Below are 144179 nucleotides of genomic sequence, written 5' to 3'. Positions count from 1 at the left end.
TCATTTCTTTTCTTTTATATACTCCATAGGACCTTTATGTGAAGTGTTACTTTATGTGGAGTAGATGTTCAATAAATAGTCTTTATTAAAACAGGAAAGTGCTAATAAAAATATATATTATTGAAATATTTTATGTAGAAAATTCACGTATCCTTCTCTGTGAGCCTTTGTACAACCACCACAAGCCACAATGATGTCTTCCTCCACTGAACATCCACATACATTTATATTCTCAAACACAAACTTTGATGCTTCAGATATTGCTTCTGTAACTGGTGCATGAAGTAGCCACAACCATTTTATTGCCTTAGACTTTTCACATGGACATCTGGACACCTACTCACACTCTAAGCTAGCTCTCTCATTCCAATTTGCTCTCACGTGTCCAGTTCTGTGTTCCCAGAGAAGGACTACTACCAAAGGTTTACTCTTAAATTCTTTGAGTGTTCTAGGAGTAACCCTGTTCTGGGGGGATTTACTCCTCCTCCTCCTAATCTCTCTCTCTCTCTCTCTCTCTCTCTCTCTCTCTCTCTCTCTCTCTCTCTCTCTCTCTCTCTCTCTCTCTCTCTCTCTCTCTTTCCCTTCCTCCCTGCCACAAATGAATTTCCAAATACAGAAATCCAGCCACTCACAATAATATTTTTAGATCTGAAGCAGAACCATTTTATTAATAAGGCAAAGAAATATTATAGACATTCATATTTTAAAGCAAATACAAGAATAATTGATATATCACAACCTCAATCACATTCTTCCAATAATTCAGTCAATATCTGGAGGGGAGAGTAGTCATAAACTTACAAAAACATGGCAATGAGGCACATGGATAAAGAAAACATTTACTTGGGTCAGCTCACACCTCTGAAATTGTAAACTCCAGTGTCCTTTTTCTCTCAGGAACTGTACACAAAAATTCCTTGATAAAAGTTACTTCTCTATTGAACATATGTCTCCACTGCAAAACTGAGGTGATCCACATTATGTTTGACTACTACCTCACAGGGCATGACACCTCAGCTAAACTACTTCATTCTCTGGGTGACATGCTGTTCTTTGCTTCCAAGTTGTTGCTCTGCTCAGAAGAGCTTATTCCTCAACAGCAACTGTAGAAGCCAAAACTTTGAATTTCCTTCCAGCTTCGCCTGTGAGGTCTTGAAATCTGTTCTTTCATTTCTCTGTAGCAGAAGAGTGGGGGCCTCATGTGTAGTGAGTAGGCAAGGGCTGTCATTGTATGTGGCAAAAGGGGAGGCAGAATAGAAATCTCTAGTCTATTCTATTCCCAATCTTCTCCAAAGAGCTTTCATTCCTGCCAGAAGAAGAAGCATGAAGTTGGAGTCAGAAGCCATTCCTCTCCTCAGAGAAAGGGAGGGTACTAGGCTAGAAGTATATCTATCTGCTTTCTTAAATATTATCCATCTATGGGATATGATTCAGTTTGAGCTAACTTTTGGTCACTTTGTCATTATAGACTCCAAGCTCTATATCCAAGGTGTGACTGCTTTTCCACCTAAAATTAGTTCATTAATACTAGCAAATAGCAAAGAAGCCCAGTTATCAAAATCAAAGCAAAACAGAAATCAGAGATGGTATACATAGGAGAAAATATACCAGATGATAGAGACTGAAGGAACTCCCCCATCAGCTCAACCGAGAGATAGGGTCCTGGATCTCACCCAGTGGGAAGCTCCCTGAAGTCTCTAGAGTAGCAAGCTGGGAATAGGAACATGATGGGCACTTCATGCTCTTCTCATGTCTTTCCAGAATCTTTTCTCTGCAGTCCCATGCAAAGATCAGCTGGGACAGATCCAAAACCTGTAAAACAAATATCAGCACTTTTAAATAGGAATAATTTTCCTGGTGTCATAGGCAACCAACCTTCAGCCTTCAGTACTATTGAAATGAAAAAACAAATGCACATCACAGGACATAGACATCCGCCACACAGAGCATCACCTGTGAGGATACTACAGTGACAATATGCTTGCCTACACACAAGCTATGACACATGCACATTTTGGAAGTATAGGCATATTCATAGTACACAACAATCGATCAAAAACAGTAAGCATGGTTCATTAACAAAGCAAACCTAGCTAGCTGCAGCAGTATCACTATCAATAGGCCTATACATAAAATACAACTTAACCATAAGCAGTGATGCATACTCAAAACAATCAACAAACATTGCTACAACATAAAAATAACACAAAAAGGTCAAATGAACACAACAGTATAAGAACAACAAGCATTCTCAAGTAGGCAGTAATTCATATGTACCACGGTAATCATATGCAATCATATACAAGGCGCTTTTCAAATAAGCAATCTCTAGCATTTTTACCTAGAGACATGTAACTATGTCTTCAGGTTTACCTACATTATAACTTAGTCTAGTGGAGGGGTGGGAAACCTGTGGCCTCAAGGCTACATTGCTCTGTGAAGGTTGGATTTAGTCAAAGGGCTGCTCTTGAGGACCTAGAGGGCCACATGTGGCCTCAAGGCCATAGGTTCCCCACCCCTGGTAGTGAGTGGTATAACAGGCCTTGTTCTCCTGTCACTTATCTCTCTGCTCCATAGCAGAGTCAGTACTTGGTAGTGAGTGAACATTTTACCAGGCATGCATAAGCATGCCCATGGACCTTGGGATAGGGGTTACATTTTTTATCTCTCTGGTTTCAGACCCTGAGTCCTCCCTCAAATGATCCTTCCTTAGCTTATGGTTAATTATGGTTAACCAAATTTTCATCTTCTGTATATAATAAGACAAAATACATTTGTCTCATAATCATAAAACAATTGTGCTGTCCACATGACTCCAACATACTATAGCTTGTCACACTTAAAAAAAAAACTGTCTCAGAACCCTAAGTCAGAGAAACAGTTTCTCTTAGAATGTAGAACTAAGCCCCAGATAAGTGAACGGTCAAGACAGATAAGTCAGCAACAAGCTTCTCTTTACCATAGTGAAATGCCTTTAAAAGGATGGGACCTTACACTCATATTATAATTCATAATTTTCATGTATGTTCCATATAGCTCCAAATAACAAGTTTCTTGAAGTCACATAGTTTTCTTACAATTTAATTTAATCCAATCAGCATTTATTACTTGCCTAAAGTATACAGAACATCTTCTAGGTGCTAGGGAAGATGCAAAGTTTATATGACACAGGTCTTACTCTCATTTAATACGAGGTCCAGTAGGAGAGAGAACACATACAAGGAAGAATTTGTGGAGAACATGATATTTGAGTTGGAATTTAAATGATGGAAGGGAATTCAAAGAGAAAAGAAGAGTAGGATTTAGGAGATGACATTCCTAGTGTAGGAAACAGAGCAAGGAAAGACACAGAGGTGCAAAAAGTATGGAGTATATACAGAAGACAATAAATATCATAGTTTATTAGAATCAGCATAAATGAAGGAGAGAAATATTGGAGAAGTATGAGAAAATAGGGTGGCATGAGATTTTGGAGAGCTTTGTATTTTGTATCAATTATTCTAGTGTAATGTTGGGGTTATAGTGCTTAATCATTCAATACCTGTTAAATTGAATTGAAGACTGAAGCTCTAATGTTTTACTCAAACAATTCATTCCTAACAGTAGTCTTTCAGTTACTATTATGGCCAGGTGAGAAACAGGGACTTCCAGACAATAGAGAGTTCTTAATACTCTAAAACCTTCCCATGAAGAAGACCTCTTCTCCACCTATGTGTAAAACTGCTCCTATCCCTAAACATCACCCATTCTCTCACAATCTAACCTTTTCACTATGCTATTTTGGGTTAATGGCAACGTAGTCTCTGAGTTTCCTTCCAGTGCCATTCCTATAAGTCTATAAACCAGGTCTCTATTACCACTCACTACAACAGATTAACATGGCCAAAAGAAAAAAAAAGGATATTTCCACTGAGCTCTTCCTAGACAAGGCATTTAACCCTGTTTGTTTCAGTTTTCTCATCAGTAATATGAGCTAGAGAAGGAAATGGCAAACTACTCCAGTATCTTTGTCACACACACACACACACACACACACACAACAACAACAACAACAACAACAACAACAACAACTACAAATGGGGTCATGACCAGTAGGATACAATTCAACAACAACAACAACTTGCCCAGAAATATGTATCTAGCTTCAGAGGCAGTACACAAACCCAGGTCTAAGAATATAACTCTTTCCAGTATACCACATTGCTTTTTTTTTTTTGGTCATTCCAGGTAAAACTACCCAGTTTCTCTCACTTATCATTCACTCGGGGCTATTTTTTCCTACCTGGTCCCCTTGCTCTGGACCTTCCATAATCCCTGATGCCAAATAAAAACTTGTACTTGTATCTCACCACTTTAGGGCCTTGCTCTATGTTGGGTGACATACTGATAATCTGATGAAATATTTAGATATTAATTGAATGGGAACCAAGTGATAGGAGCTCAAAGCTTCTCTTTGTTATTGCCTATCTGTATGGCCTTTGACAAGTCACTTCATCTTTCTGGTCTTCAGTTTCCTCAACTGTAAAATGAGGGCCTTGAACTAAAAGATTTCTAAGGGTCCTTCCTACTCTCATGTTCTTTCATTCTTGTACCATGATAATATATTTATGGGTGTTAATGGTTTAAAGCTGTATGTTTCCCGATGCCTGAGATCCAAGGTGAATTTTTAACTGCCCAGTCAGGGAAGTAGGAAAGACGTATTTAGACTGGGGTATTTTTTCCTTAATCACTTTGACAGTAGCTGATATGACTTCTTTTGAGTGTGACAAGAGGGCCTTGCATTTAAAAATTACTATTCTTTGCCTCATCTCTACCCCCTGCTTTTGCTCTCTAGTGACACCATGTAGGATGTCACCACCCTTTCCCATCCACTTCCCCAGAAATCCCTTTTTCGAGAAAGCCTAACCAGTGACCTGACATCCAGGTGATTTGTTCAGGTGAATACAGTTCTGCTATGGATTCTGAATTTCTTTTACCTGAGAGATTAAAAGCTTGTTTATCAGCCCTTTGAAAGGAGTAATGACAGATTTCTCTTCTTTTCATTGTTGTTGGTGTTTAATAACTGTTCTGTTTGTCTCTTTATAACCTCATAGATCAAAACACACTAATACTGTCCATGAGGTTTTCTTGGCAAAGATACTGGAGTGATCTATCATTACCTTCCCCAGTAGATTAAGACAAACACAGGTTCAGTGACCTGCCCAGAGTCACACAGCTAGTAAGTGTCTGAGGCCAAATTTGAACACAGGTCTTCCTAACTTCAGACCTGGAGCTCTATTCTCTAAGCCACATATCTGTCTCATGTCTTTGCATTGGCATAGTCCCAAATGAGTCATACTATTTATTGGAGACATACCAACAACACTAAGATTCTTTCTATTTGGTGAAAACACCTGGAGACAATATAGATAGTGCCTTTATATGTGTCCATCTACTGATCAATGTTCCTCAGTGATCAATAAATTAAAAGAATTTGCCTACATTACACATCTGTTCTCAATTAAATGATTTGTTTCTGTAAGTATCACCATCAAAGGCTATCAGAATTCAATTTAAATTGCCTGTTTTCTCTTCCTTTGTTAATCTTTGTTACAAGGAACAATTTGTTGAAAAGAATAAGGAATGTATTTAGAAGTGAAGTTAAAAAAACAGATATCATTAAAAAATAAGGTTAGAAAAGAATTCAATAAACATTTTGATTGGTTGTTATGTGAAAAGAGGTATCGAATGTTCCTTTACAGGTTGTACTCCTTACTCTCCACACTTTCTCTAACATGACAAAGACACCTCTTCTCCCTGGAAGTTTACTCTTCTCCAGTACTTCTCACATTAGAAATACTTTCTGCCCTGCTGCTTCTCCCTCTGATTGTTTGGCTCCTCTTATAGCCTCCTTTTTTAAGAGGATAGACAGGCCAATAATTCTTCTTCAGTCTGCATTCTTGAATCTCCAAACTTTCTCTCATTCCTTTGACCCCAGGTACCTTAATCTCACTTCCTCCCCCATTTTCAGTCTTCTTTTTTTAAATTTTTTTTTAAATTTTCATTTTCAGTTTTCTTTTCTTCCCCCTATCAGTCCCCATTCTTTTCAGCTTCCTCTTATGTATTAACTTCATCCCCATTAGAATGTAAACTCCTGCTTTTCTTGTATTTGAGTACCTAGTACTTAGCGCAATGCCTGGCACACAGTAAGCAATTAATAAATGATTATTAAATTGAATACAAATATGTAGTAACACTCAGAGACAGGAAATACACACAATTAAGTGTGGAAAAGGTAAATTCTAATGGCAAATTAGAGGTCCAGACAAAGTGCTCTAAGAAAATCTGAGGAAAATATCAATAGTTCTATTTATATATTTTAAAACCCTACCATTAATATTCAGAATAAAATAAATACTACCATAAAATTGTATTGCTAAACTCAGCTGACACCATATTGACATGGTAGCAATGATACCACTATTTTCCAGTTTAATACAAGCCAATAAATTGACAAAAAGAAATATCAGAATGAATGAAATAACAATTTGCAGGTTCTTGTGGAATATTAAACCTGATATTAGTCAAATTGTTTCAGTAATGGTGTTTAATTTGGAGATGGCAAGAGAAATTTAGTTAAGTGAGTCTCCTTCTACAGTCCTTGCTGCCAGAAATACTTTCCATATGATCTTCTTTTTTCTCCCTACATTGAATGGGTAATGACAGAATTATAGATTTTCTGTTTTGGGAGGGAGAATAGATGAGATCTTTGGAGTCAACTCCATCCTACTGAAAAGGACACTGAAGTCAAGAAGAGTGAAAGGACTTGGTCAATGAGGTGTTATAGAATAAAACCAACCATCTGGTTAGCAGGTCAGATGGTGTGTTGTTTTATTAAAACATCTGGCTAGTTGTGCAATGGTGTCTTAAGAAAATATCTCCAACAGTGTAAGAGCTCTAAGTATCTTTTTCACCTTAACCAAATAGAAAGGGAAGACATTTTATATGAGGGGACTGTATGTCTGTTAGGCCCAGACTTGTATGAATATCAAAATATCAAGGTAAATGAACAAGGTTAAGTGATGACCAGAACTTATGGGTCACTAACTTTAAGCTAGTTTCAATAACTGGGTAACAACTTGTGGTTATGTGTTCTTTTGCCCTAAGGATAATGGAGTACAGTTTTGAAGAGGATACTTGAACTAAGCTGTGTTCTATGGTGGAGATTAGTTAATAGCAGAGCTAGTACTTGAACCCATATCTCCTTACTGCCAGTTTAATGCTCCTTTTACTATAGTACAGTGCTCTCTAGGCAAAGAAGGGCATCAAATGTCTTTAAAATGTACTCAAATTATTGCCAAAGATGAAAACTTTATTGAGGTTTTAAATGACAGTAAAAGGCTCACAACTGAAAAGATATCCATTGATTATCTACAACATGTAATACATTGCATACAATGAACCACATGAAATTGATGTCCTACGATATGGGTAAAATGTAAAGCAATACACCTGATTTATATGAGCCAATTAGTGGGTGATGCAAATAACAAAGAATATTTAAGAGTAATATATAAGTATTATATATTTCTTATCACTATACTATGTATGTAATATATAAGTATATAAGTAGTGTATATAAGCTATAAGAGTACAAAAGAGGGAGAGATGTTATTTTGGACTGAGATGGGCTGGGAAAGTCCCAAAGAAAAGTTAATGCTTGAACTCATATAGAAGGATAGGCAGAGTTGCATAAATATAAAACTGTTTGAAAACACACCATTTTCACTCTGATAACTTAAGATTTTTTTAATCCAATCATACAAACAGAAATGGGTATGACCAGAGTCTATACACTTCTTGGAATTAATTAATGTGTGGGCAGTAAGATCGCTTCCTAAACAATTTGTAGAAAAGGAAGAAGCTCTCTCAGAAATGGAAGAAAAGAATCTGAGAACCTGAGCATTAAGATTTTGGTATAGGCATGACATTCCCAGCACATTTTTAAGGAGAAAATGGAGAACTGAGGTGTGAAAGAAAAGAAAGCTTCTGAAAGGCATAATCATTGGCTCTACAAGTAAAAGACTCAGGATGAGGAAGGTCATAAGAAAAGGCTAACTTTTCCTTCATCATCCCTTACTGGTGCCTTTTTATTATACATAGATGCTGTTTCATTACCCAAACAATTCCAAGAAACTGAATTTACACTCAAACAGAAAGAGATAAGTTTTGACATAGAACTTAGCCTCCACCCAGGTGTTAGGAAATTTCATAACTGAGGGATCATAAATATTGCACTTGGCCTCAGAACTTTTCACATGAAAGAATTTTCCTAAAGTTGAAGAAAAGAGAATCAAGCAGACGTTAGGGGCTGTTATTTTGTGTCAATGTTTAAAACAAGCTAATTATTGCAATGAGGTGTTACTTTGATTATAGAGGAGCAAGGAAGAAAATTCAAGTCTAATCTTCACTATGTAAAACTATCAGCAAGTCACTTAACCTCTTATTTTTATTTTTAATTTAATATATTTTTATTTATTTTGTTAAATATTTACCAAATGCATGTAAAATTTTTTAAGGTTTTTTTTTTAGAATTTTGAGTTCCAAAATCTTTTTCTCCCTACTACTCCAACCTTGCCTCTTGAGGAGGCAAGCAATTTGATATTAATTGTACATGTGGAATCATATAAGATAGATTTCCACATTAATCATGTTGCAAAAGGAATATAAATCTAAAGATCTTTTAAAAAGTATGCTTCAATCTGCATTCAGAGTTCATCAGTTTTGTTTCTGGAGATGGACATCATTTTTTTTTTATCATGGATCCTCTGGAATTTTCTTGAATCATTGTGTTCATCAGTTATTGGTTCTTTCACAAAATTGATCATAGTTAACAATATTGTTGTTACTATGTACAATTTCTCCTGGTTCTGCTCACTTCACTTTGCATCAGTTCATAAAAATCTTATCAGGTTTTTATAAAAACCATCATTTCTTATACCTCAATAGTAGGTTCATCAAAAGCCTATACTACAACTTTTTCAACCATTCCTCAACTGATGGGCATCCTCTCTATTTCCAATTCTTTGCCACCACAAAAAGAGCTGCTAAAAATATTTGTGTACAAATAGGTCCTTTTCACTTTCTTTGGATACAAATGGTGGTATTGCTGGGCCAAAGGGTGTACATAGCTTATAGCCCTTTAGGTGTAGTTCCAAACTATTTTCCAGAATAGTTGGACTAGTTCACAACTCCATCAACAATTCATCAGTGTCCTCATTTTTCCTTTTGTCATTTTCCTTTTCTATCATGTTACACAATGTGATAGGTATGAGATGGCATCTCAGGGTTCTTTTAATTTGCATTTCTCAAATCAATGGTGATTTAAAGCATTTTTTCATATAACTATTGGTAGCTGTGATTTATTCTTCTGAAAACTGAACACTCAAATACTTTGATCATTTATCAATTGTGAAATGGTTCATTTGTTTACATAAATTTGACCCAGTTCTATATATATTTGAGAAATAAAGTTTTTCTGAAAGAAAACTGCTACAAAATTGTTTCCCACTTTCCTATTTTCTTTCTAATTTTGGTTACCTTAGTTTTTGTGCTCAACCTTTTTAATTTCATGTAATCAAAATTATCTACTTTGCTTCTTGTGAAGTAAAATTTCTATTTCTTGTTCAGTCATAAACTCTTTACTTTTCTATGATCCTCTAATTTGGTTATGATATCACCCTTTATGTCTTTATCATTTATTCATTTTGACCTTATTTTGGTAGACATTGAGGGCCTGCAGGGTATAAGATGTTGATTTGTGCCATGTTTCTTCCAAATTTCTCTCCAGTTTTCCCAGTAATTTTTGTCAAATGATGAGTTCTTATCCCAAAAGCTTAAATCTCTTGGTTTATCAAACACTAAATTACTATGGTCATTTACTTCTGTGTAGTCTGTACCTAATCTATTCCACTGATCCACTAATCTATTTCTTAGCTAATACCAGATTATCTTAATAGCCACCACTTTGTGATATACTTTGAAATCTGCTACTAATCTGCTGCCTTCCTTCAATTTTTAAAAATTTATTCTCTTGATATTCTTGACTTTTTGTTCTTCCATATGAGTTTTAGTATTTATTCTAGCACTATAAAATAAATTAATTAACCTATGTAAAAATGCCATTCTTATTATATTGGTTTGGTCTACTCATGAGCAATTATTATTTATTTTTTAATGTAGGTGCTGTTAAATCTTGTGTGATCCTGACTGTGGCTCCACAATATTTGAATATTTTCTTGCTGGCATTTTGAAGCATTTTCTCTTTGACATGGGAGCTCTGGAATTTGGCTATAATATTTCTAGGAATTTTGATTTTTAGGATCTCTTTCAGGTGGTGATCAGAAGATTATTTCAATTTCTATTTCACTTGTTGGCTCTAGGATATTGAGGTAGTTTTCCTTGACAATTTCTTGAAATATGATGTCTAGGCTCTTTCTTTGATTATAGCTTTCAGATAGTCCAATAATTCTTAATTTATCTCTCCTTGATCTATTTCCTGTCTGTTGTTTTTCCAATGAGATATTTCATTTTCTTTGTTTTTTTCATTCTTTTTAGTTTGTTTTATTGTTTCTTGATGTTTCATAGAGTTATTACCCTCCACTTGACAAATTCTAATTTTTAAGGAATTATATTTTTCAATGATCTCTTTTTTCCATTTGGCTAACTCTGTTTTTAATGTATTATTTTCTTCAGTACGTTTGTCCCTCTTTTCCAAGCTCTTAATTGTCTTTTCATAATTTTCTTCTCTCACTCTCATTTCTTTATGTAATTTTTCCTCTACCACTGTTATGTGATTTTGAAAATCATTTTGTTACCTCTCTTAGCAATTCTTGTTAGGCTTCTATCCTATTCGTTTTTTTTTCCCTTCAAAGGTTTGCTTGTAGCTGTTTTGCCTTTTTCTAAGGTCGTGTCTTGATCTTCCCTGGGACCACAGTAGCTTTTTATGGTCAGGTTATTTTTTGTTGTTGTTTGCTCTTTTTTTTTTCAGCCTATTTCCTGACTTTGGATTTATGTTAAAAGTGGGCTCTATTCCAGGCATGGTAGGGGGAGCATTGTACTATGTTTCAGAATTTTTGCACTGCTGTTTTCAGAGCTAATTTTGAAGGTTTGGAAGTTTTTATTGTTTTCAAGGTGGTGTGATGTAGGGAGAGGTACAGGCACTGCTCTCCTGGTCTGTGCTCTAGTCTTTACCTAGGAAGGGCCCCTTATTTCTCAGGATCTTGAGCAATACTACTTCTCAGGGTTCCTGCTCCCTCTTCACTGGAAGTGCTTTTCTCTGCCCTTAAGCTGTGACCCAGAAGTTGCCAAACATCTTCCAGTCCTGAGTCTAGTGCTATCATAAGGATCTCCTGTAATTTTTTTCCCAGTTGCAGGTCCTCTTTCCATCTCTGGCTTAAGAGCTCCCAAGGTGCTGCCACTTCAGTCACCACCACTTGATCCCACCACTGATGTTGTGTCCATGTAGGCTCAGGGCCACCCTCCACTCCCGTGTTATAGATCTTTCCTTCCAACCTTATAAGTTGTTTTGAGCTTGAAGAATGTCTACCTCTGAACTTTTGTTGCCTCTGCCACTTCACATTTCAATTTAAGGCATTATTTTAAAGCAATTTATAAAATTTAAAGAACTATGAGCATGTAAATTATTATTTTTTATTCTAAAATATGGGAAAGATATGAGCAAAGGTACTGATATTGGAAAGGCTAAATTATGTTCCAGGGAAAGGAAGAAATAAGTCTAGCTGTGAAGGATAGCTGTTACAGGGCAATAGTGGGAAATAAAACTGGAAGGGTATGCTACTCAAAAATTTACAAAATGTATATTTTAAATGGTGAAAAGTTTAGAAAATAAAATAATCCAACAGAAAACCACACACACAGCACAGAGGGATGAGGAACAAAATCGTAGTCTCAGTATGCAAGTCACAGTTAGTTAGAATTCTTACCTATGTTCCTAATAGCCTAAACCAGAATCTTCACCCCAGGCCATTACACCTTGAAGAGAGAAATGTCGATTGGAGGGCAATTGTCTCTTATGAATTTTACCAATGTGTGGCAATTACCCAAACTCCAGGGCTAAGAAGCAGTCCTGCTGTGAAAATTTCCAGTGCTCAATAACCCTCAAAATTTCTCATTTGTTACCCAGGGTGTGATAGAGAGTTGACTTGGGAGGAGAGAAAGAAGGAAGAGGCTTGGCGGCCATTTGAAAGATACAGCTTATAGGGGTATTACTTTACATTCTCTCCAAGGATCCTGTGTAGTTTCCTTTACACAGCTGGCAGTTTTGCACTCTCATCAGAGTATCTGTAGTCAACGATGCCACTAGTGTGTCTGACTGTAATGTAAAGCACACTCAGGATGACCATAAAGTAATGACTTATTTTAAACTCTCTCCTCCCTTTTTGTTTCTCTGTTATCTATATCTGTGTGTGTGTGTGTGTGTCTCTCTCTCTCTCTTTCATACACACACACACACACACACACACACACACACACACAAGAAACGTCTATACTAATGAGTATTGTTATTCTTGAAACCACTCACTTTGTTACTTCATATTTAATCTAATGATGTTGTTGGAAAGCAAAATATTTCCGGGACTGCCTTTTGGTTTGGCTGTTGAAATCAATTTTAGGGTGTCCCAACAAAACCAATGTCCTTACATTGAGGTCATATATTGTTTTTGAACCAAAATAGCAGTCCCCATTATAATCATACATCTTATTCAACAGATTTGACAGTCATGATATTTAGCTGTTTTCACACATCGAACACTCTCAAAAAATACATTTTACACTATTGAGATTGTTTTAAAAAAACTGAATCTTGGCCACATATTGGTTGGCAATTCCAAAAGATGAGAGAGGGTCCAGAAAAGCTTTAAGCTATGGTAGCATCATTGATGTAGTTTCCTAAGCTAACCTCATTGAAGGGGAAAATATTTAGTCTTACAAATTCTGATGGGGGGGGTTGTTTTGTTTTTGTTTGTTTGTTGTATGTCACAGTGAGAAAGATACATGTTTTAGTGGATAAGTCACTAGACCTGAAGTCAAGAGAACTAACTTTCAAATCTTGCCTCAGGCAGTTACTAGTTGTGTGACCTTGGCCCAGTCATTGTGCTTCTCTTTGCCTTAGTTTCCTTTTCCACAAAAGACAGAAGGGATTGTTGGACACTATGACCTGGAAGGTCTCTTCTAGCTTCAAATGTACAATCTTATTTCATAGTCCTACCCCAAATAAATTCATTGCCTTGGAGATTACCAGTAGTTCTCTTCCATTCATGTGGATAATTGAAAGCTGCCTAAAGCCTTCTGATAGGGATTTGCAATCTTATTTGGAATATGCAAAGTGTACCCTGCCAACCATCATGGATTTAACTACTCATCTCCTTCTCCATGTTATTGCCAAAGCCATCACAGTATCTGGCCCCTTGATACTAAAAGAGGTCTTGTCTTCAAGGGCTATGAGTCCTGGTTCAGTCTGCCCATAAGCAATGTCATTATTAGCAACAACAAACAAGGGAAATAGGATTTTATTTGTTTTGGAGCTTTGGACATGAATAAAGGCAATTGTCCAAAGAGTTTCCATTAGAAATAAATCACCACACCCACACCCATGCTCACACACACAAATATTTAGGATTAGCATGTACAGGTTTTTCAATTTTCTCTAGTCATAGGCACCTCACTTCCCTAGGGTTTGGGAGAATTTCATCTTATAATAGCCTGAATTCCTGGAAGCTGGGAATATTTGAAGGCCACAAACTAAATGTATATAAATGGAGATGAACTCTAAGGAATGCAACTTATTTCAGAGTAAACAACCTAACTTAAGAATCAGGATATTTGGATTCCAATCTCAGCTCTGCCAACATTTGTGTGATCACATACATTCTCTGGGACTCAGTTTCCTCATCTGCCAAAGAGTATTTTGTGAATGTAATACATGCTCAGCTTTATTTTCCCAGGTGGTTGTGAGGGTTAAATGATGCAAGAATCTGAAAGCATTTGGAAATTCTGTGCAGTAGATAGAGACCTGGCCTTGGAGTCAAGAAGGCCTTGGCTCAATTTCTGTCGTTATGGAATAATGTCTATTATCCTGAGCTTATTATATACTATTTCACATGGGAATGATTTTTGTAATCTTAACTACCTAACTAGACTGTAAAGTTGCAGAAGGCAAGAACTAGAGAGAACCATAGAGTTCTGTGTAATCCTGTGGCATACTAGCATAATGATCGCACATAATAATTCTTCAATAAATCATTGCTTATTGATTACTTGAAATTTTAAACCCATAATGTCTTTGCTTTTGCTAAAGAAACATAAGAGTTAAAATGTAACCATCTGAAGTTCTGTTTCTGATTTAAAGAAAGGTGCCCACCCAGAGTTGTCCCTGAATTGAAAATGCAAACAAGCTGCCTCTGAATCACATTTCTCTAAAACAGTCTCCTCTTAAGCCCGCAGAGATAACCAATACACTTTGAGGAGCTACAGTGGCTAAAAGAAATGACTTGACTCCCCACTATCGCAATCTATCAATTTCAAAGAAAATGGTTTATTACAACATTGCCACCAAGGAATTTCAATTCCCCAAAGCTACCCAAGGCTGAGCATAGAGGCTTCCGAGGCCTGGGCAAGTTCGCAGCGGCCTGAACAATGAACCATTTCTTTGGATGAAAAGCAACAAGGTTCCACTGGGAAAAAGGCAGAAGAGAAAGCCTCTATTTACAGGTAACCTTAAAATAATCACTGTTTCTAAGTGCTTGGGGAAGACACAATAGGTGTTGACAACAACCATTCCACTCAGGTGGAAATATATAGGGGAGATGGATACAGAGAAGAAAACTAAAGTGTGTGAATATCTATCTTCATTTGCTGTTTGGCTTTTCCACTTTCAAAAGGATTAGCTGTCCTCCCATTTCACATGCATTTAAGGTTTATCCTCACAAGCTCTACTTTCCTTTCAACCTAGCAAAGACCTAGAAAGAGGAAGAGAATAATGGTCTTACTGAAATATCTGATGTCTCACTTCCTGGGTCTTTGACCTCGAAGTCAAGTCAAACTTACTCCGTGCCCAGCACTATGCTAAGTGCTGAGGATAAAATAATAATAATAATAATAATAATAATTGTAACAACAACAACAACAAAAAAAAAGTAAAAGCAATTTCTGCTCTCAAGGACCTCATGCAATCCTATATTTGGAGAATTTAGCATCCCAATGACCATTTCACCAATTAACAGTCAGACAGATTAGCTTCACAGAAGAATTTTTACATCAAAGGTATAGCAAGAACAAGTACACAAACATTTTACCCAGTACCTTGAGGCATAAATCCCCCATGCCACCCCCTTTGATGGTGTCTAGGGAGGGGAGAGGAATTAGGCTCACAATTTAATTTAATTCCTATGTAGGATAATTTGAGTCCAAAACTGCCCCTTCCCTCCCTCCTCACCCCGCTTCTGGCTTTTTGGGGCTTCCCTGATACAATAAGGATGGCTAAAACATTCAGCCTGAAATTTAGGCCCAGGGTCCCCATGGCTTGAGTCCCAGGCCTGGGACTTATTCCTGCATTTAGAACCAAAAGGATAAATTAAACAGACCAAAACCCAAAACCTATTTTTGAGGCCACATAGACTAAAAAAAAAAGTGGGAGACAGCCCTCAGGCCCTTACTTACTCACTACATGGTGTCACTTGCTATGAGTCAATGAGTTCTTCACCACTGGACACCACTCTGCCTCAGTTGGGTAAATTTAAAGACACAAACAAGTCTAACTATGCAGCCAATAGAAAAAGGCTACTCTCAATAACTTGGCAGGCTGATTCAGAAGATCTGCTCATGAGCCAGGTCCCCTGTCTCACAGAATCAGGTCCCTGGCATCTTTAACACAGAAGGTGTTCTGGGCATGTGCCAAAACCCATTGTAGCTGGTTGGGAGTCTCAATGGCAAAAGGTGTAATATTTAGCTAGCTATCTTTCCATTCTGCATGTATGGGAGAATTTTCCTTCCAAGCCTTATGACTTGGCAAAGATTGACAAAGACTATGTTTAGCAAGATAGTGAGAGTGATGGTTCTGCTAGAATAATTTCATGACTCATCACTTGAGCTTTCATCCCAAGTGAGGTCAACAAGCATTAATTATGCACATACTATGTGTCAGGCACTGTGCTAAGCACTGAGGAGACAAAGAAAGGACAAAGTAAGAAAAAAATCTTCTGCTCTCTAGAAGCTCACAGGATCTTAACTATGTGAGGGACTTTGGACTGCTCTAATCTGAGAAGTTTATTATAGAATCTTAGGAAATCCTTTGATTTAGTCCTCTTGAAATATTCTGTAGTACTCGTAATTAATAATAACTTTAAAAAAAGGCATTGGGTTTGGTACCCAAAAACCCCATCTCTGCCACTTAGGTAATTTTAAGGAAGTAGCAACTTGTTTTGGATTAGGTTTCGTAAACTATAAAATGAGGGAGTTGGACTAGTTTATCTATAAGGTCCCTTCCAGCTATCTATAAGTACCTAAAGTATCTAAAGCTTTAGGTACTCATATCCTAGGCAGGATGGTGTTGGGTAAAGAACATTGGAATTGGAAGAAAAGAATCTGAGTCCAAATCTTACCTCTTATTTAGTGGAAAAAGAACTGGCTTCAGAGTAAAGAAGATCTGGGTTCTAAATCTGCTTCTGATACATATTAGCTGAGTAACCATAGGAAACTCTCTTAACTTCACAGTACCTAAGGCAACTGTCTAAAACAATCCCTTGAACATAAGATGCTAAGCTGTATCATTTATTAGTGGTTAATTAATTTTAATTAATTAATTAATAATTAATTTCCTTCTCTGGAAATGTCTCATACATACCAAGGAGAAAGTTTCTCTTACCAAGGAAATCCCAAGTCCAGTCTGAGTCCCATGTCATCTTCGGCAACTTACTTCTTACTTCCTTCTGCCCCTCACTTTTCTCATTTGCAAAATGGGGACAATGATAGCTGTACTGCCTTCTTTAAAGAATTATTGTAAGGGTCAAATGAGAAAATATATGAAAAAGTGCTATAAAAATCATTATTATTGTAATATCTCTAGGCAGCCTTCCTACTTATGGAGAAATGGACCAGAAAAACAGAGCAAATTATACTAAAAGAGTGTAACTTTTTTTAAAAGGCTAATAAATAAATAATACTAAAAATGTAAATAGATAAACAAATAGATGAAACTAATAAATAAAAGGAACTGCAAAATGGCCTCCTAAAGTTGCCAGCTAAAGATTTAGACTTCTAATCTTCTTTTCCCATTCACAACTAAGGATTAATATTGAAGTTGTTAAAAATGGAACTATCACTGGGTAAAAAGAGCAGTTATGACCTATAATTCAATTCAGTCAGTCAACTAGCATTTGTCAAATGCCTATTATTTGCCAGTCACTGACAAGGAGCTGACAGTCTAATGCGGAGACAACATGCGAACAATTATGTATGAACAAGAGATACAGGATAAATTGGAGATAATTTGAGAGAAAACATTAAGGTTAAGGAAGACTGGGAAAGGCTTTTTACAGAAGATGGGACTTTAGCTGAGACTTGAAGGAAGCTACTGATAGTAAGAAGTAGAAATGAAGAGGGAGCCAGTTCTTGGTATGAAAGACTACTAGTGAAAAGGCTTGGTCAGTAGATGGAGTTTCCTTTGTGAAACAAAGAGGCCATTGTCACTAGACTGCAAAATTAGTACACTGAGGAAAGTAATGTGTAGGAAGACCAGAAAGGTAGGAAAAAGCCAGGTTATGGAGCATTTTATACACCAAACAAAGGATTTTATATTTTATTCTGAAGGCAATTGAGAATCACTAGAGCTGATTGAATAGGGAGGTGACATGATCAGACCTGTATTTAAGGATGAATTTGACAGCTGAATGGATGATGAATTGGAGTGGAGAGAGACTGAGGTCAAGGAGCTCAATAAGAAGACTATTGCAATAGTCCAAAGGTAAGATTGTGAAGGCCTGGAACAGCATGATTGCAGTGTCAGAGGAGAGAGGGGGATATTTTTTCTTTCTTTCTTTTTAATAACATTTTATTTCCCCCCAATTACATGTAAAAATAATTTTTGGCATTCTTTTTCTTCAAGTTTTGAGCTCCAAAATCTATCCTCCTCTTCCTTCTCTCCCCCCTCCTTGATCCAGTAAGCAATCTGATAAAGCTTATATGTATGCAATCATGTAAAACACATTTCCATGTTAGTCATTTTGTGGAAGAAAATTAAAAAAAAAAGGAAAGAAGGAAGCAAGGAAGGAAGGAGGGAAGGAAGGAAGGAAGGAAGGAAGAAAGGAAGGAAGGAAGGAAGGAAGGGAAATAATATTCTTCAGTCTGTATTCAAATGCCATCACTTCTTTCTGGTAGATAGTATTTTTCATCATGAGTCCTTTGGGATTGTCTTGGATCATTATGTTGCTGAAAACAAATCATTTACAGTTTTTCATCATACAATATTGCTGTTACTGAGTACAATGTTCTCATGGTTCTGCTCACTTCACTCTGTGTCAGTTCATATAAGTCTTTCCATGTTTTTCTGAAATCATTCTGCTCATCATTTCTTATAACATAATATTTCACTGCAATCATAGACCACAACTCATGCAGCCATTTCTCTCAATTTCTAATTCTTAGCCACCACAAAAAGAGATGCTATAAGTATTTTGTATAAATAGGTCCTTTTCAGAGGGGAGCATTTTCAAGTGATATCCCAAAGGTAGAAATAATAGGATTTGGCAGCAGATTAGGTATGAAAGAGTTGGGGTGTGACCTGGCAAAGAATCAAGGATGATACCTAATTGAGAGCCTAAGTGACCGGGAGGATGGTGGTATCCTCCACAGTAATATTAAATGCCCTCTACATGCCAGGAAATACAAAGACAAAGGAGCTTAATCTTATTAGAGGTAACAAAATATAAAATGTATACAAAGTAATTTCAAGGAAGAATGGGAAGAAATTTAACATCTATGAGAATTAGAAAGGGATTCCACTATTAGGTGACATCTGAACTGAGTCTTAAAGGAAGCAAGGGCTTCCAAAATGTGGTTGTGGAGGGTAAACATTTCAGATATGGGGACTCCCCTTGTGCAAAGGCATGAAAGCAAGGAATGGAATAGCTTGCATGGGTAATAACCGGTTATGGCTGTAATATGGGGTACTAATGGAGGGCAATGAGAAATCAATCTAATTAAGGGTAGGTTGTAAACATTGTGAATTTCAAAAAAAAAAGAGAGGTGAGCATTTTATCATAAAAGGAATAGAAAGATGCTGAAGACAGTTTCATTTCATGAAAGGATCAGAAGTCTGGCTGAAAGGGGTTGAGAAATAGTGGGTTGGGAGGAAGTGGAGGTGTCGAGTATAGACAACTGTTTTAAGTTTGGAAATAAAAGGGAGGGTAACTGGGATGATATCTGGATGGACCAAAAGGTTCAGGGTTGGAGAAACGAAGAAGTGATGGTGAGGCCCACAATCATCTTGCCAACAGCTCCGATGACTCTGTCAGTATCACATTAACGTATGGGTTTGAGTGGGTTTTTATCAACAGATAAAACAGTTTCATCACATTTCTACAATATGTCAACCTTTCTGAGGTAATTTATTTCTGGTTCTGATTACATAAAAAAGAGAAGTCCCTCCACAAACATAGGAGAACATCTCCAAATACACATGTGGGATTTGCATTGTATCATGAATTTTCTTTCTCTTTTTAAACTCATTCATTCATCGAGGATTCATGAAGACTTTTGCATAGAGTTCTGTGATAGCAACTACTGTCATTACATTTTTTTCTTCTCTTTTTTTTCTTTTCTTCTTTTTGGTATCCCTATTACTACCTACACATTCTTCCCTGCACTCCCAAGTCTCCCTGCCCTTCCAAAAATAAGTAAATAAAATCCCTCCATTGTAACAAATTAGCATAGTCAAAATATAATCAAACATTGGCCATGTTTGAAAAATGTCTGCTCTATTCTTTATCTCTAGTCCATCAATACTTAACCAAGAGGTAGAAAACATGCTTCATCATCCTCTTTCTGGAGTTGTGATTAGCCATTACATTTATCATACATCTTCTATGATGAATATGAACCTTATCATTGAAGGCAGAATCCACGCTTTACATATACTGTATACTTGCCTCAATGATGATTTCAGTGCTCTGGGAATAGTAAAAAATGTTTGATGAATAAATGAATGACTTTACTGATTATTGAGTTCCTGTTCTACAATAGTACTTGTATTAAACGGGGTACCAAGCATCAACTGGATAGAGTCATTTTGTAACATTATGAATCTTCCTCACTTCTTTCTATTTCATCTGAATCCATATCCTCCAAATATTAACTTCTAATTGAGTCACGAGACAACTTTTATGACATTATTTATTTCTCAATTCCTTTGAATTTTTTTTCTTTTGGACTGCTCAATTATTCATACTATGCATAAAGTGGAATAATCAAAAATATTAGACAATCTCCAAAGCATTTCTAATTTGTTTTGTAACTTATTCTTTGACTTTGAGACAATAAAAAAGGTCCTTTCCTGAAGTGTGTTTGGGTGCTCCAGCTGAGCAGTCCTTTTTGATAGCAGGGTTGTATTTTGTTTTTGTTTTGTTTTGTTTTGTTTTTTGAGGGGGGTAGCAATATGAGGAACATTCTTTCTGGAAAGAGCTTTTGTGTCCATTCCTACTCCCCATTCAATAATGACCTCCCCTTTGATTTGTAACATAACACTCTTACTTGCACCTCTCTAATGTACTTATGGTATAATATATATTTATCTGCATATGTGTCATCTCCTATGAGGGTTAGAGTCAAGTTTTGTATCACCTCTAGCATCTATTATGATATGGCCCACAAGCATTTAATAAATATTGCTGTTTGATGGACAAAACGAACAAAAATTCTGTAAAGTAGATCATATACAAGCAGGTTGTAGAGAACAGAGTTCATAAATATAGGTAGAATATTGGTTTCTAACATATCTTTCACTTTGTCAAAAAAAAAAACCAGAACCAATGTACAAAATTTGCAGGATTCGTTTCAGCTAAGTGGCTGCCTCTATGAGTACTGAGAGTCATTGAATGGAGGTTGGCCAGTCACTTGTCTGGGATGTCACAGCAGATTTTATGCTTTAGATAGCTATTGAACTATATCATTCATTTCTGAGGTCCCTCTCAATTCTGCATTTCTCTTATTTTAGACTATCAGAAATTAAAGGCCAAAGAATTAACTCCCCTTAACAATAATAATTAGTGTTTTAGTAACTATTTTGTCTACTTGGGCTACTGCAAATCATTTCATATTAAATTTGCTCCGCTGAGACCTTTAAATGTTAAAAAAAAATTCTGAGCTATTTATATAAGAGACGGAGGCGAAGAAGTTTTATGTGCCAACAAATTTTTAAGTCCTTTGCTGAACTTGGTGTGGGCTAGACAACAAATACCTCTCAGGGTTGATTATTAAATTTGGCCCTGAACACTTTGAAGTTTTTCCTTGTTTCATTGATTCTGTCCAGATTCTGAGGGTTATTGAGGCTGAGATTAGGTTCATCTTATATCATCTTTTTTTCTAACAATTCTCTGGAGGGCAGAAGGAAGTCTCTTCTGTGACATTATTTTCACCCTCATGTACTCACTTCCTCATGTGGGTTAGACACAAGTTTGTTATGAATTTTATTTGGTGTAGCCACAAAAGAATTGTAAATGTATTTCTCCACATCTCATTAAATTCTTTTAAAATGATACTTAAAATGCTTTGTTCTCAAGAGAATGAAAGCTTTTTAGGAAGTCAGTTGTAAAGGGCTGTTTTGCTAAGACAGTCTCTATCCAAAGCAGCTTTTTAAATCAACCTCAGCTTCTGAAGAAAAAAAAATCCAATTTATTAAAATTACCTATAAACATTACAGTTAACAGCTAGGTTCCAATCAATATTTGATTCCTTTGCATTTATTAGATATTTGTTCTGATCAGTATAACAACAATAGAAAAGGGAGGAATCTTTATGGAGGTGAGGTTTGTTGATGTTGTCAATAGAAAGACACATGTATGTCTATTGATCAATTACTCTTTTATTAAGTACTTACAATATATGAGGCATTGGGTTAATAAAAGGTGAAGAAAGGCAGAGGCAGTCACTGCACTCTAATGAGAAAGACAATATATAAATAATGAAGTAAATCCAATATATATACTGCATAAAGACTTGTTTTCCCTTACTCTTTTCTTATGGGTTACAGACAAGAAAGCTAATAATGACTCTTATGAATTAGGTGGGTTTTATGAGTGGAAATATTATACCTTTCTCCTTTCTTACAAATCTTCCTCAACTACCTGAGAGAGGAACTTGGCTATAGTAAAAACTACAGGGAAGAGAATTTTAATTGAAGGAAAGCCACATGGATGCTTTCAAGGAGGTCAGTGACAAAAATGATATATCCAAGAATATGTAGCTGCACCTTTTGTTGTTTTGAAATATAGGAAATACAGATGTTCATCATTTGGAGAATGGCTAAACAAGCTCTTTTAAGTGAATATAATTTTATTGTGCCATAAGTAATGATTAATGTGATAAATACAGAGAATATGAATGGATACAAATCATTTCTATGAACTGATACAAATTGAAATAAGCAAAATCAGAAAAAGAATATATGCAATTACTATAACAATATAATGGAAAAGAACAACAACAACAAAATCAAATAAAATACTGTGAAATTATCAAAACAAAGCTTGACCCACAAGACGAAATATAAGCAAAAATTTCCTTGCAGACATGGGAGTCTACGGATTTAGAACACTACATATCTTAATAGATTTTTTTTCTGTTTTGTTTAAATCTAAAATTTGTTTTCTTTGGTTTTGCTAAACTAGTTTTTTACTTTTCTAACTTTTGGTTTTAAGGGATTGCTCTGTGGGAAGCAAAGGTATTTTCTTTTTAAGAAAACACAGATAATGTAAAAACAAAAAAATTAAAATTTATTTTAAAAAAAAATAAAGATAGAGAAGCCACAGAACCTGAGTCATAAATACAGGGCTTTATAAACAAAAAGTAGAGGAGTAAAGAGAATTTTTTTTAAGAAACATAACAATCTTGGTGATTGTATCACTCCCATAGAGCACAATCCCTGGCATATATTAAGTGCTTAATAAATGTTGTTTGTTAGTTTTTTTTCCCATTCATTCTCTTTTCTATGTAGATGAGTCTTTATGGAGATGCTTTGATAAAAGGAAAAAATATTGTTCTGTTGAGGTTTAGAGGTTTAGGGTGATGGGAACCCAAAATCACAACATGTGGGTACTGCCCCAATGAATTCAACCCAAGACTTCTTTCAGCCAAAGACAAGGTTTATTAAAGATCTGCCATATTGGTCAGACTCTTAAAGAATCTGAACTTTTGTGAGCTATTGGCTAGATTATAAGAATCTGAGCCCTTGGCTAGCTTCTTAAGGAATCTGAGCACCATAATGGAGACAAGATGGACCTTATATACAGACAGACTGTGGGAGGGATCTAAGGAGGATCTTGATGGGGGTGACTGTGAGGTAAAGAATGGGGTCTAGATAGGTTCAAGGGTGAGAAGTAGCCAGGGCCATCTATAGGTAATAGACAACGGAGGTTGGGCTGGTCAGAGGTAACAGAATTGGGATATTGGTCATAAGTGATAGTAAAAGGCCAGTTGATATGATTATAGCCTCAGGCAAATGCTAGAAACTTCCTTATCAAGTGGGAGAATTCAAGGAGAGTTCAGTAGACAAATGGGACCCAAATTCTTTTTGGGGTGAGGAGCAAAGATCCCAGCTTGGGCCTGTACCCCATAAATTCTGTGGCTTTACATTGCCAATAAGAAAAAAAAATACAAAGTCCTTAGTCTGGAACATGAGCCCTCCTCAATGTAGTTTTTGCCTACCTTTCCTGCCTTATTTCCTGCTATTCCAGCTCTGTATTCAACTAAACTGGACTATGAGCTGTTCTCTAAACTTGAAATTCCACCTCCCACTGCCTTGCATTTCGACAAGCCACCTCCCATGTCTGGAATACACTCATTCCTTGCCTTATTCTCTCAGAATCCTTTCCTTTTTTAAAGCTTCAATTCATATTTCTATGAAGGCTTCCATGATCCTCCCAGTTGATATTGTTCTCTCTGCCCTCAACTCTCCTTATACTATACTTATTTCTGTTGTATTTTCTCCCCAGCCCTCACTACTGCCCTCCCCCACATACCAATGAGTTCATGAAAACAGACTCTTTTTTTTTCTTTTTAAGTACCTAGTGCCTATCACAATACCTTACATATACATAGAAGGTTCTTAAGTATATATTTGTTGAGTAGACTTGAATTATGTGACTACTAGTATGTGTCAAATCCCAATATCACTCCAAAATAATACATTTCCCACTGCCTACTAGATATATCTATCTACATATCATTGGCATATCAAATTCAACAAGCTGAAAAATGGAATTCATTGCCTTTCTCCCTAAACTTAGACTTTTCCTTGAAATTTTCTATTACTATTGAGTAATACCATGCTCTAAATTAAAAGGCATTAAAACCTCAGAATCATTCCTGAATCTTACCTCCCTCACTTACCTTATCCAATCAGTTGCTGTGTTCTGTCAATTGTAGCTTCACATCTTTCCACTTTTCTTATGTGGCCTTCATTCTTCTAAAGGTTTCTTATTTTTTTGTCTGTGTAAGGAAGTCTGTCTTTCACAGACCTGATCATAACCAAGGAGTTCAATAATGGGGTATTAACACAAATATTAAAAATGTAACCATGTCTGTTGATCCCTTTTTGAGGTCTAGGTACCAGTTGGAAAGCAAGTAAGGATGAATAATAATAAGGACGTACTGCTAGGTGATTTTTATTCATTAGTTTCTTGAATCTGGGAAACAGACTTGAAGAGAAGGCTATCTCCTGAGGGAATGAATAGGGGAGAATAGAAATAAAGCTACAACTGTCACAAAAAAAGGAATCAGGACTCTGGGAGTGAAGCTGTTTGGGATGATCAGGAAATAGGTATGCATGTTGGAGCAATTCCATTTTACTGAACCCTACATCACAGCCCTCAACTAGAGATCCCAAGGCAATAATTTTTTATGTCTTTTCTCCTCTTGAGATCTTGTGTGGGAGAGTAAATCCTTTTTTTCTCTGAACATGGACATGCACTTATCTGCTATTAATGATGTACTTGTACAAAAGAGAGTTATAAAGAAGAAAGAAGGTGGAAAACATTCCTCTCAAGGAAGTAGTAATAAATCTAAGACTGAAGAATTTTGCCACAAGTGCTATCTCTGGTTAGGGACTCAGAGCTTATAAGAAAAAAAAAATTGATAAAAAAATTCATATTATTTTATACTACTTCCTAAAGTACAGAAGGATTGTTTATACCAGGAAATTCATTTGAGAAATGAGTCATATTATGGTGAAAAATAATAGAAGTTGTTGGACAATACTGGACACCATACTGTCCCCTTAATGTTGTAAAATTATTAAGTAGGGACTCATCAAAGATTTATTTTTTATTTGCTTTGTGATTATGAATACTTTTTTTATTTCTATGTTCCTGTTTCTTTTAAGAATGACTAATTTTGGGGCACCTAGGTGGCGTAGTGGATAGAGCATCCACCCTGGAGTCAGGAGGACCTGAGTTCAAATCTGGTCTCAGACCAGAGAATTGATACTTACTAACTGTGTGGCCCTGGGCAAGTCACTTAACCCCAACTGCCTCATCAAAAGAAAAAAAAAAAGAATGACTAATTTACAAAATTTACTTTATCATTGCTAAGTAGCATAGTTGTTATGTATCACTTTTTGACAGCATTGTTTATTCCATCATTGTCATATAATATTGTATTTCTATAATGTGGCCTTGTTGAATGTTTTTATTATCTATTAATAAAAAATAAAAGTTTGGCATTCAAAATTCTTCATAACCTAACCTTCTCTTACCTTCCCAGTCTTCTTACACCTTTTCCCAACATGCAGTCTTCAATCCAGTGAAATTGGCCTCCCGGCTGTTAGCTCTAGGCATTCTCTCTGAAGTACCCCTTTAACTAGAACATTCTCTTTCTTTTGCTCTAACTATTGATGTTCCCAATTTCTTTTAATTCCCAAATAAAATCCAACCTTCTACAGGAAGCCTTCCCAGCCACTGTTAACCCCAGTGCCTTCCCTCTCTTAATTGCTTCCTATTTATCTTGTATGTAGCCTGCTTTGCATTTTTTGTTTTTTTGTATTTTACCTCTTCTGTTAGATTGTAAGCTCTTTGAGAATAGGAACTGGCCTTTGCCTCTTTTTCTATCCCCAGAATTTAGCACAGTACCTGGCATACAGTAAGTGCTTAATAAATGTTTATTTACTGATTGAAAAATTATTGACCAAATGTGGCATAAATGGCTTTAAAAAATGTAGCAACATGTATAATGGCTGTCATATTGATTTCCTTCTAGATGGATGGGGGAAGGGATTTAAAACAGAAGAGAATTTAGAATTAACTTTTTAAATGAATGTTTATTTAAAAACTAAAACTAAAAATATTTATTAAGTTTTTGAACTGGAAACTCTTAGGAATCTCTTGATTTTAGAAGTGCTGACAAAATAATAATAATAATAATAATGATGACATTATAAGGACTTTGAAGATAAATGTCAAAGAATTGGATGATAGTAAGATAATTTGTGACAAGTTAAAGGCTAGAGAGACCACTCATTGATTCTCTGTGAATTACCTAATCTGGGTGATTCAGAATTTACTGGGTGTATTACTGAAGACAATACTGGAGAACTGATCTATATAGCACCTACTGTGGGGGATTTGGTGAGAATTGTAGAAGCCATAATGAGCAAAGAGGGCTTGATAGCAAAGAGTTTGAGGGAAGTAATTAAGTCAGGAAAAATACAGTTCTCTTACTCCTATAATAGCCTCCTTACTCATATTCCTTTTTATCTCTCCTCCTCCTAATCTATCCTCATCACAAAAAAAAATCTTTCTATGGAAAAGATTTGACAATGTCATAACTCAAAAACCTTGAGTTTTTAGAGTTCAAATCCATCTTCAAACATTTACTAGCTATATGAACCTGGGCAAATCCTTTAACCGCCATCTGCCTCAGTTTCCCTATCTGTAAAATGAGTAAAATAATAGCACCCACCTCCTAGGATTGTTGTGAGGATAAAATAAATGCTCTGCATTTAAAGTGCTATGTAAATGCTAGCTATTATTATGGATAGACTGGAGAAGAGGAGAAACTGCAGGTAGTGAGAATAATTAGAAGGTTATAGATGTAGAGTAATAAGAGTCTGTACTAGGTAAGGGACAATGTAAACAGAAAAAAAGATAGATTCTAGAAAATGCCGAGGAGATGAAATTTGTCAGCTTTGGGAACTGATTGTATGATGTGTGAGAAAAGAAAAAGGTAAAGATAACAAGATTTAGAATATGAGTATCTGAGTGAATTGTGGTTCTATTAATAGAAATAAAATTTCAATAGAAGTCACTCTTGAGGACAGTTAGGTGGCACAGTTGATGGAGTGCCAGACCTAGAGTCAGGAAGAGGAATTCTGGCCTCAGACACTTCCTAGCTTTGTGACCATGGGCAAGTCACTTAACCTTATTTGCCTCAGTTTCCTTATTTGCAAAATGAGCTGGAGAAGGAAATGGCAAACCACGAAGAAAACCTAAAGTTAGGTCACAAAATGTTGGACATGACTGAAATGAATGGACAAGAAAAAGGAGTCAATCTTGGAGGAGGCAGAGAGAAATTCTGTTTTACATATATTTTTAAATTTGGGTAAGAGTTTCTGAGTGGGATGAAAAATGCTAATAATCTATTTGACTGAATCCAAATTTCACAGAGCAAATCCCCTTAATAAAAGGATTTGTTCTGTAAAACTTGGATTCTGTCAAAAGACTGAACCCAAGGACCTAGAAGGTCACATGTGACCTCGAGGCTGCAGATTCCCAACCCCTGGTCTAGAGTATCTAATAAGAAGGGTTGGTCAAAAGGGTCATCTGCTACAGAGGGGTCAAGACAAACAAAAAATCAAAGTCAGGAATATATATGTATACACACATATATATGTAGGTAGACAGAGAGACAGACAGATACATAGATACATAGATAGATTTTCCATAGAATATATACTCCTTGAGAGTCAGGACATCTTTTTTTTTTATCCTCAACGCTTCAGTGCCTGGGACACAGTAAATGCTTAACAAATGTTTATAGTCTGTACCAGGTAGGGAATAGTGTACACCTGCAGTGACACCTGTGGATTCAGCCTTTTATTCAGGTTATATGGTTATAAGGAAGGATATAACACCCACCATATGGTAGAGTAATAACATGGTTACCCAAGTTATAGGAAAAACCTAGGAAGAAATCAGTAGCCTCTTGAATGCCAACCATACCAACATAAACATTTAAGGCAAATAAATAATTGCAAATAAATAAATAATCCTAAGTATTACATACATTTCTGCTTGAATAGTGAGCAAAAGTGTTAATATAGAGGCAACTGATGGCACAGGAGATACAGAGTAAAGCCTTGAATCAGGAAGACCTGAGTTCAAATCTGACCTCAGACATTTACTAGCAGTGTAAATTTTCCCAGCTATAAAATGGGGATAATAATAGCACCTATCTTATGGTATTGCTATCAAGATCAGATTGAGATAAATTTGTAAAAAGTGCTTAATGCATCACCTGGCATGTAGTAGGCAAATGGTTATTCTCATCCCTCCTTCCTAATATTCTGATTTCAGAAATATGATGAGGACAACATCTGGCCCCCACCCCAGATTGCAATTTGGGAATTTTAATTACAATTTACTACAATCTGGAAAAAAACATAACTTATTATGCACTTGACTTTTAAAACATATTTACAACCATTTATGTTTTAAAGTGAATTTATTCATACAAAATTCCATAATAGCCTATGAAGAATATATGTGTTGCTAATGCAATTTATCTATATGATTACGTGTGTTTGTCTAAATTTATATTACAAGGAGGTGTGAATAGATATCTCTGGAATCTCATCCAACTCTCTCCAAAGGAGACTTTAATACCTGCTTGGAGAGAAGCAGGAGAAGGGGGCCACTAAGCTGGCACCTTGTGTCTTATCAGAGAGGAAGACCAGATCAGGATTAAATGTGTCTAGTCCCCTAAATGTTGTTATGCTAGGGGAAATGATTTTTAGGTTGAAACTGATCTTCTAGTCACTATCCCTTAGAAAGGAAGAATTAAAGTTTATAACTGAAGTCTGGAGCCTTTCCCATCAAATGCTGGCTTCACAAAAGGCCATCACAAACAATGAATGGCAAATAAACTCCTTTAACCAAGCAGATAGCAAACAGAAATCAGAGAAATATATATAGATCAGAATATACTGGATAATGCACAGAATGAATGAGATTTCTAATTGGGAAAGAGATATTTCAGTTCAGCCAAAGGAAGTCCCCAATATCACCCAAAGGGAAACTCCCAAAGTCTCTAAAGCAATTTGGAAATCAGGGATGTATTAAGGAAGGTTGGGGTAACTTTTCCCTCCCAGTCTGCCTTCCAAGTATTTTGTCTTTACATGGTTTTTCCTAGAAAAGAGTCTGGGACCATGTGTCTTCTCTTGAAGCAAGGAGGATTCTCTCTTCCTCAGTTCTCACCCAACTTTGCACCTTACACAGTAATCATTCTTTCTCTACCAACAAGCAGTTTTATGAAAATTCACTAGCCTTGAACCCTGTGGTATGCCAACGGGTATTGTGAGAGCCAAATAAAAAAATGGATGTAAAGAACTTTAAAAGTTGAAAATCAATTGAAAATCCTGACATTTTCCCTTAATGATACATCTTGTACAATCCATCCTCCCTTTCTCTCCCCTCACAGTGTCACCACTTTGCCACAAGCCCTTACCACCTCATACCTAGACTGTTGTAATAGCCTGCTGGTTGCCGTACCTGACAAGTCTCTCTCCACTCCAATCTATCCACTAGTCTGCTATCAAAGTCATCTTCCTTAAGTACAGGTTTGACATGTCACCCCCCTCCCCCATTCAATCAACTGCAGTAGTTCCCTATCATATCAAGGGTTAAATATAAAATCCTCTGATTGGCCTTTGAAGTTCCTTATAACATGGCCCCATCCAACCTTTCCAGTCTTCTTAAGTCTTATTATTAAACGTACCATAATTTTGTTACACTAGCATCCTTACTATTCTTGAACAAGACACTCCATCTTCCAACACCAGGTGTTTTTGCAGATAGTCCCTCATTCCAGGACTTCTCTTTCTCTTCATCTTTGCCTCCAGGCTTGTCTGATTTCCTTCAAATCTCAGCTGAGTTTCCACATTTTGCAAGAACCCTTTCCCAGTTCTGCTTGATATTAGTTCCTTCCCTCTGAGATTACCCCCAACTTATACTGGATAAGTTTTGATTGTACATAGTTGTTTTCATGCCATCTCCCTCAATAGACTGGGAAGTTCTTGACAACAAGGACTGTGGGGTTTGTGCTTTATTTTCACCTTTCTTTGTATCTCTAGTCCTTAGCAAAGTGCCTGGTATATAAGAGGCACTTAATGAATATTTGTTGGCTGGCTGAATAAATAGAATGTACCACATAAAGACAAGTGTTCTACATTATGAGAAAATTCAATGTCAGTGTGTTAAGGTCATGATTAATGGCAATGCATCTGCAAGGCTGTGCTGTCTTTGGAAAAAGGAAAACAACATGAAAAGGGTGCATTTAGACAGAAGCTGTGTGTAATGTTCTGCCACTATTTCATGAGATGATCTTCAGTTAGTCACTTAAACTTTCAAAACTTCAGTTTCTCCAAAGATAAAATATGATGAACTACAAGTCTTTTAACTGCTATCCATAAAATGTAGATACAAAACAATAGGCACCCACCATAATTGTTGTTGTCACACAAGTAATAAGAACTCTTTTGGGCAGCTAGGTGGCACAGTGGATAGAGCACCAGCCTTGGAGTCAGGAGCACCTAAATTAAAATCTGGCTTCAGACACTTGCTAGTTGTGTGACCCTGGGCAAGTCACTTAACACTAATTGTCTTTCCCCCTATCCAAAAAGCACTCTTTTACATCTAAGAAGCTGCCATTTTTTACCTCCTTGTGGTAAGAGAGACGGCTCTTTTATATAGGCTGAACCAATTCCTCTTTAAAGGGGCAAGAAGGATTCACTTAGTCTGAGGTATAAGAGATGCAACTATTGGTGTGACTTCTGGTCAGCTGAGTTATAAAAAAGTCGGGCTGATCAGGGGTCAGGGCTCCTTGGACTTGATGGGATTCCTACTGCCTCAAGAGTCAGCGGAGCTCTCGCATTGGGTGCTGTTTCTGTTACAGACACAAAATCAGAAGAAAGCTGCAGCCATCCGAAGTCATGTTGTACCTTTATTGCACCTTTTGTCAGTGGCTGAGCAAACTTATAATTTTTAAATAGTCTATGGCCCCTGAGTATCTCATTGTACTCTAATCCCAAGCCTAAGTGACTGGACTGGCCTGAATTATAATCCTTAAAGCACCAGAGGAGGGGGGATAGATTTTGTTATTGGCATTGCCTACTTCAATCTGGTCTTTTAAAAGTATAATAAAAGTATAATAACTGGTGTAAAGTTCAAATCATTCTTGAAGCCAAAGTAAACAGCTATCTCCTCAGCAACATCCTCTTGAAAAGGCAGCAAAATATTATGAAAACTGCACCTTCCAGGTCTCCTGTCTTTGGGTTCTGCCACTTACTAGTTACATGTCCATGGCAAATTCTCTTAACCTCTCTGAACCTTAGTTCTTCTTTAAAACAAGAAGAATAAAAGAGGCATAATGCCTCTTTTGTCACACAGGGTGTCTGTGAGAAAAGTTCTAGTTCTTACTGTCAGTCTGTCAAGGAGAGACATGAATATCCCCTAGAAATGAAAAACATTCTGTCAGCCCCAAAGAGGATCAACTTTCTCTCAAGACAATGCAAATGTGTGGTTTCTCCTTTTGAACAGTTCTGTCCCTCCTGAGTGTCTATAGCTGTGCCACTTTCAGGAGCTGGTACACATTCCTTACTGTCTTTGAATCCATTCCAAACAGGAAGAGTAATGTTTCTCACTATCCTCCCCAGAAGGGCTTGTTCACTTTCCAAAATGGAAAGATGAAGTTGTGCCCATTCATTAAAGAAAAGACTTCTAACAGTCTTGGCTGGATTTGGGTACCTTCCCAGACCAGGTGTTAACACACTCTCCCTTTCTTCAACTAGTAGTTATCCTCTCAAAAATAATTCATCGTTTTAAATAATGAGGTAACTCTTGTTGAGAATCACAAAAGCAATTCTTGCCAGCTGGCGTTTGGCAGTGAGTAATATATTACCAAAGGGATTGGACTCCAGTGATGGGTTAGGATAATGCATCATCCAGATGAAACCCTCTGATGATGAATTGAAGAAGATCAGGCTGCCTGAAAAGGAGGTTGGAGCTTTTACTTTATTAAGTGAAAAGGAAAAGGTGGGAGGAGGAATAGATATGTGTGTGTACGTATATGCTTTTAACTTAGAAAGGGAACATATCCTGAGGTACTTTAATTTACAGATATGAGAGTGACACTGTGACAATGTTGAGGTATAATAAGTATGGTTAAGCAGTTAAGGTGATAACTTTTCTTTAAAAACAAGTGTGTTCCCCATTGCAATATATTATACCCATGGGGACTTTGAAGTGGGTTTTTGTAATAAGCTAGCTGGGAATTATTCACTGACTTCCAGCAAAGGTATCTAGAAATACAATGTCCTGGCCTGATGTTATTAAGCAAATAATACTGTTTGAAGATGCAGTTCCATAAAGAGAGGGCATCTAAGGCAAGAGACTAAGTCCTTTCCCCTCCCCAGGAGGAGCAGTTCATATAAAAGTAGTGTATTCCTAATTTACTAGATGAAGAGACCAGTTGCCATGGCAATGGAGACAGTATTCATGTTTTGTTTTATTTTGTTTTTTTCCATATGGCACACGGTGAAACTTGCCTTTCTTTCCCTGAAGTGAATCACTTTAGGCTAAGGTGTAAAACCTCTTCTTTTTTTAAGCTATCCAGAATCTTAGCTATTTACTAGGTGAAAAGTAACATGAACTCTGAGCTGTTGTGATTGCAAGGGCAGCAGAATTAAAAATGGGCCCTACTCCTCCCTCACACATGTCTGGCCTATATGATGCCTCTCACCTGTTTTGCTTGACCTAGGAGAATGCGCAAGTTAGGTTTATGCTGAGAAAATGAAACTTCCCCTTGGTTACCAAAGTTTTTTGTTTTATATTTTCTTCTTATAAGTTAATATCTACAAATATTTATAATTTTTCCTGTATACATTAAGAAGGGAGGAAAAAACTGAGAGAGAGAGACAGAGGGAGAGATAGAGAATGAGACAAAGATACAGAGAGAATAAGAGACAAAAGAGACACAAAGTCAGAGAGGGAGAAAAAAAAGTTCAAAAAGCAATGACTGATAGATAGGAAAGTCATGTTGGGAAGTTTACCATCCTAAGATGGAGAATGTGACAGAAAGAGATGGAGAGAAGCTCATGTGCAAGTGATTGATCAGAAGCTAGAGTGAAACTTTTGGCCCTCTGAGACACAGAAAGTTTGTTGTGAGTTATAAATAAATGAATAAATAAATAAATAAATAGATGAATGAATGAATGAATGAATGAATGAAATCTCTCTTCCCACCTCCTCAATTGATTGGTTAGGTAAATCAGAAAAATAATTAAGTTTTAAAGTGACTTAGGGAGAAAAATAGTCACTTCTTTTTTCTTTTTGTTTTTTCATTCCATGTCTCTTATTCAGCTTATATTGATTTATAATCCATTTTTGGACATTGTATTGAAGACAAGTTTATTTTTAGAGTAAAAAGAAATCAGATCAGATAACAGTATCCCATGACTATTCACTAACTAAAAGCTGCCTCAAAAACTAATACCTTACAAGTACCTGGTGGCAATTTTAAAAAAATCTTAAAATAATTTTATTACGAAATAACTCAAGTACAAAGCATCATGATCAAAATGCATAAAAGTCATTTGTGTGTGTGTGTGTGTGTGCGTGTGTGTGTGCGTGCACGCGTGCGTGTGTGTGTGTGTGTGTGTGTGTGTGTGTGTGTGTGTGTGTGTGTATTCTTAGGGCTAGTTATCTATGTAGCATACATATAAAAATACATTGGTGCCCTAAGGTTTCTGGAGGGCTGATGTTGAACTACTCTACCTCTACTTGGGAACTTGGCTCCACTTTGTTCAAGGATGGTCTAGCCATGCTGCCTGTCACTGACCTCCCACCTCTGGCTCAGGATGAGCCGAAAAAGTTCCAATCTTTGTCTCAAAGCAACATGAGCTCACCTCTTCAACCCATGCCTGCACTTAAGGGACACTCTTTAGGAATTCACAGTTGACATTGGTTACCATACCACTTTGGCTGGAAGCTGCTCAAATCTGTATTTTAAAAAAAAAATTATTTGTAGTATGTGAGAGGAAAAGCTCATTAAGACAAAACAGCCGTGGACTCAAATGTTTATTCTAGAGAATGCCTTCAGGACTTTATTGTCTGTGAGAGTATTGAAAGTCTGAGCAAAGACTGGGAAGAGAGAAGATTCTTGCCTTACCTAATTTACTTCATAACTTCAACCTAGCATTGGCTCTGGAGGCCATAATACTAACTATGATAATCCACAGATAGTCCTGTGTTACTACATTGTTAATAACATATAGACTGAATTCTCTCCATCTAAATCCCTCAGGGAGTACGAATTCTCTAAGCAGATGAGTCCCTCTTTCTTGTTCTGCTATATACCCTTCAAAATGTGTGGGCATGTGGCTGTATCTTTCTAAATGTCTCTGGAAGAGCTTAGTAAATAATCCATGAGGACAACTTATAGCAGTAATAGTACTCCAAACAACACAGAACAAAATGTGATCCTTACTGCCTAATTTATAGGTCATTTCCTTATCGAGTCATCTCCCTCTCATGAAAGGTCCTCGTTATAACTTGAAATTCATCATGTATGCAACATGGAAAGAGCACCAATGGAAAATATATGCCCCCCACTGACCTAAGCCTACCATAGAAGCTAGTTGTGTCTAGGCCATGGAAAACTGGATGATGGGTGTCATTTAAAACCTTGCTGTAGGTTTAAAAAAAATCAAGGATAATTTCCCACCAATACCAATTAATATGAAACAATTTTTGATTATTGAAACCATTAATAATAGGTATTTGAGATATACATAAAAAGAACTTCACCCTTATTACTACCATTTATTTGAGATTTAGTTATGTAATACATTGTAATGTCTCTTGTACTATTATCTTGTATTTTTAATTTAACTCTGCTGTTTCCCGGCCACACAGGAAAGGCCAAGTGGGTAAAGAACATATATTATCCATATTTCTATATGCTTTTGCATAGATGCCATATCAAACTTGTCCAGTTGTATGAATATAGTACAAACAGAAAGTACAACTGAACAATAACAAGCCCAGAATGGAAAAAGAGAAGGAGAGCAGGCTTAATTGCCTTTGGGAAACTACAAGGCTCCTTTACTGATGCCAAGATTCTCTTGAAAGATGAAGCTATTTTTTTTTTCATTCTAATGTTCTCTCAGCATTGCTATATGTCAATAAGGCATGGAATACAAGTCTCTGAAGAATTAAAAAAGAGCATCAGACAAGAATGGAGAGAAATATGCTAGGTGTAAGCAGGCTGTAATACGTAACTGATGAAGAACTCAAAGGAAGAACAGGAGTAAAAGACATCACCTAGGAATTGTAGGTTTGCCTAGAAGACAGTTTTGCCATTTGGCAAGAATGAAAGCTGACATTGAATGTCTAGAGGGTTCCACTGGAACCAGGGGAAAGTTAAGAAGACCTGAAAAAATGTTAGGCTGATGCCCTGTGATTCATGTATTGGAGGATAATGAGTATTCCTAATACTCTAACAAAATGTATCTTTAAAAGCTCTCTTCAAGCAAAGTATATTTCACCTAAGTGATAAAAAGCACACAAGATTTCATTACAGTCAATATAATAAAAATGGCAATACTATCTAAATTAATTTGCTTATACAGTGTTCTACCAATCAAATCACCAAATGATTATTTTATTTTCAACTGATTCATCATGTTTAGTATTTTATTTTTCTCTAATTACATGTAAAAACAATTTTTAGCATTTGTTTTTAAAAATTTGAGTTCCAAATTTGTTTCTTTCCAACCCCTCTCATTGAGAAGGCAAGCAATTCAGTACTGGTTATACATGTGTAGTGATGCAAAACATATTTCCCTATTAGTCATGTTGTGAAGGAAAACAAACAAAAAAACAAGAAAAATAAAGTAAAAAAAGTATGCTTCAGTCTGTATTCAGACACCTTCAGTTCTTTCTCTGGGGATGGATAGCGTTTTCATCATAAGTCCTTCAGAGTTGTCTTGGATCGTTGTATTGCTGAGAACAGCTAAGTCATTCACAGATGATAATCTTACAGTATTGCTGTTACTTTGTGCGTAATCCACATCATTTTGCATCAATTTCTGTAAGTCTTTCCAGATTTTTCTAAGAGCATCCTGTGCATCATTTCTTATAGCATAATAGTATCCCATCATAATCAAATACCACAATTTATTCAGCCATTCCTCAATTGATAGGCATCCTCTCCATTTCAGATTTTTTGTCACAGTAAAGACCTGCTATAAATATTTTTTGTATATATAGGTCTTTTTCCATTTTGTTGTGTTTTGTTTTGTTTTTAATCTCTTTTTTGGATACAGACCTAGTAGTGCTAATTGCTAGGTCAAAGAGTATGCATGGTTATACAGCCCTTTGGGCGTAGTTCCAAATTATTATAAAGAATGGTTGAATCAGTTCACAACTCCACCAACAGTGCATTAATGCCCTATTTTTCCCACATCCCCTCCACCATTTGTCATTTTCCTTTTCTGTCTTATTAGCCAATCTAATAGGTGTGAGGTAGCACCTCAGAACCGTTTTAATTTGCATTTCTCCAGTCAATAGTGATTTAGAGCATACTTTTTTTCTCATATGGCTGTAGATAGCTTTGATTACTTCATCCAAAAATTTCCTATCTTTTGGTCATTTATCAGTTGGGGAATGGTGCTTATTTTTATAAATTTGACTCAGTTCTCTATATATTTGAGAAATGAGGCCTTTATCAGAGAAACTTGTTTCAAAATGTTTTTACAGTTCCAATTATTAGCTGTATTTCTCTCCATCAAAGAATTACTTTAGAAAGCTAGAAAAAATAATTTTAAAAATTAATGTTGAAGGAACTAAAGGTCAAGAACATTTTACCTGTTGTGATTTTGTCTATCCCTTGATTCGTCATGAACTCTTATACAGCAGATAATTTCTTCCTGCCTCCTCTGATTTATTTATGATTTCACCTTGTACATCTAAGTCATGTTCCTATTTAGAGATTATTTGGGTATAAAATGTGAAATGTTGTATAGAAATTATGTGTAGTTGCTGCTAGATTGATTTCCATTTTCCCAACGGTTTTTTGGTTTGTTTGTTTTTTTGTGTGAAATAGTAAATTTTTACCCCAATAACTGTGATCTTTGGGTTTAAAAACCAAAAGGCTACTATGATCATTCTCTTCTGTATGTTGTATACTTAATCTGTTCTAATTATCAAATTTGCCAGTACCAAATTGTTTTAATTGTCATGTATTATTTGATATTGATTGCTCCTAGGCCCACTTCCTTCCCATATTTTTCATTATTTCCCCAGAGATTACATTTTAACCTTTCTTTGTATTCTTAGCACTTAGCACAAAACTTGGCACATAGTAAGTGCTTGGTAAATGTTTGTTGATATGACTTGGATTTTGCCAAACATATTTGTATATGTTCCTGATAACCCTAATATACTAAACCCTTCTTAGGGAAAGAGACTATGTAGTTTTTCATCTTCAGATTGCCATTGCCTAGCCTAGTGAATTGAACATAGCAGGAACTTGATAAAGGATAAATAGAATTGTTTCCGGTAACCCCAGTAAGAGCAATGAGGGAAGACAGCAACAACTATCATCAACCTTCCACAAGGATATTCATGGGTCAACAACCACTGAACATCTCCTGTGTTCCGGTCTCTACAAGAGACTCCATCTCTCACACATTCTGAACTGAGTTCATTTAAGCTCTCCAGGACAGAAAAACGATACTTTGCTACAGATGTCAGCTGAGGAGGAGGAACATATCCTGAAATGTGAGCATTGACATTCATGCTTATGCCTCCAATTCATATTTATGTCTCTGAATTGTCTAGAAAACCATTTCCCAGTAACATTAATGGAACATCAGTCAAACTGTAAAATAGGACCTTTTCCAGGTGCCTTTGCTTAGAATGTATTGACCGTCTCAGCTTGAGAGAGGCTAAGGAACCCAGCCTATTCTGGGTAACCAAAGAAACTCTGCTCACAGAAACCTGTCTCACTTTTTCACTCACTGGTAAGAGCCAGTGTGGGGACAAATCCTTAGTTCAGTGTTTTCCAAAATGTACATGATGCAGTACATCAAAGACCTTAGTAGGTTTTCTCAGCTTCTGTTTAAGAAGTTGATGGTGTCATTGAAATAACACTAAATTTGATCTTACAGTAGTGGTTCTCAATATGTGCACCAGGCTCCCCTTAAAGTCCCCAAGACCTTTTCAAGGGGTCTATGAAGTCAAAACTATGTTGGTAATGATACAAAGATATTTTAATTTTTAATTTAGCAAATATTGATAGATATAATTTACATAAACAAAAGCTCTTTTGGGGGGTCCCCAATAAATTTTAAGAGTGTATAGGAATATTGACACCAAAATTTTTGAAAACTGATTACTTAAAAGTTCTCATTTCAATTTTTAGCTGTGCTGAGAAAAAGGAAATCTCTTTGGACCTGTTTTCTTATCCATAAAATGAGGGTATTTGACTAGACAAGGGGCTCTTAAATTTTGCATGTGTGGCAGCCTGCTGAAGCCTGTGAACCCCTTCTCAGAATAATATTTGTGGCCTATTTTTATAATTGAAGGAAAGGCTCAGTTTCAACTAATAATAAAAATGAAAATACAATTTTCCCCCATTGAAGTTCTGGGTCCTCCTGAAATATTTTCTTGGACTATGAACTCCAGGTTAAGAATCCTTGGACTAAATTACTTCATCAGTCTATTGATCTATTATCTTATGAGAAAACCATCACCTCCTATATATACAAGTGGTGTGTATATTATACATGTATTTATTAGCACAGAAACACATAGGCATACAACAGATTGTTTCTCCCTAGCTACTTTTCTGAATTTCATGATCTCTAGGAACTCATTACTCTGAAAGATCAATAAACCTTACAACTCTAATTTCAAATCACTTCCTAGCCCTGCTGCAAGACTTCATCATGCTCCTTTCCCCCTCCACCCTGTTTTTTAGCTTCTTTTATGTGTTATATTCCTTCATTAGATTGTAATCTCTTTGAGGGCAGGGACTATCTTGTGCCTTTCTTTGTTTCCTGAGCACTTAGCATAGAGCCTGGAAAAGCCAAGTTGTTGGTGTCGATCATATCTGATTCTTTGTGATCCCATGGACCATACTGCCCATGGGGGTTTCTTGGCAAAGAAACTGCAGTGATTAGCCATTTCCTGCTCCAGTGGATTAAAGCAAAGAGAGGTTAAATGACTTGCTCAGGGTCACACAGCTAGGAAACATCTGAGGGCAGATTTGAACTCAGGTCTTCCTGACTCTAGGCCCAGATCTCTATCCACTGAACCACCTAACTGTCTCCTGGCAGACAGTAGGCACTAAATAAATGTTTATCAACTCTGACTCTGACTCACTGACACATTTTCACACAAATACAGAGGCATACTACAGGGGTGTGTTGGAGCCCACTGAAACTTACTGGTTACCACCAACTGTTAAATTTTCAATGTGAGCATTTCCATCTTGGAAATTGGCCAATGCTACAAGTCAGGGCTTTATTTATTGATTTGTTGATTGTCTAGACTGCAAAAAAATGAGGGGAAAATTTAATAATGCAGATTAAACTTAAAAGTGTGGTGTGAGTGTGTATATATCTATATATTTGTATATAACATTCATACATATATACACATACATAATGTATGTGCATATACACACCTACACACATATACCCACACCTACACACATATACACATGCATGTAACACATGTAACATATCTGCACGCACATATATGTATATGCTTATCACATGTATGCATGTATATATGCCCAGCTATAAACTGGTAAATCTTTTATAATAGGCATGTATGTACATATATACATATGTATGCATCTATGTGTACTGCACTCACATGTCACCCATATGCATCTATGTATATCTGTGTGCATACATGTATTTATGAATGATAGCCTATTAAAGACTTACCTTTACCCAGCTGTTCATACACATATACATATATTGATAGTTAGGTAGTATAGTGATTAGAGCATTGGATTTGAAGTCAAGAAGATCTCAGCTGAGATTCCGCCTTAGACATTTACTAGCTATGTGGTACTTAACAAGTCACTTAAACTCTCTCAGTCTCCATTTTCTAGTTTGTAAAATGGGGATAATAATATCGCCTACCTCATAGGGCTTTGTAAGGATCAAATGAGATAATATCAATTTGTACATTTATTAAACACCTACTATATGTCAGACCTATGCTAAGTGTTAGCAATAGGAATTTAAATTAAATAAATAAATAAATAAATAAATAAATGAAATAAAATAATTCCTGCCCTCAAGGGCCTTATAATCTAAAGAGGAAAGATAGTACACAAAAGGAAGTTGAAGAGAGGGTGGGGAATAAGGTACCCAAGGAGCATGGTGGGGAGTTCCAAAGAAGTGCAAAATAAATATAACTGCTGGAAAAAGGGAAGAAAAACAATGCTGAGCCTCCTTTTTAAATAGATACCCTGGAGCCCATGGCCCAGCCTATCTAGACAAAGGAGGGAGGAGCAAATAGTACTGAGGAGGTATGAATAGGAGGCAGATTCAATCTTACAACATAATGAGATTTCCCATTGATGTTGCTGTTTGTCTGTCCTTGAAGAGGACCAATGACATCAGGAAGGTGATGTTTTGATTTTCAGATGAATTGGATTTGAGTGAGGCAGAGCTGTCCAAAGTCATCAACCTCCCTCTCTCCTCCAGAGTCAGCTGAGTCCAGTGGCAAGACATAGGTCAGGATGATTGGAGATGGCCTCAGAGGCAGTGGGAGACCTTGGTCTTTTTAAGCTAGGTCTTTCCTGGGTCTCAGTTTGTCTGAGGCAATACTTATTCAGTAATTAAAGGCTAGGCAAGAACAGAGGCAAAAGATAGCCTAGTTTGCCTTCATGAAAGAATCAATCTGGGAGGGGAAGACTCTCACAGTTTCTGGCAAAACAGAAACAGTTGATGAGTTTCCTAAGGAACAAAGACATAATGGAGAATTCCAAAAGTTCAGGAACAGTATAGCTTGTGGGTAATGGAAATGTATGTTACCTGCTTTGCAAACCTTAAAGAGCTTATTTTCTCATGAAATCTCTCACCTCTTATAACCCTTTCCTTCCTTCAAGAGCTAGGCATGTTGCTGTGCTTTAGCCTTCTCATTTATCTCCTATTACTTTCCTATACACAAACTCTGCTCCATACAGAGTGTCCCCTTTATCACTCCTCAAACACACCTTGTCCACACCTACTTCTGCATCTTTGGTCACACCATTCCCCATGTTTAAAATTCCATTTCTTCACCCCATTTCTTGTTTAATCTAAGAACAATTCACCTTTAAAGATCCATTTTAAAATCCACCTCTTCGGTGAAACCTTTCCTAAGTGGCACCACATGCAATGATTCCTCCTTCCTCTGAAGATCTGAGCATTTTAGTGGGCTGTAAGTTCAAAATTGGTCAATATGTGATATAGCCATTGATCAGCTACTTTAAGCTGTATTAAGAGATGTGGAAGTATGTTTCAGAATGAGAAAAATAATAATCCTGCTGTTCTCTGACTTGATCAGGACACATCTGAAGCAGTATTGTTCAGTTCTAGGTACCACATTTTTGGAAGTACATTCAAAAGCTGGAGCTTATCTAGGGGAAAGTAAACAAGATGATGAAAGGAATGTAAACTATGCCATACTAGGATTAACTGAAGAAACTAAAGATATTTAGTGCGAAGATAAGAAGACATGTGCGGTAGAGCTTGATAGCAGTCTTCAAGTACCCAAAGGATTGTTACATGAAAGTAATTAGGTTTATTCTGTTTGGCCATGAAGGGCACACATGGGGACAAGGAATGAAAGCTGAGATGAAGTAAATTTCTACTAAAGGAGAGAAAAAACTTCCTAACATTTGGAATTATTCCAAAGGAGAATGGGATGCTTTGGCAATGGATGATTTTCTCCCTCATCAGAGATTTCCAGGTGGAGATTGGTTGACTACTAGTATTCCTCGAAATCTCTTCCAACCCTGTAGTTCTGTGGTTGTGTTAAAGAATTTCAGTCATCTGGGGGAAAATATCAATTAACCAGAATGAAGCTACAGGAAATTATTCTAGCTTATTAAATTTCCACTGTATTAATAACAATTTCATATGTAGCTGCCTGTCTATCCATTTGTAGAAATATATATATTTACCTACAAATTTCTGGATATGCCTTGATTAAATTCAGAGAAATATTTAGGATCTTCATAACCATTGGAACAATTAGATACAAGCTGAGAGAATAAAATAAGCAAATTTCTGATCAAAGTACAATCACTTCTACTGTTTTTTTTTCTTTCAAAGTCAAAAGAAAGTTATCAAAGCAGGAATATTTCCATTGTACCTTCTAAGTGTTCTTGGCTGTTTATTTTGCTTAGCAGATAGCAGAGGGTAACTTGACATTTACATTTATATCCTTCAGCATGTCTTGACTCACATGTTGATTCTTTTGATTCATTTTGAAGGACCTTCAAAGGTTATTGTCACCTGTGCAAAGCCCATCTGACTATAAGAGATTAGTCCACCTACCTAAAAATGGACAAATCTGCAAATGTAGGCAGTTATGTGCTTTCAAATGTTAGTGTTTTTCTTTGAAAAATATTTGGGGCACTTAGCAATCAAGTTGCTTGTTCTAAAAGTTTTAACCATAAAACATCCTTCAAAAATATCCACTGTACTCATCATGTATAATGGGGACAGGTCAACAAGGGCCCAGTTCTGGGAGTATGTACATTAATCTCTGCCTGCCACCATCCCATGTGGCCTCCTTCTGGAAGTTTGTAGTGATATGAAATAGAGGATGGTTTGCTCCTTAATTCAGAGAATACATAGGCATTCTGTGACTGTTTCCTGGATGCTTCCTGTTTAGTGGAAAGAATGCCTTTTGATTGACTCCTGACTCAATATGGAGTGTGCATACCAAAAGCAGTAATTGGTCCAATCTAGTGTTCTTCCCTGGTGAACACTAGGTACGGACTATTTTGCCCTCTAGGTGGGAGAGGTGTTTCAGTATCCCTATCACCTGGTCATCATGAATGTGGTTCACTGTTATTTTGGTCTTTGATGAGTCTCATGCTTTCTTGCTTTTAGGTGGAGTCCTGGAGATAGAATGATGTGTCATTAGTTTCAAAAGGTTGGAAGAGACACCAGAATTCCAGAAGTATAGTCCATACCAGAGTTTGCCAAGTCTGGTAAACAAAACCACCTCTGCACATCAAACAGTTTGACCAAAGCAGTGGGTCAATCACAAACTCAGCTGGCAGTGGATTGACCTGGCAGTCAAGACCCAATGTCCTAAAAGCAAAGGAGCACTTGTCCACACCAGCATGCCACACCCCAAAGTAAATCCAAAGGCATAAAGTTTATTTGTAATAACCACTTTAATTATGAGTCTAATCTCCCCAGGGACCAAGTTGTAAAGGAGAAAATACATCCAGGATGGAATATTTTGTCCTTTGATCTTGCTATGTTGTTTTAGGAAATATCCCTTTATTAAAGTTAATTGATGTTAATTGTTTAATGAAAATTGAGAAAAAAGCAAATAATTAAGTTGATATTGGGAAGATAATAATTGACACTGGCAAATGTTATTGCCAGTGGCAATAATCACTGGCAATTTATATTGTGGAGAGCATATTGGAATAGGGCTCAAGCTGATAGCATTTTAAAAAAATTGTTCTCAGAAGTCTACCTGGAATTTGAAGGGGAGATATAAGCATCCATACACTGGGTACTTGCCCTGCTAGTATGTCCAGAGTCTCACTGTTCATGTCAATGCTATAATAAAAATGCATGCCCCATTTTTTTTCCTTTATATTCTTATACCCCTATGAAGCGGAGTGCATCTATCAATGGGAAATAGGAGAGTGCCATCAACAATTGTCTCAGACAAGCAGTGACACTTTTGTATTAGACTGCCAACTCCTCATCTAGTCCACTGCTAGTTTTAGCAACCTTGTAATAGATACTTAGAGTTATATGTCAATTTGGCTTAAAAAGTAGGGTACTGGGTGTGAGGAGCTTTGTGGGCAGACACCTCTGTTGTAGGAGATGCCACACTTCAGGTAGAAAGAAGTATGAGGTAGACAACATATATTAAACACCTCCTATGCACGAGGCACTTTAAATGCTTTGTAAATATAATTTCATTATTATCCCCATTTTACAGATGAGTAAACTGAGACAAGCAAATGTTAAGCTACTTGCCCAGGGTGATACAACTAGAAAGTAATGATGATAAGCCTTTCCTAACCCCAGCCCCAGTGGTCTCCAGTGCATCACCTAGCTGCCTCTGTAGGTAAAGTCTGTTTGTACAGTATTTAAAAGATTGAGAATTCCATGTTAGTAAGAATCTGTAGCGGGGCAAAGACAAGATGGCTGAGTCAAAGCAGGGGGTCTCCTGAGCTCTCCCCAAAATCTTTTCAAATATCTCTAAAAAGTGACTTTGAACAAATTCTAGAGTGGCAGAACCCTCAAAGAAACAGGGTGAGGCAGATTTCCAGCACAAGACAACCTGGAAGGTTGACAGGAAAGGTCTGTTGCACAGGCCTGAGAGAGGTGTACGCAGTACAAAAGGTGCAGTGTGGACTATGCCTAAGCAAATCCTGAGCAGGCTTTGGGGGACTGAATCACTAGCAGCAGTGGCAGGTTCCAGTCTTCTCAGCCCACAGATGCCAAAGACAACTTAGAAGGTCAGTGGGAGGGGTCTGTCAGTGGGAGGGGTGAGAGAAAAGTGCAGTCCAGCCCAGGGCTGCAGGGCTGCAGGGCATGTCAATATAGCCCCTCCACCAGCAAACCAGGAACAGGCCTTTGGAGTGACTGAATCAGCAGCAGCAGCAGCAGCCCTACTCCTGGAGCTTTTAGCCCACACACTGAATGTTTGAAAGTCACCTATTTAGATTTTTGGGAGCCAAGATGGCACAGTAAGCAGTAAGTTGCTTTTACCCTCTCTTATTGACCTTGAAAAACCCAGAGGATATTGCTCCAGGAAAACTCCTGAAATAGTAGAATCAGCAGAAAGACTAGATATAACAGTCTTTTAGCTCATGAGGCTAGGGGGATTAATGGGAAAGGTCCCTCTTGCTGTGGCTGAAGGGGACAAGTACAGGAAGGGAGGCATCCCAGCAAGCCAGTTGCAAGCCCCACCTCAGTAAACCAGTAACCAGGCCGCCAGCACTTAGCCCAAGAAGCCTGGGATGGTGACTCCTGTGGCCCACAAGCAGAGATCAACTTTAAAAGCCAGGAAAAAAAGGCAAACAACATGAGCAAGAAGTAACACAGAAAAACAATGACCATAGAAAAGTATCTTGTGACAGGGAAGATCAAAACACAAATTCAGGAAGGATAACATTGTCAATATGTCTACATCTGAAACCCCAGAGGGTTATATGAACTGGTCTCAAGCCCAAAAAGCTTTCTTGGAAGAGCTCAAGAAAGATTTTCTAAGTCAAATAAGGGAGGTAGAAGAAAAATTGAACATTTCATTTAAAAATGTAGTTGACAAAATGGGGGGGGGAAGTACACTGAAGAAAACAACTCCTTATAAACTAAAATAGGCCAAATGGAAAAGGAGGTACAAAAGCTAACTGAAGAAAACAATTCATTAAAAATTCGAATTGGGCAATTGGAAGCTAATCACTCTATGAGACATCAAGAATCAGTCAAGCAAAATCAAAAGAATGAAAAAAAATAGAAGAAAATGTAAAATTCCTCACTGGAAAAACTACTGATTTGGAAAATAGATCTAGGAGAGTTAACTTAAGAATTATTGGTCTACCTGAAAGCTGTGATGAATAAAAAAGCCTGGACAGCATCTTTCAGGAGACCATCAAGGAAAACTGCCCTAAGGCCTTAGAGCCAGAGGGTAAAATAATCATCAAAAGAATCCACCAATTACCTCCTGAAAGAGGTCCCAAATTGAAAATGCCAAGGAATATTGTACCCAAATTCCTGAATTATCAGGTCAAGGAGAAAATCCTGTAAGCAGCCAGAAAGAAATAATTCAAATATCATGCAACCACAGTCAGGATTATGCAGGACCTTGCAGCTTCTACATTAAAAGATCAGAGGGCTTGGAATATGATATTCTGTAAGGCAAAGGAGCTTGGATTACAACCAAGGATCAACTACCCAGTAAAATTGAGCATAATCTTTCAGGGGAAGAGATGGAAATTCAATGAAATAGAAGACTTTCCTGATAAAAAGACCAGAGCTCAATGGAATTTGATCTTCAAATACAACAAGACTCAAGAGAGGCATAAAAAGGTAAACAGGAAAAAGAAAAAGATATGTTATTCAATAAGGGTAAACCATTTACATCCCTACATAGGATGACGATACTTATAACTCTCGAGAATCCTATCTTTATTATAACATTTTGAAAGGATATACATAGATGGTGGGAGGGGTTTAAGTTGACTTTGATGTGATGATAAAAAACCTAATGAAGTGGTGAAAAGGAACTGCAATGGGAAAAGAGGCAAGGAGAAAGCAGAAAAGGGTAAATTACATCACATGAAGAGGAACAAAGACATATTAGAATAGAGGGAAAGAAGGGAGGGAGATGGGAATTGTTTGAACTTTATTCTCATCGAATTTGGCTCAAGGAGGGAATAACATACTCAGTTAGGTATAGAAATCTAACTTGCCCTATAAGCAGTAGGAGGGGAGAGGGGGAAAAAAAGGGAAGCAGGGATATAAGGGAGAGAAGAAGTAGTAAGGGAAAAGGGAAAAAGGGGAGGGTGGTGATAGAAGGGAGGGCAAACTGAGGGAGGTGTAATTCAAAAGCATAATTCTAGTGAGAAGGGAAAGGGAAAGAAAGAGAAAGAAAAGCATAAATGTGGGAGGGGGAAATAGTATGGAGAGAAACACACAGATAGTAATCATAACTGTAAAGGTGAATGGGATGAACTCTCCCATAAAACCAAAATGGATAGCAGAATGGATTAAAAACCATAATCCTACAATATGTTGTTTATGAGAAACACATTTGAAACAGAGGGATACAAGCAGGGTAAAGGTAAAAGGCTGGAGTAGAATATATTATGCTTCAGCTGAAGTAAAAAAAAAAAGCAGGGATAGCAATCCTGATCTCAAACAAAGCAAAAGCAAAAATAGATCTTATCAAAAGAGATAATGAAGGAAACTACACCCTGCTAAAAAGCACCACAGACAATTAAGTAATATCATCATTAAACATATATGCACCAAATGGTATAGCATTTAAATTCTTAGAGAAGTTCAGAGAGTTGCAGGAAGAAATAGACAGCAAAACTATACTAGTAAGGGACCTCAACCACCACCCTCTCTGAACTAGATACATCTAACCACAAAATAAACAAGAAAGAAGTTAAGGAGGTGAATTGAATTTTAGAAAAGTTATATATGGTAGAACTCTGGAGAAAATTGAATGTAGATAGAAAAGAGTATACTTTTTTTCTTGGTAGTACATGGCACTTACACAAAAATTGACCACGTACTAGGGCGTAAAAACCTCACAATCCAATGCAGGGAGGCAGAGATATTAAATGCATCCTTTCCAGATCATGATGTAATAAAAATTATATGTAATAAAGGGCCATGGAAAGGTAAACTAAAAATTAATTGGAAACTAAATAATCTAATCCTAAAAAATGAGTGGGTCAAACAACAAATCATAGCAACAATCAATAACTTCATCCAAGAGAATGACAATAACGAGACAACATACTAAAACTTATGGGATGCAGTGAAAGCAGTTCTTAAGGAAGTTTTATATCTCCAAATGCTTACATGAATATAATAAAGAAAGAGGACATCAATGAATTGGGCATGCAACTAAAAAAGCTAGAAAAAGAAAAAATTAAAAATCCCCAATTAAATACCAAATTAATAATATTGAAAACCAGAGGAGAGAGTGAAGATAAAAATCAGTGCAAAAATATTTATAGCAGTTCTTTTTGTGGTGACAAAGAATTGGAAACGAGAAGATGCCCATCAATTGAGGAATGGCTGAACATGTTGTAGTATATGATTGTGATGGAATACTTTTGTGTCATAAGCAATGATGAGCAGTATGGTTTCAGAAAAATCTGGGAAGTCTTATATAAACTCATAAAAAGTGAAATGAGCAGAACCAGGAGAACATTGCACACAGTAACAATAATATTGTATGATGATCTACTAGGAAAGACTTAGCTACTCTGATCAAGATAATAATCCAAGATAATTCCAAATGACCTATGATAAAAATGTTAGCCCCCTCTAAAGAGAACTGATGAACTCTGAGCAGCAATCAAAGCATACTTAAAAAAACTTTCTATATTTTCTTGTTTTTAGCTGAGTATTTTGTGATACGGCTAATATAGAAATATGTTTTGCATGATTTCACATGTACAAATGATATTATATCACTTGCCTTTTTAAGGGGTGGGGAAGGACCAGGAGGGAGAGACATTTTAGAACTCAAAAATTTAAAAATGAATTTAGAAATTTACATTAATTGGGAAATATTTTTAAAAAAATAAAATGTTTTTTCAAAAAAGAAAATAGTGGCTGAGAACTGCATTTTGTACTTCTGGATCATAACTTCAAATAGAAAGGTGATGTACTCTTGACCAATAAGGGATGGAACCTAATAAAGGTAGTTAAAAAATTTGTCATCCTGAGAATCTTATCAATAGAGCTTTAAACTGAAAACCATTTGCCAAAACAGATAAGAAATAAATAAACCAGCATTTATTAAATGCCAACTATGCGTTAGATGCTGCGGATTAACATGCAAAGATTGAAATAATCCTTACTTTCAAGAAGCTTATAGCAGATAAAAGATAGGAAGAAGAATGTCAGCAGAAAGGAGCAGTAATTAATTGGTGATATTATTCCAGAAGAAGGGAAGCAATAAGAAAAGTGACCTTAGAAACTAAAATTCAATACACAAAGTATAGATAAAAACAATACAAACTTAAAACATGAAGATAAATTTTATTTCTTATCACTGAAATTTTGTAGTATATGATTTGTGCCTGAAAAAGGACTTTGAGAATGCATAAAAATACACAGATAATGGGGGAAAGGAATAACAGTGTTTATTAAGAAACTATTATCAATGAGGAAATTAGTAAATAAAGTAGTCAAGGAAGATGAAAAACTTTTATATGAGAATGAGTTTAAGAAGAAATATGTTGTACTATGGTAGAATTATGCTACAGACCACATGGTCATACAGAAGCAATGTGTTAATATTAAAGTACATTAAATCTGTTAAGGGCTAGTGTTCTTTGTGTATGACCAGTGGGACAACTGGTGGGCTGAACCACAATGAATAAATATGAAATTTTGTTCAATGGAAGTAGTTAATAAAGAGCATCAATTTTCTGGTAATTTTCCTTATTTAGTACAAATATATAAATACATCAAAATGACTTCTATAAGTTGATATCATTCTTAATTTTGACCCCAAAGACATAAGACATGGAATCTTTCCTGGAAATAAGGAGGAAATTATTTATCAGTGTCTGCCCTAGGCACAGAGGGCTCCCCCTTCAAATTTACCCAAAATCAAGAAAAATTCCAGGCTCTGCTCACTAAGAAAAGAAAAAGTGAGGGTCCCAATGGGAGGTTATTCCAAATGATTACAGGCTAGTCCTGCAGCCTGCTCCTCAGCTCCACTTCACTGGAAGATAGAGACAAGTTTCTGTGTTATAAATTCTGAGAGCCAATTCAGGCATCCCAGTTCAAAAGGAAGAATGTTTTTGAGTCATGAAGGCCTTACTTTGCTAACAAGTAGAAAATTGCTTCCTTAGTCCATTTATATGATTTGTGCTAGTGCTCAGGATTGTTCTGGTTAATGTCAAGTACAGAAGGAACAATAATTATGACATCTCTGATTAAAAAAAAATCCAAATAGCTAGAAGGTACCTTTGTGGCAATTGTAATTATGATATTGCCAAGGATGGCTGAGCAGACAGGCTTCTTATGTGGTGAGGGGTATGGGAAACAGAATGATAAATTTGGCACATAAGAATTATAGAGTAGTGATGGGGGCACATTGACATCTGGACATCTGTTGCAGCTTTCTCTTTGCTCAAAACAGAGCAGCTGATAAATTCCTGACTTGCCTTAATGATCATTTGTTTCCTTAAAAGTTAGAGGAAGTAACCAGGGGGACTGCCGTTCTAAATCCAATTCTGATAGATAGGGAGCAAGCAAATGATTATTGATGTGAATGTTATAGAAACCATAGAAGGAAATGGCCACCCTATTTTAAAGTTAATATTGGGAAAATAGAGGAAAACTATATAGTCTGATATGCATCCTAGAATTTAGGAAAACAGATACCAGAGTCCAGAGAATAAATTGATATCAGACCATAGCCTAAAATTCTACAAATGTTGCCCAAGAGGAATGAGAAGTTCTAAGAAATTAAATTGTGATGAGGGAGAATGGACAAGGGAGAAGGGCTCCCTAATTACATTGCTGTGGAATCATAGTGAAATGATAAATAAGCTTGGACTTTTTGAAAGTCACACATAGAAGAGAAAAATTATGAATAGGAAACAGAAAATAGATATAGAAAATGGTACAAACATGTAAGAAAAATATTAAGATCTCTAAAGTTGAGAATGAGATGAGGCTGATGACAAATGCAAAGGACAACAATAAAAAAAAAGACACTTCTTTAGCTATGTTGAAAGCAAGAGTAAGCTCAAAGAAAAGATAAGACCATAATTCAGGATGGATGAGATGATGGCAATGGTCATTAAAATAAAATTCTCTTTTCTGTAACAAGGAGAATGGCCTTCTGATTGAGAGAGATAGAACAATAATGGTTAATAAAGAGTTGAAACCAAAGATAAATAGGGAAATGATGAATGAGCCTATCTGTTCATAATGAATTCTAATCAATAGGAATGGATGACCTACATCTCAGGAAAATCTTATTGTGATTATATATCAATTCCACTACTGTTAAACTCAAAGCTCTAAAGACCCAACAATTTACTTATGTGTTTCCAATTAGACCACTATATTTAACAAAATTATTAAAAACTTTTTTTTATGAGAACCATGTATTGATTGTATGGTGATGTGAGGAAGCTATAGGAAAACTTCCCAATTTGCAATTTTGCAAACCATATTTTCATATATCGACCATCCGATATAACAACTAAAAGTAACCAACATCACAGACACACAATTCATAGCTTACATTTATTTAATAATATAAGATTTACAAAGTACTTTAGACACATTATCTCATTTCATCTTTTACAACAAACTTGTGATAGCAAAACTTCAATACACATTATTCCCATTTCCCAGATACGTATTGACCAGTCAAAACTGATTTGGCTGGTACAGCCCCCAGTCCTTTAAGACACATACATGGCAAGGCTACTAAAATGACAGATTGAGCATTATCATCACTACCACCCTCAGACTCTTAACAGACTGGCAAAATTATTGCCAATATCTGCTCCTTACTTCTCCCCCTTCATCAGACAATTTAAATACCCTCATTTCTTTAATCCTAGTGGTACTACTATCTTCCCCTATAGATGACAAGGCAATCTTCTTTTGGAAATAGCTGGCTCTTTGTCAAAACCTCTAAATAAGTTTTGAGTGCTGAAGTGTTCTGAGCCTTCAACCAGAGTATGAAAACTACATGGTTCCATGTCTAAAACCACCACCACTGTTGCTGCCCTTGGCTTGGGTCCAGGGGTAATAGGAACCACACATTGAGACTGTTGCCTGCTAACATCTGTTCTCCCCTTGCAAAAAAGAATAAAGTTTTGCTAACTGCTATCCTTGTATGGTTCTCCTGTTCTTTATTTGAACTTTCTTGTACCACAATGAGAAAACTGAGGTCAGAGAAGTTGTGGCTCACCCACAATCACATATCTGATAACTTTCAGCAGCAGGATTTGACCCAATATTTCTTGTCAATACCTCACAACATGGTTCCTCCTTAAGCTTTTTTAAAAAAGAAAGAAAGAAAGAGAAGAGAGAGAGAGAGAGAGAGAGAGAGAGAGAAGAGAGAGAGAGAGAGAAAGAAAGAAAGAAAGAAAGAAAGAAAGAAAGAAAGAAAGAAAGAAAGAAAGAGAAAAGTATACACACAGAGCACAGTATTCTTAGACTTCACTAGTCTTGGAGATTTCTAGAAACTATTCCCAATAAGTAAGAAGTCCCTCCTATGTATGAAATTTCACTTTCAGAAGGAACACAAGATACTAAGTACATAGCCGGGGGGAGGGGGAAACAAACTAGGATATTTGATGGGGAAGAGCATCCAGACCCCTTTTTTGGGGGGGTGGGGGGAGGCAATCAGGGTTAAGTGACTTGCCCAGGGTCACACAGCTAGTAAGTGTCATGTGTCTGAGGCCTGATTTTAATTCAGGTCCTCCTGACTCCAAGACTGGAGCTTATTTACTATGCCACCTAGCTGCCCCTACACACATTTTTAAACTTCAATTTGCCAAGCACTTTAAATACACCATCTCACTTAAATCTCACAACAACCACAGAAAGGAGGCACTGTAAGCATTATTATCACTATTTTAAGGTGAGGAAAAATAACTCATCCATGGTCAAACAGCTAGTAAGTGTCAGAGACTAGATTTAATCAGTCTTTAAGATTTTAAGTCTAGCAACCAATCTACTAGGCAATGCTGCCCACAAGCTCAATAGGAGCCAACAGCATGACATGGTGTTGGGGGGAAAAAAACTAACGTGATCTTAGATTAAATTAAAGAAGTATGTTACTCAAAACAAAATGAAATCCTATCCTATGCACAACCTGGCGAAAATCCATTTGGCTTCCCAAGATGGGTTCTGGCAGATAATTAGGTAGCTCTTCAAGGATAACTCACTGGCCTCATGTTTACAAAATAGAATACATGCTTTTAAGTAGTAACATTACAAGGTTCACTTAACCTTCTTCAAGATGTCTTGATGAATAGCAACACAAAATAAATTACCAGTAGGGTAGTCGGTTTTGCCTCTCATGCTATAATCAACCATGACAATCTCTGTGCCATGATAAAATCTGTGTTCTAACAGTATTTAATAAAGAATGGCACCAGAGAACAATGTGTACATAGTATCACAAACAGAATCTTGATTGAATCTCATACATGGAAGAAGTATAATGCCTTGTCCTAAGTAATTCAAAATAAATATTTGACAAGTATTTCTTCACTAATCAGTAGCTGAACATCCAGTTATTTTTTATGCCATCCTTGTTTCCAAAGCTTAAGAGGTCTCAGCTAAAGAAGGAACAAATGAGAAAAGTGATTTTGAATAATGTACAACCTATCCTCAAGTATTAAAAGCAAGAAGAGAAAGATCTATTATAAAGAACTCCAGGGTCATTCAATATGTTTTTGTGTAATATTATTTTAGTAAAATGAGTAGGCTACTAGAAATAACTTTCAGTTGTTGGTAAATGGACAAAAACAAACAAAACAAAGAAGCAAAATGGGTTTAGCAGACTTCTCTGGCATAATAAAACAAGTGAATGGAACTCTGGACAAAGAAAGAGATAAAGAAAGTATCATGTACACAACAGTGACATCCCTTGGCCTACCTGAACTAGCTCTGGGTTGGGGGTTAGGTCAGAGGCAAGGTAGGAAGTCTAGACTATGGTTTAATGGAATAGTCCCACAATCCCTAAAAAGAATAGGCTAAAAAGACTCAAGGTTAGGAACCAGAAGAAAACTTCAAGGCTAAAGGAGGCATTGCGATCTTGAAACCTTTGACACAAACATAATTTAGAGAATAGGAAAAGACTCACAAGGTATCATCATGCACGGAGATTGCCTAGGTTGATTATAGGACAAAAAAGAAAAAAAGGACAAAACTGACCTTGGGACACCACAACATCACTACCCAAACTTTTGGTATGTGCTGTTTGTGCCTTGTGATTTCCAGGGCCTTATAGCAGAGCCCTCCAATGCATGAAAATCTCCCTTGAAAAACAACAACAATAATAACAACAACACTACCGAGAAAAAACATAGTATTGTATATCCATTGCTTGCCACGTGGTAAGTGCTTGATCTAGACTTTTTCATGAGTACATTCACTTTAAGGTGTGCAAAACACCTTACATTATATCATTTAAATTTCATAACAACCATGGGAATGAAGCACTATTATTATCTACAGTTTCACATGTGGGGAAAATGAGGCTCAAAAAATTATGACTTGTTGAGAATTATATACAGCTAGTAAGTGTCTTCAAATTCAGGTAGGTCTTCCTAACTCCAAGTCTATCATTCTGCTCATTATGCCTCACAAGTCCTGATAATAAGTGGGGTTTTTTGATTGATTTTTTTTTCTGTTGGCTATACCTGGCATCTGCATAATACTACATTGTATATATTTATTTCCTTAATTATGTAATTATTGGCCTTTTGCAACACCAGAGTTCATACAGTACAAACTATAATTGAAGAATAATATATCCAAAATTGGTTATTTATTCTCTGCTTAATGTTAAGTTATAAAGACCCCACTCTCTCCTGGGGCAACTCATTCTGCTTTAAGATATCTTATTAAGTTTTTATTACCTTTTGTCATTTTAAGCTTATTCTTAAAATGTTCATAAATCTCTCAATTAACAGTTGTTAAGAACCTACTATGTGCCAGGTTCTATGCTAAGAGCCGGCGATGAAAAGAGGCAAAAGACAGTGGTTGCCCTCAAGGAGTTGCCTATCTAATGGGGGTGACAACATGCAAACAAATATATACAAAGCAGATATTTACAGGATAAATAGGAAACAATTAACAAAGGGAAGGTAATGGAATTAAGAGGGTCTGGGGAAGACTTCTTATAGAAGGAGGGATTTTAGTCTGGACTGAAAGGTAGTCAGGGATGTCAGTAGGCAAAGTGGAGGAGAGAGAGGATTCTGAGAGATGGGAAGTCTTGTTCATAAAACAGCCAGGAGGCTAATGTCTCTGGGTAGAAGAGTATGTGTCAGGGAATAAAGTGTAAGAAGTCTGGTAAGGTAGGAGAGGACTAGGTTATAAAGGGCTTTGAAATCCAAATGGAGCATTTTGTATTTGATCCTGAGGCTATAGGAACCCCCTGGAGTTTGGGGGAGGAGGTTGTGGGGAGAGGTGAAATAATCAGATCTACACTTTAGAAAAATCACTTTAATGACTGAATGGAGGTTGGATTAGATCCCAGACAGAATTGAGACAGGTAGACCCAGTAGCAAGCTATTGTAACAGTCCAGTTGTAAAGTTAGGAGAACCTACACCAGAGTGGTGGCAGCTTCAGAGGAGAGAAGGGAACTTATACAAGAGATATTGCAAAAGTAAAATTGACAGGACTTGGTAACAGATTAGATATGGGGGGTGAGAGATTGTGAGGAATCCAGATAGCTCCTGAGGGACTGGGAGGACTGGTTACCCTCTGTAGTAACAGGGAAGGTAGGAAAGAGGTAGGGTCAAAGGGGGGAAATAATGAGTTCCATTTTGAACATAAGTTTAAGATGTCTACTGGACATCCAGTTTGAGATGTCTGAAAGGGATTTGGAGATGCAAGGTTAGAGATCAGCAGAAAGTTTGGGCCAGGATAGGTAGATTTGAGAATCCTCTATGTAAAGAATGTAATTAAATCCATTGGAGCTAATGAGATCCCAAAGTGAATTAGTATAGATGGGAAAGAGAAAAAGGCCCGGGACAGAACTCTAAAGGACATCTACAGTTATAGAGTATGATCTGAAGGAGGATCAAGCAAAGGAGACAGGAGTGGTCAAGAAGGAGGAGAACCAGGAGAGAATGGAGTTCTGAAAACACAGAGAGAAGAGAGCATCAGGAAGGAGAAAGTGTCAAAGGCTGAAGAGAAGTCAAGGAGAATGAAGACTGAGAAAAAGCCATTGGATTTAGCAACTAAAATGTCATTAGCAATTTTGGAAAGAGCAGTTTCAGTGGAGTGATACGGTCGGAAGCCAGATTATAAGAGGTTAACAAGGGAATGAGAGTGGAAAGTTTGGAGGCACCTATTGTAGAAAGCCTATTCAAGGAGTTTAGTTACAAAGTACCAAAAGAGATAATAGGACAATAGTTAGTAGGGATGGAAAGAGGAATGGAGGGGTTTTTTTTGGGGGGGGATGTGAAGACCTAGGTTTGTTTGTAGGCAATAGGAAATGAGCCAGTAGACAGGGAGAGATTAAAAACAAACAAAAGTGGGGACAGAGAGGACAATCTGTTGCAGTAGATGGGATGGAATGGGTTTCTTGAACAATTAGCAGCAGCATTGGTAAGGGGTCACTTCATCATTTCAGAATGGTGTGAAGAAGAAAGTGGCAGAAGTCATCAAAGTGATAGGAGTTGAGGAAGAGGGGAGTAGAGACACTTCATGGGAACAGCCTCATTTTTTCCTGTAAAATATAAGCTGAGATTGGAAATAGAGAAAGCCATTAGAGGTTTGAGGAAGGATTAATAGGAAGAACTACTGTGGAGAGTGGGATACTGAGTTGATAATGGAGGTACAATAAAATTGCCTAGCAGCAGGGAGGACCCAGTTAAGGTTATGCAACATAAATTTGCAGTGGACCCGGTCAGAAAAGTTGCATGATTTTCTCCAACTTCACGCAGCAGCATGGGCATAAGAGTGGATATGATGAATGATAAGAGTAATCCAAACCTGAAGCTTGACTGGGCATAATCAGCAAGCTAGGGATTCAAGAAATGAGGAAGGTTGAGAGTTGAACTAGTTCACCAAGGAGTCAAGATGGGGAGAAGTGGAGAGAGCTGTAGTATAGGGGAGATGGTCTGAGAGAGAATTAGGGGGCCAAGGAATTGAAGGTCATGGTCTAGACAAAGAGTGGGATTTTGTAAGAAAAAGCAGAGGGAGAGGTGAAGAATCAATAGATTATGGTCAGATAAGGGAATTTCAGATCCTTGAACATGGGTTGCTACATCTCTGGATGATGGCAAGATCAAGGGTACAGCCATCATTGTGTATGGTTGAGATGGTGTGCAGAAGGAACTCATGGGATGTGAGCAGGTTGAGAAACTCAGGGGTTAGGATGTTGGAGGGAGAGTCCCCTAATATTAAGGCAAGAGCTGAGGAGGAGAGAAAAATTGTGAACCAAGTAAATATCTACTTCACTGAAAAAGGAAGGTGAATGACTTGGGGTGGGGATCTGTAGACAATAGCTACAAAGATTTTGACTCAATGGTATATATGAATAGCATAAATCTCAAAGGAAGAGAGATTACTGAACGACGGAGGAAGGGGGAGAATGTGGAAATGGCAACAGAAAGCAAGGAATATTACAACTTCCCTACCTTGACTAGTAAGCCAAGGGGAATAAGTGAAGGTGCATTCAGTATGGGAAAGGGTGGCCAGGGAGGCTGTGCCACCCAGAGAGAGTCAGGTGTCAGTAAGAGCTACTAGATGGAGGCATCAGAAAGGAAAATATTTAAGATGAAGGAAAGCTGGATGCCTATGGAACACAGTATGGTGGAAGAGCTGGGTGCAATTAGAATGAAACTTTGCAGTAGAAGGATCAAGGGAGATAAGAATGAGGATTCAGGTGGCAGGGGGTGTGGGGTGGAGTTTGGATAATTATCGGTAAGAGTTTGGAGTCACTAGGATGTGAAAAGTCTGACCAGGTGTGGGAATTTTCACCACTGAGTGAAAAGAGTCACTCCTTAAAAGACAGGCACAGCATGAGATGAGAGGCCTGATGTTAAAAGGGAGTTTTATCTTCTTTGCACCATTCTCAATATTTTATTTGGGAGATTGGGCTGGCAGCAGAAGGTGGAAATTGTCTTGTTCTGGTACAGATGGAAGAGGTTGCTTTGGGGTGGATGGAAGATACTTACACTGACACCTAGAAGCTTTTCCTCTGGGGAGACACTGTATCTAGAAGGTAAAGGAATGTTCAAAGCACTACAGTGGGCTTACTATCCATGGTCTTCTCACCTGAGGAGGCTGGGCTGTGAAGGAGCAGCAGGAAGAGGTAGATTCTCTGCAAAGAGGTATTATAAAATTGCCTAGCAGCAGGGAAGACCCAGGTAAGGTTATGTAAATGCAAATTTGTAGCAGACCCAGTCAGAAAAGTTGCATGATTTTCTCCAACTTCATGTAGCAGCATGGGCATAGGACTAGATGTGCTGAATAATAGGAGTAATCTAAACCTGAAGCTTGACTGGGCACTATCAGCAAGATAGATGCTTGACTTGGCCCCTGCAACTCCCTCTGAATAAATTTTGAGGTCAAGAAAAACAAATCAGCTTAATTTACATACTGAAGCCTTTCAAATACTTGAAGACAAGTAGTATACACCTCTTCCACCACCATGCTCATGTCCCTAGTTTCTTCAGTTTATCTTTATGTGATGTGGTCTCTAAACCCTTTACCTTCCTGGTACCACTATGCTAAACATGTGCTGGTCTGTGAAATACTTCCTAAAATGTATCAACTACAACTAAACAGAATCTTCAACTAGGGCCTGACCAAGACCAAATATTAGTAAGACTGATATCTCCTTTGTTCTTGACATTAGACTTCAGTTATTGTAATCTAAGATGCCCCCACCAGTGGCACATGGCACTATTGAGGTGTACTGAATTTAGAGTCCCTTAACACCTGAAATTTTTTTCACATGAACTGCTGTCTAACAATACTTCCTTCATCCTTTGTTTCGGAGTGTTTTTTTTTAACCTTCCACTAGGTTTTGCATTTATTTCCAATAGATTTATCTCATCACTTATTCTACCAAGATACTCTTTAATCTTCACTCAGTTGTTCAGTGTGTTAATTAGTCTTCCCAGTTTTGTGTTACATGTAGTTTACTGAGCACTTAAAATGAGTTAAATAAAAATGGGAAAAAATAAATTAAAAGAGATTTTGTATAAATCTTTTCAGATGTTTCTCATGCAATAAGAACTTAGAAATTCAATGCTGAAATAGAACTTAGAAATAATATAGACCAGACAGCTCATTTTTTTCAGAAACTTGCCCAAGGTCATTATAAGTAGTTCTTAGAAATTATGAGACTAGAAACCAGGTATCCCAGTTTCCAGTCCAAGGCTTTTTAAACAACACCATACCCCCTCTTGAAGAAGGCACAGATTGAGTTTTAAAATAACACTATTTATCCCTCATCAATAGGTGTGCACAATTCCTTTTGCATACCAAATCTTCACAATGTGCTTGATTTTGAATGATGGCAAAATTATTCACTGAAACAGTCAAGTTGCATATTTATTTTTCAGAGATATAAAAGCTTTCAGAATAGATAGATGTATTGTTTCAAGGGGATATTTAATGAAATGGTATATGTTTTGTAGAAGAGTTTTCTTGCCTAAGAAGCAAAGATGAATATTAATCATTTTGTATGATACTTAAGAGACAAGATTGTCTTAAGAAATTATGTGAGGACTCTTCACTTACAGATGAGGAAACCATGGTCTATGGAAGTTAAATGATTTGTTCAAGGTCACTCAACTAGACCTAGAATAATCTTCTGACAACTACTCCACTTGCTTTTCCATTATATCAAACCTCAGTACCATTATTCAAATGCAAAATCTTCTAGGTTTACCAAACAAGATTTTCAAACTCATCTATTCCTAGTGATAGCATATGTTATTCCTCTATCACCCAACCCTTGCCCATATGAGTTTTCTTAAGGGTTCTCTGTTTCTTACAGAATTAAATTCAAATTTTTTTTCTCTGGCATACAATACTATATAAAATTTGACCCAACTCACTTTCTAACCTGATTACCCATTATTCTATTTTGTTAATGTTACACTCCAAAAAACCTGGTCCTTTTATCATCCTCATTTCCTGTGACAAGAATTCCAACCTTTATCTAAATTTTCTTCAGCAAAATTAGTCCTTATGGGAGCAGAGCCAAGATGGTAGAGTAAAAGCAGTGACTTGCTAGAGCTCTCCCCCAAACACCTCCAAATACCTATAAAAAATGGCTCTAAACAACTTCTAAACCAGCAGAACCCACAAAAAGACAGAGTGAAACAAATTTCCAGTACAAGACAACCTGGACAGTTGATCAGAAAGGTATATCACACCGGGCGGGAAGAGGAGCACAGTTCAGCATGGGTACACAGTCAAAACAGGCATCAGCAAAGCTGGAGCAGGCCTCAGAGGACTCTACCATGGGCAGCTGCAGTAGTTTCCTGACTTCTCAACCCACAAATGCCCAAGAGAACTTAGAAGGTCAGTAAGAAAAGTCTGTAACCTCTGTAAGAGAGAAATTCAGTCCCAGCCCCAGTCCCCATGCGTGACCCTGGGGTGGCAGCTGCGTCTGGGGCTCCTGGCTCCCTGACTGAGGGGGAATTGAATGGCTGATCACAGGGGGATTGTGGGGATCTCCTTGCTGGTGCTGAGGTAGGGTTCTCTTGCTTTCCCCATGCTTGGATCTGGGTCAGAGTTCTGAGTGGTGGTCCTGGGACAAGGAGGAGCACTGGCATGGTGGAATTTGTAGTGATGATGGAGAGAGAATCGTCCTCACAGTCCCAAGGCATAAAAGAGTGCTTGTGGTCACTCATAGACCAGAGCACAGGTCAGAAAGGAGTAAACACCTTGCCCCTTGTCATACCACCTTGGAAGAACTGAAAATTTGCAGGTCCCTAGAAGTATCTCTGACAACAGCTGCACAAACCCCCAAAACTTGAGACAGTACATTCTCCAAACTGGAAGCAGACCCCTACCTTAACAAAGAGTTTATAAGTCAAGTAATTGGCTAGGATCATCAGCAAACTGTGTAAAATGTCAGACCATAGAATCTTTCTTTGGTGACAAAGATTGAAAAATACAACTAGAAGAAGACAACAAAGTCAAAGCTCCTACATCCAAAGTCTCCAAGAAAAATATGAATTGGTCCCAGGCCATGGAAGAACTCAAAAAGGATTTTGAGAAGCAAGTAAGAGAAGTAGAGGAAAAACTGGGAAGAGAAATGAGAGTGATGCAAGAAAATCACGAAAAACAAGTAAACAGCTTGCTAAAGGAGACCCCAAAAATACTGAAGAAAATAACACCTTAAAAATAGCCTAACCCAAATGGCCAAAGAGGTCGAAAAGGCCAATGAGGAGAAAATAGCAGAATTGGCTAAATGGAAATGGAAGTCCAAAAACTCACTGAAGAAAATACTTCCTTAAAAATTAGAATGGAGCAAGTGAAAGCTAGTGACTTTATGAGAAATCAAGACACTGTAAAATGAAATCAAAAGAAAGAAAAAATAGAAAACACTGTGAAAGATCTCATTGGAAAATCAACTGACCTGGAAAATAGATGCAGGAGAGATAACTGAAAAATTATTGGACTATCTGAAAGCCATGATCAAAAAAAGAGCCTAGACATCATCTTTCAAGAAGTTATCAAGGAAAACTGCCCTGATATTTTAGAAGCAGAGAGCAAAATAGAAATGGAAAGAATCTACCGATCTCCTCCTGAAAGAGATCCCCAAAGGAAAACTCTTAGGAATATTGTAGCCAAATTCCAGAGTTCCCAAGTCAAGGAGAAAATATTGCAAGCAGCCAGAAAGAAATAATTCAAGTACTGTGGAAACACAATCAGGATAACAGAAGATTTAGCAGCTTCTACATTAAAGGACCGCAGAGCCTGGAATATAATATTCCAGAGGGCAAAGGAGATAGGATTACAACCAAGAATCACCTACCCAGCAAACTGAGTATAATCCTTCAGGGGAAAAAATGGTTATTCAGTGAAATAGAAGACTTTCAAGCATTCTTGATGAAAAGACCAGAGCTGAATAGAAAATTTGACTTTCAAATACAAGACCCAAGAGAAACTTATTTGTAAGTCCTTTATTTGATATTTGTAATTCATGAGACCTTTGTCAGTATTAGGGTAGTTGAAGGGAAAAAATTATGTATGTGTAGATAGATAGATAGATAGATAGATAGATAGATAGATAGATATAGATATAGATATAGATATAGATATAGATATAGATATAGATATAGATATAGATATAGATATAGATATGTACATAAATAGAGGGCACAGGATGAGTTGAAGATGAAGGGGTCATATCCAGAGAATAAATTTAAGGGAAGAGAGAAGATTATAATGGGAGAAGAAGAAAGGGAAAGGTAGAATGTTGTAAATCATCTCACATAAAACAGACAAGAAAAGGCTTTTACAGAGGAGGGGAAATGGGGAAAGGTGAGAGGGAATGAATGCATCTTATTCTCATCAGATTTGGCTTAAGGAGGGAATAACATACACACTCAGTTGGGTATGGAAATCTATCTTACCCTACAGGAAAATAGCGGGGGAAGGATACAAGAGAGCAGGGTGATGCTAGAGGGGAGGGCTGAGGGGGTAATCAGAAGCAAACACTTCTAAGGAGGGACAGGGTCAAAAGAGAGAATAGAATAAATAAATGGTAGGATAGGATTAAGTGAAATAGAGTTAGTTTTTCACAACATGACTACTATGGAAGTGTTTTGCATGACTATACATATATAACCTGTAGAAAGTTGCTTGCTTTCTCAATGAGGGTGGGTGGGGAGGGAGGAAGGGAGAAAATTTGGAACCCAGAGTTTTAAAAACAAATGTTATTCAAAATTGTTTTCATATGCAACTAGGAAATAAGATATACAGGAAATGGGGTATAGAAATCTACCCAGCCCTACAGGAAAATTGAAGGGGAAGGTGATAAGAGAAGGGGGGGGTGAAGAGATAGAAGGAAGAGCAGATTAGGGGAAGAGGTATTCAGATACATGCCATCTTGGGGTGAAGGGAGAGTTGAGATGGTGAGAAAATTTGGAACTCAAAATCTTGTGGAAGTGAATGTTGAAAGCTAAAAATGAATAAATTAATTAAAAAACAAAAACAAAAACAAAACAAAACAATATCAGTTCTTATAATATTTTCTGACTACCCCCAGGCAGAAGTAATCTTACTTCCCTCTAATCTCATACAATATGTGGACTATTCATAGAAACTTACAGTTTAAAACTATGTTAGAATTTATCTGTTTCAATTTCTTTCCTAGTATAGTAACTTAATTTGGCACTCATCACTTACTAATGTGCAACGTTTAATTCATAAAAACTACTATAATGTCTTTTCTTGTTATGTAAGTGACCTTGTTTTTCTTCTTCTTGTTTTAATCTCTTTTTTTAATGGTTGTCAAGTTAAGTACAAGGTTAGAAGCTGAACTTGTTTGTAAACTGTTAAGGAGATGAATAGCCTAAGATTATGAGAATTAACTTCAGAAAGATTGAGAGAGAGAGAAAGAGAGAGAGAGAGAGAGAGAGAGAGAGAGAGAGAGAGAGAGAGAGAGAGAGAGAATGAGAGAGAGATCAAGAAGCAATGGAAAGAAAACTAGTTTCAAGAAAGTTAGCAAGAAACCCAGCAATGAGGCATATGAGTCATCCAAGGATATTTAAGGATGAAACTGGAAACAGAACAACAAGCACAAAAACAATGACAAAAGGAAATTAAATATTTTATAACAAACTTTTTAGTATACAAGGACAGTGCATGAGGAAGTGGAAATGACATGTAGCAAAAAGGAATGGGTAGAGGCTTTTGTGATTGATACACTGATGGTGAAGTTGTTTTCTGTACTTCCCAACACAAAAACCTTAGAAAAAGAAATTATGTGTCAGATACAGAGTACCTAAAGTTGGTAGAAACTTCGTTTTGGTTAAAAACTTCATAAAATAATATCAGATAGTTTTAGGGGTGGGGAACCTGTGGCCTCAAGGCCACATGTGGCCCTCTAAGTTCTAAAGTGTGGCTCTTTGACTGAATCCAAACTTCAAAGAACAAATCCCCTTAATAAAAAGATTTGTTCTATAAAACTTGGACTCAGTCAAAAAGGCTGCAGCCAAGGACCTAGAAGGCTACATGTGATGTCACGGCCACAGGTTCCTCACCTCTGGTAGTTAAAGCTTCCACCTGTCTTCCCTACCCTCTCGAATGCTTGCCACTTTCTGGCCATAAAAGCCAGCACACAGGATTGTGCCTCAGAATCTGGCTGTGGAGTTTCTATCCAGTCCATTCACATCAGTGATTCAACCTGAAGTATATCTTACACTATAAGAGACACTGAATCTGCTTAGCCATTCAAAGGAAAAGAAGAACACATGGAAGGGCTGAGGCTGAGCCAAGATGCAAGAAGCATAGAATCAAGTAGAGGGGAAAGGGCTTTTATGAACAAAGTAATTAATAATAATAATAATAATAATAATAATAATAATAATAATAATAATATCTAACATTTATATAGTACTTACTATGTGCAAGGAGCTCATAAGGATTGGTGCTGTTTTCCTTGAATTTATTTTAAAAATACAATCTCTGAAAGAGAATCTGCTGAATCATCAAACCTAACAACTGCACTTTTTTCTAATGATACATGTAGGCACCAGGAAAAGTGCTGAAAGGCTTTTTATGAGGTTATTAGAAAGAAAATGAAAGATTTGGAGGTGGGAAAGAAGCACCTTTTGGATTTTTTTAAAATTTCTCTTTCTGGGTGAAAGTTCAGTCTATAGAAGGGAAAAACAGTTTGGAAAGTTAACTGTTGTCTATATTGTAAAAACTTACTGTGTAAGAAAATTATATTTGGTTTGATGAGTCATGGCTTAGGAGACTAGAATTGTGCATTCTTGGGTGACACTAAAAGTCTACCTCATAACACACATTTTATCAGGCACTATACTAAGTGCTTTATAATAATTATCTCATTTGATCCTTACAGTAGACCTAGGAGGTAGGTGTTGTTATCATTCCCATTTTATAGATGAGGAAAGAAGGCAAACAGACATTATCACTTGCCTGGAGTCACAAGCTAGTAAGTGTCTGAGGTCAAATTTGAACTCTGGTCTTCTTGACTCTAGGCTTGGCTCTCTATTCACTGTGCCACCTAACTCTCCCAAAAGAATTGAAACAGACATTCACTCAGGTCAATCCTGTCCTCCTATTCAGTAGCTAACTACAGACAGAGACATGAGCCAGGTTGCCATTTGAAATTTGAGGGGGTTGAGGATATCCAGTCTTGGGAAAAGTTGTGTAGCAACAGAAAGAGGTGGAGTTGAAGATCTAAGAAGAAACTAAAGTGTTCATGAATACAAATGACTGCATCTGGTCTGCATCTGGACCACATCTTTAAATTTGCTCATATCTTATCATTCTCTTTTTCTTTCCCTATTCCCACTCAGTCTACCATGAGTACCCAATAAAAGTTTATTGTAGTGACACAGCCTAAGGAACCACAGCTGCTATCCCTGACACTTCTGGAGTCCTGGAAAGGAGACAAGGATAACGTCCTTGTTTTAGGGGTGTTTTGTTTTTCACTGTTGTAGCTCTCTGATTATAGGATACTGTCCTCAAAATTCCAAAAATATTAGTGATAAAAAATTAGCATTCTTTCCCTTCCCATAGAAAACCCTGAAACTTATGTTAGCATCTGGAAATACCTAGGTTGAGAAGTAGAACATCTGGGCTCCTGAGGCGATGCCAGAATATAGTAGCCTGCAATTTTGCAGACCTGTTAACAAATGCAGAGATATTACTCTGAATCTGGTTTGGCAAAAGGTAGGGAAAAACTAGCCATGCAGAAGGAAGCCTAGTGTGTATATTGTTGTTATAAGACTTAGTGCTGGTATTCAACATATAGTTTCTGAGTGTGTTCAAGAGAATCAGAAAATGTTCAAGAGAATCAGAGTCAGAATCAGATATACATGTGAAGCGGTGCTTCATGCAAGAGTCAGAGTGTGTACAAGAGATGCTTGAGGAAGTGTTAGGGGAAGGCACATGAAAGAGGTTCAGTGTGTGTTAGGGAGAAGCAGAGTATGTTCAATGTAATTGACATGCACAAATGAATGATAGGAACTTGGTTTAATATGGATGTAAAAAAGAATATAGCCTTTCCCCTATGAAATTATTCAAGAACTTAGAGCATCAGGCCATCTGCCCTATAGTCACATTTATCCATTCATCCTGCCATCAAGAAACATTTATCTCATCCATTGTTTAGAGATCATGTATTCTAGCCTTCTATTCAGCTCTGGTCTTTTCATCAAGAATGCTTGAAGATCCTCTCTCTCACTGAATGTCCATTTTTTTTTCTACTGAAGGATTATACTCAGTTTTGCTGGGTAGGTGATTCTTGATTGTAATCCTGTCTCCTTTGACCTCCAGAATAATGTATTTCAAGCCCTTCAGTACCTTAATATAGAAGCTGCTTAATCTTGTGTTATCCTGATTGTGTTTCCACAATACTTGAATTGTGGCTGCTTGAAATAGTTTCTCCTTGATTTGGGAACTCTGGAATTTGGCTACAATATTCCTAGGAGTGTTCCTTTGGGGATCTCTTTCAGAAGGAGATCTGTGGATTCTTTCCATTTCTATTTGGCTCTCTGGTTCTAAAATATCAGGGCAGTTTTCCTTGATAATTTCTTGAAAGATGATGTCTAGGCTCTTTTTTTGATTATGGCTTTCAGATAGTCCAATAATTTTTCAGTTATCTCTCCTGCATCTATTTTCCAGGTCAGTTGTTTTTCCAATGAGATCTTTCACACAGTTTTCTATTTTTTCATTCTTTATTTCTCATAAAGTCACTAGCTTCCAATTGTTCCATTCTAATTTTTAAGAAAATATTTTCTTCAGTTAGCTTTTGGACTTCTCTTTCCATTTGGCCAATTCTGCTATTTAAGGCATTCTTCTCTTCATTGGACTTTTGGACCTCTTTTGCCATTTGGGTTAATCTATTTTTTAAGGTGTTATTTTCTTCAGTATTTTTTGGAAGTCTCCTTTAGCAAGCTGTTGACTTGTTTTTCATGATTTTCTTGTACCGCTCTCATTTCTCTTCCCAGTTTTTCCTCTACTTCTCTTACTTGCTTCTCAAAATCCTTTTTGAGTTCTTCCATGGCCTGGGACCAATTCATATTTTTCTTGGAGACTTTGGATGTAGGAGCTTTGACATTGTTGTCTTCTTTGGGTTGTATGTTTTGACCAAAGAAAGATTCTATGGTCCGACTTTTTTGTGCAGTTTGCTCATGATCTCAGCCAAACACTTGAGTTACAAACTCTTTGTTAAGGTAAAGGTCTGCTTCCAGTTTGGAGAATGTACTGTCCCAAGCTTAGGGGGTTTTGTGCAGCTGTTTCAGAGATACTTCCAGAGACCTGTAAATTTTCAGTTCTTCCAAGGTGGAATGATCAAGGGCAAGGTGTTCACTCCTTTCTTGGCCTGTCCTTTGGTCTATGAGTGACCACAAGCACTCTTTTCTGCCTTGAAACTGTGAGGAGGATTCTTGCTTCACTACCACTACAAGCTGTACCATGCTAGCACTTCTCCTTGCCCCAGCACTGCCACCCAGAACTGTAACACAGATCCAAGCATGAGCAAAGCAAGAGAACCCTGCCTCAGCACAAGAAAAGAGATCCCTGCAATCCCCCTGTGATCAGCCACTTGATTCCACCTCAGTCTGGAGGCCAAGAGCTCCAGAAGCAGCTGCCACCTTGGGGCTGCATGTGGGGACTGGGACTAGGACTGAATTCTCTCTCACAGAGATCACTGACTTTTCCTACTGACCTTCTAAGTTCTCTTTGGCATTTGTGGGTTGAGAAGTCTGGAAACTACCATAGTTGCCCATGATTCAGTCCTCTGAGACCTCCTGCAGCTTCACTGAGGCTTGGTCTTTGCCTGCACACCCACACTGAACTGGATTCTTCTCCCAGCTTGGCTTGATAGAACTTTCCAATCAACCATCCAGGTTGTCTTGGGCTGGAAATTTGTTTCACTCTGTCTTTTTGTGAGTTCTGCTGCTTTAAAATTTGTTTAGAGGCATTTTTTATAAGTATTTGGAGGGGTTTGGGGGAGAGCTCAAGAGAGTCACTGCTTTTACTCTGTCATGTTGTCCAGCCTACTATATATAAGTGTCATGACCCTTCTTTTGCAGTTAGTTTCTGTAGTCTATGGCCCTACACTGGTATCTGGGTCCCCTTTCCTCGGGGTTTCAGGGCATTCTGGGAATATATTCTTTAAGCTACCATTGTTATCTCTGCTAAGCCAATTCTTATTAGCTCAATTCCATCTCTAGACTGAGTTTCTCTTCTTGTTCAAAAAATTATTGTCCCAGGTTGCCTTCATACCAATACCCACGATTCTGAGCTCTGCCTATGCCCAGATCATTAGAAGATCAATTACAATGGACATATCCTGGGAGTATTCAACAATGGATAAGTTTTCTTTATTGTTGTTGTGTTACTATTATTACTATTATTATATACAGGATAGGCAATATGTAGTGGATAGTTATTTTGATGCCAAGAAGGCATGAGGTACAATCCCACTATTACCACATACTATGTGACCCTGGACAAGTCAATTTACTTCTATGTTTATTAGGTGACTCTCTAACTCTGTAAGTCACAGAGAAAGTGTTAACCTGAATCAGAAATAAAATGCAGGTCCAGTCTTTATCCCTATTATTTACCATAACCTCTTTAATCTTTGTGCTACTAAGTCATGTCTCTCGCCTCTTCCCTTAGGGGGTGAACTGCTTCACTTAAGGATCAAGATAGGGAAGGAAATAAACTGTAGCCAGTGCATGGGTTATGTCCTGGGAAATAACTTAAAGGAGAAGTGACAGAAAATAATAGTAAGGATGAAAATGGGATTATGGTTAATAATGCATTCAGAAAGATGAAATGATAAAAATTACAATCATATAAAGAAAATTAAGAATTCATAAATATGGAAGTAGCACAGTTGTCAGTGACAGTAAGATCAAGGATGTGAGGTAAGCAGTAGGTGATATAAACTGAACAGATTTGAGGAACTGAATATTTTTGTTATTCAAGGGAATATCAATATGGATGTTGAAGTCCCCAGCATACAAGAGTTGAGAGTATAGAGAAAAACTAAGCCAAATGCTAAAGTCATTAAGGAAAGAAGGAGAATGCCTTGAGGTTCATAGATATCAGGTACAAGAATATGGATGGGGTGATAGATGTAGATCAAATGAATCTCAAAGAAGGAGAGGTTAAAAAGTGATGATGAAGGTAGAAAATCTAGAAGTGGCAATGAGGAAGAAGGAGTATCCCAACATCCCCATCATGTCCAGTAAATCAAAGGGTATGGGTGAAAAGTGCAAAGAGTACTGGAATGGATGGCCAGAGATTCAATATTATCAGGAAAGAGCTAGGTCTCATTGAGTACTAAAAGATGGAGGGAATGAAAAAAGAAAAAGTTTAAGCTTTAAAGTATGAAATAGGTATTCTAGAAAGCATAGTAAAATATCTCACTCTGTAATACAATATTGGAGAGGTACAGTTGAGGTGAATGATAGTGAGAAAGTAAGCAGTCAGGAATGGGGAATGGAGTTTATGCAACAAAGAGTGAAGTGTGATTATATCACTAATTATTGAGGAATAAGTCCAAGCACAATATCATTGGTTTGAAATGGGTCAGTTGAGGTAGGCCAGTGATTAAATTATTCAAATGTCCTCCTTTATGGTCCAGCCTCATGAAAATAGTTCGTATTTGTTCTATGAGGTCCTACAAGCCTCACCTTACAACAGGCAGGGGCAAAGGGTGGCATGACCTAAAAGAGTTTGATAAGTAGGTAGAATGTGGTAATGTGAGGCTGAAAAAGCACATAGGTGGGAAGAGGAAGGTACTGCTCTGAGAGCATTGAAGGAGTTCCTGGGGTGAAAATAGATACCAAAGGCAAAGACCAGGGATCTTGCTAGTATAAGGTGTTGGCAAAGTCCCCTGAGCTACAGGAGAGGAGAGATGGCAGTGGTCAAGGGGAATTGGTTTATTAGCAGGCAGATGGCATGATGGCCATGAATGAATGACTGGATGGGATGTGTAATTGAGGTTTGACTGAGCCAACAAGATCAGATGGGCTAAGTGGGCTATTTTAATCAAGATAGCTGTGCTCTAGGGCAGGCTCTCCAAATGTGAGTAGATTTCCCAGTAACTGGGGGTAGAGGGAACATGGATTCTGGAGATTCAGAATATAAAAGTCTAGGTCCAGCCTAGAAGGTATTGATCCAGAAGCAGAGCAGCAGCCTTAGAATTCAATTTGTTAAAGTTACAAGAAAAATATAAAACAAAATTAAAAGAAACAAAGAGAAAGTTATAAAAAATTTATCCTTCATCCACTCTAAACTGCCAATTCCTTCCAGCAGCTTGAGTAAAATATAAGACTGAGAAGGTCCAGATTGTCTTTCCTAAGAAAGTAGATTAAGGTGAGAAAAGACCCATCCTTTAATGGCACGCATCCCACTGAAACACTAGTATTTTCCTGTCACCATGTTGTTATAATTTGTCTTGCTCTGTTTTACTAATAGAGATCCAGCTTGTTGACAGCATAAGAACCCTTCATAAATACATATTTGGGGGAAGGGGAGTGTTGGAACAGAAGAGATAAAACAGAAGAGACAATAAAGCCAGACACCTGAGTAAAGAATATTGGCCAGTAACATTTTTTAATATCCAAATTGAATAAGCCTTCAAGGGCTTAAGCTAGCTTGGTTGCAGTAGTTATATAAGTGATACAATTGAGACTTTTGGTTGTGTGCGCTAGCAAAGTCCAAGTAGGTGAATCACTGGCCGATCAATATATGATATACTGACTTCAACAGAAGACCAAGCTAAATTGCCAGTCAATTTCTCTGAGCAACAAAAAGAATCTTATAGTGGAGAAACCACCCCTCACCCAACCTCTATTCCCCCAAAACCAACATAATTTAACCTAGAGAAAAGAATTGTAAAGTATGTATAACAGGAAGCTCAGCACTTAGCTTTCCTAATGGCAATCAATGCCCAAATCACATGCTCATCATCATCATTATCATCAATAGCTACATGATAGCAGTGGAATGTCATGAAAAGAGTTAAGGGCTTAGAAATAGGAAGATCTGGATTCATAACCTGCCTCTGATGCTTACAACAACCTACGACTTCTTTTTCAGATCATAAATCTGTTATAACCTGCATAGATGGAGAGAATTCCTCATTAGCTGGAAACCATAGCTATTTAAAATATTTGTATAGCAGTAGTTTATAGAGTCTTATAAAGTACTTCAAATCCAACATTTCATTTGATCTTCACAATAATGTTCTATACTAGGTAAAGTAACACTGTTATCCCCAAATTACAAGAAACTGAGGCCTAGAAAGACCAAGTGACTTGCCCACTATTATACAATTTAACTTCAAACTCAAGTCTATCCTAATTCTAAAGACAACTTAATTTCTACTCTACTACACTGACTCCAAACTGAGCATTCTTAGATTGGAGTAGAGTTATTGGGCATTCTCAGGTGTACCTTATAGTTATTGCCTTACATTTAGGATTGCAAATTTAGCAATTAAAGGGCTGTTAGATGCAGGTCGCTGGCACAATAGATAAACCACTAGGGCTGAAGTCAGGAAGATCTAAGTTCCAGTCTAACCTCAGATACTTCCTAGTTGTGTGATATTTCCTTTCTGGGCACGTCCCTTAACCTCTCTGTACCTCAGTTTCCTCAGCTGTAAAATGGGAATAATTATGGAACTAAACGACCGCAGTTGTTGTGAGAATCAAATGAGCTTGGCACATAGTAGGTGCTTGTTAATTTTTTTTCCCCTTTCCATGTATTTCTTCCTAAGTGCTTGACTTCACGGAACTGCATTGAATTGGTTTAAATTTAATGTAATATAACATTCTATCAGGTAAGTAGTGGTACCTTCTGGTCACAGTCTGAGATCAAAACAATCAGTCTTTCCATAAGTATGGCTAACTGAGATGACAGAACACTTTTAATAATTAATTATGGTTTTTTTTAAAGAAAAGAAAAAAACTGCATTTGAACTGCCAAACACAACTTGTAATACCAGCATAGCAGCTTGAATATAGTTCCCAGAAACACAAAACTATACAGTATCAGATTTGGAAGTGATCTCAGAGGTTATCTAGCTTGGTATGTACTTAAAGACACAAAATCTGTAATCTCATCAATGAAGGCATTCCCTCCAATGATTTCAAATGGCAACCATGCATTCTTCACCATCCTATATGTCTCTTGTTTATATCCTCCCATTAGCTAGTCATGGAGGGTAAAATTGATGTCCTGGGGGCCTGCTTTCCTCACTTTCTTCTAACATTGAGAAGTTACTAGAGGAGCACGTGGGCTGTCTACCAGTCAGTCCCCATTCTCACCATGTGACCAGACCATCTTCTTTTTGATCATATATTTCTAGGGTTATATCATTTAATTTGATTTTTCTTCATTATTGTTTTATTCATAATGTGTTACAGTTTGCTCCCATCCACCTAGGTAATCTTATCTCTTCTGGCCTACATGATATATGGTGACTGGTTATACAATTTTTGCTCAAAGATCTTAAGTAAAGGGGAAGCCATCTCCTCCAAAAGCAGCCAATTCTACCTTTGGATGGTTTGCATTATCAGGGAGTTTTTCCTTATGTTTCCCTAACTAAAACTTGCCTCTTTGAAATTTGCATCTATTACTAGTAATTTTTTCCTTCTGGCAAAATATTACCTCTTTCACATGCTTTTCCCCTTCAGCTTTCTCTTCTGCCATACTTTTCTTTCATCCAAACCTCATATGGTATGATTTCAAGGCACTTTACCATCTTCGTTTCTCTCCTTTGGACAAGCTCCAGTTTATCACTGTCCTTCCTAAAACAGTGTTTCCATATCTCAACATAGTATTCCAGATATTATCTGACCAGAACAGATGCTGCTGAACATTTGGGGGGGGGTTTGTTTTGTTTTGTTTTGTTTATTGAGAAGAGGAGAAATTGAACTAAGCTTAATTGTCAGCTTATTAAGGAATATATACCAATTTAGACTAAAATCTAAAGAAATTAATGATCAAATAAAATTTAATGCTTTTTTCCTTGATCTTTAATTGCTATCAGTCACTTGTTTCTTAATATAATGTTGATCCAATAATCCCTCATCCCCTATACCCACTCTCCAGACTTATATAGAATGTTTCTTTCTAATTTGCCCTAAAGGTTTACTTCAGAATAAATCTCTAACTGGGGTTTATCCACAGTTTTTTGGATGTTGGCCCGTTGGCTCTCAAAAGTCTTTTCTATCTTTTCACAGTTCTCAGTTATGAGTTCACTTATGAGAATCCTTTGATTGCCGTGAGCTTTCTTACTTAATCTACGGTGCTTAGCACTTTCACTACCTAACATCTCAGTTTTTGCTGGTCTCTGTTAGTACATGGAAGAAATAGCTGAGGTGCAGAGAAAGTATTTCTTTCTAATTCCCCACTACTAGTTTTCTTTCCTCTCTCCTCAAAGGCAGAAGCAAGAGAAAAAATACAGTTATGCATTCCCTGACCTGAGATTCTCCACACTTATTCCTTTCCAATCCTATCAGATTTATCACCTCCCCTTGTCATTTCTTCCCTCCATTTCTCTTTCTTCACATTTTGTTAAGGGAACCAATGCCGAGATTCACCATTCCTTCCTGACCAATGCCTTATCTGGATCTAGTATAAACTGTTCATTTGAATTCAATTAGTAATATGTTCTAGTACTTGTTTCTGGTTTCCCATGTAAGCTTATTTCTGATCCAAAGCCTGGGATTTTAGAACTCTCAGTTGCTATAAAAAGCAATTTTCTAAAAGCTAGGAGGAAAAGGGGAAATAATTTAAGAAATCCCATATAGATACACAGAGAATTGACCACTCAAATTAGATTTTTGAAAGAAATATACGAGAATTATGTTCAAGATGGTAGAAAGGTATTCAGTTTTTTCTATGCATATTCTATCAAAGATCTAAAAATAGCATGAGACCAATAATGACCAAAAAATACAAAGAAAAACTATAATAAACAAGCTCATTCTGTCCAAGACTTCACAAAAAATATCCAGAAGCGTGAGAGAGATCCCTTCAGGGTGATGACAGATAAGCAAATCAGAAGTCTGTCTGCACTTAAAGCTGTTGATACCTTAATGACATTTGGTGCCTATGGAATACCTGGAATAGGAATCCTGGAGTAAGTAGATGAGGAAAGTGAGAAAGACAGCATTGAGTGCACATTAACCAATGGAGATGATAGTCAGAGTGAAGAGTTCATGTAAATGAAAGTTAGGACTAAATAGGTCCTATACAAGAATGTGAAAGGGGTTGAGCCTGGTTTGCATGAAATTCCTAATCAAGCACTAAGGCTGAAGATAGGAGTAATGGAAGATACCAAATACTGCAAAGGAATATTGAGATTCATTATGCGTAAAGGCATATATCATATATAATGAAGTGATGCAAGTATGTATTATGTATGTACCAAATGGCATTACATCTAACTGACCAATCAGTATTTATTAAATGTGTACTATCTGCCAGGCATTATGCTAAGTACTTAAGCATTAAGTTAATTGAAATACAGACAGAAATACGTAGCAAAAATATAGCAGTTGGGGATGTAAAGGTATCCCTTTCACACGTAGAGAAATCTAACAAAAATAAATAGTAACAATAGTAAGTTCCTAAATAAAATTTTAGAAAGGTCAGACATGATAACTATCCAGTGATTATTTAATGTGAATAGAACAGAGTATATATAATTTTTCAGCTGTCACCTTTGTGAAAATTGACAATATGTGTACTAGGGCCTTAAAAACCTCATAAACAAATGCAGGAAAGCAGAAAAATGCATATTTTACTGACTTCGATGCAATAAAAATAATCCATAGACCATTAAAGAAAGAAATCAAGCTTAAATGGAGGCTAAATAATTTAGTCCTAAGGACTGGGTAGAACAAAGAACAAATGGAAATATAGATGGTTTCAATGAAAGAAAATGATAGCAATGAGATGACATTTCAAAAGTATTGTTGTTTATCAGTCATTTTTCAATGATGTACAATTTTTGGTGAACCCATTTGGGGTTTTCCTGGCAAAGATACTGGAATGATTTGCCCTTTCCTTCTTTAGCTCATTTTACAGATGAGGAACTGAGGCAGACTGGGTTAAGTGACTTACCCAGGGTCACAGCTAGTAAGTGTCTGAGGTTTGATTTGAATTCAGGAAGATGAGTCTTTCTGGTTTCAACTCTATCCACCATGCCACCTAGCTGAATTTTGGATTTCAGCTAAAGCAATCTTTAGGGAAAACTGTGTGTTTCTCAACACTCACAGCAACAAAATAGATCAATGAATTGAGCATGTAACAACAATTTCTCTTTCCTCCCAAAATAGAAAACCAACAAATTAAAAGAAAAACAGCAAATACAAAATGTGATCAAAGAGGAGACAACAAACTTTGGGGATTATCTGTGGATTTCTATTCCTCCATATTCTGCCTTGTGCTGGGAGAACATTGATGATATGCAAGCGTTAATTGTGACCATTACTATACCTTTGGTCTTTAACTGAGTTGTTGTTTTTTGTTGTTGTTGTTTGTCTTTCATTTTCAAAGACAACTATGACATCAAGGAGGTGATGCCAAGATATGCAAGTGAATTGGGTTTAAGTGAGGGAGGACTGTGCAGTCATCAGCCTCACTTTCTCCTCCAGAGCCATCTGGGTCCAGTGGCAAGATATAGATCAGAATAACCTGATATAGCCCTGGATGAAGTGGAAGTTATTTATTTATTAACAGAGTTAAATGAATATGAATGTGCATTCAGAGAGTGGGGCATTTAGCATAAAAATGTTAACTGTAGAAGACTGAAGTAAAATTTTCAGGGAGGAGTGACATTAAGAAGCAGTGATTTGAACTGTTTCAATGTCTTTTCGTAGAATGTTAAGGTGAAAAAGGACCTTGCAAAGCCTCCTGGTTTGGAAACCTGTTCTAAGTGAATTCTCACCTACTGTCGATTTAAATTATTCTTTCTGGTGTTAGATTGTTGTTATAGAGTATCCTTCTCATAATAAACTTTCAAAAGTCTTGAAGACTATCATCAAATCATCTCACATCCTTCTTTTCTCCACATCAACACTGCCAACTCTTTTACCTTGTTCTACATGCTTTTATTTTCCCTTTTTTAAACATGTGCTGCTTATTAAAAGGAAAAAATCACTTTTTTTTAAACATCAGACCCATAACTTTATCAGTTTAGCTCATTTTACAGATGAGGAACTGAGGCAAACTGGGTTAAGTGACTTAAGGAAACCCCCTCTATCAATATGGATCAGGACCAGCTGTGCAATTTATAGTTTTAATGGGTTTCCTGGAACAATGAGGGATTAAGCAGAGATTGGATAACCTGTGGCCAACTTTCCCCACTCCTTTTGTAAAACCCTAACTAAGAATGTTTTTTTTCCTTTATTTTTTGTTAATGTGAAAACCATTCTTGTGGACCATACAAAATGGGAGGGGGTGGATTTGGTCACTTGCCTTAGTTTTCAGACCCCCTCATCAAGGCAATGAATCAACAAGCGCAATGCAAAAATAAAACTGAGACAGTCTCTGCCCTTAAAAAACTTATGAACAGGCTAGGAAAAACAACATGTACAACCACAAAATAGATGTAAGGGAATGAAAGGGGAATGGTAAGAAACTAATATCTGGGGGCATCAGAAAAGTCTTCATGATGACCCTTAAATTGGGTCTTGAATGAAAGCAGAAGGCTGGGGTGAAGAAGTACATCAGAACATGAGGGGCAGTAGGCACATAAGCACAATATAAAGGAGTACCATACCTAGTTTGGTTCGAATGATATGTCCATCAGTAGTAGAATGTATGACAAACCTGACTTTTCTAGTCACATTACCAGCCTATATCAGAGGCAGGACTTGAACCCAGTTCTTCTAAATTCCAAGGTTGGCTTTTTCTTCACTATACAACTTTACTTCTCCATGTCCCTCTCCAAACTAAATCTAAATCTCTAATGAGGGTTTTACATGTTGATAGGTTTACATATTGAAAATAGAAAAAAATTATAATAAGTAGGTTGGGGAGGGCATAGTTAAAGTAGGAAAGGCTTCACAGAAGAGATGACACCTCAGATGAGTGTTGAATGAGGGTAAAGATTCTAACAGGCAGAGAGATAAAGAAAATAGGCATTCAGAACAGAGAGGATGGCTTCTGGTCATGCACAGTACTTGGAATGATAAATTTACATAGACAGATGAAAGGATATATATATATATATATATATATATATACATATGCATATGCATATGTATGTATGTATGTATACATATATGTATCTGTATGTCTATATTTGCTTGTGTGCATCTATATATTTGCGTGTGTGCGTAATCTCAGGAATGAGAGGGGTAACTGGGAAAGGACAAAAACCACACTGGTGGATTTGCATATTTAATTATGTTAATTCTTCAACTTAATACAATAACAATATATTCAAAGAGATGATGCATATATGCATATATGTATGAGCTTGCATTTGGGTTATTTATGAACTGCCATAAAAAACATGGCACATTGCTTATGCTCAAACATGCAAAGAAGGTCATTTCAAGCCCTTCTGAATAAAATATTATTTTCTAGTGTCATCATGGGTAGTTTCAAAAGAAGCAATCATTTTCAACGATGCTCCCCTCTTCAGCCTTAAACAAACTCTGCAGTCAACTTGTAAGCCTCAATAAGACTTAATGTTTAATCTAGCCAAGAAACTGAATGAAGTGGTTTGAGGAGCATAGATATTTGCCTACCTGGATAATGTTATGAGAACACCTTTCTAGAAGTAACCAAGATAATGGTAGGATTAGGAGACGGTGGCATGATGTAGAGAGATAAAGCACTGCACCATAATTGTGGCACTGTCATTAGCAAGTTGCTTGACCTTGGACAATTTCCTCCCCCATAAATGAGGCCAGCTGCTTTATCCACTTGCTATCCACATTGCTCTTCTTGTCCTCTGAACACTGAACCTAGAACTAATAAGGAATGAATAGATTAACATATTGGGAAGGAAGAAGACTCTAATAACTGAAATGGGAAGGGGAGGGAGACAGAAATAGATCAGGAAAGACTTCACAGAGGAAACATTTGCAGACTTTAATTTGTGGGAAAGTGTCACCCTGCATTAATACAGAGAGTTTCTTCACCTGGGAGTTGAATAATATGAAATAATAGACCCAGTCTCCTATTACTATAAATGAAGGTATTAGATTAAGTCAATGGTTCTTAACCTGGGGGTTGTAAACTTTTTAAAAAAATATTTTGATATAATTGTTTTCCTTTATAATCTTATGTGTTTTATTTTGTGCATTTAAAAAGCATTCTGAGAAGAGAGACATAGGTTTTCACTAGGGATTCAAGCCAAAGGGATCCATGACACAGAAAGGTTAAGAATTCAAGGAGGATGTTCTTTCCCAGTTCTGGCATTCTGTGTTGGAAATTTTATGGTTCTATGAATCATTGCATACAAAACTAGCTGCCACAGGAACAGGACAACCCTCCCCGCCTCACCCTGAAGTAATCAGTTTATGTGACAACAGGTAATAGGATCAGTCTCAGACATACAAACCTTAGAACCTATCTGGTTGAAATTTTTCATTTTACAGATAAGGAAACTGAGGTGCAGAGTGGCTAAGCGACTTGTCCAAGGTCACATAGGTGGTGAGTTTGAGAGGTGGGATTTTAATTCAGATACTTTAATTCAGGAGCAAGCAATTTTTCCTCTCTCCTACATTGATCAAAAACGTGATATGGCAATTGTCTTCCAAATCAATCAGTATAAAATACCTTGGATAAAGTGGCTATTGAGCTTCTAAACCTTCCAGTGTGAACCCATGACACTAATCCATTTAACCTTCACCCAAGAGATTCATTCAACAGAAATGGCCTTCCTTGGTTCTACATGAGTTTTAACACAATACAGCAGAGATAACAAGTCAAAATGAGGCAAGGGACCCACAACCTTCAGGGACTATTCATCAGGCCAAATATTTTGCGGATATTCCAAATCAATGTTATTATGTGGCTGCTACTAAATGCTTTTCTAAAATAGACATCTTTCTTCCTTCACTCACATACATCTATTTGGTTCTTCTCTCCTTCCCCTTCCCCTTTGTCTCATCTTTTGGTAATTCTCTTATATCCCGGGATATCTGCCACGGGCCTTAATTTAGCCATGTGATTTAGTGTTTTAAGGGCCTCTGTAGGCCTCACCTTTGTTTCCTCTCCTTCCTCTTACCTTGAAAAGGATTGTAAATGCCTGCTCTACAGCAATTTGTACAGGGGAAAAGGTCCAAGTGAAACAGCTGGAAACCAAAGAAAATAGCATTGCCTCTTAGTGTAGAACCATATCCAGCTCAATATTTTAAAGGTGACATTTGTTCATGTGAAAGTTCCACATTTGAGAGAAGTCACAAAGGAAGCACTTAACTATCCCTTGAAAAAATGTTGAGTCTCAACTGAAAAGAAATTATTATAACAATTCACAGACATCATCTTGGAGAATAACTAAAAATCATATTATGATGATTAAACATAAGTGACATGTTACTTGTAAAAAATATAATGAATCTAATCTTTTCCACTTAACCCAACCAAACAGCATTTTTAAAGGCCTAATGTGTGCAATATAAAAACAAAAGTAGTACCTGCCTTCGAATAGCTTGCATTCTACCTGGGGATGAGATAAAAGCGTATTACATTTCCATAAATAAGTAATTACAAAGTAATTTGAGGACAGAGAAAATTATTCTCCCTTTGGGTTAGCTTTCCTTCTCTCAACCCCAAGCCATCTATTTAGAAGCTTGGGTAAAAATCATTGTTGATAGAAACGTTCTCTTAATATCATATTATCAAATAACATAAAAACACAGATAGACTAAAACAGGATAGGGCAAGCCACAATACAGCTTGCAGCTGGCAGAGGGGGATGTCTAGTGTCTCCTCACCCTCTTAAGCCCTCCTCTCCTTGGAATAAGAAATGGGAGGAAAAGGGGTCATATAGTAACTTTTTCCACCAAGTTCTCAAGGGAATCAAGTGGGAAGAAGAAATGAGCCATGGATTGGAATTCATTTTCATCAATTACTAGCATCTACTGGTTCCACTAGTTCTCTACTCCTCTGGTCTAGTCAACATCTTCTTGATACTCCTCATCTTTCTCTGGTATGGTCAGCACCCCACATCTTTTCCCAGTCTATCTTTCACTATTCCTTAGGTATGGCAACAGGAGGTCCAGCATGCATATACCAGTCTCCTAGGAGGAAAAGCATGGACCCAGGCACAGTCACACTTCCACTCTTCCCAAGCCTCCTCAAAGCTTTTTCTTAGAAGTAAATTCTTCTAAGGTCAAAAAAACCCTGGAAAGTGGAGGAACTCAGGGTAATACGTGTACAAGGTAATAAGAATGCCTGCATCACCACTCCCCTCCCCCAATCTCCATGGCAACATCTGAGGAGGGTCAATTCCCTGTAGGAATCTGGACTAGAGATACAGCTAAAATTTAGGGAATTAATGAATAGTTCTTTGGTTCTATTTATTGTAATGATTGTGTTTTTACTTAGCTCCCTAGTACATTCTTTACTTAAATAAGGCCCTCTTCCTTTGACTCTATCTAAAGGGTGAAACTAAGCATGAGGATGACTAAATGAGAAGCTGGTTGTGGCAGGAGTCAGTCTCAATGAAGGAGTTTTCCAGAATCTATTTATTGTACTAGAGTGGCAGAGAGAAGAGAATTGCCAATACATGCAAAAGCTGGCTTATGATAAAAAAATGTTATCCACCTCCACAGAAACAACTGATGGCATATGAATGGAGACTAAAACACATACTTTTAAAAAAAACTTTCTTATTCTTGTTTTTTTTTGGTCTGTGTTTTCTTTTGCAATATGACTAATATGAAAATGTTTTTCATGAGTACACATGTATAATCTATATCAAATTGATTGCCTTTTCAAAAAGGGATGAAGAGAGGGAAAGAATTCGGAACTTGAATTTTTTAAAAAATGAATGTTAAAAATTTTCATTAGCATGGTAATTAAGAAAAAAAATAAATTTAAATTATATTTAAAACACACACATGCACAAACACACAGAAGCTGCCAATGAGAAAATATAGTCTTAAGAAAAACCATAGGATTTAGACTGTGAATGGACCTTAGACATACTTGGTGATCTAGTGACACTGGCCTCCTAACTGTTCTTCAAACAAGATGTTCCATCTCCCAACTCCAGGCATTCTCACTGGCTGTCCCCCATACCTGAAATGCTCTCCCTCCTCATCTCCTCTTCCTGGCCTCCCTGGCTTCCTTCAAGTCTCAGCTAAAATTGCACTTTCTATAGGAATTGTTTCCCATTCCTTCTTAATTCTAATGCCGTCCCACTGTTGACAATTTCCAGTTTAACCTGTCTATAGCTAGTTTGCACATTGTTGCTTGTATGTTGCCTCCTCATTAAATGATGAGCTTCTTGAGAGCAAAGACTGTTGTTTGCCTTTCTTTGTTTTCCCCAACACAGTGCTTGGCCTATAGTAGATGATTAATGTCGATTGAATGATTTAGTCTATTTTCATTTGACAAACTAGGTAAATGAGTTCAAGAACAGTTCAGTTACCTTAGAGAGAGAAATTTCAGTAAAATCATCAGAGAAAAAGCCCTTATAATCTAGAAGAACTTGAGGAATAAGAATAAGTCAGGTCAAACTAACCTTATTTTCTTCTGTAAAACAGTTGTGAAACTGGTAGATCAGGGAAATGTTCTAAATAGAATTGGTCTAGATTTTATCCATGCAATTGTTGTTTTTATAGAAAAGATCAAAAGATATGGGCTAAGTGACAGTACAGCTTGGTGGATGTGGAATTGGTTGACTGGCCAGAACCAAAGAGCATCCCAGAATTGGTGCCAATGACATTCAGTATTTTTGTCAATAACTTCAATAAAAGATTAGATAACATGTGCATTAAATCTGCAGATATCAGAAAACTGGAAGGGATGGCTAATACAGTGGATGAAAGATTAAGGATTCCAAAAGGTTAGAACATTGAGTTACATTACATGAGATGAAATTAGTAGGCACAAGTCTTGCATTTTCTTAAAAAATCCACTTTAGAGGGACAAGATGGGGGATGTATTGCTAGACAGCAGTTCATCTGGAAAATTGCTGAGGGTTTAGTAAAATGAAAATACAATGGGATTGACAGTTTTTGTTTTTGTTTTTGTTTTTAAATTATAAGGCCATACTACTAATTTAAATTTTAGAGATGGAAGGGACCTTTGACCTTATTTAGCACAACCTCATTTTACAAATGGGGAAAATGATACACAAAGAAATGATAAAAACTTCGTAACTTCTCTTTTCTGTCCATCAATACTTCCACTATTTTAAATCAGTTCTTCATCACTTTTTGCCTACAATATTAACCACCATAGTAGCCTTTCTTCCTCAAGCCTCTTCTTTCTCTAATCCATTCTCACAGAACTGCTGAAATAATCTTTACCCTACGTATAGCTGTCCACATTAGTTCCTTTATTCTAAAACCTTAGGTGATTCTCTATTACATTTAAAATAAAATATAAGTTCCTTGCCTGGGTATGTAAGCCGCTCCATGAAGGGTGTACTATAGCCAACTCTAAAAATCTTGTGATAATTGAATTTTTATTTTTACTTTTTAGTGATAGCACTATGCAGTTGGTGACTGCTACAAATCTGGACATGATTTATTGTTTTGTTGATTATTTAAACATAAGAAAGTGTTAACAATGCAGATTAAACTTGAAAGTGTGTGCATACATTCTTCCCCACCTGCCACCCCTTAAACATTTACAAACTGCAAACATTCTCCAGTATTGCTCTATAAACATGGCTTGAACTCAGCAGGAGAAAAGTAGAAGCCTCTGGGAATGAAGTCATCACCAAACTGGAGTCATAGCAGGCTAGCAACAACAACAATGACAACAATAATAACAAACGGAGTTTATAAAATGCTTAAAAGTTTGCAAAGTGCTTTACATACATTATTTCATTTGATTCATAATACCTTTGTACTCTACAATGAGGTTTCAAATTAATCTTCTAGTAATTTCATATTTTCCTCCTTCGTGTACACTATGTTCCATCCAAATAGTACTACTATTTTTTCCCTAAACAAGACCTATCATCTCCCCACACATATACCTTTGTGCATTTGCAGAGACTAATCCCCATTCTTGGAATGTATTCTTTTATTTGTTAAACCCTTTCATCTTTTCTTAATCTTTGTATCTTAGTGCTCAGCACAATGCCTTGAGTATAAGGAGATACTTAATCAGTGTTTGCTCATCCAAGGCAGCCCAGATAGTTATTGGCACAAGTAGGCTTAGAACCCCAGACTCCTGGCTCCTAGTTCACAACTCTTGTATAGCTCTGCTTTCTTGTGTAAATTTCTAGATGCACGCAGTCTCTCTCCAGGGGCATAGCCTCACATTTTGTACATTTGTGACGTACTCTAAGTAATAAGAGAAATAAATCTCTCTCAAAAAAAATTAAAATAAAAAGTCTTGAAATTTGAAAGCTGATTTACAGGATATCATAGGATTGACTTTATTTGGCTAGTAATCTGATCCATATTCTCCTGAAATAAAATGAGCTAGAAAAATTCAAGTAATGATTCCTTTGCCTGAAGGAGCTCCTGCTTGCTCATAATGGAAACAAAATGCCATAATTTTATATGGTTGTTGATGTTCTCCATAAGCAAGCACATAATATGGTACTTTACCTATTAGCAGTAAACATTCCTTTAATTTTAATGTTGAAATATTCATATACAAATAGTATTATTGGGCTATTAAGAAACACCTGGACAAGAAAAAACCAACTAGACTTGATTCCCCAGATGAGACAATATTCCTAGTAATCTGCAAATAGAAATACAAGTCATTATATATTGGGAGGAGACTATGAGCCAGGTGTGCAGAATCTGTCTTTTATGGACATGACCAAGTGCCAATTCTAACCATGTGGTACAGCTATGAGACAGCTGGATGAAAAGGTTGTACACAGCAGCTTAAATCAGCAATGAGTGGGACAGGTGGTGAGGATGAAAAACAAATACATATACGTACAGGCACACACACACGCACACACACACACACACACACACACACACACACATACACACCCCTTTTCCCTATGCTTCACTCAAAACCTAAGTGGGAAGTGTTAGCTAATTTTATAGGTAGCAGTTACAGTTACAAATTAGAGGGTCTGAGCCATGCCAAGGAAGAGACTAAAGGAGCCTGGGTCCTTTCTCAAGAAACAAAGTGGCACAGTGCAAAAAAAATTATCTTTGAAGATAAATTTTGCCATCACCTACTACCTATGTGACCTTGGGCAAATCTGTTAATTTCTCTGAGCTTCATCTACTCATCTAGAAAATGAGGGGTATTCTGGATTAGCCCTAACTCAGGACAGCACAATGATTCATACTTGGGGTTAGGATAAATTGAAACAATAGTGTACCATAATATACAAATTTATACAAGAATCATGAGTGACACAGGTTACAAAGGATATAATTCCTAATGTTAAAAAAATGCTAACTTAAATACGATGGTTATTCACCACTACAACTGGTCGTGCTTGGTGAGGAAGGTATTCAATAACAAAGTAGTGAGATTTCTTGCTAAAACATTAGTTTCCCCTAAGGCTTGCCCTTTTTTGCCTCAGGTATCAAGGAAGCCAAACCAAAGGTGAGCCTAAAAATAATCTCCCTCTCCCTTAAAAGGAAGCCAATCCAACTCTAAAAAATCTAGGTACCATTTCTACCACAAGAAGGTCAGACCTGTGGGTATTAAAGTGTTTTTCAACTTTAAGGTTTTATGATCTTGCGCTTTGCTGTGTTATACTGAAACTCCCATAGCAGGGAATTATTGAGAAAAATTCCCAAGTGCTATTTCACAGGCTGGAGAAAGCTCTTCCAGGTGGCCTCTCAATGAGTAGGTCTCTCTCTCAAGGTTCTAATCAGGACAAACTTCCAATTGGGAGCAATTGCAATGTCAGAAGAGTAGGAGGGGGAGTAAGGGTACAACAGACTATTTATTAGTCTTCTTAGGATCTGAAGGACTAACAAATATCAATACATTTTAAACAATTTGGGGCATCACTTAAATAACTTCCTCATATGTCAGACATTGTTCAGAAATTATCCCTCAATATTAAATATACAAGTCACAAATATCCCTTAAAAAAAGACAGCAGTGCTCCACACAGCTGGGTGAATGCCAGAATTAGAGAAACTCCTCTTCTTTCCCAGCTGACACCATTTTGGATTTATTTTTACATGAATAAGGTTACACTTCTTTGGGAATTTTTTTGGACTTTTTTTGTCTTGTTTTATTTTGCAATTCTATCCAGCTTTAAATATTTTTCCATGTAACTATATGCCTACATTCTGATCTGTTAGTAAGAGACAAGCTAAATTTAGATGATACTAAAAAATTTCTACGGAGCTAGTTTGTGCCGGGTGAAATAAATTATCATTCTCTTCTGAAATAACTACATTGAACCTTAATCCATTCAAATGAGTTGCAAGGCCTTGAAATAAAAAAAAAAATTATGTATCAACCATTTTTGTTAAAAACTGAGTCTCCTGGCATAACTAGACTATAACCCATCAGCTTATTCCAGTCCAACTTTGCATTTGGGGTACAATTTTCCATTGGTTTCTGAGGGAAACTGTGCTTGAATTTTTCCAAGGTACTGCACTCAAACTCTGAAGACTCTTGACCAACAAGATGATATCCTTAGGTCAATGTCCAGCCTCTTTGGGGACTTTCTTTCATATCTGTGACAAGAGGCTCCAGCAACATGGAGGTGCTATCAGACTTATCCAAAGTCACACAATGAATAAAAAATGCATAACAAAGAGAGCATTAACCTTGTCTGCAGTACAATAGCAAAATGACATTTGGGAGTCCCTTCTCCAAAATCCCCAAATAAAGTCTAATGGGAATTACCATAGCAAATAGTTACAGCATCAAACCAAAGACACCTGTCAGAAAATAAACTAGATTTCACAGTCATCTTTACCAATGGTTTCTGAAGTATGAAAATCATTGATCTATCTGTGGAAGCAGTGAGCAGGAATCCATTAAGAAAGTGAAAATATGATATAAGTATGAAAATCAATGCAGTTGAGGGAAAAGGGACTAAAAGGGACTGAGGAATTGCAGACAATTCTCAAATAGGGGGAGAACAGTGAAGATTGATCTATGGAAAAATACAACCAAGATGAGAAATAAAAAAGCATGCTGTCTGCAACAGAGGAGAAGAAATTTATTTAATTTGTATAGAGAATGACTGGAGGGAAAAGCTTCTACAATTTCAATTCTAATCCTGAACCAGAGAGCTATTCAGTTATAAGATGGAAAAAACCCTACTCTATAAATAAATAAAAAGTTCATGTATTTTAACTCATATTATAATAAACACATTTTCCCCTTCCTGAGTCTGACCTATTTTCATGCATAGCAATTCACTGTCTCCCAAAGAAGATCCTATTGAAAAAGGATAATTAATGTGCCTTTAAGCAATAGAAGCAAAATGATTGCCTTTTTTATATTGGATTCTTTAATATATTTGTATATAGTAGAACTCATAATCTATGTTTCCTTATAATTTAGAAGCAAAGGACTTAGTTTCACTTACGTCCATAGTTGCAAAAACTCAACAATATGGCAACAATGACCATAAACAAGCTACATGAATACAAAAACATCCCATTTACTGAGAAACCATTAGTTTAGAAACATTAATCATTAGTAATATAGGAATACATATAAGAGTAAATAAAATGTTTCTAAGTAGGTTGGAAAGGAGTTGTCGCAAAGCACATGTGCACCATCCTTGAGCTTTCACCTAGATAATTATGGGTTTAAAACTATGAGTTAGAAAGAGGCCAGAGTTTAGAAGTCATTAGGATACACCGAAAAATGTTAACTGATACTTGTAACCCCACCTCTGGTATGAGTGCTATCAGTAGGGGTACTAGCTAAAATGTCCATAGACCACAGAACCTAGGAAGTTCAATCTTAACTCACCAGCAGTGGAAAAGTACACAACCTAATTCCCTTGTTACTGAGTTTTCAATATTTTGACTTCTTAGTGCTAATTCTCGATCTCATTCTCTGAAGAATTTTTGCAAGAACTTTTCACTTGTAATGTTAGTGAAGTTTCAGAAAGATGGACACAATACACTGTTGTTGGAGCTGTGAATTAGTCCAATTGTTTCAGAAACCAATTTGGAATTTTGCTAAAAAGTGACCAATTTGGAATTTTGCTAAAAAGTGACCAAAATATCCTTACTCAGGGATCTCCCTATCAACCATATATCCTAAGGAGCTCAAAGCTCAAAAGAAACATCCCAGATATAATAACATATTTCTGGAATCTTTTCATAGCAAAACCAAACAAAACTGAGAACACCAACAAAAAATGAAACTAAATATTGTACAATGTTAATTAATGATCAAACATGGTCCAATAGAAAAGATAAGAAAATATAGGAAAAGAGGGTGGGGCAGAAATTGAGTGCTATAGGTACAAAGCAATGCTTAAGCTATCAGATTTGATTAATGTCTTGGTTAAATTTACTATATTTCTTTTTTTCCCTCTCATTTTTTATTCTTTGTTATAAAGAATGGCTTTCTGGGTAAAGTATAAATAGGGGTATAGATGTGTGTATAGATAGTTTTATATTGTATATATATACATATAGCTACATATAGCCATAGATATAAGATACAAACATCTATAAACCTCAGATGTGGCATTGATGCTTCCCTAACAGATGTATCTATCAGGTTCTAACTATGGCCTCTAGTATAACAAGGCCCTAGGATGTGACAATGTCACATTCTAAGTTCTCTAAGTAACTACAAGTCAATCATAGTTTTACTCCTGCAGGTCTGCAACATCCATCCACAAGTCTGCAATTAAACAACTGTTTAATTTAACTGCAATTCTAGGAGTCTCTTCAAAATTGGTCTATTATAGTAGCTTCATGGAGATACAGAGTTGGAAGAGACTTCTGTGACCCTCTAAGTTAACTTATACCTTTAAAAATAATCATATATATACATATATGTGTGTATATATGTATATATAAAATATTATATAGTATACACATACATTTACACACACACATATATATACACACACACAAACACACACACATATATATTCTGCCTGAGAAACTCAAATGAAGGGATCATTTGCTTCCTGAGGCAGCACATTCTCCTTCTAGATTCTTACAATTTTTTTTAAACTTCAAGACTAATTTGTCTCTTTACAACTTCTACCCACTGTTCTTATTCTTGTGCTGTGATGTCAAACAAAACAAGTCTAATGCCTCCTTCATGTGGCAGTTTTAAAATACTTAAAGACTGAGTCTTCTTCAGTTTAAACACTCCTAGACTCTTCAATTGATACTCACATGGAGAGACTTCCATGACCTTCACTATCCTGGTCTCTCTTCTCTGGAAGTTTTTCAGTTTAATCAATGTCTTTCCTAACTTGTAGTGTCTAGAATTGAGCCTAGTAAGCCAGCCTGTTTTGATTTATTCCAAGCTAGTGAGATTGACTTACTGTTTCAAATCATTATGGTAGTGTACTGGTGCTATGGCTGAGCTCGACCCCTGGTGAAATTGAGAAATTATCTGTTGCCATTTGTTGTCTATAGATATTGCCAAAGATGCCTGTAAGTTCTAAGCCCAAATTCCCAGGTATCTAGTAAGTAGTTCTCCTGAAGTATCAATGATATCACTCATCATAGAGTATGTTTCTTTCTTTCTTTTATTTTGGCAAGGCAATTGTGATTAAATGACTTGCCCAGGGTCACACAGCAAGTTAGTGTTAAATGGCAAAGGCCAGATTTGAACTCAGGTCCTCCTGACTCCAGAGCTGGTTCTTTATTCACTGTGTCACCTACCTGCCCCAAACATTTTTTTTGAGTCAATGAGGTTAAGTGACTCACCCAGAGTCACACAGCTAGTGTCTGATGTCAAATTTGAACTTGGGTTCTCCTGACTCTGGGGCCAGTGCTCTCTCCACTGAACCATCTAGTTTCCCCATAGGGTATATTTCAAAAAGTTTAGTATTACCAGAATATTTTGATATGGTTACTATGAACTTAATTGGAAGAAATTTAAAAGTTTATACAAGAGTGCTGTGATGGAGTAAAAGAATCAAATGATCTTATCTCACACAGAGAAAGTAATAATATGATAACTCATTTTATCAATCAAGATATTCCTGCTGAATATATCACAAAGATCATACACCTTGATTAGATGGGATATATACCAGGAATACAGGGCTGGTTCAATATTAGGAAAACTATTAATATAATTGACCATATCAGTAACAAAAACAACAAAACATATAATTATATCAATAGATGCAGAAAAAATTTTGACAAAAGACAATCCCCATTCCTATTAAAAACACTAGAAAGAATAGGAATAAATGGAGTCTTTCATAAAATGGTAAATTATATTTATCTAAAACCAAGATTAAATAATGTCTGTAATGGGATAAGCTAGAAACATTCCCAATAAGATCAGGGATGAAGCAAGGATGCCCATTATCACCACTGTTATTTAATATGAAGGAAGATATTCTATATCCAGAGAAAGAACTAAAAAAATGAAGTATGTAAAGAATGGTTTATATATATAAACACACATATATACATACACACACACACATGCACACACACACACACACACACACACACACACACACACACACATATATATATATATATATATATATATATATTGCGCCTAATAATAGCCATCTCTATGGTTGGGGGGAGGGTTTATAATATATTTCAAAAGAGTAGCAAATTGTACATGACTGATTTGCATTTTCATGCACAATCATCTTTTTTCTATTCTACTGTGTTATGAAAATGCTCTTTTATTTCAAAAGTACAGAATTAAGAAAATTAAAAAAGAAATGCAAGCTATAGTAATAAGAAAAAGAAATTGAAGAAATAAATATAGGCAGGGAGAAAACAAAACCATAAATCTCTGCCGATGATATGATGATACACTTAAAGAATCCAAGAGAATCAAGTAAAAAACTAGTTGAAACAATGAACAACTTCAACAAAATTGCAAGGTATAAAATAAACCCACATAAATCATCAGCATTTCTAAATATCACTAACAATACTCAGGAAGAAGAGATAAAAAGAGAAATCCCATTTAAAATAATTGCATATAAAATATTTGGAAGTCTACCTGCCAAGACAAACCTAGGCATTCCACCACCACCACCACACACAGCCTCTTTTGGCAAGAGGAAGGTCTGGAAAGTTTAGAAAGTTCTAAAAGGAGTTAAATCTCCCTCATATTTTGGCCCTAGTAACATTTCCAAATCAGTTGACAGCCTTCATTACTTCTTGCCTAGACTATTGCAATAACCTCCTAACTGATCTCTCTGCTTCAAGTCTCTCCCCTTTATAATCTACCATTCACATAGATGCGAAAATGATTTTCATAAACTACAGGTCTGACCACATCCCTGCCCTACCCTATAGATTCCAAGGGTTCCCTATTGTCTCTAAGATCAAATATAAGCTCCTCTGTTTGGCTTCTAAAGCTCTTCATTAAGGTAGACATGGTGTCCAGATTACATGCTGTAATCCCAGCTACATGGGAAACTAGGGGGCACAGTGGATAGAGTGTGGGTCCTGGAGGCAAGAAGACTCATCTTCATGAGTTCAAATATGGCCTCAGATACTTACTAGCTGAAAACTCTGTGCAAGTCACTTAACCTTGTATGCCTCAGTTTTCTTATCTGTAAAATCAGCTTGAGAAGGAAATGCCAAGCCATTCCAGTATCTTTGCCAGGAAAACCCTAAATGGGGTCACAAAAATGGACATGACTGCTCAGATTCCTAAAATCTAGCCACTGCTTAGATTCTTATAATCTAGCCACAGTTCAGATTCTTATAATCTAGCCACAGTTCAGATTTTTATAATCTAGCCACAGCTCAGATTCTTGTAATCTAGCCAATAGCTTACTAATGTTCATACACCTTAAGAGTCTGCCCAATATGACAGATGTTCTAATAAACCTTGTCTTTGGCTGAAAGAAGCCTTGGGTTGAATTCTTTTGAACAGGAACCGCTTGTTGTGATATTGGGGTACCAGCAACCCTGAACTCCTAAACCACATCATTTTGGTGGCCCGTATGGGGAAACTGCCTAACCCCAAGTTCTCCACCCAAGACTGGAAGGTATGTAAGCCTCTTTCCCTCCCTCTATTGCTCTGCAGTTGGAGTTGCTCTCCAAGCATCAAGACTTGGAAGTGCTTTTCTGGAAGACAGTTATGAGGCTGTCTCTCACTAGGCCTGATGATCTCAGGCTCTCGGTCCACTGGGTCAACTTGAGGCCATGGACCTGGGAACACCTTATGACAGCATAGAGGAAAAGGATGGACACCCTATCTGGAAGTGTATGCCCAATTCTGTCAGTTCTCTTGGTGCCAGAGAATTGGCAAAAAACTGCAGTTGCTTTTTGGTTCCCTGAGGCTTACTTACTCCCTCCCTCTGCACCTCTGAATCCTCCTTCGTGGAGGTTACAGGGAAAGTCAGAATGGCTAAAAACATCTTGGCATATTCTGGAGGTTTTGTGATTGATCATTAAGGAGTTTTGAAACACCTGTACAACCTGATCACTCTCTTTCCTTGAGTCCAGAGGGTATCTGTTAACCCCTCTCATAGGAGAAGAGAGTTTCACCTTTTACCTCTCACTTTTGATTTCACCCTCCTCCACGTGGGGAAAAGGAAGGAGGGAGGAGAGGCAGCAGGTACAGCGTGGGGCCCCCTGGCAATGACCTTGGGCTCTAGGGCAACCTTTTCCTGGAAGCATCACCCAGGTTCAGCACATCCTGCTCAAGGCAATGAAGCTAGCCTCCAAACTTGGGTAAGCATGCTCTTTTAAATTTGTGGTTTTAATTATTAATGATGAGATGTTGATTCTCTGTATAAAGTAATTTGGAAGTGCATTTAACAAAACTGAAGTCACCTGATTGGTTTGTTTCAAGTTTCAAATTGGTGAACTTTCTGATCAGTTATGTCAAGCAACTTTTCATAATTTGGTTACCACTAAAATAATTTAGCTATTGTTGGTTATTGTTTTAATGTGTAAACTAGCCAAAAAGCTTGTTTGGTTTATGTATGGCTTGCTGAGAATCTGCAAGTGTATAGAAATCTCTAGTGATTGGCTTTTTACACCAGGACAAATTTAAGTCTGAGATGTAAATTCTGGAAAAGTTTTGCCTAAGCTGTGATTAGTAAAACTTGCCATTTGAGGTAAAAGCTCATAGGATTTTATTTTCAGTTGTCTGATGGGTCATAATCCATCAATAATCAGTAATCCACCATATGAGAGAAATGCCACAAGCTACTCAGAGAAGGTGATACTTGTGGGAAGTCAGCATTGGGAAAAGCTGAGAGGAGAATTTTAGCTTCAGTCTAAGATGGGATCCTCGTGGCTCAGTTTCCCCATTATGTTCCTTTGAAAGGGAATGTTACCCACCTGGCTATTCCTGAGTCTGGCTATGAGGTGGATTTGATACTGGATGGTTGGAAAACTGAATTATCTGAATCCAAACAGAGCTAAGCATATTTGGGCCCTAAATCTCTAGTCACTGTTTCATATCTGGGCTCTGCAGTCTTTTCTGTCATATTTGTGTCTTCCAGACTATAGGCCATTCACCTCCAGTTGGTAGCAAACAGCAAGTACCAGCCAATGTCCCCACATCTTTCCCTGGATGCAGCCTGTGCTCAGTTCCAGTCAGCCTCCTCTTTGAGACCCCCTCGAGGCAGGGACAGCCCTACTCCCCTTGCCAGCAGTAAGCAGTTTCAAAAGCTGAGACCTTTACCCCTTACTCCAAAAGAATTTGGGTCCCATTTGTTTGAGGCGGGAATGATGATGATGAGATCTAGAACCCAGAAAGGAAAAACCCTGGACTTTCCCACATGGCCAAATCTCTGGCATTAGCCTGAGGCTATAATCCCATCAACTGGCCTTTCATTTGTGGCTATACCCAATCTCCCTTCCATTGTCTTACCTCCCTATGACCCCTGGCCATTTCCCACCCTTAATCCTAGCTAGGCTCCATTCTCCCTTGGACATGAGGTCCAGGTCCCAGGAGTTCTGTTCACCCTAGCTTATTGGCCACTCCTAGGTCCCTCCCACAGTCTTTCTGTATATAAGGTCTACCTTGTCTGCATTAAGATGCTCAGATTCCTAAAATCTAGCCAACTGCTTAGATTCTTAAAATCTAGCCACTGGTCAGATTGTTATAATCTAGCCAATAGCTTACTAATGTTCAAATTCCTTAAGAGTCTGCCCAATATGATGGATGTTCTAATAAATCTTGTCTTTGGCTGAAAAAAAAATGGACATGACTGAAATGGCTGAATAACAACAGCAACAATCCCTTCTACTGGGTAGGCTGAGGCTGGCAGATCTCTTAAGCTGAGGAGTTCTTAGCTGCAATTGGCAATGACTATCATGGGTTCATACTAACTTCATTATCAATATAGAGAGACCCCAGAAATGGAAGAAGGGGAGGAGAGGGATGAAGCAGGTTATCTAAGATGGTACAAACTGATCCAGGTAAAAAACGGAATATTTCCCTGAACCTATCAAGGTAAGACCAGACACCTGAGTAGTCTCTCAACTTCTAGCTTCGGCAATAGATGGATATAAAGTCTTTAAAAAAAACCAAACTAAAAATAAAATATTCTTTACAACCTGGACCCATAAGTAAGTCATATCAGGATTTTGCACAAAACGAATCCACGGACCAAGATTGTAAAGTGGAGGAAGGGAGTCTAAAACAAAAGTGGTGTAGTGGAAATAAGAAAGAAGATAGATTCAAAAAAAACAGACTTAAAATCTTGGCACTGCTATCTATTGTCTATGTGACCTTTAGCAAGTCACCATTGCCCTCTTGAGAGATGTATGAACTGAACTTGGTGATTTCTAAGGTCCTTTCCAGGTCCAAGTCACATAACACTCTAGGAGTGAAAGCAACAAAGATTCAGTAACATTGGGAATACAGAGGGGTACTTTGCTCCTCCTGGTGAATGAGATGAAGGCATGTCCAAGATATAGTGGTCAGCAATTATTTCTTTTTGTTTGTATTTTTTAAAATTTATTTTATTAATTTATTTTGATTTCTCAACAATCACTTCCATATGCTTTTGAGTTTAAAATTTTTCTCCCCCTTCCTCCCCACCACTCTCCCCAAGATGGCACACAATGTGATATAGGCTATACATTTACATTCCTATTAAACATTAGATTAATTTCACATTAGTTAAATTAATTAGTACAATTTCACATATTGTAAGTAAAAATTAAAAGCAATAGGAGGAACCATCAGAAAGGAAACAAAACTCAACAGAAGAGAATAAAAAAGATAGCGATTCAACTTCTGCAGTTCTTTCTTTGGATGTGGATAGCATTTTCCATCATGAGGCCTCTGGAGATGACTTAGATCCTTGTATTGCTGAAAATGGTTAAGTTTATCAATATTAGTCATCACACACCATAGCTATTACTGTGTAAAACGTTCTCTTGGTTCTGTTCACTTCACTTAGCATCAGACCATACAAGTGTTTCCAGGTTTTTCTGGTCAGCCTCTTCATCATTTCTTATAGCACAATAGTATTCCATTACATTCATATACCACAACTTGCTCAGCCATTGCCCAATTGATGGGCATTCTCTCAATGTCCAATTCTTTGCCACCACAAACAGAGCTGCTATGAATATTTTTGTACATGTGGGTCCTTTTCCCATTTGTAGGATCTCTTTGGGACATAGCCCTAGAAGTGCTATTGCTAGGTCAAAGGGTATGCACATTTTTATAGCCCTTTCGGCATAGTTCCAAATTGTTCTCCAAAAAGGTTGGATCATTTCACAACTCCACCAACAATGCATTAGTGTTCCAATTTTCCCACATCTCCAGCTTTTATCGTTTGCCTGTTTTGTCATGTTGGCCAATCTGATAGGTGTGATATGGTATCTCGGAGTTGTTTTGATTTACATTTCTCTAATCAATAATGATTTAGAGCATTTTTTATATGACTATAGATAGCTTTAATTTCTTCATCTGAGAACTGTCCGTTCATATTCTTTTACCATTTATCAATTCTTATAAATTTGTCTTAATTCTCTATTTATTTTAGAAATGAGGCTCTTATCAGAGAGACTGGTTGTAAAAATTCTTTCCCAATTTTCTACCTTCCTTCTAATCTTAGTTGCATTGGCTTTGTGCAAAAACTTTTCAATTTAATGTAATCAAAATTATCCATTTTGCGTTTTGTGATGTTCTCTATCTCCTGTTTGGTCATGAATTCTTCTGTTCTCCATAGATCTGATAGGTAAACTATTCCTTGTTCTCCCAGTTTGCTTATAGTATCAGCCTTTATATCTAAGTCATGAACCCATTTTGACTTTATTTTGGTATATGGTGTGAGATTTGGGTCTATGCCTAGTTTCTGCCATACTCTTTTCCAGTTTTCCCAGCAGTTTTTTGTCAAAGAGTGGGTTCTTATCCCAGAAACTGGGGTCTTTGGGTTTATCAAATAATAGATTACTATAGTCATTCACTACTTTGTCTTGCATATTTAACCTATTCCACTGATCCACCCCCCTATTTCTTAGCCAGTACCAAGCAGTTTTGATGATTGCTGCTTTATAATACAATTTAAGATCTGGAATTGCTAGGCCACCTTCCCCTGCATTTCTTTTCATTAGTTCCTTTGATATTCTGGACCTTTTGTTTTTCCAAATGAATCTTGTTATTATTTTTTCTAACTCTATAAAATAATTTTTTGGTAGTTTGATTGGTATGGCACTGAATAAGTAAATTAGCTTAGGTAGGGTTGCTCGGCCTACCCATAAGCAACTGATGCTTTTTCAATTATTTAGATCTGATTTTATTTGTGTGAAAAGTGTTTTGGAATTATGTTCATAGAGTTCCTGGGTTTGTTTTGGAGGTAGACTCCTAAATATTTTATAATGTCTACAGTAAGTTTAAATGGAATTTCTCTTTCTATCTCTTGCTGTTGGGCTTTGTTGGTAATATATAGAAATGCTGATGATTTATGTGGGTTTATTTTATAGCCTGCAACTTTGCTAAAGTTGTTTATTATTTCAAGTAGTTTTTTACTTGATTCTCTAGGATTCTCTAAGTATATCATCATGTCATCTGCAAAGAGTGATAGCTTTGTTTCTTCTTTGCCTATTCTAATACCTTCAATTTCTTTTTCTTCTCTTATTGCTAAAGCTAACATTTCCAGTACAATATTGAATAACAGTGGTGATAATGGGCATCTTTGTTTCACCCAATCTTATTGGAAATGCTTTTAGTTTGTCCCCATTACATATTATGCTTCCTGAAGGTTTTAAATAGTTGTTATTTATTATTTTAAGGAAGACTCCATTTATACCTATGCTTTCTAGTGTTTTTAATAGGAATGGGTGTTGTATTTTATCAAAAGCTTTTTCTGCATCTATTGAGATGATCATGTGGTTTCTGTTGGTTTTGGTGTTGATATGCTCAATTATGCTGATAGTTTTCCTAATATTGAACCAACCCTGCATTCCTGGTATAAATCCTACCTGGTCATAGTGTATTATTCTTGTGATAAGTTGCTGTAATCTATTTGCTAGTATTTTGTTTAAAATTTTTGCATCTATATTCATTAGAGAAATTGGTCTATAATTTTCTTTCTCTGTTTTGACTCTTCCTGGTTTAGGTATCAACACCATATTTGTATCATAAAAAGAATTTGGTAAGACTCCTTCTTCACCTATTTTCCCAAATAGTCTATATAGTATTGGAATTAATTGTTCTTTAAATGTTTGATAGAATTCGCATGTAAATCCATCTGGCCCTGGAGATTTTTTCCTAGGGAGTTCATCAATGGCTTGTTCAATTTCTTTTTCTGAGATGGGGTTATTTAAGTATTTTACTTCCTCTTTGTTAATCTGGGCAATTTATATTTTTGTAAATATGTATCCATTTCACTAAGATTGTCAAATTTGTTGGCATATAGTTGGCAAAATAATTCCTAATTATTGTTTTAATTTCCTCTTCCTTGGTGGTAGCTTCACCCTTTTCATTCTTGATACTAGTAATTTGGTTTTCTTCTTTCTTTTTTTAATTAAATTAACCAAAGGTTTATCTATTTTATTGTTTTTTCATAAAACCAGCTCTTAGTTTTATTTATTAGTTCAATAGTTTTCTTAATTTCAATTTTATTAATTTTTCCTTTGGTTTTCAATATTTCTAATTTGTGTTTAGTTGAGGATTTTTAATTTGTTCTTTTTCTAGTTTTTTTAGTTGTATGCCCAATTCATTAATCTCCTCTTTTTCTATTTTATTTATGTAAGCATTTAGAGATATAAAACTTCCCCTAAGAACTGCTTTCGCTGCATCCCGTAAGTTTTGGTATGTTGTCTCATTATTGTCATTCTCTTGAATGAAATTATTGATTGTTTCTATGATTTGTTGTTTGACCCAATCATTTTTTAGGATTAGATTATTTAGTTTCCAATTATTTTTTAGTCTATCTTTCCATGGCCCTTTATTACATATAATTTTTATTGCATCATGATCTGAAAAGGATGCATTTAATATTTCTGCCTTTCTGCATTGGATTGTGAGGTTTTTATGCCCTAGTACATGGTCAATTTTTGTGTATGTGCCATGTACTGCAGAAAAAAGTATATTCCTTTCTATCCCCATTCAGTTTTCTCCAGAGGTCTATCATACCTAACTTTTCTAATGTTCTATTCACCTCCTTAACTTCTTTCTTGTTTATTTTGTGGTTAGATTATCTAGTGCAGAGAGGGGGAAGTTCTGGTCCCCCACTAGTATAGTTTTGCTCTCTATTTCTTCCTGTAACTCCCTGAACTTCTCCTCTAAGAATTTGGATGCTATACCATTTGGTGCATATATGTTTAGTAATGATATTACTTCATTGTCTATGGTGCCTTTTAGCAGGATGTAGTTTCCTTCCTTATCTCTTTTGATTAGATCTATTTTTGCTTTTGCTTTGTCTGAGATCAGGATTGCTACCCCTGCTTTTTTACTTCAGCTGAAGCATAATATATTCTGCTCCAGCCTTTTACCTTTACCCTGTATGTGTCACTCTTTTTCAAATGTGTTTCCTGTAAACAACATATTGTAGGATTATGGTTTTTAATCCATTCTGCAATCCATTTCTTTTATGGGAGAGTTCATCCCATTCACATTCACAGTTATGATTACTATCTGTGTCTTTTTCTCCATCCTTTCCCCCCCCATTTATGCTTTTCTTTCTCCTTTCTGTTCCCCCCCACTAGTGTTTTGCTTTTGACCTCCGCCTCCTTCAGTCCCTCCTCCCTTTTATTATCCCTTTCCCTTTTCTTCCCCTTTACTTACTGCTTCTTCCCTCCCTTCTTTCCCCCCTCCTTTTCTTTCCCCTTTTCCCTCCTACTGCCTATAGGGCAAGTTAGATTTCTATACCTAACTGATTATGTTATGCCCTTCTTGAGCCAAATCTGATGAGAGTAAGGTTCAAACAATGCTCCCCCCCCTCCTTTCTTTCCCTCTGCTGTAATAGGATTTTGTGTCTTTTCCTGTAATGTAATTTACCCTTGTCTGCCTCCTCCTTTCTCAGTACATTTTCTAAGATCAGATTGATCCACTTATTTGGATCCATTTAACCCACTTGATTAGATTTTTTTTTATCATTACATCAAAGTCAACTAATATCCACCCTCTTTATGTATACTCCTTTAACATGGTGTAATAACAATACAGTTCTCAAGGCTGCAAGTGTCATATTCCCTTGTAGGGGTTTAAACAGCCCCTTATTAACAACATATTGTATCTTTCTGTCCCATTTACCTTTTTAAGTCCTTCTTGAGTCCTGTACTTGAAGATCAAATTTTTTGTTGAGCTCTGGTCTTTTTATCAGGAAAGTTTGGAAGTCTCCTATTTTGTTGAATATCCATCTCCTCCCTTGAAAAATGATGCTCATTTTTGCTGGGTAGTTGATCCTTGGCTGCAATCCAAGCTCCTTTGCCTTATGGAATATCATGTTCCATGCCCTGCAGTCTTTTAATGTAGAAGCTGCAAGGTCCTGTGTAATCCTTACTGTGGTTCCATGATATTTAAATTGTTTCTTTCTGGCTGCTTGCAGCACCTTCTCTTTCATCTGGTAATTTTGGAATTTTGCTATTATATTCTTGGCGTTTCAATTTGGGATCTCTTTCAGGTGGTGATCGGTGGATTCTTTCTATGGTCATTTTACCTTCTGCTTCTAGGACTTCTGGGAAGTTTTCCTTTATGATTTCCTGAAAGATACTGTCCAGGCTCTTTTTTTCATCATGATTTTCAGGTAGTCCAATAATTTTTAAATTGTCTCTCCTGAATCATTTTCCAGGTCGGTTGTTTTACTGATGAGGTATTTTACATTTTCATCTATTTTTTCATTTTTTTGTTTCTGTTTGACTGATTCTTGCTCTCTCATAGAGACATTAGTTTCCATTTGTCCAATTCTAGTTTTTAACAGATTGTTTTCTTCTGTTAGTTTTTGTACTTCCTTCTTCAGTTGGCCAGTTGTGTTTTTTAAGGACTCTTCTACCTCTCTCATTTGACTTTTAAAATCCTTCTTGAGCTCTTCTAAGAAGGCTTTTTGGGTTTCAGACCAGTTCATATTTCCTTTTGACATTGCAGATGTGGGTTTGTTGACAATGTTGTCCTCTTCAGAATTTCAGGCTTGATCTTCAGTATTGTCATAATATGAATCCATGGTGCATTTCTTTTTGCTCATGGTGTTTCTTTATTCCCTGGCCTTTAAAGAGATTGAGCTCTCCTGCTGGGGAACAGAGAGCACTGACCCAAGCTTCTTGTGTTGGGAGCCTAGGTCTTGGTCACTGGCTTTGTGTGCTGGGGCCTCTTATGTTGGTAATTAGAGGCTGTAGGGTTCTGGCAGCTTACCTCATGTTGGAGTCAGCAAGGCTGGAACTTTCAGGCAATTCTAGGTTGCCTGCTTTTTCTTTTCTTTAGCTTTCTTCAGCTCCTTTTAGATGGCTGCTGCAAGGTGTTTATCTGCCTGGGGCCCCTTGCAGTGCTGCCTCCCTCGTTTCTGCTAATGCACTGAGAGATTCCTTTGCAGTAGAGTGCTGAGGCACCTGGTGACTTTCTGAGCTGGTTCCTCTGCCCTCACTGAGGCACTCAGAGGTCCAGGTGTTGGTGTTTGCCTACTCTGCTACCTGGGCTTCAGGATCTCCTCCTGGCTCACAGTTGGAGGCTGTAGGCTTCTGACGGCTTACCTGGTTTTGGGTTGGAATCAGCAAGGCTGGGACTTTAGGAAGACTCTAGGTTGCTTTCTTCAGCTCCTTTCAGATGAATGCTGCAAGGTGCTTATCTGCCTGGGGTCCTTAGTAGTGCTGCTTCCCTTATTTTTGCTGAGACACTGTGAGACCTGTGTGCTGGGCTGCTGCTCTGCTGTTCCCCATCTTTCTTCTAGTTCAGCTGTTCCAGGGTTTTTTTTCCGGGGTGATATTTTCTGGATTTTCAGAGATTGATAGGGGAGGGTGAGAGCAACTACCTTTTTACTCCACCATCTTGGCTCCCAGAAGCAGAACTTCCCAGCAAATATTTCCTATACACATATGCCACTTTTTTGCTGCCCAGTGCCTCTTTTAGTATTCTTCCCCTGCACTATTGGGGGGACCCATATCACAGCAGATAAAGGAGTCAGATCACCTTTTCAGAAGAAATAGAAATCGCAGTTCTTGGGGAACAAGTAATATTTACACAAGCAGCCCTATGCATAGTAATATTAGTGACTCATGCTCATATTACTCACCATTAAGAGCTCATCAGATAATCAACTGATCCATAAACATTTATTAAGTACTTATTATGGGCCAAGAACTATGCTAAGTGCTGAAGATATAAAAAGAGTCAAAAGATAGTACCTGCCCTCAAGGAGCTTGCAATCTAATGAACAAAACAACATGCAAACAAATATACATATACATTGTATGTATGACAGGAAATAATTAACAGAAGGAAGACCTGGAATTAAGAGGGTTTAATTATGTTTAGAGGACTTTGCTTAATAAGACAGGGAAGTCTATAATACATTTTAGATACAATCCATCAAAAAGTTAAAATATTTACAAAATGATAGCTAAATTAATAAGTTTCAGTTACCTGGAAAATAAAATGGAGCCCCATCTTTCACCAGTCTCTGTCACATGGCTTCAACTTTACTATCTCTATATTCATTAACAATCCACTTATTTTCTGCTTTCACCATCAACCAACCAATCAATAAACATTTATTAAGCTTCTACTGGTACCAGGGTATTATATGTCTGAATCCATGTTCAATTTGAATTTATTTTGTATTGATTGATTCTTACCAAAGAAATGTGGAAGAGTAAAATTAAGTAGAAGTGGGACAGAAAATAATCTCCATCTTCAAAGTCCTTTCTCTGCTACTGTTGTCCTATGCCTTTGCTGTCTGCCTTGTTAATATGACAACTAATGGAATCAAAAAGTCTGAGAAAAGTAATAAGGTGACACTGCTTTGTGAATAATAGAGGTATCATTTTCAAAGTACAGAGGTGTCATTTTACTAAAGTATTTAAAAAGAGAGTAGCAGCAGTATATAGACTAGAGAACTGGTCTTGAAGTCCAGGATCCCTGGATTCAAGTTTTTCTTATGCATAGTAGCTATGCGACCACCAGCAAGTCTCTCAGAACCCCAGAAGTTCTCTAATTATAGGTGACTGATATGGGACTAATATATGAGTGGAGGGAGCTTGTAAAGTATGAACTCTTGTATTAATGAAATCACATGTCTGGACCTTCCCTACTTCTCCATGCCCCTTCCTACACCAAAAATCAATATATATATATATATTATATATATATATATTATATATATATATTATATTATATATATATATATATATATATATATATATATATATATATATATATATATATATAAAACAATTATTCCTCTTAGTGAATCTAAGGCAAGATTTGAGATAGCAGCAAGATTCACTCAGTCAACAAGCATTTATTTATTAAGCACTAGGCACTGTGCTAAATGGTAAGCTTATGAAGGAAGGAGAGAAAGAGGGGGAGACACACACACGCACACAGAGAGAGAAGAGAGAGAGAGAGAGAGAGAGAGAGAGAGAGAGAGAGAGAGAGAGGTGTTTCCAAGCACTATGCTAATCTTCAGAAATACAAATACAAACAAGCAAGATAGTTCCTTCTTGGACAAAATTGCATTCTGATAGACTGAAAAGAATACATAAAGGGAAAAGGGTTCATGGGTGGTGGCATAGATTGGAGATAACTTGAAAGCATGTTGGGGTGTAGGGTCTTGACTTGGCCAAGATAAGGCAAAAAGATCATGAAAACCTAATGTGGTTCCAGGGTTAGAGTCTGAGAAGACTTTCAAGAAAAGGGGGAGATAATGGGCTGCATGGAGGAGAGATGGCATACAGTTGATCAAGAAGTATATAAGATTTTTTTTAGAGCTAGAAAAAACCTTAAAGGGTGTCAATCTGACTTCCTCATTTAACAGATGTGATCCAGAAAATTCTTGTGAATTGCCTAGAATCATACAACAAGTAAGCATCTGAGCTAGGATTTGAACCCAAGGTTTCCTGGTTTCAAATACAGTGCAAAATCCACAATTCCACCAAGACCACTTTTTCTACGAAGCCTTCTTCAGTAATCAGGATGTCAATTATATTAGGCACAGCTCTTTATATTGTATTAGAAATGGGGTTTTTTTTTGTTCTTTTTAAAAATAATTTATTTTTAGTTTTCAACATTCACTGACAAGATATTGAGTTTTAAATTTTCTTCCCTTCCCTCTTCCTCTCCCAATGACAGCATGCAATCTGATATAGGTTCTACCTATACATTTACATTAAGCAGATTTTTCAGTAGTCATTATGTAAAGAACAATTAGAAGTAACGGGAGGAATAATGGGAATGAAGCAACAAAATAAACAGCAAAGGAAAAGGAGAGCAAATAGTACACTCCCATCTGCATTCAGATCCCAAAGTTCTTTTTCTGGAAGTCGATAGCATTTTCCATTGTGAGTCTTTTAGAGTTGTTTTAAATCCTTGCATTACTGAGAAGAGCCAAGTCTATCAAAGTCAGTCATCACAAAATGTGGCTGTTACTGCATACAATGTTCTTCTGGTTCTGCTCATTTCACTCAGCATCAGTTCACACAAGTCTTTCCAGGTTTTTCTGAAGTCCACGTGCTCATTGTTTCTTATAGCACAATAGTATTCCATTACATTCATATACCACAACTTGGTCAGCCATTCCCCAATCGATGAGCATCCTCTCAATTTCCAATTCTTTGCCACCACAATAAGAGCTCTTCTAAATATTTTTGTATATGCGGTTCTTTTTCCTGTTTTTATGATCTCTTTGGGATACGGACCTAGAAGTGGTATTGCTGGGTCAAAGGGTATGCACAATTTTATAGCTCTTTGGGCATAGTTCCAGATTGTTCTACAAAATGGTTGGATCAATTCACAACTCTACCAACAATGCATTAATGTTCCAATTTTCTCACATCTTAAACATTCATCATTGTCCTGTTTTGCCATGTTACCCAATCTGATAGGTGTGATGTGGTACTTCAGAATCATTTGGATTTACATTTCTCTAATCAATAGTGATTTGGAACATTTTTTCATATGACTATAGATAGTTTTAGTTTCTTCCTCTGAAAACTGCCTGTTTGTTTATTAGAATTAGTGGCCCAAGCATTTCTCCATTATCCATTAAAATTCTATGCCAATGCATGAGCGGTCCAGAGTTATTGAAGTTTATGCCAATGGAGCAAAAAGTCTGGGAGGTCCTTCCAATGTGAGAAAGTTTTGAATTCAGGCCTACTGATGGAATGAATGTCTGAAGTCTGAAGACAAAATGAACTAAACTCAGAGAGAGTCATTGCCAAGTTACCTGCAAGGCAGTATACATACATATATACATACATACATATATATGTATATATATAATAGCAATTCTCAGTCCTATCAAATTCTTTTTATAATACAAATATGGTGCCAATACCTAAACCAGGAAGAGCCAAAACAGAGAAAAAAAATTATAGACCAACTTTCCTAATGAATTTTCATGTAAAAATTTTATATAAAATATTAGCAAAGAGATTACAGCAATTTATCACAAGGACAATACACTATGACCAGGTGGGATTTATACCATGAATGCAGGGATGTTTCAATATTAAAAAAAAACTATCAGGGTAACTGACCATATCAACAACAAAATCAACAGAAATCATATAATTATCTCAATATACACAGAAAAAAAAACTTTGGGCAAAATATAGGACCCATTCCTATTTAAAACACTAGACAACATAGAAATTAATGGAGTTTTCCTTAAAATGATAAATATTATCTAGCTAAAATTATCAGGAGGCATTACATGTAACAAGGATAAGCTAAAAACTTTCCCAATAAAATCAGGTTGAAACAAGGATGCCCATTATCACTACTGTTGTTCAATATTGTACCAGAAATGTTAGCTTTAGCAATAAGAGAAAAAAAATTGGAGGAATTGGAATAGGCAATTAGGAAATAAAACTATCACTCTTTGCAGATGATATGATGGAATATTTAGAGAATCCTAGGGAATCAACTAAAAAGAAACTACTTCAAATAATAACTTTAGCAAAGTCACACGATATAAAATAAACCCATATAAGTCATCAGCATTTCTATATATTGCCAACAAAGCCCATCAGCAGGAGATAGAAAGAGAAATTCTATTTAAAAGAATTGTAGACAATATAAAATACTTGGGACTCTGCCTGCCAAGACAAACTCAGAAACTATAAGAACACAATTACAAAACATTTTTCACGCAAACAAGTCAGATCTAAACAGTTGGAAAAACATTAATTACTCATGAGTAGCCTGAATTAATATAAAAATGACAATTCTACCTAAATTAATTTACATATTCAGTGCCACACCAAACTGCCAAAAATTATTTTATAGAGCTAGAAAAATAATAACAAAATTCATCTGGAAGAACAAAAGGTCATAAATGTCAAGGGAATTAATGGAAAAAATGCAAAGGAAAGTGGCCTACCCATACCACATCTAAAACAATATTATAAAGAAGCAATCATTAAAACTTTTTGGTACTGGATAAGAAGTAGAGTGCTGGATCAGTGGAATAGGATAGGCACACAAGACACAGCAGTAAATGACTGTAGCAATCTACTGCTGATAAACACAAGGACTTCAGTTTCTGAGATCAGGTCTTATTATTTGACAAAAACTGCTGGGAAAAATGGAAAATAGTATGGCAGAAACTAGACATAGACAAACATCTCACACATATACCAAGAGAAACCCAAAATAGGTACATGATTTAAAGATAGAGGGTGATACCATAAGTAAATTAGAAAAACAAGCAATAGTTTACTGTCAGATGTATGGAGAAGGAAAGAATTTATGACCAAACGAGATAGAGAATATTATGAAATGCAAAGTAGATAAAATTTTGATTACATTAAATTAAAAAGTTTTGCACAAAAAAACAGTGCAAACAAGATTAAAAGGAAAGCAGAAAACTGGGAAAATTTTTTACAGCTAGTGTTTCTGATAAAGAATTCATTTCTCACAAATATAGAGAACTGAGTCAAATTTATAAAAATACAAGCCATTTCCCAATTGATAAATGGTCAATAGATTTGAACAGGCAGTTTTCAGGTTAAAAAAAAATAAAGCTATCTATATAGATACAAAAAGGAAAATCACCTAAATGTACAGAAATATTTATAGCAGCTCTTTTTGTGGTGACAAAGAATTAGAAATCAAGGGAATGCCCATCAATTGAGGAATGACTGAACAAGTTGTGGTACATGAATGTAATGGAATACTACTGTGCTATAAGAAATGATGAGCAGGCAGACTTCAGAAAAACCTGGAAAGACTTATATGAACTGATGCTGAGTGATGTGAGCAGAACCAGGAGACCACTGTATACAGCAGCAGCAACATTGTGGGAAGATCTACTATGATGCACTTAGCTTCTCAGCAATACAATGATCCAAGACAATTCCAAAACATTCCTGATGGAAAATGCTAACCACATCCAGAGAAAAAACTTTGTGGTATAAATGCAGATCAAAGCATACTACTTTCACTTTTTTTTTCTTTCTCATGTTTTTCCCCCTCTGTTCTGATTCTTCTTTCAAAACATGACTAATGTGGAAATATGTTTAACATGATTGTACATGTATAACCTAAATCAGATTGCTTGCTGTCTTGAGGAGGGGGAAGGGAATGGAGGAAGGGAGAAAATTTAAAACTCAAAATCATATAAAAATGAATGTTCAAAACTTTCTGTACATGTAATTAGAAAAAAATAAAATCCTATTAAGCAGGAAAAAAAGAAAATAGTAATTCTCAAAGACCATATACTATGTTACAAGCAGCATCTAAGTATAGTGGATAGCCTGTTGGGTTTAGAGACAAGATACACATGGATTATTTTTTAATTGCTATTCAACATCATAAAAAAGCTCAAGTGATATAAATATCAAAGATTGCTTTTTACTTTTTTTGTTTGTTTTTTTTACTGCTTTTTACTTTAAAAAAATGCTTAGTAAAACACTATATTGGAAGTGTGATTTAATCAGGTATGTGGTGAATAAACAATATTTTTGCTGGGTGTGATGGGAGAAAAACCAAGGCTAGTAAAGTTCAGGAGCTCTAACATAGAGTAAGGCTAAAGCTGACCCATTCCAATGTCTGCACTAAGTCTGATCCAATATCTTAAGCCTTTGGGAGCTGGGGATACCAGGCTTAAAAATGAGTGTTGAACTAGCTCAGGAAAAATAAAAACAAAACATAGCAGTTTAGTTAAAACACCCATGCTTTTCAGCAGTGGGGTCTGGCTCATGAATGACCACTGCACTTCTATCCTAGGCAAAATAGGGAGATGCACCCAGCCTAAACAAACAAACAAACACATGAATAGAGGAAAGATGATAGGGAAGGAAAGGAAAGAGTGAGGGAGGGAAGGAAAAAAATACTTTAATGACTGATGTGATTAATGAAAAGTTTCAAAGTAAGAGATGGCTCTTATTCTGATAACATTTTATTACAGGTTAAGTATACGTTCTGATAATGTCAATTTGAAGCAAAGAATTTCATTCCTACTCCCACTACCCAAGTTTTATTGAAAAAACAATTGCAAATTTCTGAAACAAATTTATGCTTTGGTATGCTTAAACACAGTGTTGCTGGTTTAATGCAGACATATAAGAATAAAATTGATTAACAGTGATATATAACAATAGGAATAAGCAAAAGGGAAAGTTTTGAGAGTCACGAGCCACATCCTGTTGAGGTGATGAGAACAATGCCGTGTTGACACCAAGGGCCCTGTAGAGTTCATAGAGTTATAATATTAAGAAGCAGAATGAATCATATATATTTTTATAACCCAATTTTCTTATTTTACAGGTAAGGAATTTTTATTCTCAAAAGGGAAAATAATTTCCCTCAGGTCATATTATGAGTCATTGGAAGAGTCAGAATGATAGCCCAGGTCCTCTGGTCCCCAGTGCAGTTCTCTCCTTCAATTAGAAATTAAATGAAACATTGAAGAAAGTCTCTACCCCATATACAAATACTAGAAAAATTCAGCCATCTTTCAATTATCCACAAAGGTGGTTTAATGATGGCATAGATAATGAAACAGTAGCACATCATCAAAAAGATATTGCTTCTGGCTTTGGAATATGCATTCACATTTTTCTTAGAATTTGGACATCTACAAATTGTTGTATGTTCATAATTATTTAAGCAAAATGCTAAAGTCACATTATAATCATTTGAGGCAAACAGCTATAATTCGGTTTTCCATTCCTTAATCTTTGCTCATTGACTTTTGCCTTAGCTTCACAATGAGGACGGACAACATCATTTTTTCAGGTTGGCCTGAAATGCTCTTTCTCTCAGCAGAGATGCCTTTTCTTGATGTCTTGACAACCTTCTATTTCATTCTAATTAACACCTTGGAATACAGAGAAGGTAATTAACGTTTTGATCTAAATGTTCTTCCTCCTAACAAAAAGCTGAAAACAAAATATATGCCCAAAGATTTTGCAACAGCTGCAGAAATTATGGCATGTGAATGTAATGGAAGAAAAAATATAAAGAATTCAAAGAAATATGGGAAGATGTGAATGAAGTCATGTGGCATGAAAGTAGCAGAATTAAAAGAAAATAGGGAGGCGGAGCCAAGATGGCGGAGTGCAAGCAGTGACTTGCTTGAGCTCTCCTCCAAACCCCTGCAAATACTCATAAAAAATGGCTCTAAACAAATTCTGAAGCAGCAGAACCCACAAAAAGACAGAGTGAAACAAATTTCCAGCCCAAGACAACCTGGATGATTGATTAGAAAGGTGTATCACCCAGGCTGGGAGCACAGCACAGCACGGCGTGGGCACGCCAGCCGCTGTGAACCTGGAGCAGACCTCAGAGGACTGAATCTCGGGCAGCTGTGGAGGTTTCCAGACTCCTCAATCCATGAATGCCAAAGACAACTTAGAAGGTCAGTGGGAAAAGTCTGTTTCTGTCAGTGCTGAGAAAGGAAGGCGGGGTTTCAGCTCCATTCCCCAAGAGCGTGGGGAGGGGGCAGCTGCTTCCTGAGCTTCCAGCCCACAGACTGAGGGGGAATCCAGTGGCTGATCAGAGAAGGATTGCAGGAATCTCTTTGCCAGTGCTGAGGAGGGAATCTCTTGCTTTGCCCGTGTTTGGATCTGGGTCACAGTTCTCGGTGGCGGTGCTGCGGTGAGGAGGAGTGCTGGTTTGGTGGAGCTTATAGTGATTGTGGAGAGAAACCCCTCCTCACAGTTACAGTACAGAAAGGAGTACTTGTAGTCGCAGGCCAGGAAAGGAGTAAACACCTCACCCCTTATCACATCACCTTGGAAGAACTGAAAATTTACAGGTCCCTACACGTATCTCTGAAAACAGCTGTACAACATACATTCTCCACATTGGAAGCAGATTTGTACCTTAACAAAGAGTTTAAAACTCAAGTAATTGGCCTGGATCATGAGTAAGCAGCGCAAAAAGAGTCAGACTATATTATCTTACTTTGATGAAAAAGAAGATCAAAATATACAACCAGAAGAAGACAACAAAGTCAAAGCTCCTACATGCAAAGCCTCCAAGAAAAATATGAATCAGTCTCAGGCCTTGGAAGAGCTCAAAAGGGATTTTGAGAAGCAAGTAAGGGAAGTGGAGGAAAAACTGGGAAGAGAAATGAGAGTGATGCAAGAAAATCATGAAAAACAGTCAACAACTTGCTAAAGGAGACCCAAAAAAATACTGAAGAAAATAACACCTTAAAAAATAGCCTAACCCAAATGGCAAAAGAGGTCCAAAAAGCCAATGAGGAGAAAAATACCCTAAAAAGAAAAATTGGCCAAATGGAAAAGGAAGTCCAAAAGATTACTGAAGAAAATACTTCCTTAAAAATTAGAATAGAGTAATTGGAAGCTAGTGACTTTATGAGAAATCACGACACAGTAGAACAAATCCAAAAGAATGAAAAATTAGAAAACAATGTGAAATATCTCATTGGAAAAACAACTGACCTGGAAAATAGATCCAGGAGAGAGAATTTAAAAATTATTGGACTATCTGAAAGCCATGATCAAAAAAAGAGCCAAGACATCATCTTTCAAGAAATTATCAAGGAAAACTGCCCTGATATTTTAGAACCAGAGGGCAAAATAGAAATTGAAAGAATCCACAGATCTCCTTCTGAAAGAGATCCCCAAAGGAAAACTCCTAGGAATATTATAGCCAAATTCCAGAGTTCACAGGTCAAGGAGAAAATCTTACAAGCTGCCAGAAGGAAACAATTCAAGTACTGTGGAAACACAATCAGGATAACACAAGATTTAGCAGCTTCTACATTAAAGGACCACAGGGCATGGAATATAATATTCTGGAGGGCAAAGGAGATAGGATTACAACCAAGAATCACCTACCCAGCAAAACTGAGTATAATCCTTCAGGGGAAAAAATAGTCATTCAGTGAAATAGAGGACTTTCAAGCATTCTTGATGAAAAGACCAGAGGTGAATAGAAAATTTGACTTTCAAATACAGGACTCAAGTGGAACATGAAGAGGTAAACAGGAAAGAGAAATCATAAGAGACTTATTAAGATTGAACTGTTTACATTCCTGCATGGAAAGATGATATTTAGAACTCATGAGACCTTTGTCAGTATCAGGGTAGTTGGAGGAAAAAAATTATATGTATGTATATGTAGATAGATAGATAGAGGGCATAAGGTGAGCTGAAGATTAAGGGGTCATATCTGGAGAATAAAATTAAGGGATGAGAGAGGATTATACTCAGAGAAGAAGAAAGGGAGAGGTAGAATGGGGTAAATTATCTCACAAAAAAAAACAGAAAAGTCTCTTACAGTGGAAGGGGTAGTGGGAGAAGGTGAGAGGGAATGAATGAATCTTATTCTCATAGGATTTGGCTCAAGGAGGGACTAACATACACATTCAATTGGGTATGGAAATCTGTCTTACCCTACAGGAAAATAGGGGGAGAAGGGTACAAGAGAACAGGGGGATGATAGAGAGGAGGGCAGATTGGGAAAGGGGGTAATCAGAAGTAAATACTTCTGAGGAGGGACAGGGTCAAAAGAAATAATAGAATAAATGGGAGGGCAGGATAGGATTAAGGGAAATAGAGTTAGTTTTTCACAACATGTCTGCTATGGACGTCTATTGCATAACTGCACATGTACAACCTATATTGAGTTGCTTGCCTTTTCAATGAGGGTGGGTGGCGAGGGAGAAAGAGAGAAAATTTGAAACCTAAAGTTTTAAAAACACATGTTTTTTAAAAAAATGTTTTCACATGCTACTGGGAAATAAGAAATATAGGAAATGGGGTACAGATGTCTGTCCTGCCCTACAGGAAAATAAAAGGGGAAGGGGATAAGAGAAGGGGAGAGAGATAGAAGAGAGGACAGACTAGGGGAAGGGATATTCAGAATGCATGACATCTTGGGGTGGGGGGAGGGGGGAGATGGGGTGAAAATTTGGAACTCAAAAACTTGTGGAAGTGAATGTTGAAAACTAAAAATAAACAAATTTATATTAAAAGAAAATATACATAGCAAATTGAACAACATAAGTTGAGTCAATAGAGATTAAAAAAACTGTCACAAAAATGATCAAAGTTAATACCATACAATTAAAATTAAAAGATGAATTCTCCTTTTATTTTTTTTTTATTTAAAGATTTTTCCCCCTGGACAGGAGGGATTCATTGAGAAATATCTGTCAAAAGAAAATATATCTATAATTTTTAAAGGCCTTCCTTCAAAACAGATGTTAACTTTTCAAAGGGAATAGGAGTAAATAAAGATGATTGTTTGATACATGCTACAGCTATTCATCATTCACAGCTGAGAAAAAGTAATGCAACAAAAATAGTAACATTCCCTAAATTAATTCAGTAACTTAATTCTATATGCATTAAATTATGTAGGTGTTTCTTTACAGAGATATCCAATGTACTAATGTTAATTTGGAGAAACAAAAAGCCAAGATTTTTAAGAGAAATTATTTTTTAAAGTTGACATGAAGGGGAAGTATCATTTCCAATTAATCACTCAACCAACAAACATTTATTATTAATAATAATAATATGTGTCACTTCCAGTGTTGAGGCTGGCAAAGTGCTTTACATACATACACATGTATACATACATATTATATATATATATATATATATATATATATATATATATAAAGTTTATCACAATTATCCTGAGAGTAAAGTGTTATTATTATTCTTATTTTACAAATGAGGAAATGTAGGCTGAAAAAGATATATTAACATTTCCAGGGGCAGACAACTAGTAAGTTTTAAGAACTCAGATGCAGCTGAATACACCTTCTACACTACATTGTGTTAACTGCTTGGGGTACAAGACAAAAGTGATATGATCCTTGTCCCATCACAATGGGAAAGACAGTGTGTACATACAGAAATATAAGTGTACATCAAACACATACAAAAATTAAGAAGAGGTAGTTTTGGGAGAGAAGCACTAGCAGCTGGGGAGAATTAGGAAATACCTCATGGATCAGGTGATACTTGAGCTGAGTTTTGAAGGAAACTTGGACACAGAGGTGGTGAAGGAGGAACTCATTCTATGTATGGAGTAAGAGTGCAAAGGAATGGAGATGGGTGACAGAATAATGTGTGCATTAGCTAGGTGGCATAGTGGATAGAGTGCCAGCCCTGGAGTCAGGAGGACCTGAGTTCAAATCTGGCCACAGACACTTAACCCTCACTAGCTGTGTGACCCTGGGCAAGTCATTTAACCCCAATTGCCTAAATAAATAAATGAACCAATGAATAAATGAATAAGTGAATAAATGAATAAACAAACAAATTTAAATGTGTGCAAGCAGACCAGTATAGATTCACCATCAAGTGTGTGGAGTGGAGTAGCATGTAAGATTACTGGAGAGGTAGGGAAAGGGAACATTATGAAGAACTTAAAATGTCAAACAAAGGAGTTTATATTTGATCCTAGAAGCAATAAGAGACTGCTGGAGTTTATTGACTCAGAACTGAACATTAAGAAGATCACTTTAGCAGCTGTGTGGAGGGTAAGTTGGAGTGTTTGTGGTAGGAGACCATGTAGGAGGCTATTAAAATAATCCAAGCAAAAGGAGATAAGTACATGAACTAGGGTGGTGACTGCATGGGGAAAGAGAAAGGAACATGTGAGAAATATAGAGATAAAAACTACAGGATTTCAGTAACTGACTTAATATATGGGGTGGGTGAGAGTTAAAAGTCAAGGTTGACACCAAGTGGCAAACCTGTATAACTTGGGGGGATGGTGGTGGTCTCAACAGTAATAAATAGTTAAGAAGAGAGGCAGCTTTAGGGGAAAAGACAATGAATTCATCAAGACTTTGGTGCTGGGTAAATAAAAGTAAGGCTTTTATTTAACTAACTTGATAAGCAACTTACTAAATAAACAAGACACAAAATTTATCAAATTATCAAAACACCCAAGGACACAAATTCCAAGAACAAAGATTCCCTGGTTTAAAGAATTACAGGGAAAAATTTTGGAAGCAGTTTGTTAGAAATTAGATTTCGCCTCACTCCCAGCAAATTGGCAAACGTTGTAAAAGAGAAAAACAGTGACTGTTGGAAGAGACCCGCGAAGACAAAGATGCTAATGCACTGTGGATGGAGCTGTTAATTGATCTAATTTTCTGGATGAAATTACTTTTTTTAAGGTAACAGTTGTTCCAATTGTTTGACCCAGAAGTCTTACCACTGGAAAATATCTTCCAAAGAGGAAAAATAAAAGAAAAGATTAATACATAGCAAAATATGCATAGCAGCCCCATTCTATTAGCAAAAACTGGAAATAAATTAGGTGCCTATCAACTGGGAAATGTTTCACCAGATTTTGGTACATGAATGCTATGGAATATCATTATGCCACAAGAGATAACTAATATCATGACTTCAGAGAAGCTTTGGAAGATTTGTTTGAACTAATGCAGAACAAAACATCATCATCATCATCATCATCACATTTATATAGTGTTTTAAGTATATAAGTACTTTAAACAAAGTGCTTTACAAATATTCACTTATTTGATCTTACAATAATCCTATAGGTAAATACTATTATTATCCTCATTTTACAGATGAGGAAGATAAGGAAACTGAGGCAGATGGAAATTTAGTGATTTGCACAGTGGCAAAACTAGTATCTGAGGCCAGATTTGAACTCAGGTCTTCCTGAATTCAAGACTAGCACTCTGTCCATTGTGTCACCCAGAAGAAGCAAGAGAAAACATACAGGATGAGCACAATAATGTAAAACAAAATGGCACTGAAAAGACAGCTGAATTCACATCACTCTAATGACCAACCTCAAATTTTTTTTTTGGTTTTTGCTAGGCAATTGGGGTTAAGTGACTTGCCCAGGGTCACACAGCTAGTAAGTGTCAAGTGTTTGGTCTGATGTTGAATTTGAACTCAGCTCCCCCTGACTTCAGGGCTGGTGCTCTATCCACTGTGCCATCTAGCTGCCCCTACCTCAATTTTAGTGCCGATAATGAAACACACCTATTCTAGAAGCAGCTAGGTAGTGCAGTGGAGACAGCAGTAGGTCTGAAGTCATGAATACCTGACTTCAAATCCCATCTCAGACACCTGCTAGCTGGATGTGCTTGGGCAAGTCAATTAATTTCTATTTGCCTTGCTTTCCTCAACTCTAAAATGCGGATAAAGACTGCATTTACCTCCCAGGGTTGTTGTCAAGATCAAATAAGATAATATTTGTAAAGTACTTAGTACAGTGCCTCAAACATAATAGGTCCTGAATAAATGTTTGTTTCCATCTTCTCTTCTTGGGAGAGCAGTAGTGGATTATGGATATAAAATGTTTTCACATATGGCCAGTATGTTATTTTGTTTTGCTTAATTGTATTTCTTTGTTATAAGGGGATGAGGGGCAGGGGGGAGGCAGTGGAGATCGCCATGTTTGGAAGTCACAGCTATAAAAAATAAAAATAAAGAAAACATGTTTAAATTTATATTTCTATATGTGTATATATGGGTCTATTTACATACATACATATCCAACTTATCTTGATGATCATATATTAACTGTGTGTCATATGGGGGTGTTTTGGAATTATACATTTCTCTCCTCCTTGTACATATTTTCCCCCATAAGGGACACACATATCCAACCAAAATTTCTAAAGCAAGGGACTTCTTACTATTTATTTCTTTCATGGCAGTTGGGTGAAGCCTATTGACCCCATCTAAAACTTATGCCTTTAAATGTTTTGAATAAAATGCATAGGAATAAAAGGAAACCCCAAAATATTGGAAATAATCATGTAAAAAGAGGTTCAATGACCTCGGGTTAAGAACCCTGTCTAAAGTTCAGTTCAAGTCTAGGTATCCAGTTACTTTCTTGAAAATAGATAGTAATCGGGGCAGCTAGATGGTACAGTAGATAGAGCTCTGGCCTTGGAGTCAAGAGTCCTTGAGTTCAAATCTAGCCTCAGACACTTCACACTTACTATCAGTGTGACCCTGGGCAAGTCACTTAACCTTAACTGCCTCATCAAAAAAAAATAGATAGTAATCATAAATTCACCACCAAAGTATGTAATTGGGCTAGAATTGCAAAGTGAATAACTCTGATTCTATGAAATGCCATGCAATAGCAACCTCTCAGCGCCCATACACAAATGAGTATACTCTTCTCCATTAAGAAATATTTTAGGCCTCAGCATAAATTAGCTGTGTTTTTGTTTGTTTGTTTGTTTGTTTGTTTACAATTGGTAAAATTATTCTGCCTGAATCCTCCTGGCTCCTTCTTTCCCTTCACTCCTGACAACTGACTTGAGACTCTACTAAAGCTTTTCTGGTGCAGGCACATATCTCAGCTTACTCCATGGGATCATCAGAGATCTACAAGGATTTCTTATGTTTGGGGATTTAGTAGCAGCCTTACTTATCCCCTCAATCATGCCACCCATAATCCTGATTGGTCATTTTCTCTCCAATCAACCCAATCCCTTTCCCACCTCTCTCATATTGACTTTTCCACTTTTTAAAAAATCACCACATCCCCTTTCAGCTCACAACACTCAGAATACTTTTGCACTAGAGCACTCTGTTTATATTGCAACCCCCTGATAGTCAGGCAACTAGTATGCATGGGAAATAGCATCCCGGACGTTTGTCCACTCCGCCATTCCTACCACATCAATATCAAAAAAGGAGTTCAAATGCAGAGTATGTAATGTACAAAGGAATTTTTAAAAACAATGTTTTACTTGGATTAGTAAAAAATGCTGATAATTAAAATTCTGATATCACCTGGTCCATGTTTTGAGTTTAGAGGATGGATTTTCCATCAAAACAATTGCAAATATCGCTTCAGATGTCTGACCCTAATGTTTAAAGTCATGTGTTTATTTGCCTTTCATCATAATTTCTAATAAGACAGGCATGTTCATGCATCACTTTGCCAATGCAGTCAGGAAAGAGTCAGGACCTTTTTAATGAGGTTAAGAGGTTTACTGAGGAGATGCTACGCTGTCATTTCAAAGTTTATTTCCTCCCCTATAACATTTTACATATTTCCATAAAGCCATTTTCATACAAATTCTGTATATATTTGCATAAAACTATTCTCACAAATAACCCCACATGGCTCAATACATAATTTCTCAATAGACTCTAAACTGAAAAGACTTTTACTTATTTCTAATATTCTTTAAAATATCAAGAGAAAGCATAAGGGCAGCGCTAGCTCTAGGGGGGGAAATGGTGAGGTAAAAAAAACAATGACAGCTTACATTTCTGTGCATTTTGTTTTAAGCACAAATCTGTGCTTTCATTCATGTGAGGAACACTCTCTGAGGAAGCCTCCATTCCAAAATAGAGAAGCCAATACTCTGCATCTTACAGTCTTAGAGAAGTTATTCCACTTGTCCAGGGACACACAATGTATGTCAGAGAAAGGCCTTGAATCTAGATGGGTCTTGGCTCTGAGGCAGGCAGACTAACTGCTCTTATTTCATGCTGCCTCTCAGATACATGTGCCTCCATTCTGTTTTCCCTTAACAACACTGTGACACAGGTAGTGAAAGTTCTGTTAACCAATTTCACAAATGATCTTAGAAAGCTTAGAAAGGGTAAGTGACACAACTAGTGAGTGGCAGTGAAAGAGAGAGAGTTCAAAGCCTGAGCTAATTCCAAGATCACTACTCTTCTTTCTATTACACTTTATGTACAAAATTACCACATCCCCTTTCAGCTCCCACTCCCCTCAGGGTACCAGCATGGGTGGGTATAGATAGAGCATGGACTAGATCAGTGATGTCAAAATCAAATAGAAATTGATCACTGAGAATCAAATATTGACCTAGAAAATCACAAATTAACATTACTTTATGTTGTGTTATATTTTTATTTGTTTCTTAAACATTCCCCAATTACATTTTTAATCTGGTTCAGGTCTCATTAGAGAGAGTCCGTGGACTTGAGTTTGTCATCGCTGGTCTAGAAGTGCCCTTTTAACTTCTAATTACCTGGAAGTGACCAGCATGAGTGCACATAGACCATATATGTCTTTGATGACCAACCTACATGCCTCATCACTCAATGACTACTGTTGCTGGCTTAGTATCAACCTTGTGTTCATTCTTCCCTGTTCCCACTTGATCCTTCTTTCTTTTCTCTCTCCTCCATGAAATGAATCTGTTCTTTATCTTAACTCCTTAGGGCCAAAGGTATCAAACAGTTTAGGTAATTAAAATAAACAATTTATATTTATACATTAGCTATATATGAACCTAGCTGTTTTCCAGATAATATGCAACAAAGATCTTTGGAGATAAAAGGTGGCAATATTTTCAGGTGAGCTTAAAGGAGACCTCTTTGGGGCACTTTTTTAACTCCTCAAATCATATCAAGCAAACATAACTTATAGTAGGTGTACCGCCTACAAATACATCCCCTGAGGATTGCCAGATACTTCCTTTTCTAACAGAACTCTTGAACAATGTATTAACAAGATGGGTATTCTCCATGTAATATTGAGGTCCCAGTACATTTAAACAAAAGACCTTTGATTTGCATGCAAGCAGCATTTTTGATAGCAAAGACAATCATTCTAATATATCATAAGGTTGTGGAGGCTTTATTGCTACTTGTTTTACAAAAGGACAGATAGTCACTTGTCCTGGGTGGTTGTAGACATTCACTTCATTAAAAGTAGTAAGTTGGATTTAATAACCTTTCAAGATTCCTCCAAGTTGTGAGATTTTAAGTTTTCAATAATGGGTGAGAATTAAGAAATGCAATGAAGATTACCTTGCCAATATTCCCAGATTTCCCTCTTTATCTGGAAGAGAATTGTAGGTGGACATTTTGTTCAAATGGGCCACAGAAATTATCATAGGACTAGAGGGTGTTTATGAGAGGCTTAAGTATCATATCTTTGCAGGTGACTCCTGAATCTGTATATCCATCCCTATTCTCTTTCCTTAGTTCCAGCCATACATCTCCAATTGTCTAGTGGATATTTCAAACTAGGTATTTTGTAGACTTCTCAAACCAAACATGTCTAAAAGTGAATTCACTATCTCTCTGCAAAACTCATTCCTTTTCAGAAACTGCCCTATTTCTGCCAAGAACATCATCATTCTGATTACCCATATTTACAACAAGAAGTAGAGTAAGTTTAGCGGGAAAGATAATTATTTTTGTGAAATCATCAATATTTTGGTATTAGTTGAAATATAGTTTTAGTTAATTAGTTAAAATAAAATAATTAAAACCAGTGGAACCTGACTCCTTACTCTACAATATATCAAATCAGCTGGCAAATCACACTGTTTCAACATCCACAATATCTCTCATATCTAACCCCTATTCTCTACAAACATGACTACCACCCTACCTACTTTACCTGTACTATCACAATAGCCTCCCAATTGATCTCTCTCTCTCTTTCTCACCTCTTTCCTTTCAGATCCATTCTCCTCACAGCTGCCAAAGTAATTTCCCTTAGTGTAGGTTTAACCATGCCATTGACCTATTTAATAAACTCCAAGGGCTCCTTATTTTCTCTAGAATCAAAAATAAGCTCCTTTTTTCCTACAAAAGCTGCTCAAAAGCTGGCCTGAACTTACCTTTTCAACTTTACCATACCTTTACTCCCCTTCCCACACTCTATAGTCCTAGCTAAATTGGTTTTCTGGCTGTTCCTGACACATTTCTGTGTCATTAACTCTCTTCAGTAGTAAGTGTCCTTACCCTTTCTCTTAGAACACCTTATTTTCTTCAAAAACCCAACATGAGCACCACCCACCAACATTAAGCCTATCCTGATCTTTCAACTACTATGTTTCTCTCCCAAAAAATATTATTACCTTATAGTTCTCTTGCATATACTTTAATTAATACAGGGTGTTCCAAAAGACTTTGTGTAGTTGTATTACTATTAAGGCTTAATACTGTACCAAGACTTTTTGAAACATCCTGTATCTCACCCAATAGAATTTAAGCTACTTCAGAAGAAAGACTTTTATTTTTGTCATTGTATCCCAGCATTCAGTACATGTAGGCACTCAATAAATGCTTATTGATTGATGCTAAATATGCTGGGTTTGGGGGAATAATTAAAACTCTTTCAGAGTTGTTTTGTTGTTCAGTCATTTCAGCTATGTCTGACTCTCCATGACTCCATTTGGTGTTTTCTTGGCAAAAATATTGGTATGTTTTGCCATTTCCTTCTCTAGGTCATTTTACAGATGAGGAAACTGGGGCAAACAGAATTAAATGATTTGACGTGGGTCACACAGCTAGTAAGTATCTGAGGCCAGATTTAAATTCAGGAAAGTAGAGTCTTCCTGACTCCATGCCTGGCACTTTATTCGCTATGCCACCTAGCTGCCCCATTAGAGTCATATTCCAGTCCAATTGCCCCATCCCATTAAGTCTTATTTGTGCATCTGTATATACAGATCTGAGGACACTGATGTTATTGAAGCCTTTGTTCTTGGATGCTGTCTCCTCCTATGAGTTACTGATTTTCTCCTCTTCTTCCTTCTGTATTTGGGATTCACACAAAGTTGTTCTCAGCCTTTTTTTTTCCCTAACTACACTTTTTTACTTATTGATTTTGCCTACTCCTATGGCTTCAAGTATCACCTGTATACAGATGGTTATTAAGTCAATATCTCTAATCCTCATCTTTCATCTGAACTTATCATGGATTTCCATATACTTATAGGAAAATTCTACACTAGGAGTTTCATATAACCTAAAATTCAATATAGTCCAAGATGAACTCATCACCTTCCTCCAAAAATCTGACCTTCCTCCTAATGTTATTATTTCTGTCTTTGGCAACACAATTTAATCATTTGCCTAGGATTGAAACCTTTCCATCTTGTCCTTTTTTCGTTCCCTGAATCTAATCATTGCCTCGTCACTCTTTATTCTACTTGCAAAATAGTTCTCACATTCATCACTTCCATAGTCATTATCCTCTTGCAGATACTCCTTACCTTTTTTTTAGAGTATTATAATATTCCCCAAACTCAACTCTAATCTCTTCCCTCTTAATCCAACCTTCATACCACACTAAATCAATTGTTACCATAACCAGAAAGACATGACAATTGTTCTTCAGTGCCAGACAGTCGCGACTGTTTGGAACCCTAATAAGGGCACTATCCTATCTTTTTCTTTAAGTGAGACAACCTATAGAATTACATAAAAGTAGAAAAGATAGAGTTGGATTTTTTACTAGCCCATTATGCAATAGTTAGAAATGATTCACTTAGAAGTAGAAAGAATAGATATTAAGTGAGACGTCTTCCTATCAAAGTGGTATGGCTAGAAGAATTTGATATTCCTGACTGACTTACCTTGTGTGTTTGTGATTGCATTCCCTGGTAATTTATATATCCTTGGAAAAAATCTTCTGCATGGAAACATACTAAAACTGCCAGAATTCACAAGCACTGAAAACACTGAAGGACAGGGCAAGGACAACTGTATCATAAGGGCAATATGAGCTACTTGCTTGACAATATCTTCAGAGATTTTTCCTATTGTCCTAGGCATGTCTATGCCAGAGACTACTAGATCCTGGCTATGAGGTGTCAGGACTTGACAGAAATCTTCCTAATCTCTGTGTGTGTGTGTGTGTGTGTGTGTGTACACACACACATGCATGTACATATATATATATGTATGTATATGTACATATATATATGTATATATAAAAAATATATGTGTATATATCCTGACAATACAAAATGCAAACTCCTCATTCAATGTCCTCCACAATCTAGCTAGAACCTATCTTCCTAGCTTCATTTCATGGTTTCAGCTTTCACAAACTTTGTACTTTAGCTGCTGGCTTTTACCATTTCTTTTTCTTACTTTTCCCACTTCTGTGAATATGAACATAAGATTTTCTCTGCCTAGAATGTTCTCTTGACAGATACCATTTTATTGAGATGCTCTTTAAGATTTCAATTTCTCGAGAGATATTAATTTCTCATCATTAGGCCATGCCAATATAATGCAAAAGGTATTATTTAAATAATTTTGCAAATTTGGTGCCATATCAATCAAACTTCCAAGGGTTTATTTTATAGATATATACAAAATAATGCAATTTATCTGGAGGAATAAAAGGTCAAGAATTCTAGGAGAATTAATACAAGAAAAGGAATTAGTGGAGTCTATCAAATTTCATACTTTACTGTAAATCAATAATCATCAAAACAATTTGGTACTGGTTCTGAAAAACGTAAGTGCCAATGAATGGAAAAGATTAAATAGACAATATCTAGAAGCAAGCAAACAGTAGAATAGGGTACAATAAATCCAGGACTTCTGGTATAAAAAAACCTCACTATTCGATCACAAATTTCTGGGAAAACTGAAACATACTCTGGTAGAAATTGGGTTTAGACCAACACTTTATATCATTTATTACAATAAGCTCCATTTTTTGTTCTGCTTTTTCTTTGATCTATTTGACCTCTTCTATATATCTAATCATTCTATATATCTAATCATTTCTAGCTAATTATTTTTGCATCTAGTTTGCACATGACAGATACTTAAGAAATGTTTGGTAGATTGTATTTTATTGGATCAGATAGCCTCTCATCCTTCTTTCTAAATTGTAAATTCTTTGAAAGTAGCATTCTAGACACAAAACCTCTATAATTGCATACAATTGCTGCTTAATAAATGTTTATTGAATAATAACATATCTTCTTTATCACCCATCAGCGTGTCTAGAAGCACAAGATAACAAGCTTGGTTTTTCCATCTCCTTTATCTTAATCTATTCACATCCATTTTCCCTTAAACGCTTCCCATCGATCCTTGAGTAGGCAGGGAATGTATTAAGTTCTTTGATTCAGTTGTTGAACATGTAATACCCTATTAAATATCCTCTTGGTCAGTAACTTAATTGAAGAGGGAACTACTAGGGCATTGTTACTGCTAAAGTTTGTAACCCAATGATGCAGAAAGCAAAGTCATATTTACAGAGACATGGATTTGGGTGATTTTCTCCTATATAAACCGAAGATGGAAAGGACTTCCTTTATCTTATAGCCATTTCCTTCACCCTAAAGCAGCTTTTCCTTGTATTCTTTATAACCATTGTATTACCTTCTGCCCTCAAACTCATGTCCAGCTTCCCTCCCCCCTCAAAAAAAGAGTGGAGGAGGGAAGACACTTCTACTGATCAGAAGATATTTCTACTGCTGAATCAGTAGCAATGTTAATATAGGCTAATAGGCCCATAACATGGTTGTTGCTATAGAGGAGAACACAGGCCAGGAGCTGATGCACTAGCACACATGCCCTCATTAATTAGCAACCCACTCATTTCTTTTCCTCACACATTCCAAATATCTCTTACCTAAGAAATGAGAGGAAATTCATGAGAACATATGGGGTGCTGTACTAAGCCTTCTCTGATAGTTCATGGACAATGGTCTGTAGGACAATTTGATTTGGATGTCTGTGGCACCTACACTTAGAAAGAGACCATAGGGTAATTTGAGGGACATCAGAAGCATCCACCTTCCTAGTCCAAAAATATTCCCATCATCAGCCCTTTCTATAATTTCTAGGCTAAGTCATTCTTATAGCTTCTGCTGAAATACAACTTTTTTTTTTCTGGGAGGAGGAAATCACTAACCAAACTCCATTCATTTACACCTTTGCTGGAATTGTTTTAAGATTATTAGTCTGAGCTCAAAACAAGTTACCAAAGGAATGGGATATAGGGTATGCTGGTAAATGTCTAAAAATGGGGGGGGGAGGGATTATGAATGACAAACTTCTAAGTTTAATCTGAATTATTAACATTATCTTCACGATGTTCTAAAGTCAACAATCAAGAAAACAATCAATCAAGTCCTGCAGTTTCTGGGGTGTTAAGTATTCATATCAAAAATGTTAACAATCAGTTCTCATGAGCCAAATCAAGCTGGCTCTAGCACACTCCTGCATATAGGTTAGACAAACCATGATGAGGAGGTGAGAGATGCAGGGAAGACAGAGGGAAAGGTTGAAATGATGACGTGATGGGTCCTAAAAAGTTGAAAAATTAGTTAAGAACCTTGAGCAGACTAGGAGTATGCCTGAGGGCAAAAAACACATGCTGGGCAAAAGGAAGATGCCACTAGTTCATAAGAAACATCAGAAAATGATGGAGAGAGACCAAGGACAGACATTTCCTCCCTCATAATTTTGCACAGGGTTAGCCCTTCCTTGTACAGATGGAATAATTATCAAGGCACAATTATACTATGAGCTCCAATGATTTATTAGGCTCCATAGCCAGCACTGAATTAACCTGTCTCTGTAGCTGTAAGTCTGTATAAAGTTTTAATTATGAACATCATAAGGTGGTCAGAGCATATGGAGAAAAATGGATTATAAATTTATGGCGCAGTGAATTTTCCTGCTGAGTTGTTCCTCCTGATCAAGGGCTGGTGACAGTATGACAAAAAGCATGTCCAAGCCACTAGATGCTTGTCAAGTCCCAAGTCCCTTTTAAAAGTTAAACTGGTAACATGCATTGTGGGCAAGGAAAAGAGTAGTCTGAAGGGGCATCAACTCACTTCCTCAGAGCCCAGAGATTCTGGTTCTTATCTCAATCCAGCAGCAGTTAGGAGATCTGTCACTACTAACATAACCACCTCCACTACCACCACCACCACCACTACTATTCTTCCATCTCCTTCTCCTCCTCTTCCTCTCACCAACACCACCATTACTATTACTGCTACTATTGTACTATTGGGCTGCTATTGCTGCTACTGCTATTATCACCACCATCACTACTGCTATTTATAATAATGATGATGATAGTAGTAGTAATAATAAATAATGATGATGATGATGATGATGATGATGATGATCTTAACTTTTGTATATGGCATTTTGATATTTGCAAGGTGCTTTTCATGCATTATATCCTTTGATCCATTTGTTCCAAAGAGAAGCAAATAATGACCACCAATTTAATTGTTTACTTCATGCTGAGAACCAGTGCCCTATGATTACATACTGCACCTAACTCTCCATGTTTATAGTTTTCTTTCCTTGAAAACTGTCAAATGGAAGGAAGTTCCCTAATTTTGGAACTAGTTCCCAAAGCCAAATCCATTTTTTTACCCAGTTTTAGAATTCATTTCAGTTTATTACATGTTATACAAAATAATAATCAAGGTTGAACCTGAAGAAGAGAGACAGAAGTGTACCTCTCCCCTCTTCTTTATAAAAGTGGGAGCTTTAGGTACAGAAGATCATATTTATTTTCAGACTCTGTTGACTTACTGGTTAGTTTTGCTGAACTTTTTCTTTTCTTTTTCTTTCTTTTCTCTTTTAATTCTATGTTACAATAGATGCCTCTCTGAGGAAGAGAGTTGAGAAAGATGAATTTAAAAATGAAAGTGATATTAAAAAAAAGACATACAAAATTCAATACACATTTTAGGTACCAGGGAGTATTTGTAAGAGGTGATCCTAACATTCTAGGAACTTAAAAAACAACATACAGAAAAAAGAAAAACAAAAATGCAAGACAAAGTAAGTCCATTAGAGGATTCTTAAAGACTTGTATCAGCAGAGGGAGTGTTTCACATAACAGTGAAATCAGAGGTTAAAACAAAATGCAAACAAAGTGGTAATTTCCAATGAACAAGAATAAGAAGGGGGAAGGAAAGGCTAGAAGAAGCATCAAGGAGTCACTGATTACTTTTGAGTAAGAGTAGCATGATTACCAGATCAGATCTATGCATAAGGAAGATAAATCTGGCAATAATGTGAATGGGATGATCTAACCCATAGAACAGAAGTGGATAGCAGAATGCATTGGAAACCAGAATCCAAAAATATATTGTGTACAAGAGACATATTTGAGACAGAAAAACACACACAAAGTTGAAATGAAGGGCTGGAGCAAAGTCAATTATGCTTTAGCTGAAATGAAAAGGTCAGGGGTAGCAATCATGATCTCAAATGACAAAAGCAAAATTAGACCTAATTGAAAGAGATAATCAGGGAAACTACATTTTGCTAAATGGTACCATAGACAATGATATAACGTCAAAAAAAATTACAGTAAGTTTCTCTGATAAAGGCCTTATTTCTCAAATATATAGAGAACTGAATCAAATTTATCAGAATAAAAGTTGTTCCCCAACTGAAAAATGTTCAAAGGATATGAAAAAAGACAGTTTTCAGAAGAACTCAAAGCTACCTACAATCATATTTTTAAAATGCTTGAAATCACTATGACTAGAAAAATACAAATCAAAACAACTCTGAGATACTATCTCATACCTATCAGAAATGACAAATGCTGGAGGGAATGAGGCAAAAATATGCACACTAATGAATTGTTGGTGTGGTCCAAACATTCTGGAGAATAATTTGGAATTATATATACCCTGTGAACTAGCAACACTACTTACTAAGTCTATATCCCAAAGAGATAAAAGGGAAAAAGTACAAAAATAATCATAGCAATTCTTTTTTGTGGTGGCAAAGAATTAGAAATCAAGGGGATTGTAATTAGTTGGGAACTGGCTGAACAAGTTGTGGCATCTGATTGTGATGGAATACTATTGTGCTATAAAAAATGATGAGGGGAGTGGCTTCAGAAAAACATGGCAAAAACTATGTAAATGGATGCAAAGTGAGAAGAACCAAGAAGTCATTGTGCATAGTAACAGCAATGTTATAATGATGATCAATTGTGATGAATTCAGTGATCCAAGACAGTTTTAAAGGCCTCATGATGAAAAGGTGCTATCCACCCCATAGAGAGAACTGATGAACTCTGAGCCCAAAATTGAAGCATAATTTTCTCATTTTATTTTATTTTTTGCTTTTTTAATGATGTGGCTAATATGGAAAAATGTTTTATATAATTTCATACATATAATTGATATATTATTTGCCTTTTCAGTGGGTAGGAGAGTGGTGGGAGGGAGGAAGAGCTTCTGGAACTCAAGATTTTAAAAGAGTAGAATATTTAAAATAAATAAACATTTACAAAAGAAAATAAAACTACCTATGAGTACTTATACCTCAACTTTAAGCACATGATTAAAACTTTTTATAGTCAATTATTAATTTTTAAAACTTAAACATTTTATAATCTATTTGTCCCACTCACTAATTCATTTCTTTTATTTACTTAGCCCATTATTTATTCCATTTATCTTTTCTTACATGCCTTGCCAACTGCCTACTCCTTAGCCTTCTTTAGGCTTCCACTTCACATTCTACTCCCCAATCTTCATTTTTTCTCCTTAATATTTAAATGTCCCTATTTTTTTTTTCCTTTTACAAGTTAGAAGTAGAATCTGGACTAATATTTGGGCCTAGAGATTGTTCTCCTTCCAATTTTCTTCAATCACTCCCAAACGTTGCCAATGTTTTCTCCCCAAATTCAATCTCTGACCTATTTGATTCTTCTAAACCTATCCAGGTACCCTACATGATGGCCTTCTACTTATTGGGCTCAAGTCCTTTCTCTTCTGTCTCTTCCACAACCTTATCCACTGAAAGCCGGAAGTAAGGAGATCCTCACAAACAATATTCCATCCTTTATCTTTGTGCTTTGTCTCTACATAAGCTTCATCATATTATATCCACATATATCCATATGCCACCTTCTGCATGAGACTTTTGCTTATTCCTCACATGGTACTGCCTTCTACCCATGAAATGATATTGTATTTATTTGCATGTACTTTGTAAATATCATACATGTCCGTCTTATTTCCCTCAATTACCAATAGAATGTAAGCTCCCTGAGGGCAAGAGCAATTTGTTTTTTGTCTTTCTATCCTTAACACCTAATATAATGTACATACGTGGTCCCAGTAAAAGAAATCATCAAAGAGATGCATAAATGGAAAAAGAATTGTGTTAGTCACATAGCAAGAATGAGGAATAAGAATAAGAGAGTGAAAAAGCTGCAAGTATGATTTCAAGAGCTCAAAAGAACACCATACTGCATGAATTTCTTGTCTAGAATTTTTTATGGGAAGGGGGGGCCTTTCTTTGTACCCTCAGAACTTAGCAGAGTACCTGATGCATAGTAAGTGATTAATAAATGCTTTTTGACTTGACTTGCTACAAGGAATAAGAACTCAGCATGAGAAGGCATGAATGAACAAGAACTTTCACTGCTGAAATAAGGTTCTCCATGAATAGGATCATGGATCCTTTGCAATAGTACACATTTTCGACTATACTTTGACAAAGGTCAGGGACTGACTATTTGCAAATGACATGATAGTTTACTTAGTAACCACTAAAGAATCAATGAAGAAACTAATTAAGATAATTTTTAACTTCAATACAGTCGTATTAAAAGAAATCTTGGTTCAGGCCTCGCCCTGGTCAATGAGGCAAACTTAGGAAAAGAAAAACAAAAATATTTTATTAGCGCACCCAAGGCAGCAAGCAGTTGGAGTTTGGACACAGATTTCAAACCATGCCAGGTTTTGTAGCCAGGAAGAAACAACTTGCATGTAATGACAAAAATATGCTGATTGGTACACATGTCATGAAAATAGGAGTTTTTGTGCCACCTCAGCCTTTACCTCATGTCTAAGTGCACATAAGCAAGAGTATTTCCAGAATGCCATCTCCTGCAGGCTGGTTGTACATGTATCCTAGGTTTAAGCAAGGTTTAAATATGGGGTCAACAGTCAAACTGACTGCACAAGTGTTTGACTTTGCATAGTAGCAAGATAAAAAAAAAAGTTACCTTCCCAAATCCACAGGATGTCTGTGCAATACTAAATTTCTAATTGACAAAACAAAAAAAGGGGAGCTTGCATAGCAGAATACTTTAGAAATATACATAAGTGATATGGAAGCACCCATTATAGTCCATCTTTCCAGGGGCAGATTCCCAGACTCCAAGGGGAGGGGAATAAAGACAGCTAGATTGTGACCTGTGCAGTGTGGAGATGGACAAAAAGTGGTGTGGAGGTCTGGTTCTAGGCCAGATGAGGCAAAAGCTCACCTAATCATCTTTGGAAATAGAAATAGTAGAGGTATTGTTGGATCAAAGTGTATAGGTAGTTTAATAACCCATTGGGCATAATTCTAGATTACTCTCCAAAATGCTTGGATCATTTCACAATTCCACCAACAATGAATTAGTGTCCCAATTTTTCCACATCCTCTCCAACATTTGGGGTTGGATGTTTTAAGTATTTGATTAAGAAAGGAAATCTCATAATAAATATATTTACCATTCTTTTCCCACTACCACTAAGCAATCAAATAATGGAACAATTCTATAGAAAGAATGGTAAATATATATTTTAAGTAAATCAATCTAATAATCACACTTTTTGGAAAGAAAAATAGAGCTATATATTTGAAAGTATGTAAAAATATAAATGCCTTACATTCTTTTGTAGTACATCCATAACTTTGTAGTTATGGAGCAAGTCACTGAACTTCTTTCTGCCTCAATTTCCTTAACTGTAAAATGGAGATAAAAATAGCATTTATTTCCAAGAGTTGTTGTGAGGATCAAATGAGATATTTGTAAAGTGCTTAGTAGGTGCTTAATAAATGCTTGCTCCCTTCTCCATACCTTCCAAGAAAAAGCAGACTAGACTGACTTTATCTTTTTCAAAAAGTGGGGGAAAAAAGGATACTTACTATCATTCTAGGCAGTGTATTGACCTCAATCAGAAAAATTTGTAAATTATTCCTGTAAAGACTTTAATTGACAAGAGACTATGGAAAGAAATCCCCTATTTAAATTAGTAAAAGATTTTCCTTTTTAATAAAATAGCACTTGTTTAAGTGAACAACACCTGACAGCCTAGCCTGGCCTTGACTCATCTATCCCTCCTTTGAAATATAATTTGGCTGGCACCAAAAGAAGTAGAATCTGGACTTATATTTGGGCCTGAAGATTGTTCTCCTTCCAATTTTCTTCAATCGCTCCCAAAAGTTGCCAACTTTTTCTCCCCAAATTCAATCTCTGACCTATCTGATTCTTCTAAACCTATCCAGGTCCTCTACATGATGGCCTTCTGTACCCCTTATTTGGCTGGCACTCATACTGCTGTACAGCACTTCTTGTAATAGTAGCTCTTACTACTACTCAATATAATTTTCAATGTGTGTATTACTAATGTAATTTAACCTTCAACATCTCTATGTCTTTGTGAAGTCTTCCTTTAATACTTATTATTTTTGGAGTTTGAAGTGAGTCAGGCATTTTCCTTGCTTCCTACAAATCTCAGCCCACTAAATGAGGAAAGACCTGAGGTATGGATAAAATTTACTTTTATTGTGACATGTCTTCTCAGTGCCTCCCATACTTGATAATGTTTTCATTGGCAATTGATACCCTCTGCCTGTTTGACTAGGTAGGGGATATTAGAAGACACCAGATAGTTCATCAAGAAAGAAGCAAAATTTTGGGGACTCCTCCTTTTGGAATTAGAATAGTCAGAATTCTATTAATCAGTACATTTTGATACATTGTTTTGCAAATAATTGCTAGTTTAGAAAGACACCAATTCAAGCATTGTCTCTGATATATATTGTGTCACATAGTTTCTCAATGTCCCAGAAAACTTCTGAGAATATTAATTTGTAAAGCAGGTATACATCTGCATTAAGAGAGGGAATTCTTTCTTCATCCTTATAGTGATGAAATCACAGGTTCAGTTTTATAGATAGACATAGATATAGATGTGTATATGTATATGTACATTTATATGTTTATGCAAATATATACATATACATGCATGCAATGCATACATATAACTTTTATCATAACATAGATATACTCTCCTATGAATACATATACATAAATGTTATCTTACATAAAGTACTACTTTAATGTGTATAATAACATAATAATGATTTTGTCGGAAAGATATAACAACTGTAACTAACCTAATCTACTTAATTAAGCTACAGAGATATAGAAAATATTAATGGATGAAAGAAAAGATGGACACCTAAAGATGGCATAATGGGTAGAGTGTCAGGCCTGGAATCTGGAAAGCTCATCTTCCTGAATTCAAATCCAGCCTCAGACATTTACTAGCTATGGGACCCAGGGCAAGTCAATTAACCTTGTTTTCCTCAGTTTCCTCATCTGTAAAGTGAACTGAAGAAGGAAATGGAAAACTACTCCAGTATCTTTGCCAAGAAAATCCCAAATGAAGTCATGAAAAGTTGGACACTACTGAACAACTTAATAATAAAACATGAAAAGATGACTCAAATTATCTCTTCCCCCACAGAAATTTAATCAGACTGACTCAATGACCACAACAGAAATTCCAGGTGAGCTGAGAAACCCACTTCAGCCACCAAACCATTATTTCCTTGTATAGTTGACAAATGGGGAAGCTCAAGTAAATGTTAATTTTATTAAATAAGCTAATTTATAAAACACCTCAAAGGATAGTAGTGAATGGTTATGAGCAATATCTCCTGACAAAATAATCAAGAGCAGAGGAATGGAAAACAAAATGACAGAAAGTTTATCATTAGACCTAAATAAGTCAGATCAAACCAAAAAGCATGTATAAATAAAATTGGGAGCACAAATGGAAAAAATAGAATGAATTTTCCTTTATTTTTATTACTGATATTAGTAGAAACATTGTATTTGGACTCTATCGTCTCACTATTTGACGAACTATATGAAGGAATGAAGAGCACACTCAAGAAGATGAAGTCAGGAAGATAACTGAACCAGGCCAAGTACAGAGAGAAAGAACAAAGTGAACTATGTTGGAGGCATCCCAATTCTGAAAGCATTGTGGCATCAATTCTTTAGCTATCTGAAAGGAGGGGAGGTACAAAATGATTGGCAAATAAGTAATTATAAACTATATGTTTTGAGTGATCAAAAGGACATCAGTAACTACCAGTATATACATCTACTTACAATGTTTATGAAAAAGTATAGGTATAACAAGGGTATTAGTCAACACGATAGCAATAGGAAAACATTAAGAATAGTGTTCTAAAGATAATTCTTTACATAATTGACTAAAAAGTATAGAGAATACACGATCTTCACAAGCTTATTTTTCTGTGATTACATGTATGTGTGTATACATATAGATATATGTGTGTGTTTATACATGGGAGACAGACAGACAGAGACAGAGAGAGGTAGAAAAAAAAAACAAGCATGAGGGCTCTCTTCCAGCAACAAGTTATTCACGAATATGTTAAAATCATACCCTTTTATGGCTATAAGGCTGTATCATTTGTAAATACAATCAGAATGATAACTTTTTCAGTAGTGTTCTGATTATCTAAGACAAGTGGGGGCATAAAAGAAGATGTGGGTTTACAAAATGTATTTGCCACTGCCATGGAAGATATACTTTTCCAACTCCTGACAGGAAAGGGATTTTCAAAAGATAGTGAAGTTCTCTAGACATCAGCCAGATAAAAACAATGGATGAAGAATGAAATTGGTTTCACAGCCTAATGAGTTATTGCTTTAATACACAAATGTGGGGAAGGCACTGGCCTCAAATTAAACAGGAGGAATTGATCAGGCTTAGATTGTATTTAGGGTATTATACAGCACATTCAACAATCACAAGCTGCTCCCTAACACGAAATCCTACCAAATGCCATCAATATTCTTCTAATGATGCAATATTGCTATGAGTCATGGAAAAGTACAACCTCCAAAAAACTGAAATTGCAGGTGACCCAGAAGACAATGGGGAGACAGGCCCTGGTGGATGAAAATACACAACTGCATATTTCCAACAATGATTAAGAGGATCATGGCAATAATCCAGGAAGAGAATGATTGGAAAATGAAATGGACTGGCCATCTAACAAAAGCATATAGATAAGAAGATGCTGTTCCAGTAGCCATGGAATGTTAAAAGATTTAGAGGAAAGGTTCCAGTGAGTTCAGCTGATTTGCTACAAAGATGTGTAGAAGGACTGGGGCAAGAATCATACAGAATAAGAAGTTATTGATGGGTTTCATTCTGTACCAATCAAGGACTGTCCACATTGTTACGATTAGAGTACTATGATATACATATATACATGTATATATATATATAGAGAGAGATACATATATATATATGTATATATATATGTATATATATATATATACACATTTTGTGTGTGTGTGTGTGTGTATATATATATATACATATATATATACATATATATATGTATATATATACATATATATATATATATATATATATATATATGTATATATATATACATATTTGGAGATGAAGTGATTTTTTTCTGAGAGAGAAGATTTTGAAACATTCCATTTATGAACTGTGTATGTTTTACTATTATCTCTTTTAAGTATAAAGTCCTTGGGAGAAGGAACTACCAAGATATTTATGTAGAGAACTCTGCATGCTGTAGGCTTCTAATAAATGATTATTACGGTTTATAGTGTAAATTACATATTAGTAAAAAAAAAAGCATAGCTATGTTGTATAAATTAAAATACTAAATTAGTACTGTAATTTAATTTAAGAGAATGATTGTAAGGCTTTCTAAAGCAATTGGGCTCATTTCTGTAAAATCCAGGGCCATTTACAACATTACTGTAAATGAGAGAGTCCCACTTCTCCCTCTGAGCTCATGGAGAGCTAATTCATTTAAAGGTACAAGAACACATAGGTATCTAATGATAGTCATTGGTTATTCTCTTCTCCAGTAGGTAATAAAGGGAAGGGAAAGGGGAAGGGGATAAGCATTCATATAGTGTCTACTATGTACCAGATGCTGTGCTAAGAGCTTATTACAATAGTATCTCATTTTATCTTCATAACAACCCTAAGAGATAGGAACTATTACGATCCCAATTTTTGCTTGTTCATTCATTTCAGTCATGTGTGACTCTTCATGGTCCCATTTGGGGTTTTCTTGGCAAAGATACTGAAATGGTTTGCCATTTTCTTCTCCAGGTCATTTTACAGATGAGGAAACTGAGGCAAATAGGGTTAATATGGTTCACATAGCTAGTAAATGTCTGAGGCTGGATTTGAACTCAGGAAGATGAATCTTTCTGGTTCTAACCCAGTGCTCTATCCCCTGTGCCATCTACTTGCCCAATTTTACAATTGAGAAACCTGAAGCCAACAGAGGTTAAGTGATTTACACAGCTAATAAGTGTCTGAGGCTACATTTGAACTGTCTTCCTGACTCCAGGTCCAGCATTCAGTACCTGCTTCTAACACTTAATAACAGAATGGTAGTCGGAAACATTCAGAATTGTAGTCAGTCACTCAGAAATTATCCAGAAAAAAAGACTTGAGTGCCTAGTAATTAACACTCAAAATCAGCAGAACCTAATTTTTAAAGTTTTTGTCTAAAATTGCTTCCTTTTAAAAATCTTTTTTTTTTCTCATAGTGGCCATATACTAAGTGATGAAACAGTTCTAGAAAGGCAGCTTGGCATGCTGAATAGAGAGTAGGCCTTGGATCCAGGAAGACCAAGTCTTGTTTTATTATACATACTAACTGTATGACCCTGATCAAGTGAGTCAACTTCTCAGTACTCTAAGCAACATTCTGAGACTATACTGCAGAGAAGGTGCTGACCTGCATTGGTAGAGGGATAAGGAACATTTGGGAGTTCCCTCTATCACTGAAATCTCAGATCCAGTATCTATCCCTTTATTATTTAGAAAATCTAAGAGAAAGTACTTGGGGTTGCAATCAAGAGAGCAAGGTTGGAGGTAGGGTGGGGCAGTCAGGTTAGTGAACTCTTTTATGTTATCAGGCTAATCTCCTAATCTCCAAGTGTATCATTCCCCCAAAAGACAGTCATTGCCCTTGTTACATCAATAAGACAATATAGGAGTTTTCCTGTTTGAAGCACATTTTGCCTCAGTTTCATGGTTCTCTTGTCAGTGATACATACTTTTTATTAGGTAATCAGTCAACTTTGGCTTACTTTTGGTTTTGGCCACCTGTTTCTATGTGTATGCCTTTGTTCTGTGAAGTTTGGATTCAGTCAAAGGGCCACATTTGAGGACCTAGAGGTCTACATGTAGCCTTGAAGCCACAGGTTCCCCAATCCTGGTTTAAACTGTTCCTTCAACTTTCTTTTGCCCCTATTTTTTGCTCTTTTCCTTTGGGTCTTGACTGACAATCTAATTTTCCTAATCTATCACATCTCTATGGTGCAGCATTGCACAGATTCTACTCCCAGCTTCTATAAGGATTCATATGCAAGCTCGGGCAAGAAACACAATTCCTTTGGAAGCTAGGTGGCACAGCTGATAAAGCACTGGACCTGGAATCAGAAAGATATATATGTGTGTTTGCGTATGTATATGTACACACGTATATACACATACATATGTATATACACACATACATATAAATATATCTACACATACACATACACACATCTATATTGGTACCTATCTATAGATATATAGATGTATATCTATGTTGATATAGATATACAGCCTCAGACACTTACTTGCTGACCCTGGACAAGTGACAACTTCCATCTACTTCAGTTTTCTTCATTGTAAAATGGAGACAATAATAGCATTGGCTTGATAAGATTGTTGTGAGGATGACCTAATATTTATAAAGGAGTTATCATATAGTGCTAGTCATAGTAGGTGTTTAATAAATGTTTGCTTCCTTTTTTGTTTCACTGTCTGTAAAGTGGGGATGATACTATCTATACTGTTTATGTTATAGTGACACTTAGGACAGCAAAGAACTAGATACATAACTATACTTTGCTCTTCCAGTCCCCCCTAAAATCTCCTTCTGACCTTTGCTTCTCTTGATTATTGCCAAGATAGGCTAAAATCAGACTGGAAGGGAAAGAATGCCTCCAGGAAAACATCTTGCACCAATTCTGGGTCTCCTAAGTCACATTTGCTTTCCCTTCTTTAGGAAAGATTCATTGCAGCAATCTCAAAGGGACTGGAGAACAGCTAGATGGATAGGGTGCTGGACTTGGAATCAAGAAGAACTGTTTTTACCTCACTCTTCTACATGAGGCCCCTGGGCAAGTCATTTAACCTCTGGGTTATACCCTCCCCAACTGAAAATGCAGATAATAATAACATCTACCTTACAGGGTTGTTGTCAAGATTAAATGACACAATATTTGTAAAGCACTTTGCAAAATTTAAAATGCCTTACAAGTGTTAGCTATTATTTGTGTTAAGAGGTAGTAGGAGGGAAGGGAAGGAACAAGGGAAAAGATATAGGCTATAACAGTTGCAGGTCTTCCCTCACCGTTTTCATCCCTTGATGAAGGGGACTTAGAGTTCAGTAAAGAGATATTTCTCTGTTCTTTTCATACTCCCATCCCAGAGTTTGTGATTCCCATAAGGCAGAACTGGTATTCATCTAGTCAGACCTGGGCAGATCTCATCTAACTTTCTAACCTTCTTGAGTACCAAGCTAAGGTCTATGAGAGATAAATGATGTAGTTCTTTGAAAATAATAATAAAAATCTACAAAATCTTCACCCTTTTTTTCTCCCTCCCCACTCTTATTCTAAACAAAAAGCTATTTTCCTGTATCTAATGAGGAGATGAACAGCCCCTTGCAGACCTTTGGATGCAGGGAGAATGTTGATCTGGCAGATCAAGCTTACTAATTAAAATCTGACGTTTCCCAAAGTGGCTCAAACACAGAGCAGCTGTCTCCAAATAACCATGGCTTAGAGGAGTTCACAGAGGGTCCAAGTGAGTGACCAGTACAAACCAAGCTCAATACACGAAAATGAAGTAATCAATGACCTGAGGTTCTATGGCAATGCCAGCAGTGAATTGGGAAGGGCAGGGCCATGTCTGTACTAAAAGAGGAAAACCAAAATAATCAGCAGTATTCTAAGTGAGTAGCCAGAGGACTCTGAGCAGAGCCAAACTTAGCCATAGACAAAGTAGGCTGTCAACTATACAATGTAATATTTGGGATTCAGGGAAAGCTCACTCAGTATAGAATAACTTTCATTGCCTAAATCTAGATTATTAAGTGGAAGTTTTTGGAATGAAGACATTATTGAATTCAAAAACTGCCATGATAAACCACCCCAAAGGACCTTTATCAGGAGTCACCAGCTATTACTGTCTTCGGATCACTTGATTATAGATTTAGAGCTGGAGCCTTAGAGATTATGTAATCCAGTCCCCTCATTTTATATATGAGGAAACTGAAGCCTAGGATCATTTTAGGACTAGCCTGAGGTAGTACTACAGGTAGTAAGGAGAGCTAGGATTTTATTTCAAACCCTCTGATTTCACATGTTGTGCTACCTTTCTGACCCCATGCCTTTGTAGCCATTCATCTGTCAGACCCCCTTTTGGCAATCACTGAAAGAGTTAAGGGATGAATGAGATGGCTTCAGCTGATTATTAATAAAAGAAATATTATTTAACTCATAAAATGGGCCAGGGAATCTCCCCATCATTAGGAAAGCAAAGTGTGGGCAACAAACCTTCCTTGTTAGAAACCCATCCATCAGACTTTATGCTGTCATTTTAAAATTTATTTAGAGCTTCCCTCGATTTAATTTTATGTGGTGCTTTCTTTGGGCTGGTGTGATATTTGGTTTAATGTGACCTTATCTTTGTAAATATATTTGTTGGGAAGAAGCAGGATAAGGGGACAGGATGAAGTACATGATGTAATTTGCCTTGGAGTCTTATATCCTCTAAGAGTACTCCTGCACATTCAAATGTATGATATATATCATAAATAGTGCTTTCCTCACACATAAGCAATATGTCTTTTCACTTCATACAACACTGAGCAAAAATGCAAATGGATGCTTTCAAAATTGCTTTCTGACAATATTCCATCTCTATTCCAATGTTTATTTTAACCATTTATCTACAAATGATACCACAACATAGCACATTTTTACTGGAATATATGATGTTTACCACCAAAAGTTCTTATTTCATTAACCTTTTTTGTTATCACTCTTAGAGTAAGACCATCCAGGCCAATATGCCTCAGGGTTTGTCAACCTGGATTCTACGGCCACCAAAAACACTAATGCCATCTCATGTTTAAGTAAGAGAAGCGTTACATCCAGGAATAAGAATAGTTAGCTAACTAGATAAAAATCATTTATTAAATGCTTACTATGCACCAGGCACTGTACTGAACACTAGTGATACAAATAACAAGCAAAATAGTTCCTGCCCTTGAGGAACTTACATTCTAAAAAAGGGAAAATAAAAAAAAACAAAAATGGGGAAAGGGTAGGGTGATAAATAACATGGAATAGTGCAGGAAGTAGCATGTAGGCCTGGGCCTTGGCAAGATATCTATATAAATGTATATGAATGGAGTGTATACATATACATAAATATATGTATATATTTCTCTATGTGTTTATATGTAAGTATTGTGTATGTATGTAAATATGTATGTGCAAAGTGTCTGTAAGCCAAGTTAATTTTGTGACTAATACCAAACTATTAACAACTGGGGCACCAGAAAAGGCCTCCAGCAGAAAGGGGCACTTGGGCTGTGTTTTAAGCCAAGGATTTTAAGATGTGGAGGTGAGGATGCAGAAGCAGAGTATCCCAGGAATGAATGCAAGAGGGGATGTGGGAGGTATAGCTAAACCATAAAGTACATGGAAGAGAATTATATGTCAGGAAACTGGGAAGGTAGGAAGAGATGCTCTTTAAATGCCAAACAGACACAATTTTAAAAATCACTTTGGCAACTGAGTAGAGAGAATAGAGTTGGGAGAAACTTGAGGCAGGGAAGTTGATTAGGCAGCTGTTGCAATAGTGCAGGTTAAAGAAGAACTGCGGTGTTGTCCCTGTGAGGGAATAAACACACACACACACACACACACACACACACACACACACACACATACACACAATTATACAGAAGCAGAAACTAGACTGAGCAACTGAATGGATTGATGGGGTGAGGGAGAATGAGGAAACCCAGAGGACAGTAAAGTTGTAAACCTGGTTGACTAGATGAATGGTTACAGGACTAGGAAAATCCAGAAGAGGAGTTGATTTAGAGTAGGTAGGGTAGGGGTTCTTAAGTTGAGGTCCCTGACCTTGTGGGTTAAACATAAATATTTTGATTTCCTTTTTTTCTAATTTTATTTTTAATTTATGAAATAAAACAAGTTTTCATAACATAGTACAACAAAAATGATGGTTTTACATGAAACTGCAAATGTACTATATACAACTTGCTATTCCTTTCAAATAACAACAAAATCATCATGCAAATTTCTTTTTTTTTCTTCCCTTACCCCTCCACTCTAGAGATGGCTACTATTAGACACAAATAGCTATGTATATGTAATATTATTCCATATATCCTTCTATTTATCAGTTCTTTCTCTGGATGCAGATAGTGTCTTTCTTCATATATCCTTTATAGTCAATTTGGGTATTTATAACAGACAAAATAACTTAGTCACTCAAAGTACTTCTTAAAACAATATTGCTGTTACTATACAAAATGTTGTATTGGTTATGCTTATTTTGTTCTTCATTATTTCATGCAAGGCTTTCCATATTTTTTCTATAATCATTGAGCTAATCATTTCTTATAGCATGGTAGTATTCATTCACAATCACATACCACAACTTGTTCAGCCATTCTCCAATTGATGGGCATCCCTGCAATTTCCAATTCTCTGTCATAACCAAGAGAGCTGCTATAAACATTCTGGAACATATAAGTTCTTTTCCTTTTTCCCTAATTATCTTCAGAAATAGACCAAGTAGTGGTATTGCTGGGTCAAAGGGTGTAGGTAGTTTAACAACTCTTTGGACATAATCCCAGACTGCTCTCCAAAATGGTTAGATTATTTTACAATTCCACCAACAATGAATTAGTGTCTAGATTTTTTCACATCCTCTCCAACATTTGTCGCTTTCCCCTTCTATCATTTTAACTAATCTGGTAGGTATATAATTATATCTCAAGGTTGTTTTAATCTGCATTTCTCTAATCAATCATGATTTAAAACACCTTTATGTGACTATAAATTGTTTTAATGTCTTCATTGGAAATGTTCATATCCTTTGACCATTCGTCAATTGGGGAATGACTTGTATTCTTATATATTTGAATATATATATATATATATATATATATATATATACACACCACACACACACACACACAACACACACACACACACACACACTATATATGTATGTATGTACATATATTCACATATATGTATATGTATGTGTGTATATGTGTGTATACACCTTTTTCTATGGTACCTTTTATCAAAATGTAGTTACTCTATTTATCTCTTTTATTATATCTATTTTAGCCATAACTTTGTCTGAGATCATAATTGCTACCCCTGCCTTTTTTGTATCAACTGAAGTGTTATAAATTCTATTCCAACCCTCCACTTTAACTGTTTATCTCTCATTTTTAAATGTTTCTTGTAAATAACATACTGTTGGATTCTGATTTTCAATCCATTATGTTATTCATTTCCATTTTATGGGTGAGTTCATCCCATTCACATTCAAAATTATAATCACTATTCGTTAATTTACCTCCATCTTATTTTTACTCACTATTTTCACTCTCAGCCTCTCTTTTTACCTTATCCCAGTTACCTTATCTTCTCCCAGCCTCATCTTATTCCTTATTTTACTGTCCCCCTAAAAGTCCCTCCCTTATTTGTTTGCCCCACCCTTCTAATCTTTATCAATATGCCCTTCTAAAAGTCATTCCTCCACCTTATCCCCCAGTTTTGTCATCTCTCTTGAAGTTCAGAAGATTTCTAAACTTCTTCAGATATATACATTGTTTCCTCTTCAACCCAGATGAGAGTAAGTTTCCAATCATACCAGCCTTCTACCTCACCTGCTTCTTCTGTATTAGTTCTTCCTTTCACATCCTGTTTTTGAAATAATTTCTCCCTTTTACTTTTTCTTACCCAATTTTGTTTTTTTAGAATCACCTCATCATACATAACACAGCCCCACTCTTTCTTTCAAACTACTTTAGTAATGATGACAGTTTTGAGAATGCAATTATTAATAATAATAACTAATAATTACTAACATTAATAAGATTTTCACATATCATAAGTAAACAGTTTTACCTTAATCATTGCTTCATAATTGCCTTGAATTTCTTCTGGATATTTTACATCAAATTTTCCAATGAGTTCTGTTTCTTTTTTGTTACAAATATCTGAAAATCTTTCAGTTCATCAAATATCCTTTTTTTAAAAAATTCAGTATTATACTCAAATTTGTTGGATAAGTTATTCTGTTATGCAACCCCTGCTCCATTGCTCTTTGAAATTTAATGTTCCAAGACCTATGGTCTTTTAGTGTAGAAGCTGTTCAATCTTGTGAAATCCTGATTGTTTTTCTGCAGTGTTGTTGCCTGCAATATTTTCTCTTTAACCTGGGAATTTTGAAACTTGGCTATGACATTCCTGTAAGTTTTCTTCTTAGGATCCCTTCCAGGTGATGATTGGTGGATTCTTTCTATTTCTACTTTATCTTCTTGTTCTAGAACTTCAGGGCAATTTTCCTTGATTTTTTGTAACATTATATTCATATTCTTTTTCTTTAATCATAACTTTCAGGTAGTCTGACAATTCTTATGCTCCCTCACCTTGATCTGTCCTCCAGATCAGTTGTTTTTTCCAGTGGGATGCTTCAGATTCTCTTCTATTTTTTTTCTTTTATTATTTCTTGATGTCTTTCAATGTCATCCATTCCACTTGCCAAATCATAGTTTTCAAGGAGTTATTTTCTTCCTTAAGATTTTGTATCTCTTTTTCTGATTGGTTAACTATCTCTTCATAATTTTCTTGAATTGCATTTTTTCCTAATTTTTCCTCATTCTTTTTAAGTTCTTCAAAGATTTCTTTTGGGGCTTGTGACTATTTGACATAATTTTTAGTGTAGGAGTGGCTTTTTTTACTTCACTCTCTTCCTCTGAATATGAACGCATATCTTCTTTTACACTAAATTAGTTATCAATGACCAGGTTCTTTTTCCTTTGCTTACTTATTTTTTTTATTTTTAGTTTGCCTTTTTTTTTTTTAGCAGTTTAATATTATTATCATCAAGTCTCAATCCCAAGGTGTGGGTAATGTTGCCCTAGGCCTCAAGTCCTTCTTAATATTGTTCTGAATTCTGTCAAGGGGCTCAAACTCAGGGACTCCTCTCTTTTTCCCCTAAACTCCAGCCATGTTATCTCAAAAATGTTCTTGCTCCCTAAAGTACTGCACATTAGGCACTCACCGGCTTGTGCTCGCTCCTCTTCACCCCTAGTCACAGCCAGGGAACATTTCCAGTCGGCGCTGCTAGGCCTGACTTCTGCAAACAACAGGTGATCCTTCAACCTTCCCTCATGAAGCCATCTTCTATTCTTTAGATGAAAGGGAGGGAGGTAAAAGTTCATGACATGAACATGCCTGGTGAACTTTCTTGAAGCTTAATTTGATTCCCTCAGAGCCTACTGCTTCTTGATTCAGTGGAGTCAGCCAGAAAGTGTTAACACTTCACTCAGACCAAACCTCAACCTCTGGAGTTTTCTCTGAGGTTTTTCCAAGATGTCCTAGGAGGACAATTGCTTCACTCCTTTATTTTTGATGATCTATGTTCATTTCATGGTGATTTTCCATCTGTTTGTGGAGGAAATCTGGAGAACCTGGAAATTTCTGACCTACTTCACCATCTTTCCAGAATGCCCTTAACAGTAACTATATCTGGGGCAGCTAGGTGGCACAGTGGACAGAGCACTGGCCCTGAAGTCAGGAGGACCTGAGTTCAAATCTGGCCTCAGACCAAATACTTGACACTTACTAGCTGTGTGACCCTGGGCAAGTCACTTAACCCCAATTGCCCCCAAAATGACAACAACAACAAAAAAAACAGTAACTATATTTAAGACAATTCATTGCTTTTATAAAATTATGTATTCTATTTTAGTCATTAAAAAAAAAAAACTACTGTGAGGAGTCCATAGGCTTCACCAGATTACTAAAGGGTGACAAAAACTTTAAGAATCCCTGATTTAGGGAGAAAGATAATGAGATATGTGTGTGTGTGCTCATACACACACACACACACACACACACACACACACTCAGTTCAAGATGTTAATATGTCATTCGGTTCAGTGTATCTAATAGGCTATTGATGTGAGATCAAGCTCAGGACAGGTCTAGACTGATAGATTGGATAGACAATATATGGAGAAAGAGAGAGAGAAAGAGAGAGTGTGCTTTGGAAGTCATCAGCAGAGAGGTGATAATTGAAGCCATAGAAGCAAATAAGGTCACAGGTGACAGAAGACAGTCCAAGACAGAGCCTAGGAATAAACACAGAGTTAACATTCTAGTCTTATCGAATTTGCCTTTTGATGTAGCCATGGTGTGGAACTAACAATAATGAAGTTTCAGGATAATATTCCTGTGTGCCTCTGTAATTCATGCCTTTTATCAAATTCCTCCTTCCTTTCTAATTCCAACTTAGTACTACTCTTGGATACTCCCACCAATGTCTAGGATTTTTGTATTTTTATTGTATCATTTTAATTGTATGTATTCAGCTGCTCCTGTTTTGTTCTTTGTGGAGATCCTAAGTCCCAGGAAATAAATACTGAAATAAAGACTAGCAGAGCAATTTCTTATGATCTTGACAATGAGAAATTGATTGCCCTTTCCTGGGTCATAGAATCAGTGGTGTGCTGGAACTAGCTCATATCAACTTGAAAGAATTGAGTCTTAAATGTTCAGTGTGAACATTTCTACATTGGAAATGGACAAATACTACAAATAAGCACTGGATTTTTGTATTGTTGACTGTGTAGCCTTTAAAAATGATGGATAAAATGTTAATAATGCAGATTACAATTAAAAACATGTATGCATTTTTTTCCAGAGAGCCAGCTGCTAAATATTTCCCAGCACACACTTAACAAGTGATCCTCTTTCTTTCTTCCTTTCCTTCTTTTTTTCTTTCTTCCTTCCTTCCTTTCTTTTTTAAATGTCACTTGGGATAGGATAAAGAGACCCTATCTGTACTTGATGTCACTTTCTTTTTGTTTCATTTCATTGTTCTGATTTCTGGTTATTGGATTTCAAAGAGAGTATCAGGGGTCAGGGATGGCCCAGCTTGGAATCTGGTCACTGCTACATACATGGTCATTTTCTATGCTGGAGATGAAACCCCAAGTCCCACATTTTCGACTGAATGAACATTTTTTATCTTGATGCCATCCTTCCACCTAGCACCTCAAACTCAGCATATCCAAGCTATCTTTTTTCCTAATTTCTGTACTACTATTGATAGCACCATCCTTTATGCAGTCACAACCAAGCCAAAAACCCTGCTGCTCTTTGATTCTTCTCTCTCCCTCACCATACAAATCAAATCTGTTGTCAGGTCCTATCAATTCAATTATCAAACTATCTTCTTTCTAATTCTACTGAAAC

The sequence above is a fragment of the Phascolarctos cinereus genome, unplaced genomic scaffold (genome assembly GCF_003287225.1).
Source record: "Phascolarctos cinereus isolate Bilbo 61053 unplaced genomic scaffold, phaCin_HiC Scaffold_726;HRSCAF=1367, whole genome shotgun sequence".
In the NCBI taxonomy this organism is placed as follows: domain Eukaryota; kingdom Metazoa; phylum Chordata; class Mammalia; order Diprotodontia; family Phascolarctidae; genus Phascolarctos; species Phascolarctos cinereus.
Note: the sequence above shows the minus strand (reverse complement) of the source record.